General features: G+C 31.3%; 1 protein-coding gene and 2 long non-coding RNA genes across 5 annotated transcripts in view; 1 reads left to right on the forward strand and 2 right to left on the reverse strand.

Moving 5' to 3' along the window:
* Positions 1 to 14,149: 14,149 nt before the first annotated feature.
* Positions 14,150 to 73,248, forward strand: LOC143255335 (uncharacterized). Of its 3 annotated transcripts, none has more exons than XR_013030557.1 (8): positions 14,150 to 14,299; positions 47,870 to 48,075; positions 52,598 to 52,733; positions 61,549 to 61,682; positions 61,946 to 62,186; positions 64,684 to 64,811; positions 66,918 to 67,052; positions 70,028 to 70,158. XR_013030557.1 is itself a non-coding variant. In XM_076510822.1 (8 exons), the coding sequence occupies exons 1-8, from the start codon at positions 14,263 to 14,265 to the stop codon at positions 70,775 to 70,777; spliced, it is 1,206 nt and encodes a 401-aa protein (XP_076366937.1). In that variant the 5' UTR covers positions 14,150 to 14,262; the 3' UTR covers positions 70,778 to 73,248. The 3 variants fall into 3 exon arrangements, 2 of the variants coding, with proteins under 2 accessions (XP_076366937.1, XP_076366938.1); XM_076510822.1 differs by lacking the exon at positions 66,918 to 67,052 and adding an exon at positions 70,686 to 73,248 and having other exon boundaries at positions 70,028 to 70,259; XM_076510823.1 differs by lacking the exon at positions 66,918 to 67,052 and adding an exon at positions 70,686 to 73,248 and having other exon boundaries at positions 61,946 to 62,159; positions 70,028 to 70,259.
* A 1,955-nt stretch (positions 73,249 to 75,203) lies between these two features.
* On the reverse strand, positions 75,204 to 101,330 carry LOC143257959 (uncharacterized). The gene is made up of 3 exons (XR_013032051.1): positions 101,240 to 101,330; positions 96,650 to 96,763; positions 75,204 to 75,276 (listed from the first exon to the last, which is right to left on the reverse strand). It is a non-coding gene; the product is annotated as an uncharacterized LOC143257959 (long non-coding RNA).
* A 39,981-nt stretch (positions 101,331 to 141,311) lies between these two features.
* Positions 141,312 to 144,179, reverse strand: part of LOC143255337 (uncharacterized) — a 12,526-nt gene continuing 9,658 nt past the window's right edge. Inside the window, exon 3 of the long non-coding RNA XR_013030561.1 lies at positions 141,312 to 141,855. This is a non-coding gene — a long non-coding RNA (uncharacterized LOC143255337). The remainder of the gene's footprint in view (positions 141,856 to 144,179) is intronic.

The following is a 144,179-nucleotide window of genomic DNA, read 5'->3' on the forward strand; positions in this document are numbered from 1 at the left end:
GTCCTACATATATGTCTAATATTTTACAACAGAATCCTAGATATATGTCTAATATTTTACTACATAATCCTGGATAAATTATTATTACTAATTACGCTGTGTGGTCATCTATTTTGTTATTTTTCGTTATTCAGTAAAAAAGCAAACTAGCAATGAGTAAGAACGTTCATACAAACGCTAACGTCGTTTTCATGCGTTGTAATAGTAGACTGTTATCTGCCAAAACTCACCTGTACTTGTATCGATTAGTTCCTAGCGAAAAAAAAATCTGACCGCATTACCAAACCATCTTCTGAAAGATTTCTCTTCGGTAGCCTTGATAAGCATTTAGTTCATTGAAAAACATCAAACAATCGCCATTTTAGATATAGCTTGAAAAATCATCAATTCCCCATTATTCGTGATATTTATATTAAAGAAGATACAACCGTAGATAAAATTTGCCGGTACTTATTTTAGCTTTTTCTTAAGAAAAAGGTATGAACATTTAGATAGGCAATTCGACTGTGGTCAACTCTTGACTACTGTCACAGACATAAGGGTTTGGGTTTTTGTTTGAATTTAACTCTAAGCTACTGGAGAACTATCTGCGCTAGCTGGCCCTAATGTGTAAGATTAGTGAGAAGGCAGCTAGTCAGCACCACCCACCCCCAACTCTTTGGCTAATCTTTTACCAATGAATAGTCAGATTGACCGTCACATTATATCGCCCCCACGGCTGAAAGGGCCATCATGTTTGTTATGACGGAGATTAGAGTCTGAGACCTTCGGATTACGAGTCGAGTGCCTTACATATCTAGCCATGCCGGGCCATAGACATAGGAGCTCTGATAGCTTTCATCCCTAAAAGATCAATAAATTGAAAATTTAGTCTCGGCCTTTCAACCTAGTTTTTTTTTTCAGTTACCACTATTGTTTGAGAAAAACAAAGATTAAAAATGAAAACAAAAAATTCGCAGGTTGAAATAATACTTGTTTCTATTTCTGACAGATTTCTAAACGTCTTACTCCAAAGTATATGATTTTACATTACATTATTTAAACTCTGTAAGATGTGTTTAATAGCACTGATTGTACGATGTGGTGCCTTACTTTAAACTGCGTAAAACACTACTTTTGTAATGCATACAAACTGATTAAAGCAGAAAATCACATTTAAAAATTTCTGAGGTATACTAAGTTGTATACATACATCTACTACTAACATATAAAACGTGTTTTTTTTTCATATTTCAAAAGCACCAGTTTCGTAAACTGTCTAAGAAGAATAAATTTTAAGTTAATAATTTATGTTTAACGAAAGCAGGAATGCAAGATCACATTTTCTCAATAGGATATTTTAATACAAAATACTTATATCAGTTGAAATATCCTATAAATGATAAAAATGACACTATTGCCTTGTAAGGCTACTGCCTAAATTTAAAAATATATTAGATATATATTTAAAAAAACACGTGTGTAAGATAGTTTAAAGCAATTGGTATAAGATGGTGCTGGATACTTTTTCATTCTTCAAGACACAGAATAGAACATTCGTACAGTGAGCATATAATATTTTGTTTATTTTACTTTTTATAAACAAAAAAACTTAAAGTCCTTATGTATTTTTAATGTTCTCTTGAAAAGTCAAAGTTATAACTTGCCAGAAAAACACCTTGTGTGAGAGTCCAATGTAGGCTTGTTGTGAGATAACTGTTCGTGGTTTCTGTAAAAAAGTGAGGTTTTCGGAAGACTGATTTTTCACTTTCTCTAACCTATATTGCGGGCTAAGCGCAGTAAATACAAAATACAACATATTTGTTGTGCAAGGGTAGTTAACTCTCACTAAATTGAAGCACAAATCTCTCCAGAATGTTATGAAAAATTATTCTCTTTAAATAGGTTTAACTTAGCATATAAAATGGTTTGTTTGTTTTTTTAATTTCGCACAAAGCTACTTGAGGGCTATCTGCGCTAGCCGTCCCTAATTTAGCAGTGTAAGACTAGAGGGAAGACAGCTAGTCATCACCACCCACCGCCAACTCTTTGGCTACTCTTTTACCAACGAATAATGGGATTGACCGTCACATTATAATGCCCTCACGGCTGAAAGGGCGAGCATGTTTGGCGCGATATAAAATGGTAAATATCGGGTCACTGCAGGAAGGTAAAATTAGAATAGAAAGGCTTTTATCCTCATGGGTATACCTTAATTTAAACAGACGTTCTATTCGGACCATTTTTTTTCTTGCAACCAAGGTTTCAGGCAAGTGTGTTGGAAGGTAATGCTGTCGTTAGAATAGCTCAGAAACTCGCACAAGTACATAGCCAAACTCAGTAACTGTCAATTCAGCTTTTCTTAAAGGACTTGTAAAAAAAATTGTTTTATTTTTGTCTTTCGAAATGTAGTTGAATATTTAAGACGAACATTTTTTGATCAACCAACACAAACTTCTTTAATTGTGACCTTTCGGTAAACGCTTATTGCAACAGAATTGACAATTTGCTAATGGATTTACTAATTTGAGATACGTTCCCGTATAATACGAGTCCTATGCATGTTTATTTAACATTTTGTTACTACACAGCATATTTAGGAAAGGTAATCATTTCCATACAAAGGTTTAAAAAAAAAACACACATGCCACATTTCGCATGTCATAATTGTGTGATTTCTTTTTTTAAGTTACTTCTATTTTACGCCATAAAAAAACTGACAAAAGAGATTCAATTATGTAAGAAAGATGCATTTCTTTTTATAAAATTCACAAATGCGTGTTCTGGATGTTAATTTTAAAACTAAACATAAAAATTAATCTTATAAAGAACAAATTTTACTTCATGCGATTATTTCAATTATTACATTTATCAAGTCAAAAACTACCCATACTATTATAGTATTCTGGTTCATAGCTTTCTAAGTGTAGGACCCCCCAGTGGCACAGCGGTATGTCTATGGACTTACAACGCTAAAAACCGCTTTCGATACCTGTAGTGGTCAAAGTACAGACAACCAATTGTGTAACTTTGTGCTTAATTACAAACAAAGTAAGTGTAGGAAAGAATTTTTTTTTGTAATTTATGACAGCTATTGAATTATAGAGATAAGTCTTGGTTTTCTTATACAATATTTGTCCATGCTTTAGATATCTATGTTAGAAAAGAAATTCTCATGTCTCAGTTGTCAGTATTCATTGCAATGGTTTGATCGTTTATGTACATTTTACAGTGCACTCTAATGCTTTATAATTGGTTATGACACACTTTTATATATATATAACTGAGTGTTTTATCTTTTTTATTCTTATGAAAAAATTCTCATAGTGTGTTAGTTATAAGAATATTTTTGTTTTCCATTTCTTTACACCTATGTGCATGAACATTTTTTTTCTATGAGACAAGAATACAGTTTTTCGAAGCTTGAACCTAAGAAGTTACCCATATTGAAGCATTAATTGTCTTAAAAATAATAAGACTAATCGTCTAGAATATTCTCCAGAAAAAATGTGTTTAATTTACCCTTTTGAATATGAGTTATGGTATTTATATTAAAGAGTAATTGTGCTTTCTTTGTTGTTAAAATACTTTTCAATTCAACATAACGTAAATTTCAACTTAAAGTATTCGCTCCCAAATGATCAGCGGTAAGCTTGAGAGCTTATGATGCTAAAATTCTGGTTCCGATACTCACAACAGGCAGAGTACTTACAGCCCATTGGGTAGTTATGTGTTTAACAACAAACAAACAGAATCAAATTCGTATATTTTCACAGTCGTAATATAAGTGGATATATTTGTTTATGTTAATTCATCAGTCTTCCCTTTGTTAAAGATTAGACTATAAAATATTTGTTTTCAGACGTCTAATTTTGAGTTCAGATAACTTTATAGTCATTCGAATTAAATTCTCCAATAACACAAAAAATATAGTGAAATTTTAATAAGAAACTATCCAATATCTTAGATCAAAAGCAGCATAATCAAGTAACGAAATGTTGCTGTTTTGAATTAAGCACAAAGCCACACAATGAGCTATCTGAGCTCTGCCCACCACCGGTATCGAAACACAGTTTTTAGCGTTGTAAGTCCGCAGACATACCGCTGAGCCACTGGGGGAGCGTAACGAAATGAAAAAGTAACATTTAATAATTATAAGGAAAGTATAAATGTGTATAGATTTTCATTGATTGTCTAGAAAGTGTGTTGAGAGTTCTGGTAGGTTCCAAAGAGAATAAATAATAAAAAAACATTCAGGATCTAAGCTAACATATATATAAAAAATATCCATGAACAATACACATTTTACATTTTCTCTCGTGATTTGCTATTTACAGATACTAATCATATGTGTATTTTCTGATAACAAGTCAACGTGTTGAACGTTGAGATCATCTTGATCAAACATACACTACATGGCTAACAGTATATGGACACCCTTTCTAATTAGTTGATTGCTATTTTGGCATAAAATCAAGTATACAGCCATTCAATCTTCATAGACATACATTGGCAGTAGAATGGGTCGTACTGAAAAGCTCAGTAACTTTCAACGTGTCACTGTCATAGGATGCTACCTTTCCAAAAAGTCAGTTTGTCAAATTTTTGCCCTACTAGAGCTGTTCTGGCATACTGTAAGTGCTGTTATTGTGAAGTGAAAACGTGTAGGAGCAACAACAGCTCAGCCACGAAGCGGTAGGCCACACAAGATTACAGAATGAAACAGCGAAGTGATGAAGCGCGTAGCGCGTATAAATCGTCTCTCCATTTTGCAGCACTCACTACCGAGTTCCAAACTGCCTCCGAAAGCAACATCAGCACAAAAACTGTTCGTCAGGAGCTTCATGAAATCGGTTTTCTATGGCGAGCAAAAGAACACAAGCCTAAGATCATCATGCGCAATGCCAAGCGTCGTCTGGAGTGGTGTAAAGTACGCCACCATTGGACTCTGGATCAATATAAACACGTTCTCTGGAATGATGGATCACGCTTCACTATCTGACAGTCTGTCAGATGCCAAAAGAACGCTACTTGCCTGAATGCATAGTGCCAACTGTAAAGTTTGTGGAGGAAGAATAATGGTATGGGGCTGTTTTTCATGGTGTGGGCTAGGCTCATTAGTTCCAGTAAAGAGAAATCTTAATGCTACAGCATACAATGACATTCTAGAGAATTGTGTGCTTCCAACTTTGTGGCAACGGTTTGAGGAAAGCCCTTTTTTGTTTCACCATGACAATGTCCTCGTGCTCAAAGCGAGGTCCATAAAGACGTTGTTTCCCAACGTTGGTGAGAAAGAACTTCACTGGCCTGCACAGAGCCCTCACCTCAACTCCAATGAACACCTTTGGGATGAATTGGAACGCCAACTGCGAGCCATGTCTTCTCGCCCGACATCAGTGTCTGACTTCTTTTATGCTCTTATGCCTAAATAGGAGCAAATTCTCGCAGCCATGTTTCAAAATCTAGTGAAAAGCCTTTCCAGAGGAGTGAAGGCTATTATAATAGCATAGGGGGCAACTCCATATAAACACCCATACTTTTGAAATGAGATATTCAACAAACACGTATGGGTATGATGGTCGGTGTCCACATACATTTTGCCATGTATTGTACACATTCGAAATTCCTTGATTGGATTACTATGATAAATGTCTAAGAGTTTTTGCAATTTGCTAGATTTATATGAAAATAATCTTATATCATATTTTCATTAAATATAAAAAATCTTAAATTAGCTCAAGATAACTATTAATTTTTTGCTACACGTTTCATCCAAGTGTATTAAACGTTTTCATGTTTTCTTATTATTTTAGAAAAGGAACATAAGTTACTTTTCTGTATAGTTTAAAATATTCAGAGTGTAATTGAAATATCAGCTATGTTTCACTTTAAAATATTAAAGTAAAAGCTGTAAGTTTAAAAATTGTTTCGTATGAATGTTTGTTTTGAATTTCGCGCAAAGCTACACGAGGGTTATCTGCGCTAACTACCCCTATTTTAGCAGTGTAAGACTTGGGATACTCTTTCACGAACAAATAATCGGATTGACCATAACGGCCCCTGAAAGGTCGAGCATGTTTGGTGTGACGAAGATTCAAACCCACGACCCTCAGATTACGAGTCGAGTGCCTTAACCACCTGGGCTTGCCGAGCCTCGTATGAATGAAGAATTGTAATGTTTCAAATATTCTCAAGTTTTTTAAATATTAATTTTACATAAACTGCACGTTTTATAATCGTCATACTCTTATATTTTCATTACGCTACTGCACAGAACATTGACTCACAATCACGAGTCACAAAATCTTTCAAACTTACTAAACCCCAACTTATTTCAACTTTCAGTTATTACAAACTAGAAGAATAATTTAGAACAATTCACCCTTTATTCTTCTGATGAAGATTAGTCAACTATTTGGTTGAGTTTTAGATATTTTCAAATTTAAGGTTAATTACGGTCATTCATTCATTGCTCTTGCTTGCAGTATTTAAACTTCAACGTTAACATTTAGATAAGTACAGTATATTATTTAATTTTACTTTCTGTTTACTTCTGTTATTTATTCAGAAAATGTGCACTTACAATAACAAGAAACATTAAGAGAAATAAGCAGTAAGAGTTTTTTTTATATATATAAGTTAAAGCAATGTATATGTAACATTCGATTTTTTTATTATTTCACTCTGTAGAAGTGTTTAAAATTGAGTTGTGAAACTAGAGGACAAACGTAAATTACTCTAGATTATTATCTTTAATTATTTTCGAGCATTAAATTGCAATCCTAAATGTACGAATCACTTTCCATCAGCAGCGAAGCATTAACAAGAATAATGAAAAGTATTGATTTTTAAACACACATGTATATGTTTTCTTAACAACTTGATATGGCTTCAGGTATTGATGAAAGGTTTGTTTTGAGTTGTTGCAGTTTAGGGTTAAAATGTACACGTAATTTCCTGCAGTATTTTAGAATATACAACGTAATATTGTATAAGGAACAGATAGTCAATAGGTTAATAAGAGCAAACTGGAGAGTTTAAAACAATCCTTAAACATTCGTAAAGTCCATCTTTTCGGCACATTAATACTTCTTGACACAGTAGTTGAAGTTTGCATAATAACATCTCACTCGCTCATATAACTAAAGATTTTTGAATTTTATGTGAAATAAAAGTTTGTAGTCAACAGTAATATGTTTTATCATTGTACGACATTTATTCAGAAGACTGTCTGTGTTTTTTCCACATTTATTACTTCAATAATACTTGATATTTGGTTGTGGTTTAAGATAACGTAATTAACTTTACTGCTAAAATTTTGCTTTTAGTTTGTTGGTCCTTGAATTTCGCGCAAAACTACACGAGGCTATCTGCTCTAGGCGTTTCTAAGTTGGCAGTGTAAGACTAGAGGGAAAGCAACTATTCATTATCACCCATCGCCAACTCTTGGGCTACTCTTTTATCAACGAATAGTGAGATTGGCTGTAAATTATAACGCTCTCACAGCTGGAAGGACAAGTGTGTTTGGTGTGACGGGGATTTTGATCTTTAAGCAAGACAATTAATATATATAAGGCAATAACACATATACACTTATACTAAATTACTGTTTTTATTACGTATTTATCACACTTACAGTCTTTATCATTTATGAAAAGATATAACTTAAGAGTATTAAAGCAATAACATTTATATTATTACTAAAGTAGAAGCTGGAAGAGTTAGTTTAGTTTCGAATGAATGTAAGTTCAACAAAGAAAATTACATACAATATTTTCTACCCTTGCTAATATATGTATGTCTGAGTATGCTATTTATCAAACGAGTTACGTCACTATTTCATCTGTATAAAAATTTACAAAAACTTATCTTATAATTTATTTCATTCTTTTTCCTAAAGCTTTCAATTTAAGTTTTATGGATTATAATTAATTTCACTGTTTTATCAGATAGCAGCTTAATGTTTAAAAAAAATATTTGTTCTATTTTAGTGAAGTTTGGAAGTAAAGTATTTCTTTAAAACATAAAGAATAACACTAAAATATTAAATAAAAACAAACCCATTGTTATTTGTCTTTTTATTACTTAGCTCTACTTAATATATGCAAAGCTCAGTTTAATGAAATAAGTAAATAAATTATACATGCACACATCTACCTATCTATATATATATATAGTCACAATATTTTTACAGTTAAAAAGGTATTAGATTTATATATAGTTGTATTGGATAAACCTTATCGTAATGATAAAGAAAAAGTTATTCTTCATTAGTTTATGAGAGACTTTCTTTTTTATATCTCAGACGACATATCTTCATGGCATTAACGACCGTCTTCATTATGCTATTAATTACACGTTCATAAGGACTTTCGACTTTACTTTATTTGACTAAACTCTTAGCGCAATATTAATTGGCAAAGAATATACGAAAATAATCATATACATTCATGAGAAGGAAGTTTCTTTTAATATTTCATAAAAAATTGTAAAAAGAATAAAAATATAAGAGTAAAAATTGAAAAAGCTGGAAAAGTTCAGTTTCAGTAAAACTATAATTTCTAGCTGAAATATATTCGTGGATGTTACATTCTACTCAGATGTAGTTGACATCATTCTGCATACACAATCATTTTTTTTTCAGAAAACCTCGTCTTAATATGTACGTGTAATTGAATTCTACTTTCATTAAATGTTGGAGAATCAGCTACGACTAGAATCAAAACACAATAAGTTACTTCATTCACGTCAGTGAATGTTCGGGTTAAAAAAACAAACTGATAACAGAAGAACAGCACACAGCTATAATAAGATAATATCTGAAATGCAAATGACATTTACAAAAGCAAAGACTAAAATAATCGTATGATTGGAGTAAATAGGTTAAGACACCAAACAATAAGACTTGAAGTTTAAGTTGGCAAGACGTATATATCAAGAAAGAAAAATATATGCACAAAAACTTAATATACAAAAAACGACTTAAGATAATGTCTTATAGAATGAAAAGATCACATTTTAGGTGTTTTCTTATATCATAAAAAAATTCTATATTTCATATGTTAATGGTTATTCCTTGTCAAGGATTATATAAATAACGAAACAAGAAAATAATTATCAATCAAATAAAAACGTTAACTTTGAAATTATGATGAGTTCCGTTCCAAGAGATGTCGCGTCAAGTTTTTAGCAACAAAATATATAGTTAAAAATAAACACATATTTGGCATTAATTAAGAGTTGCTGTATTTTATCTTTATTAGAGGTATAGTAGGAAAGTAGCTATCACGTATGCGAGAAAATTAATTGCTGTCACAGGTTGTCTCTATTAATTAAAAAGTTCCAGTTTAATCAATTAATCTGCTGTGAGATGTCATATTAATTGCATACAGTATTTGAGGACATCCAAGTCAGCATGTATTATAAAGTGAGGGCCTTCGGAAAGGATTAATTAAATTTTGTCGAAAGTTTTAGAAGACAAGGTACATGTAAAGTAACATTTATTCCCATTAAGGTTTATCTTTGTATTTGCAACTTCGTAAGTAGTATTGTTTTAATATATGTTTGGATACACCGTGCTTCTCAATAAAGTACTTTATTCCATGAAATATGATCGAATTGATAAAAAATATATATATATATATAAAATACAGACATTTAAATTTGAAAGTTAATTTATTGTACGAACACGCTTTTATACACCTAAATGTACTTGCCTGTATAATTCTTGTAAATTTTCCTATTCTAAATTCCCCTCTTTATATTACAAAAGATTGATTTGATTTTTTGAATTTCGTGCAAAGTTACACGAGGGCTATCTGCGTTAGCCGTCCCTAATTTAGTAGTGTAAGACTAGAAGGAAGGCAGCTAGTCATAAACACCCACCACCAACTCTTGGGCTACTTTTTTTACTAACAAATAGTGGGATTGACCGTAACATTATAACGTCCCCAAGGCTGAAAAAGCTAACATGTTTGGTGCGACGGGGATTCGAACCCGCGATCCTTAGATTAGGAGTCGAAAGCCTTAATCCACCTGGTCATTACAAAAGAAAGAAACGATTTCACACAGATATTTCAGGTATGTTCATTATAATGGGCGTAGTAATTGACAAAATCATGAAAACTTCTCAGAATTACATACTATATGACCCCACCAGTATTGTTTGTTTTGTTAATTATCGTAGAAAGCAGCTCGTAGTATACCTGTTGTAGTTTGAAGTGATAGACTTGGGAGAAGACTGCTATGTAACATTACCATTCTCCAGGTACTGGAGTACTTGCTTAGACGGAATAATGGTCTCAAAACTCTGAGGGCGATTTTTGTTGTTACCGTTGTGGCGGGATGCAAACCATGGAGCCTGAGGTTTACAGTCCGGCATCCTGACCATCGGAGTTGGCTTGTTTCTCACCGGTAGTAAAAAGTATGGAACCAAGAATTAATTTGTGAGATAAACATATATGTCGTTAGATGTCTCTCAATTTTTTTTTCAAATAATTTTGTACTCTCTCTTTCAAAAATTATTTTTCGTTCTGAATTTATAGAAAATTAGCTCTAAAAATACCCGGAAAACCGTGACAATCCAAATTTTACACTTTTACACCGTGACAATTATACACTTTTTTAAAACCTATAATCTGCATGTTATTGGTAGTTTTCAAGTAAACCTCTTACCCAGATCTTCATAGGGCAACAATATACATTAGTTAAAAATGTAATCTGTAACGAAATAGTAACTATATAGTATAGTTTGTTTCCTGATGAAGAGTATAATAAAAGGACCGAAAGTTCACAAATAAAAGTATTTTAACGTAGAGATCAGTTCGTATAAAATTTTATAATTCATTTTACTTACTGAAACCCCCAAAACAAGTGCATTTTAGTGCACCTCCCACGTTTTGTATAATACATATATTTAACCCAGGTTTTACAGCTTTGCTTGACGCTTAGTGAGAGGTTCATCACGGTTTTCTATTTTGATTTTTCAATACACCAGTTGGGGATTTGGGGGGTTATCAAATAGAATCGGAGCATGGGCCCCTTGGGGCAGTGCCCAGCGACGCGTGTGACTTACAATTTCCAATATGAAACACTAGTGAAACACAAACAAAAATGTTCCTCCATTTAAATTACATACTGTACGTTTATTTATCTTGCCTTTTTATGAAAAAACATATGTATTTATTTTGGTCAATTACTTTGGTAAAAAATAGTTCAAAATAGTTTTTCACATTCAAATTTACATTTTGTATCTTAGAACGGCTGATATGAGTATTAATACTTTTAGCAAGGAAGATGACCTAGAAAGATTGTAACGTTGTTCTTTCCTTATCAATAACAGTGTTATTGATATTTCTGTTTCAAGTGGGTTTCTCGTCATCAAGGAGAAATTTATTTTTTACAATTGAAAGTAATTTTTTAGGTAAAGTATACTAGCGCTTTGCGAAGTATTTTGAAGTATATTTTGTTACGATTATGTGATTTAACAGCATAGAGTATTGATAGCAATACAACGATTATTTTTGCAAAATACATTATTTTGAATATATCTAACAGCAGATGAGACTACGCAGAAAACATCACAGAGCTCCCATAATAAATTCAATATCTTACATGACACATACCAAATATTATATCAAAGAAGTCTCTAAATCAGTTTCATAGATGTGTTATAAATAATTTTATTCTGTGATTGAAAGGTTGGTAGTATGCAAAATTAGTAAAGATTTTTTTTTTCTTAAAGCAATGTTTGCTGATATATTTTTTTCGAAGTGTTATGCCATTGATAAAACAGGGCTCCAAAATGATATTCTAAATAAAAGGAAAAATTAATATCCATAAAGTCTATTGAACAGCACAGTGGTATGTCTGCGGACTTACACATTAATAACCGGGTTTCGATACCCGTGGTGGGCACAGATAGCCCATTGTGTAGCTTTGTACTTAATTCAAAACAAACAAACTATTGAACCGATATTGTTACCAATTTTTTATCATATAATGTCAATTTTTTAAAGTTTCAACTTAAAAGCTATTAATTAAGAGGTAATACCACGCAATTTAACAGCACTTGATATTCAGACTTTCCCAAAAGATACGGTAAGATATTCATTAGAATTTCAAGACAACAGAAGTAGATGACAAACAATTAGAAATATTTGTTAAATAATGTAATAAAATGGTATTTGATCAAAAATATAACGACCTCTTTGAAAGGAGTCTATTAAAAACAGAATAAAAACATTTGTAACTATTAGTTTTGCGATGTTATATTACCAAAAGCTAATGTATTTCTTTCCGTTGAACGTAATTTATTTGCAACCTCACAAAATACAGGAAAATGACCAATTACAGAGAAATATTAATCACATGTATTAGTCTTTGTTCGGCGACTTTCACAGCACAAAGTTGTTATTCTCATGTAAACCTCTTATAATTGCTACAATGTATAGGTTGACATTTTAATTATTTATTTTGTTTGTAGCTAAACATAAAGCTGCAGAATGGAATCTGTGTTGTGCCCACCATGGGTATCGAAACCCGGTTTATGGAGTCATAAGTTCGTACACTTACTGCTCTGCCACTGAGAGTAAAGTGTGTGCGTGCGTATTTTTTATATTTTATGATATAAGTTTATGCTTCTTTCATATAGCTTAAACTTGACTGCTCGCTGACTATTTCAACATATATTGAATTGTCTGGTTTGTTCTGCACGTACACGTGTGTGGTACGTGCTCAGGAAACTAAAATTTTTACAGCCTACGTATGCATCTACGTGTGGAGAAATACGATCAGCCTATTGTCATGCGCGCCTAGTATGTAAAATAACATATTTAAAAAATTGCGCAACAGAAGTACATAGATGTTTCTGGAAACATATACGTTCTAAAATCTATAAATTCTTTATACGAATTTCCTTATGTAAGAAATAATCATTAATGTTGTAGTCCATTCGGTGAACTTATTATATTTGTGTATCATATGTGTATGTGTTTTTGGTAGGGAGTGCTAAGCTATTCATTTAAAAAAAATATGTAAGCTCAAATAAACAAATAAAACAGATAGAAAAGCGTGTTTATATTCATAAATATATCTTATTGGTACATAGAAATTATGTTTATCTGTGGAAATTTTGGACGCCTTTGCTACTATATAATCTGAACCACAAATAAGTTGTAATACCTGTATAAGAGTTTAGTTTGTTAAAACAATCATTTAAATTCATTTATAATAGGTTTCCACTCAGCTGTCGAAAGTCTGCTACCTATTATGTTAGTAACGTCAGAGACATAAAACTACATGACCAAAATAAGGTAGAAAACAATGAAACATTTATTCACTATATATGCATATAATATTTTACCTGTTTCTCACAACTCATTGAATTAGTTATTGATTTTTAAAAATGTATTAGTTTCAGGGAAATTAAGTAAGCTGCAAACGAGTTCAGACAGTCTCTGTAGCTATACTGCTAACATTTAGACTACTCTTATCGAATAGTAGAATTCTCCCGTCACTCTGAGTGTGTACCACGCCCTATAAAGTGTAGGGAGTGTCATTGCAGCAGCAGGCTTTGAACCACGAATCTTTGGATTCACAGCCAAAGTACACTACCTACTGAGCCACGCCCAAAACAGTTCATATAGATTATAGAAGCTTGGTTGATTGATTGATTGTTCGAAGTTAACTACAAAGCTACACAAGGAGCTATCTGTGCTTTGCTTACTACTGGTATCGAAACGCGATATCTAGCAGTGTGAGACCAAAGACATATCCATGTGCCACTGGGGGGTCTCAAATAGAAACTCTCTATTTTGATACAGATTAATTTGAGACTAAGACATCCTACATTAAAGTAAGCTTAAAATGGTTTTGATATGCCCTAGTTTCGTTTCATTTTAAATTTGTCATTTGTGTTAGTGAATTATAATCACATTGCTGAGTGACATTTGAAACGTTTAATAACCATGTTTTTATGTGAATTTTGTGATTTGTGAATTTTTTAACTATTTGTATTCAAGAAAAATGTAATAAAAATATCAAAAGCCAGTATTCTAAAATTCGTATATTGTCATAACTTATAATTACATTGTTTAGCTTGCGAGACATTAAAAAATAGTATTACTAGTAACCACAAGATGGCAGGATCAGCTACTGACACTAAGGAAAGTTGAGTTTGAGAGGGAATAGTTGGTAGAGCAGGCAACTTAAATCCCCAGTGTTAAGGGAGATTACGTAAAGTAAAGAAGTCTGTGTTTGTCTACGTATCTCTTGTGTTACATAATGTTTAAGTTGTTTATTCTTGGAGTTTTTTTTCAAGGTAGGTTCTTTTTGTTTATTTCAAGATGAAACTTCCGTTATGACTTGTATTTGTTGTGTGCATCCTATTCTCCGTACATGTAATATGTGCATACAACCAAACGATGTGGTCTGAGAGTACGTCACGTGCGCGCACTCTCACGAGCAGGAACGATTATTCCTGCCACAAGGTTGCCGCAATATCTTAATTTAGAAAGAAAGTATAATGTTATTTTGTTTTCCTAATGAACAATTAGTTCTTTGATTCTTTATAAAATTATCCCAAATGACTGATTTTCTTTTCTAGTACTCTCCTTTTATAAACATAGAAAACAAAATATTGGAAACACTTCAGTACATACAGACATTTAAAAGTTCATGTAATTATTTAATCTAAAATTATATTCTTGTTGCTGCTATTGATCTAATTTTATACATGTACTAGCCGTCATATTCTATTTAACTTATGAATGATATTCGAACAATTGTCTTCTTATTATATTACTTTTGCTTGGATTTTCAAATGGCCTTTGCCATCATAATTTAAATGTAAGTATATTGTATATTTTTGTGTCATACTTACTGTAAGATAACAAAGTTTAAGATGTTTTCTTTGACCTTCTTATATAAAATATCTTTATGCATTAGTTATTTGTTATTTCTTGAAACCTACGAAATTTGTGATATTTTATAGTTATATAAACTACAACATAAGTACTGAAAACAAAGTCCTTTTTATTCAATTATTTTGAGAAAAAAGGAAATGACAAATCCACAGCCATATAGGTTTTAAAGAGATTAATTTTAGTTGAATTTCGCTCATTAACAGCATTTCTTACTAAAAATGTATAATAAGATGATTAACATTTGTTTAGAAATTTTGAGCTAAAACGTAAACCAGCTACTTCATTAGAAGACTGGGCCATTCTTTATCTGCAATAACAACTTGAATATGTCATTTGAAAAATTCTAAAGAACTTCGAAACGTGTATAATGTTGTTTGGTTGTATTCCATTCACTAAAGAGTAAAGTTTGAAACTGGTTCATTGGCATCGCCATGTTTGGAATATGATGACAAAGTTCATCACAAACGCTTTATATACTTTTCCTTATTTCTTTGATACCTTATCAGCCCTTCAGTGGACCAGTAATAAGACTGAGGTTTCACGCTGCTAGAAATCTAGTTTTGATACACGTGTTGATCACAGCACAGATAGCCCATGTGTTCATTATTCATTATTATTGTTTTCAGACTGCTACATAACAAATTTTTTACGTGTTTTTTTTTAATTTTGCATCTTGCAATTGTAGCTACTCCAATATTAATAATATTTAAGGAATCTAGGCTGGGGCTATGTCCGACATATTTTATCACTAGCTTATTCATATCTTGCTGTGATAAATCGCCAGGACTTAGCTGCTACAGTTAGATATCCTCTATTTTTACTCTCACTATTGCTAGATCTTGATAACTAATCTCTTTAAATGATCACTCAATGAAATGTTCTTTGATAACAATGGTTTTGCTAGATGACCCACTAATATCTTTCGTTTTCAAAATCGTAGTGATTATTCTTACCCATTATTTTAAAGATTAAATATCGTATCACTACCACATTACACGTACATACAAGTCACATAATTAGTAAAAGCTACATATCTAAATAAATGTGGTGTCGTTTTATTATATTTGTAGCTCCTAATAATCTAGTCGCTCAGTATATTCACAACCATTGCTTAACAGATGTAGTGCATGACAAAAATAATAAAATTAATATGTTTAACAAACTTTGATGATAAATTCCAAAGAAGCCTAAAAAACATTTTTTTTTTACTGTTTCTCAGTACATAATTATACCAATATTTCAGAAAGTAACTGCAGTGAATACAATAAAATTTAGATGTTGGGAAATAAATATGTATTTTATTAGCGCTGGTAATTTCACACAATTTATAACATTCATGAACAGTTTCCTACCAATGACTCGGCCATAAGTTCGATTATTATAATATTATTATATAATTCTGATTATTGTTATTGAGTTATATACCTTCTATAAATATAGCGTAGATTACCTATTGTGTGGTTTTGTACTTAACAATAAACAAACACAAAACAGAAAAACAACAATATATATCTTTATTGCAATTGATATCAGTATAATGATACCATTAAATAGCATAAACCCATACTTCTCTACTTTCTTTTCAAATAAAATGTTTCAAGTGTTTCTAATGCTACAACGTGTTATTTCATATTATAAATAATTTTCAATTTCATTTACAGTTACTGATTTTAGCAAATATTAGGAGTTCTTACAAGCTTAACACCTAGATCTTGAATGTAAACATAATAAAGTTTTCACAAATAGAGTTTAGACATTTAACCTATTGATATTAAAACACTTACGAAAAGCTGAATCAAAAATTAGATGAAAAATTATTTCTCGTGTTTATTGTTAATTGCATAAGTTAAAGAGATTTTTAACGTATTTACAATTTATGCATAATGTAAGAAATGCTTTCTTCACTTTTACAATGCTACAGAGTACATCTAAATTAATACCGTATTAAACTGAAATAATGTCTTACAAAGCTCGACAAAACTTCAAAGCACATTATTTTCTTTAAAAAAAATTACTCCTATAGAAATCATCACTTTTTCGAATTTTGAAAAATAAATAGAAAGAAATGAGATATAATTTGTGCTTTGTACTTAAAATAACAATTATATTCCTTCGACACTAGTATTTATCCTTGCAAATACATGAAACTCAAAATGAAAATAATTCATTTCTTCTTTTTTCATCATAAAAATAAAAACTATTCTTTTTCTCGTGTAACATAGAAAAACGTTTTGAGTTCAGTTAATACGAGATAAGAAAATTCAGTACATAACAGAGGAACCTTTAATGGAAATTTAAATCTGTCATATTTTCCAACTAAAATCCATGTCTATGTAATTTAAGAAAGTACAGATATTCTAGAAGACCATTCAAATCATTTCATTTTATTCTGCTAAATAATGTTACAATCATTGTTATTCTACAGTAATAATACTGCGATGTTAATGCCATCTTCTTGCGTGATGTGAGCCTACATTCAACTGAATAGATTGATTCTGACAAGAAATATTATATTCTGGATCATATTTCAAACATTGCAAGAGTAAAAGGCAGCATATCTCAAGCATTTATTTCGTAATTCTTTAGCGTTTGATGGTCTGCAAGAAAAAATAAGTGTGACATCTAATGTTTTCATTGTTTTTGAAAAGCAATTCCATTGTTGATATAATTTTTATCTTACAAAATGTGCCATGTTTAGTAACGCAATTGGAAAATGGCTCAGATTTCTGACTAATTTTGTTACTACTGCATCAGAAGTAGAAAGAGCATTTTATATTGCTTTAAATGGTATTCCAGGTGTAAAGTAGTAATATAGCTATGCATTTTTCGTTTAATTAGCAGAGTATTGATTTGTGTGACTAGTGCAATTCCTGTCTAAGCTCAAACATACTCATAGGTAGTGGTAAGTTTTCATATTTATACATGAGTAAATAAGCAGTAAAATTATTTAACTCTGTATGTTCAGCACATAAATTGATACTGTACTATGTGATATTGATGAGATCAGTACACTAATCAGTGTTTAAAAGACAGGGTAAGGATACAGTAATGGCACCCCTACTTTATACGTTTAAATGTTGAAAAGCAACCATTTTTTCACAGTCCTATTAATGTTTCCATTTTACATTCAAAATCAGATACATTAATATTTTACATGGGCTATTTTTGTATGAAGAAAAATAGGTAAAATATTAGTTGTTAAAAAATCAAAAAACGAAATGTCATTTTAATTCCAAATATAACGACATATATTTAAACAATAATAAAAGTATCAACTGTTTCTTAAGGTTATTTTAACATGGTATTAGCACTACCGTAACAATTTGTTTAATTTCCAATAGCATATGACTTTACAATAAAACAAAACCATTAACTACTAATCTATCATTAAATACATATAGTCAGGTACTATTTCTCTGTGCATGTGCTTTGTTTGTTTGTTTTTCATAACAAAGCTATATTAAACTATCTGCTTTGTCCACTACGGGTAATTAAACCCCTGATTTTGGTAATCTAAGTCTGTACACTTCTGTCCAACGAGGGAATCTCGCGCAAATAGAACATAGAAAGTTTTGTTTATTTAATTCTGACATACATTAACATTGTTTAACAATTCTTATCTTAAAGTAGTGATTTGAGTGTTAAGACAGTTGTTGCTTGTTATAATATAAAATAGTATTTTTGTTCAGGTCCTTTTCAGTTCCATTATCTCTAGAATTATAAAGAATAAAAAGGTATAGGGGAAATGCTCAGCAAAAAAAAACACATGAATATTTAAATGTTGTCACTTTTCTCCACTGCTGGTTTTCACCTACGCCAAAAAAGTATAGATATAATTTGCAATCCTCATCTATATTGCGCTCCAAGGTTGATTAATTTATCTTCTTATTTCGTTATCTCATAAACTTATATAGTGTTGTTTATTTACGACATTTAATAGCGATTTTTCTTTAATTAAATTATTTCTAAATCCTTACGTCTGCATGATGAAAAACTAATGTGTTAATAGTATTAGTATTCATTCTGAAAACTAAATTAATTAATCCAAATAAATTGTGTAATGAATTAGCCATTGTCGCGTTTAAATGAACTGTATTATGTTGTACTTATGCAGCATACCATGTGCAAATTGTGTTCGGTATATTTAAGGTATTCTAAATTTATAAATGTTGTTTCAGAAGTATTGACAGATTACAGCAATGTTTTACAAATGTTTCTATATAGAAGGTGGCCCTAAACTAAGTATACAGATGCTGATGTTAAATGTAATTGTTCATTGTCTTGATGTGAATTTCTCTCACAGACGAATGAGGCTACAATCGAGATGTTGCCACTGTCTATGGGGCTCGGTATGGCCAGGTGGTTAAGGCACTCGACTCGTAATCTAAGCGTCGGGAGTTTGAATCTCCGTCGCACTACTAAACTTGCTCGTCCCTTCAGCCTTGAAGGCGTTAAAAAGTGCGGTCAATCCCACTGTTCTTTGGTAAAAGAATAGCCCAAGAGTTGGCGGTGTATGGTGATGAAAAACTGCCTTCCCTCTAATCTTACATTACTAAATCAGGGGCGGCTAGCGCGGATAGCCCTCTTGTAGCTTTGCGCTAAACTTAAAGAAACAAATAATAACCTTCTGTGAACTGTACTTGTGTAGAGTGTTTCTTCTGGGAGAGTACTCAGTGACAAAATATACGGTAGAAAATCGTGGAATGTTGACGAAATGAAAGGGTGCATCACAGACGCATTTATAGAATCTTGGTAAACAGACAGATTTGTGTTTGCTAAAGTGTGGCAGATACCAGGATTGTGTGAAGAGCAACTGGTTTCAACTTGAACACCTTTCCCATAATTCCATGTTATGTGTAAAGTGCCGTTAAATAAATTATCAGTTATCAGCTGTAGAGTTTTATTTGAATTTAATTACTTTAACTCTTAAACGGCGGCTATCATCAATTGATTCTGCTATGTACAACATTCTCGCTGTTTACGTGTTAAATACATTATCAATTACCTATTTTTGGCGACCCCCGCTAATACAGCGGTAAGTCTACGGATTTACAACGCTAAAATCAGGGGTTCAATTCCCTCTGTGGCCTCAGCAGATAGCCCGATGTTGCTTTGCAATTAGAAAACACAACACACCTACTTTTGGGACATCTTGTATATGTCTGTCTTAAATTATCATAAAGAACGTCAATTTAATTAAGTCAAGATTCTAAAGCTATGTGTCACGATCCGTCGAGAGGGTTGTGAAGGGGTTGAAAATATGCAAAACGTTAATTTGATTTCTTTTTTTTATTATAAATAAAATTTATATTGAAAAACACTGCCTCTCCTTCTCAGTCTTTGCACTGTGTGGTTGCAGTCAGGAAAACGTTTAATTTTCTTATTTTAGTTCGTTTCATATTTTAACACAAAGGCACACGAAGTACATTGTTCAACTTGAACAGGCAAACTAGAAGGAAGACAACTAACTAGTAAACAACACCCACGGCCAACTGATAGGGAACTCTCGTCTACCTAAGGTGGGACCTGATTATCACGCTTCTAACGCGTTCTCGTCCCACAGAATGGAAAGTGTTTTTCTCCTTTCTAAGTACCGTATACGTTTTTGTTTGAGTGCTTTCAAGTTACTTAATAACTCAGAAATAAATTGTGTGTGTAATACTGAACTTTAATTTTAGCATTTGTCTGCTGCAAATGATAGTAATTATCTGTGAATTTTTAGATACTTGACAAAAGTGCGGTTTTGAATGTCACCCTCATAATGAAATATCGGACTGAAAAACATTTTATAATTCCTGAACTAAGCGATACTGAAAATTTTCAAACTATTAAGCAATTAATTATCAAAATAAAATCATTAAAGCCATTATTAAACTATGAATCCATAAAAAGTTTTAACAGTGGTACTTTTTATTGTGCCCGGCATGGCCATGCGTGTTAAGGCGTGTGACTCGTAATCTGAGGGGCGCGGGTTCGCATCCCCGTCGCGCCAAACTTGCTCGCTCTTTCAGCCGTGGGGGCGTTATAATGTGACGGTCAATCCTAATATTTATTGATAAAAGAGTAGCCCAAAAGTTGGCAGTGGGTGGTGATGACTAGCTGCCTTCCCTCTAGTCTTACACTGCTAAATTGGGGACGGCTAGCACAGATAGCTCTCGAGTAGCTTTGTACGAAATTCAAAAAAAACAAACTCTCTATTGTCAGATAGCTACATAAAATAAAACAGTTGTCCACATAAATAAAAACAAATTATTGTGATTATCATAGTAAATATAAGTAATGTTCATGCATCAGAACAAATAAGTATTTGGAAACCAAAACAATAATAGTACTGTAAATATCCACACTCACAAGAACGAAACACGATATTAAGACCTTTAAAGAGTACAGAAACTTCTCATAATATACTTTTTTTGGGGATTGACAAAACAGCTCACATCAAGATGAGTATATCAATTCCCCCAGACTGTAGTACTCTTCTACAACCATACGTGGAAACAATTGGACTTATATAACTGGTACGACAGTTCTACACTGAATGAACTACATGTCCTCACAACTTTTGATCGGTTATGATTTCTATAGTTTTTGTAAAGATATACCCATTTGAAAATTACACTATCTGAATGACATTACAAGACATTAATAATAATCTAAGAAAGCATTTTTCTTCATATGAATTAATGTTTTATATTAACGTACCATACTTATTAAATAACTAATGGAAGTCACTAAAAATAGCCTGATGGTTAGGGCGGTCGACTCGCAATCTGCACGTCTCGGGATCGAAATCCGTCCCCAATCGTACTTTTCCTCTTTAACCGTGGGGGCGTTATAAAGAGATGAATCCAATTATTGGTTGGTAAACAGTAGCCTAAAAGTTGGAATTGGGTTGTATTTACTATCTGGATCCTCTCTAGTCACTTCAGCATTGAAGTCTAGGAACTGCTAAAGCAGACAACCTCGGTGTTGTTTGTGTAAATTAAAAAAAACGAGCAAACATAGATGTGTGCGGATATATATGTGCAGTTTGGGTGTTAGTTACTACTGAACCATTTAAAGAAAAGTATTATATTCTTATTAATAAGTCCAGTAACATATAATAGGTAATATCGCGAAAGAAGAAGACATTTACGTTAGCATGTGGACAGAAAATATAAGTACGCTTTACGGGTGCATTACGCAATACCCATATGGCATATAGCTTTACGTAATATTTACATTACTGTCGTATAGGTATCTCTGCCATATTCTCCACTTTTGACAGCAGGATCTTAATGTTAACTAACGACATCTGGTACTTCTTGCTTTGTGTTGTTAGAGAGGGCAGGAAGGATAAAGAGGAAATCTTAGGTAACACAAAAACCTAATAAATAAGAATTCGTTGAATGAAGTTTTTATAAAGTAATAAACAATCGTAATATTACTCTTTCTAATTTAATCAACTAAGATACGTTTCTTAGCATTTTCATATATTTATTTAATTCTGGAATGTATATAGATGTGTAAAACTCTACATGTATGTGATCTGGAATATTTTTACACAACTTAGAGCAAGGATGGAACCAGATTTTATCTTCGGCTCTTTTTTTAAGAAGTATACTCAGTAGTGTGAAGTTTCTTTCTAATATATCGCAGTTTGATGTTTTCTGTACAAATAATTTTAAACTTACTGCTATAACGTTTTAATCAGAAAAGTATTTATCACACTATTAGACTAATTTTCAAACGTTGTACAAAGAATTAAAAGTATCAAATGTCGGGTCAGAAATGATAGCTAATGGTGTGTTTGTAATTAAGCACAAAGCTACACAACGGACTATATGGACTGTGCCCACCGCGGATATATCGAAACTCGGATTCTAACATTGAAGTTCGTATATATACCGCTGTGCTATCGGGAGCTAACTAATGATAGTTAATATATAACTCAGCAGACACATCAGCACACAGATTTCTTAATAAAAGAAAAGAAATTATTTTTATATAAAACTTTTCTCTCTTTCGGGCCAATTTCCTCATATGCATTTGTATCTAATAGCTACGACTGAGAAAGGATGTGTTCCCAAAATATAGTCAGAATTAATAAACAAATAAAACATATCCCATTTATCGTCTGTGGAGTACAATATTTTTTTCATATTTCTTGGTGCTATAATTTTTCAGTTACATGTGCTTACGTTTTTTTTATGTTTGCTCATTTAATTTCATGTTAGTATCTGACAATTAAATAACGTTGTCGTAATCACCTACTGGCTTGTTGAGGAATGTTTCACTGTCTTAACGACCCTCATGAACACCAGTATGTCGTACAGAAGGACTCCAACAGATAACATTGTCTTCTGAAAGAATTTATTATCGTAGAGTCGAACATGAAAACTTAAAGATTAGAGTATCATAAATAGCAACATGACAACATTACCTTTTGAAGGACTAGAGTATTACAAATCCTAACATGATAACATTACCTGTTGAAAGAACACAGTATCGTAAATTCCAACATAACAACATTAAATGATGCATTTTATCGATTTTTCATCCAATAAGCCTTATTTGCTATTTACCTTCTTTTACTTTTCCACTCCTGCGAGTGGGCTTAGCCATGTGAAAGCAGGTAATCTAAGTGTTCGCTTTGTTGTCCTTCTCGTCGTTTTGGCTTCTTATTCAATTGATTGAAAACAAACTGGATTACTTGCTTTAATCACACACAGGTTATATGAGAATGTGAACTTGTTTCTTATTAGACGTCTTTCTTTCCCAGTCTCTAGAGCTAGTGTATGAATTAAAGAACTTTCTTGATGTATTTAGAATGCGTTGGCTGTACTAAGACTCTAATTTACGCAGACTTCCATCATGTATGTTTTTATTTTTCTGTTGAGGAAGCAGAAGTTTAGTGTATTGTAATTAATTAAATGACATGATTGAGCAAAGCTGAACATGAGCCATTGAATTCAGATACCAAATCATGTGATAATTAATTACAAACTCAGAACTAAAATTCAATTGTATAATTTGCTTTCTAACATAATTCTTGTACAAAAAATAAAAATACTATTAAAGAAAGCAGTATTATAATGAAAGTAATTGATTATTTCATTAGTTACTGTTTCTCAATATTATAAATGACGTTTCAGTCACTCGTGTTGTCTTCTCACTGTTTTTAGTTTAAGAGGTTTTACGAAAAACAAGTTATGAGAAAATGCTAAAAATACAACTAATTGTCTTCCAACCCAAGATTCTATATATCAATTTATTACCTTCATGTGAAGGATTTGAGGCTTGACGCTTAACATAAATATGAATCTATACAAACTGCAATCCCGCTTACAGATAAAGAATATGTCAGAGAGCTTTTTCCACTTCATACAGTAAAAAAATCTGTAGAACTTTTCAGAATCAGCACATATTCATTGAAAACTCAAATTTATTGACTACGTTTCCGTGACGCGTTTCACTTGTGTGAAAAAATATATCATTAAATCAAAGACTTGAGAAATATAATAACAATATTTTACATTTTGATCACTGTTATTTCAACAAATAGCAACTAAAAATATGCGTAGTTCTTTTTTAATTGTCAATAGGCTGAAATTATCAAAAAACATAAATTGATAGGCTCATCTGTAGCAAGCTGTTATAAGCAGAATTCACGTTTTGCTGTTTACATTACGTACATTTCTGACTTACAGTGGCATATATAAACTTTATATTACTTCACTAAAAGCACTTTTCTAGTCATGCTAAGTCTCTGAGCTACACTATATTCAATAACTTTGACCTCAACACAGTCAAAAGTTCGATCAAAATACTAAACCGGCCTTATTTAAAAAAAATCAAGTAATAAAAGCATAAATCTACCCACTGAGTCTTAAAAAAAATTTGCAAACTTAAGTAGAGAAAGCTAAGATAGACTATAATTCATATATACACAAAATCATTTTACTTACTTCAATTTCTACACCTGAGATAACGCATATCCCTGTATTTTAGTGTTTAAAATAAAACAAATATACATTTTTCCCGAAAAACATTTGGTGAGTTTCTGTGCTTTATGTTGTATAGTCTCAAGTCCAGTATACTATATATGACATTTGAAGAACAATATTTGATTGAAGTCATAAAACAGTTTTATAAAACTAGTCAAAAACGATTGTTGATATTAAAAAACTAGATGCGATTGTAGAAATAATGTAAGTGATGTGAAACATCACTCGCCTTACACAAATATTTTGAACATACTAAGACATTTAACCTTACAGTACTACATCAGAGTGAACAGGACATCACCAATCCTAATAATTAAATATGATTTAATTAAAATTTTGAAGTACAGTCTTTTATAATATATTTTGAAATAATGAAAGAGTCACATCAAACAACAGTAAAGTTCTTTTATGTTAATCTATTATTAGTAACCGTGAAATTCTACTTCTGTTTCATGATATGAATAATATGCATTTCATAATAACCTGAGGAGGAAATTGCTTGTTTCTTCAAATAGCGTGCCATGTAAAATAATTACACTGTCACACAGCATCTTTGTTTTATTGTCTATACTCTAACTTTTTTACATTCTATATTGTGTAAGGAGATTTCAACTACTCTACATTAGATTAATATACATACAGTAGCGAAATTGAAAAATGCTCACAAGAAGTTAGCTTAAGTAATATGTTTGGAGCTATAAGGAAACTAAAATTCATAGTGGAAGTAAAAATTCGCCAAACAGGAGTTATTATCCATCTATGCTCTATATGTAAATAAATGCATTTATTAATTTACAGTCTAATGGGGAGAGCCTAAGAATGAATAAGTTTAACATGTCAGCGGTGCATATTTGTGCCGTGCGTTGAGTACACAACAATTGGAGTTTGTTCTATGTGTATATATACACATAGAACTTATTAAACTTATTAAACATGTGTATTAAACTTCAACTTATTAAACATGTGTATTAAACTTCAACTTATTAAACATGTGTATGTAATTTCATAATGTTGAAATGCAAGCAGTATTATCATTGTTAGTAACAATCAGAGGACAAATTCAGAAATGAATAGATGATCACAAAAAATAAACTATTAATATATGTTGCTTTCTCTTGTCCATTTCAAAGAAGATTTACTTTTGGAAGACTTGAATGACTTTTACATGTTTTTCATCTAATAATATATAAGATATGTCAAATGTTCAATGTTCTTATGCTACGCTGCATACAATGAACGGAATAACTAAGTCAAAATATAAGGTTATAGAAGCAGAAGTGAGTTTAAAATATTTTTTTTTGTTTTTACATGACATATCAAATAAGTTAAACAAGATATGACATTAGACTTCTCAGTACATAGCCGATCATTTAACGGTCAGAACTATCAGTCGTGTTATATCTGAACAGATTCTAAATAAAGGCTCCAGAACTATTAGTCGTGTTACATCTGAACAGATTTTTAACAAAAAGCTTCATAACTGTCAGTCGTGTTATATCTGAAAATATTCTGAACAAAAGCTCCAAATCTATCAGTTATGTTATACCTGAATAGATTCTAAACAAAATGCATTAGATAGTAATATAAATCCATTTTAGAAATACACCACGCACAGACACCTCCCGATCAACCAGATATGCATATACCGATTCCCTATTCTTATGTGGCAAAATCTGCCACGCCTTCCACAGTACTAGGTGTTTGCTTCATGGCGTATGTTAAACAACTGTATTCTGTCTTCGTGTGCTGAAGAGTTGCAGGTGAAATTAGAAGTATAAAATTATAGCGATGTAAGTCTGGTCTATAGCGTTATAAAACTGGAGGGGAAAATACTGTTGCTCTTCCAAGTGATTTTGATTTTTGTTCTGTGACAAAATTATTTTATCAGTTTATGCATTGTAAAACTATTATACTGAGATTACCCACACGAAAACAACTCATTTTTAATGCCTATTGCTGCAATAAAATAACCAAACAGCACAGCAGTATGTTTAGCGTATAGAAATGTAGTTCCCTTAGGTAATGACATTAGTATTCAACATAATATTATATCCGTAAAAGTTAAGTAACCTATAACAAAGTAATTTCAAAAAAGAATATTATAGCGCCTAACCAAAACCTCATGAAAGTATTTTTAATTAGTGAACTTTTGCTACTTTTTTAAAGATTGATGAATTATATAAAGCTTTGTAATACCTTACAAAACCGAAAACACTGCGACGAATTTTAAACCTCGACCTACAAACAAAAATAGGATTCGAAACTAAATTTTTATCATTTAATATCCTCTAATACCATTAGAATCAAATCAGTAGAAGAATGAAGTTTTTCATCTCTGCAATTTTTTAAACGCTGTTCAAGTTCTCCAAAGTAATGTACTCCACAAAACAAACATAGATTATTTACATTGTAGCACATTTTCAACAAAGAAATCTAAAATTTGAGCGACCGATAATCAGCCTGTGTTGAAATGAAAACAAATAACTCGTATTAGTTGATCACATTCATGCCATAACCACTTAGCAGATGTGTTTTCTAGCAATATCAACTAACTTCACAGGAATCTGACAAAACTTGAGTGCTAAGATTAAATAGAATAACCTCAAATTATCTTTCTAAATCAAAAGAGCATATCTAAAACTAGTATGTAGACTTTTATATTAACATCTATAACTATTAATAAACTTATAGGGTGCTTTATTACATATACTTGAAAGTACACAATGATAAACTATTAAGTTGTATTTCTGATGTATGATACATTAATATATAATAAAATTAATTTTAATGATAACCTAAAACAATACTAATAGTAATAATTGTTGTCTGGTAAAACGAAAGGCAATTAAGATAAGTTTGCTTTGATAAAAGATCGTCATTTGTGTTAACATGTGAACACCTGGTGAAAGTATCCTTATAATGTTTTTTGTTTTTATACAGAACTGAAGGTTTGTGTGGGTGCCTTAAGACTGAGAAAATATTTTGATTCCATACATCCTTAATTATGTAAAAACAATCACCACTAAATCAGTAATACTCAGCTTATAATTACTTTCTGGATGCACCAAATATTTGACGCTTTCAAATTACAGTCATTTTCTACATCCAGACCTGAAGATGTTGCCTTAAAATCTATGAAAATATGATAATTCCAACAAAGTTACTTCACAATTTTGCCACATCAAAAAGATTTTTCACATAAATAAACATGCTTTTGAGCTAGAACGGTATATATGTGCAAAGTTTATTTTGACATAAAACATGCAATAATTTTGGTATAATAAAGTATGCTAAGACTAAAAAGAAATAAACAGACTAAAAGAACGGAAAAATTTTAACACTTAGTTTCTCCATGATGATTAATGAATCATGAATTTTTACAGGCAATTTTGAAACCAGACATAACTAATCGCCCACATCCTTATTACCCGAAGATCGTGTACTTTATTAAATTAACTTTTTTCCCTCTCAGCGAGATAACAAGGCTATTTTCAATAAACATTGTGACTAAAGCAAGTCATGAAACTGGTTTGTTTCAGAGTTAATTTATTTCAGAAAAAAAACACTAAACTACTTGTTTTTATTTTAACTTTTTAACATACTGGTTCAATCTAAGTTAGCATTCCCTTTTAATTCTCTAATTTAATTTAGAAAGTGAAGAGATAGAGCAATTTCAAAATAGTGGAGCCATCTAATCACTTTAAATACATTTATGAGAAATATAATATTACTGATTTATAAAATTGATTTTATTTTTAAGCACCTTCATGGATTATTCAAGAGTGAAACTGTAACAGAATAAAATATTTTTTTTAAACTAAATAAGCGAATAATGAGAAATACGAAGTTGTCTCAGTAATGTTGTAAGTTCAAAGCAATAAATATTAGCTGGAAAGCATATATCTAATATCTCTAGACTGTTAAGTGACAAAATTAAACTTTTTCAAGCGAAAAAAATATTAAACTAAAAAACACTAAACAATGGCAGGCTCTGCCTGGTCATGTGGTTAAGGCATTCGACTCGTAGCCTGAAATCCGAGGGTTCGAATCCCCGTCACACCAAACATGCTCGCCCTTTCAGCCGTGGGGACGTTATAATGTTACCGTCTATCCAACTATTCGTTGGTACAAAAGTAGCTTAAGAATTGACGGTGAACGGTGATCCCTAGCTGCCTTCCCTCTAGTCTTACACTGCTAAATTAGGGACGGCTAGTGCAAATAGCCCTCGTGTAGCTTTGCGCAAAATTTGAAAAACAAACAAAACCTAACAATGGCATATTCTCATCAGTTTTTTTTCTAGTTTAGAGAAATATTGTCATTTTCATCTTTTCAGACACAGTGTCGATTGCAGCTGTTAATTCTTGGCGTAAAGTTACAAAGTGAGATATCTGTACTTTGTCCACTGCGGGAAGAATCAAATCCTGAATTTTAGCGTGTAACCCTTAAACTTACTGCAGAGGACTGCAGAATCGGTATTAAAATATTAGGAAGTAATTAAGTTGCAACATGTTTATTCATTATTAAATAAATATTATGACATCCCTAAAAGTTTTCACTGCAGCTTGTACATAATTATCACCAACAACTTCGAGCTTGTCTTAAAATGAGATTATGTAATATAATTTCAAGACTAGTTTAAAGCAGGAACAGTATTAAACAGTTGTCATATAGATAAAATGTGCACCAACACGATTTTTGGATAAGATATTTAGCTATTTTTTTATAATTTATTATCCTGAGTCGTGAATGAAACTTGACCGCGACAAGTTATTACGTTATCAAACATTTTATTATATATTATAGAAACTTCTAAATGCACTAATTATATATTATTTTAACAGTTCTGTAAAATTATGTCTTCAACTGATACCATCATATATAATTGAACTATTATAGGTATTTAAATATGTAATTACATTCAGTGATTAACCGTTAACTACTGGTATCTTTTCAGCATATAACGTTTCTCATGGTAGATAGATTTATACTTCATAAGTTTCATACATTTCACTCGATCAAGTAGACTTGCTTTTAAAAAATAGCATATATGAAGTTAGTGAAAACTAAAATCGATATATTTTTGTAAGATACTATCACTTTTCAGTTATTTTTTATTGCTTTAGAAACAGTTTTGTATATTTACTAGCTCATTCGGTTTATGAATATTTGAAGTATACATTGATTTAAGAATGATTTTCAGCAGAAGGATTTGTATCCTTTATAACAATCTAACTACTTTTCAATCACGTAAAAGTCATAATTACCAGTGATGAAGATGGATACGTATAGATAACGTGCTTGTTAATTAAGCGTTTCATTAAATTAATGGCCTATCTCCATAATCATATCTTTTTCTTAATTGTTCTTTTTCCTGCAGACTATGTCGTTAAATTGTAGCATATATAACTCACACTCGCAGAATGCTGTGAATGATATACCTTATCTTGTTAGAAATCACAGACATAATAAACTGACTTGATTATACACGCACTTAAGTGTCTGATGTGGTTCATCCTGATACTAGATACTTATAAAAAAATGTAGTGAAAACGCTTCCAAACTGTTTTTCTAAGCATCAAATCAGTTTAACGGATAGCTGACATAAGATGTAGCCTTAGCTACTGAAAATATAATCTAAGATAAAACTAAACTGTTATATTTGAATCTTTATTAATTCAACACGATCTCTAACTGATAACCTAATTCAATTCGATCACTGCTTTATGTTTTATCTTTGACAGTGTAAATTCTTATGTTTTAACATTTTCTAGCTTTACACTAAAGCCCGGCATGGGCAGGTGGGTTAAGGCGTTTGACTCATATTCTGAGGGTCGTGGGTTCGAATCCCGGTCGCACCAAACATGGTTGCCCCTTTTAGCCGTGAGGGCGTTATAATGTGACTGTCAATCCCACTATTTGTTGGTAAAAGAGTAGCCCAAGAGTTGGCGGTGGGTGGTGATGACTAGCTGCCTTCCATCTAGTCTTACGCTGCTCAATTAGGGACGGCTAGCGCAGATAGCCCTCGGGTAGTTTGCGCGAAATTCAAAACAAACAAACTTTACACAAAATTCGAATAAAAGGAAGTTCTAAGTAATGAGATGTTGAGCCTAAGACCGAGTTCATATATTTTATTTCTATAAATAATATATATATATATATAATAAGTATTCTAAGTTGTTCGAGCAGCATATCTTCTGAAAATAATATTGCGTTTCACCGCTATGGTCCAATTCAAAATACTTCAACTAACTTTTACCACCAGTCACTAATGTAGTAAGATTTCAGAATATCTCTTATCTGTCTCCCAGAAATAACCTTGCAGAACATTTCAGACTGTTTGTTTGTTTATTTAATTTCGCACAAAGCTACACGAGAGCTATCTGTTCTGTACTAGCCGTCCCTAATTCAGCAGTGTAAGACTAGGGGGAAGGCAGCTAGTCATCACCACCCACCGCCAACTCTTGGGCTTCTTTTTCACCAACGAATAATTGGATTATTCGTCACATTATAACGCCTCAACGGCTGAAAATACTAGTATGTTTAGTGTGATGGGGACTGGAACCCGTGACCTACAAATTACAAGTTAAATGCCCTAACCACCTGCCCATGCTAAGCCCATTACCGTGGCGAAAGTAGTTTGACACCTTTCTAATATTACAGCACGAACAGGCTTTTGAATCTCGTATAACAATTACTCTTAAACCAAAGTCAAACCAGTTTAAATTGGCCTGCATTCCAACGTTACACAAACATTCTCTATTGTTACGTTTACACATCGCTATCCTAATCTTTACTGTTGTCTTTAAATTAAGATTTGTCGATCCATGTTAAACAGGAATTGATCATTCGTCTTGACCGTACTCTAATATTATTTACCTTAAATATGTTTGCAAAGCACAATGATACCTAAACTCCTTCGATCATGAATTTGAACATGTTCTGAAATCCAACAACTTATTATGTACAATGATTCAACTGTCCTCATTTTTTTATTAAAGATCTACAAGAGTGTTTTGTTGCACACCTGTTTCAAAGTTCACAGAAGATATGAATAATTGATTTCAAGCTGTGAAGAGTAATTACATATTCGCACGTTCAGTTATGTTTTATTTCTTGAGTACATTACGAACGAAAATGAAGTTGGGTGCGAATAGACAATATTTTACTGAAAGTTTCTAATAACTATTTTCTGTTAATAAAGTCATTCAATCAACTTGACACTCATTTATGCAGATGAACACCTTATCGCATATAAAGGCTTGTTTAGAATCTAAAAACGGTGGACTTAATAGAAGATCGTTGGAAGTTACACTAGTTAGTTTAGATAACTGATTGGGAACCTTTATATTAGCGTAATTTGTCTACTGGGCTACTAATACTATGCCTTACTACCATAATGGAAGCTGGAATACCAACTTCAGGAGGTAAGTTTAATTAACTTACTTATTCCCAACTGATAATACCTTATTATTATTTATTTTCTTCTTCGTTTCTTTGGAAAGCAGCTTTTTACACGTCTGCAGGCAGTGAAAAGTGATATAGATGTGGAACGTTGTGGGCTTGAGCGTCCATATCTCGCTTTCCTAATTTCTAATTTTATTCCTTTTATTATTTTATTATTATTCATGTGAGACTGACGAACGAAGATTAAGATTAAAAGACGCTGTATCTCCACCGCAGTTAATGTCCTATTCCACAGTTACCTCCAAAACGTAGGGTATACTTTACATCCCACATTACAGCCTATACCCTGGAGATCTTTTCGATAAGGGCAACAATTTTTTTTTAAATTTTTGTTTGGACTTGTTCATAACAAATTATCATCAGTCAGAGGTTTGAATTTTATGTTCTTAACACAGTCCTTCCATTTGGTTTGACTCTATTTAAAATGACTGTTAAATATTAATATTCTATATATTTATATACACACGAATATATAAATAACCTACGTTTAGACACATACATAGTCCATAAGAACAGAATTTAAAAGTCATAGTAAACTTATACATATTCTAGGGATATCTTATTCAATTCGATACTATTGTGAAACAACATTCAAAAATTTAAGATAAGTATATGGAATTCTTTATAGATGGTTTAAGCATTAACATTGTAGACTGACGTACATCACCTTACCCAATATGGCCCTGAAACAGAAAGTTCCACCTTTTGAGAGTTCTCGGGTTACAGGATTTTTATAATAATCACCAAGTTTTCTTGAACCTATGTGTTTTTCTGACATGATTAACAATACGTTATACATGTACATGTTTCGTTTTTTAAACCTTCTTGTACGTTTTATTGATATATAACTAACAGTTTTATTGTACACCATTATTTTTTAAAACTTTTCAAAGACTTTAGAAAAAAAATTCATATTCAGTAATTTGGTTTAATTTGAATTTCACTGAAAACTACACGATAGCTATCGTAGAGATCAATCCCCAATTTAACAGTGAAAAACCTAGTAGGAAAGCAGCTAGTCATCACCACCCTCCGCCAACTCTTAGGCTACTCTTTTACTAACGAATAATGGAATTGATCGTTACATTATAACACTCTCACCTCTGTGAGAGAAAGCATATTTGATGGGACGGGTTATAATTCAGTAAATAATTATATTTCTCAAGTGACTTGATGTTTCTTATGCTCCGTCTCTCAATGAATATATTTTATTTCTTTGTATTGTTGAGGTAGTGGAATCTCCTATTGTTTATTTGATTCATCAAAAAGTTTCGAACTTTAAAACGAAACTGTGATTTATAACAATTTCACTAGGAGCGCTATAAACATCATCAAACAGACTTTGTGATGTATCATTTTTCCCTTTGTTAGAAAGTCAATACCTTCAAAATTCTTCACAAAAGTGAAAAGTAAAATCATCTGCAATATATCCTTTGAATTTCATGCAAAACTAGACTACTTAAGTTTTAAAGGAATTGGCTAGAGAAAGGGAAATTATTCAGCTCCACCTTCTTCTAGCTTTTTAGCTATTTTTATTCCAACGAATAATAGGATTAACCATTACCTTAGAACGCCACCACGGCTGAAAGAGCGAGTCTTTTCAGTGAAGAATTTGAAACCAGCTATCTACAGTTTGCCATATTTATCATGCTAGGTCTGTATCACTAGGATACCCTAATTACCAGAAAATCGAACTCGCAGTCTACAAATTATGATTCTCTAGCTCCAGTCACTAGGATTAACATACTTATATATACGATAGAAAATTCCTTATTATCACCTTTCAGTTAAGTAAAGATTTATTTTAAAAGTAAGGATTTCAAAAGTTGTGTTTAGTTCTGTTCAACGAAACTAAGATAGCAGATTCAGTTAAAGTGTTTTAATACTCATTTGAGGTTGTCCATGTGCATTTCTTTTAATAGATCCTTGTTATTTAGAAAGTTAAGTCCTCTTTTTCATCTCCGTTATAATGGTATCTAACTTTTTGCAAGTATTTGATAATTCTACAGGTATTCATACTTTTCTATGTTAATATGAACTAATACAATTCATTTGAAATTCGATACTTTTTCACATAGTACAAATCTATGAATATTATAATCTTTACTCTCCTTCCTAAATTTCATAAACATTAAATTAAGATAGGTTTATTGAACCAATTTTAACTTTCTTCTCCATAAAAGTAGTGAAACCTGTATATACTTTTCGTCTCCAAGTGAAAGGTACTAAAAATAAATAAATTCGCAAAATAAGAACCACAAAAAGTATTACCACTTTATTTATTTATATATTTGTTGTTGAATTTCGTGCATAATTACTCGAGGGCTATCTGTTATAGTCCTGCCCCCTTATAGTCCATATATTCCTGCCCCCCGCTAATACAGCGGAAAGTCTACGGATTTACAACGTTAAAATCAGGGGTTTGATTTTCCCCTCGGTGGGTTCAGCAGATAGCTTGATGTGGCTTTGCTATAAGAAAAACATAAAAACACATAGTTATTCCTAATTCAGAAATAATATACAGAAAGGAAGACAAATCTTGGACTGCTGTTATTGAACAGTTGGATTGACTGTTACATTGTAACAGCCCACAGCTAAAATGAAGAGCATGTTCCATGACGGGATTGAGCCTGCAATCCATAGATTACAAATCTAGAGCTCTAATCACTAAGAATACCATTCTGATATATATAATAAATTAGATACTTTATTTTATAAAGACAAAATTCCTTGTAGTATTTAAATATACTGAGTTTTAAATTTTATCAACATTTTTCTTGTTTTGTAATTTTATTTATATTTAACATAAGCTTATCTAGTCTACAAACCAGCGTCTGAAGAATCTGGGTTAATATAATTTGGAAAACGGAACTGAACGACTTAGTCTAAGATACAAATAATTTTATTGTGCTCTATCAAATTTCACAACTGAAATTAAGTGTTTGTAGCTTACTCTTCTAACGAATTCGTATTTATTCAGCTTCGTTCCAATTACCCTCAAAGAAAGTTTAGTACTACATATTATGAATTCCATTTTTGACTGTAGATTTAGAATCAGATTAACAGTAAAAGCGCTTATTCAATCTTGTAATGTTGCATCTTAATTAAATTCAGAAAATGTTGGAAACTTTGAACGACTAAAACTCTCGTCTGTCTTACAGTTCGATTCCATAGTTAACGAATTTTTCTTTGAGATCTCCGAAAAGACGCGGATCTGCCTTAGAAGCTTTTGTATAACAGTAAGCTTAAGCCTTTAGAATCAGTGCTTCTGAATCACTGAGATGGATACTTCTCAGTATCCAGTAAACTTTCCAACCAAAGAATCCATTAAGAATTCTACAAATACAAAGATAAACAATATTTCTTTTTAAGCCAGACTCAGAGCTAAAAAATATCATAGTATTAAGTAGTTTCCCAAGTCTGATTTCTCACTTTGTTTGGATTACCCTGGTTTTATCCATTATGACTTTTTTATCATCATTTAATATTTTAAACTATTACTTTGCTCTTAAGTCATGGATTTTTCTTTGTATCTATGAAAATTAAAATTTTCGTTATTTATTCATAAAGTCACTGTCATAATGGATAAGCAACTATGATAAAAACAAACAAAAATACAAAACAACTAAACAAAATAATTATTCATATGCTAAACTAAAGATAGAATAATTGGAATATGCATAATTGGAAATTTTTATTATGAATAACTTGGTACTTGGGAGTTAACTAAATATCTAGTGGAATTATATTTAGAATAATCAAAGCCAACTAAAAAAGGGGGCTTGAAGTGCAAAACGGAATTACTTCGTGAGCATATGTAGAATTTTTTCTTTTGTTTATTTTTGCCAAAAAGAATATAAACTTTCTCCGTCGAGAGCTAAGACATCCAATGCGGGATAAAATATTATAATATCCTTTGCAATACAAATGAATCGGTAAAGACAAGCTAGGCAAATTGTTAAAACCTCATATTTAAATTTTCTAGTCATGAATGCTCCATATGTAGACCAATCATAAAAACCATATTGTTCTTCATGCATATAAATTTGTACCTCATGACTTATACAATAAATCATTTGACTATAAAAGATGGTGTAATAATGTTAATATTTATTTTCACTTTATTTACTTATCTTTCTAAACTAAAGTTCTTGTCTTGTGTATATGATTTATTTTTCTTTGGTGAAAATTGTTTGTTTATTGAATTTCCCACAAAGCTACAGAAGACTAGCCTCTCCTTATTTGAAAGTGATAGACTAGAGGCAAAACTTCTAGTAAAAACTTCCAGGCCCAGCTATCTGGTTTCTCTTAACCAAAAACAGAGGGATTGACCGTTACATTGTACGCCATTTCAGTTGAAAAATTGAAGCAGTATTATTATTGTTAGTAGTAATGAGAGGACAAATTCAGAAATGAACACATTCACGAAAAAAATAAACGAGGATGAATAGATGGTCTATTAATAATATGTCACTTTTTTGTCCATTTTAAAGCAGATTTACTTTTGGAAAACTTAAACGACTTTTACATGTTTTTCACCTAATAATATATAAGATATGTCAAATGTTCAATGTTCTTATGCTACGCTGCATACAATGAACGGAATAACTCAAATAAGTGAAAATATAAGGTTATAGAAGCATAAGTGAGTTTAAAATAAGTTTTTTTGCTTTTACATGACATATAAAATAAGTCAGACAAGATATGACATTAGACTTCTCAGTACATAGCCGATTATTTAACGCTCTGGAACTATCAGTCGTGTTATATCTGAACAGATTCTAAACAAAATGCATTAGATAGTAATATAAATCCATTTTAGAAAGACAACACGCACAAACACCTCCCGATCAACCACATGTGCATATACCGATTCCCTATTCTTATGTGATAAAAGCTGCCACGCCCTCTACAGTACTAGGTGTTTGCTTCATAGCGCATGATAACCATGTTTCTTGAAAGGTTTCGGTCCCAAGACACGCAGGTTATGATTCTAGCGTTTTTACCACCAGGCTGTGTCAAACTATTAGATTTAAATAAAAAAATTTTCAGATGTGCTTAAATGTTCATTTTAAGTGTTTAAATTAGCCCATATTAAAGTGTAAGTTGATCTAAAATTACTTTAACATAATATGTTCTTGAATGTATGTGCTTAAGGAGCGTTATTTATTTGATTTATATATATATATATATATATATATATATCATTTTTAGCCATGAATAACAGTCGAGTCAATTGACATTTGTAAATTTAAATATCAAAAATTTCAATCGCAAATTTATGATCTGGAGTTCATCCACCGTCATGATATTCAACCACTTAACACCTGATTTGTATATGATCTCACTAATGTGAGATCGAAACAGGTCGTAATACAAAACGTAACAGAACAAAATATTTAATATTACTCTAGCATTGGATGTTCCACTTGAAATACCAAGTCTCTTATTATGGAAAGTGCTTTAATTTCAATTGTCTTAACGAGTAAATCTGATTCTTACTTACTGCAGATACATCAGTCACTGACTACAACAAATATGTTTTCGAACACGTAGCAATAACTTTCGATGTTGACATCGATTTGCTTAATTACTATGTGTTTTTCACATATGTTATTATTTATTGGTTTCTTTATCTTTAAAATTTTGCAAAAAACTACACAAACAGCTAAGTAGCCGTCTCTTATTTTGAACTGTTAAACTAGGAGAAACACATTTAGTCAACAGCAAGCAAAACTACCTCTTTAGTTAATATGCCTAAGCGAAAAGAGGAATTTGTTCATTACTTACATAATGCAATGTGCCACGAACCATTAACTCTCAGCTTTATGTCCGCAAAAGTTTAACTACTAGGCACGCCTTGCCTAACTTAAATGTTAATATCATTAAAATTGTCGTTTTTATAGAAATTAATTTAAGCAAAATTTTTTCATTAAGATGTTTAAGTTTGTTTACTCTTAACCGAAAATTACAGAACAGGTTATCTATACTGTCTCCATTGGAATCGAACAATGAACATTAGCATCATAAGCCTTTCAGATTACTCTTGAGCCATCTGATGGTTTCAGTAAGATAAAGGTAAGTATAAAAGGTGATATAACACGAGGTAAATCGACGATGAGGATTCGTCCAGGGAAAGGGAAGACTGTTTTCATGTCGTAGAAAGACAATTTCAGCAGAATATGACGAATAAATCTTAAAATGTGGAGATGCTAGTCTTTGTTTGTTTTGAATTTCGCGCAAACCTATTCGAGGGCTATCTGCGGTAGCCGTCCCTAATTTAGCAGTGTAAGACTAGAGGGAAGGCAGCTAGTCATCACCACCCACCGCCAACTCTTGGGCTACTTTTTACCAACGAATAGTGGGATTGACCATCACATAATAATACCCCCACGGCTAAAAGCGCGAGCATATTTGGTGCCACCGGGATTCGAACCCGCGATTCTCGGATTACGAGTCGAACGCCTTAACACACTTAGCCACACCAGGCCATGAGCTACTCGTCATGCTGGGGGGTCGGTTTTTAACTTACAGTAATGAAATTATCAAATTAATGAGATGTCCCCTGAACATTTCCTTCTCTAACTTGACGTTAAAAAACCGAATATTTCGAATAACTAGTATAGGAAAAGTTTAAGTATTCTGTTTACAAATAAGCCTTATAAATGAGTGCTGCGAGTTTAAATACTAAAGAAGATACTAGGTTTCGTTTCTTTGATCGAAAACTAACAAAATTGTCCTCAACATAGATTTTGGTAAACTATTGGTTTTAAGTTATCAGAGCAGTTGTTCAGCTAAGATTATCTATAATGGTTAAGAAAAGTACGAGCTAGGCTTGGTACTGGTGTGGACCCAGTACTTTCTATCAATTTAGTAATTTAGTTTACTATTGAACATAAAATATTTGTTTTTTGCAAAGTTAATAATTAAAGAGATATGATGTTCTTAGCCAAGTTGCACAGTGGTATGTCTGCAGACTTATACTGCTAAAAACCGACTTTCAATAGCAGTGGTGGGCAGAATACAAACATTCCTTTGTTTATCTTTGTGCTTAGTAAGAAACAAGAACAACTTAGCTAAACGACAAACTAGGTAATCCTCTGTAAAAGAGTTTTGTTTTGTTTTTCAAATAAATGTCGATTATCCAATCAAATGGAATGTGAATAAAATAGTTATGTCAAAGCTATGAAACATTCATAAGAAGGTGGCAGGATTTTTATCTAATTAACAAAAGAGAACGAATCCATGACAGTAAATTCATTAAATGTTAATTGTTTGTGAATATGTGAATATGCATGAGAGATTTGGGTACATTCTGGTGTGCATTCTGATTACTGAAAGGACAGAAGGATTTATTTCGTCCTGTCTTCTATTTCTTGAATAGTGATGAAGAGTATATTGTAAGTAACGGTGTTGATTTTTATAATGTAAATTAGAATGTTATTGTTTTATCAAGATAATCTGTTTTTCTAATAACACGACTGCTCTTCCTTACTGAGATTATGTGAAAACTCCTTCAGGGCTGGAGAGTCTTCCTACTTAAAGAAGAAATAACGGCGAGAGGAAGTATGATTATGAAAGTACAAGAGTCTTGAATTTATCAGGATCATAAATCAGTAGTTAAATTTATTATCTGCAAAACGTACCGTAGTTACTGAGAAATTAAGATATTTTCCAAAGACAAGTTCACAGGATTTAGTTAAACTGGCATCACTAATGTTGATAACTATTATTTTAATATCAGTACATTTTTCTTCTTTTACTTCATGTAATTTTTTCATTATTTTGTACTTTTTTGCAGGATCTATGTTTCGGTTTTTTACATCAAGACGAATTAGTAAAAATGATCAAAATGTTGCATGGAAATATTTATATGTATTATTATGCGCTTATTTGTTACATGGAAACAGTGAAATATGCATTATTGAAAATTTATTTGAAATACGAGCTATTTCTTAATTTTTCCATAAACTTTTACAAAAAAAAATACCATTACACTTCTAAATGATTTCAAAACAATGAGTAACTAATACTTTTTTTGAGTATGTTTACAAACTAGGGTTCGATTTTCTTTGGTGGAGTCAGCAGATAGCCTGATGTGGCTTTGATATAAGAAAAACACACACACGCTTACAAATTAAGTATTAGTTTATTACAAGTTACAGTTTTCATAATTAATGATGACAACATGTACGATAGTTATTGTTTATTTGTTTATTTTTAATATCGCGCAAAGCTACATAAGGGCTATCTGTGCCAGCCGTCCCTAATTTAGCAGTGTAAGACTAGCGGGAGTGCAGCTAGTCATCACCACCCACCGCCAACTCTTGAACTTCTCTTTTACCAACGAATAGTGGATTGACTGCACATTATAGCGTCCCCACGGGTGAAAGGGCAAGCACGTTTGGTGCAACGAGGATAGAACCTACGACCCTCAGATTACAAGTCGAACGTCTTAACCAAACCACCTGGCCATGCCAGGCCACCCCAGTTACTTACTGTTAAAACTTGTGGACTTGACAACTATAACACTACTCATCAAATCAATGACTTTATTTTATTAAAAAAACAAATTCAGAAATAATTTTACAATTTCCTTCAAATTCTGTTACGTGTGTGAAAATAAATGTTAAGATCGCCTAATTACTATTCCATACACATGTTTTACCTAAGGTGTTTGATAAGGCGTACGTGGCTACCTAACAAAAAGTATAGTTTATGACACACGCTATTAACTATTATGCTAATAAAGCCCAAACACTTAAGTGCTTTTCGAAAAATCATCTCTTTCTATCACAATCAAGAAAGGATGGAGGTAACTAATTCATCAGGATTTTATTATTTTTCCACTTATATGTTAAGTTGTGCTCCTCTATATATAGAAATCTTAGAATTTATTATTTTTCATTATTATGTTAACAGTTACTTAATGAAATATTAACCAGTTCCATTTACTGACTTTATTGTTCTAATTTTAACTTCCAATACTCTACTATAGAGACCATCTTTAATCAAATGAATATATTCAACTTTGAGAGATGATATGTTGCCTACAGTGCTACTTTATGTTTACATAGATGAAAATATACGACTTTCAGAGACGATATGTTATTTACAGTGTTACATTATATTCACATTAACATGTAGATATTGTTTTAGAGTTTAAATGTTTTACAATTTTTTCATTAAAATTTCATGCGCAACAGAATTGCAAAGCACATAAAATACAATGAATAACTGAAATAAAATTCTTAAAAAGTTAGCAGAAAGGATCACGTACAGAATCTATAATAGTTTCAAAACGAAATCCAAATCTCCAGAGTTTTATAATAGTTCAACATTATTCTATTCCCCTGAAGAGCAGTAGTGGTATATTCTAAAACGTCAAGTCTCTGGGTCTCTTTTGAAAACCACTGAAATAAAAATATTTACTATTGGTGTTTGATAATGATAACAAATAATAAAAGTCAAAACTTTTCTCAATTCATGTTATTGGATACAATTTTCTGAATACTTTGCATTTCAAAAGAGAATAGCTCTGAAGACGAGAAAGTTATCATAAAGTGTACAGTATGAACACATACTTCAGATGGATAGAACTTAACAGAAAATGAACTTGATACTTCTTTCTTAGAAGATTGTATTGGAGAATACTAAATTGTGATCTTAAAGTACATTAGTACAATATTTTGGTATAAATATGTTTTATCCTATTAAAAGAAAATTAACAGATAATTTTTAAAGTAATAAGACCTATACTTCAAACGAATATGTCAAAATGAGCATTGTGTGAATTAAACATTACTCAAATATATAATAATACACTTACATGACCCCTGGTGTCTCAATGGTAAGTTTGAAAGCTTAGGATGCTAAAACACAGGTATCAATGTCCGCATATGGTAGAGTACTGATAAAGTACTGACTGTCCTTTGTGTATAATTGTGCTATGTTATATATTATAATTTATCTTGGACAAGTTTCTGATTTATTATGTTACGTATATTATGTATTAAGAATTCAACTAAGTGGAAAGTTTAAATTGAATTTAGAAGTTAATTGAATGTCGATATGTGTCATTTTTTTATATTTACCGATAGGATTGATACACACGGTTTTCTTTGTTAACACAAATATAATTATTATACAGATAATAATACAATTGATAATAACGGTTATTATATGTAGTTATTACGAATATTGGCTTATGTGCAAAAGTTCTACAAACTTACAAACCATACTGAGTCTTCTGTTTGGTCTACAGCTAAATATTGTATCGACAGTCCAGGTCCACGACGAGCAAATTAATTCTGAGTTTATATTGTTACACTACGCTTAAACTAATTAGCTCTCCTTTCTTGGCTGGCCTCACACCGCTTACAAATTGACTTTTCACCAAGAAAGATAGATATCTAATGTCCTCGTAGAAATACGTTCTAAATTAATTCTCTGAAGTTGGACGGTTTAAAGTGTTCAAAGTCTATAAATGTTCCTGGCCAAGTTCTGTAGTTTTCCGATTAATAAACATCAGTTACAATTATATATAGGCTTCTGAGTGACGACGATTAAACGTTGCTGTGAACGTATTGTAACGTAGAATAGTAATATTATCTTACGTCACAACGTTAAAAATTCATAAAATTAAAAAAAACTAATTTACTCGATTATATTTTGTTTATCACAAGGAAATATGAGATTATAAACTATGCAGTTCTTTTTCATGACAAAATGAGCCTGGTATAAAAGAACGACTTAAAACCTAAACATTAGATGCCATGAGCTCAGACTTGTCGAAGGTGTCACCGGGATTCAACAGTTAAATATTTTTTTAAGAATAAAGAGATATTTTAAACCAAAAAAAATATATTTTTGGGTGTTATTTTTTCATCCACAGATTCGTTTTATGAGATTATTCAACCCATTGGTGACGATAGCAGTTGGACAGGTTATATCGTTCAATTGTTTTCTTATCATATCTTCTAGTTTAAAAAGCATTAGTTTATTTTAATGCGTAATGTAAGTATTATGTGTTCGTATTTAAACACGTTTGTTTAATTTTATCTGATTAACGTTAGTAACAGCTTATTTATTGTTAACATAATTTAATTATTAGGGCTAAATTAAACCTAAAGTAACATAAAGCTTACCAATGCTTTATCACCTGAAAAATATTGGGAGAATATTGTTTCCTTGTACATTGTACATTTCAAACTTGAGTCCAAACTTTCTGAAAAAAAGTGTAACATACGCGGTTAGTAACGGTACATTTAACAAATTTGATCGATATACTTTTTTTTTCTGAAAAAGAAACACTATGCGATGAAATAATAAGCATTCTATAACCTCATGTTTTTTATCTTTTTTATTAATTTGCCACTATAGTTAATTTAACTAATACGTCAGCGACTTACGAAATCTGAATTTAGTTTACCTAGTTTTTAACATCGGTACATTAGTTATTTTTTATTTCTTCAGTACATAACTGCTTTATAAAAAGATAGAATCTTTAATAGTTTAAAACATCCTCTAATTTAATTTATTTATTAAACTACGTTTTTCTCCTTATCACATATTTTCTTCATTTATTTGATATACGTAGAGTGAAAGTTTTTGTTGTTTATCTAGATATTTGCATAATTTAACTGGCTCCTCTTTTTCGGTAACGGTTATTTTATTAAACCTTATCTTTCTATTGTACAGTTTTTAGATACGTAGTCTCTGTTTTTATTTAATTTAGTTTCAAATTTGGCTCTAGATTAATTGAGTTTTTGAGTCCATCAGTGAATTTCGATTGTGGACGAAACATTTTAACTTGTAATTTTAAGCTATTTTTAAATAAATTAAATGTCTAGCAGAAAACTAAATATCACGATAAAAGTTTTATTTTCCTTGTATGAAAAAAAATTATTCGCGTTTTGAACATGTTGTGTACAATTTTACTTTTAGCAATATATGAAAATAACCTGAAATTTATATGCAAAAACGGCTCGTTTGGGCTGAGAAAACACTTTACATAGAAGAGCGAACAACGTTTCGACCTTCTTCGGTCATCGTCAGGTTCACAAAGAAAGAGGTAACTGACCGGAAGCTGACCACATGTTTGAAAGGGGTTGTGTAACTGTGTGTCGAAATGTAGAGGGCGGTATTAGATGTTTGAATATATAATTTTATTTATTATATTAATATAGGTATAAAGGCGTTCCTTTATATTGGTTTATTTTGGGTTTAAGTTGTTGTATAAGTAAGGCTTCTTTAATTTTACGTTTGTTTATGTTTGTTTCTTTATTTAGTATTTGAGTGTTTTTTATGGTTATGTTGTGTTTATTTGACTTGCAGTGTTCGAAAACGTGTGAAGGTGACTTTTTATGTTCTTTGAATCTGGTTTCCATTTTTCTACTTGTTTCTCCAATATAGAAGTCGTGGCAGTTTTCACATTGTATTTTATAAATAATGTTGGTGTGGTGTTTGTCAGTGTAGTTTTTAAATAGTATAGACCTCAGTTTTGTGCCGGGTTTTTGAATAAATTTGGTATTAACTGGAATGTCATATTTTGTTACTAGTTTTTGCCAAATGTTGGTTATTTGTCTGCTGATGTCGGGAGTATATGGTATGCAGCAGTATATGGTTTCGTGATTTTTTTATTCGTGAGATATATTTACTTTTTTTGGTTGATTTTGCTTTCTGTCTAGGTGTGTGCGTATAATGTTTTCTACGGTTTGTGGAGGAAACTTATTGATGTTGATAAAGTATTGTTTTATTTTGTCTAATTCATCGTTAATTTTATCTGGTGAGCATATAGGTCAAATATGACATTCCAATTAATACCAAATTTATTCAAAAACCCGGCACAAAACTGAGGTCTATACTATGTAAAAACTACACTGACAAACACCACACCAACATTATTTATAAAATACAATGTGAAAACTGCCACGACTTCTATATTGGAGAAACAAGTAGAAAAATGGAAACCAGATTCAAAGAACATAAAAAGTCACCTTCACACGTTTTCGAACACTGCAAGTCAAATAAACACAACATAACCATAAAAAACACTCAAATACTAAATAAAGAAACAAACATAAACAAACGTAAAATTAAAGAAGCCTTACTTATACAACAACTTAAACCCAAAATAAACCAATATAAAGGAACGCCTTTATACCTATATTAATATAATAAATAAAATTATATATTCAAACATCTAATACCGCCCTCTACATTTCGACACACAGTTACACAACCCCTTTCAAACATGTGGTCAGCTTCCGGTCAGTTACCTCTTTCTTTGTGAACCTGACGATGACCGAAGAAGGTCGAAACGTTGTTCGCTCTTCTATGTAAAGTGTTTTCTCAGCCCAAACGAGCCGTTTTTGCATATAAATTTCTCAACAAGTGGGTTTCTCGTCATCACTGATGAAAATAACCTGGTTTGATATAAAGGTATTGTGAAATAATAATCAATAATGACTAGAAAATCCACTTGTAGAGAAAAATATATATGTAAAAACGTCTGGTTTCGGTTGAGAAAATTTTATGTAGAGGAGTGAACAACGTTTCGAACTTCTTCGGTCATCGTCAGGTTCACAAAGAAAGATAAAGGTAACTGACCGATAGCTGACCACATTTTGAAGGTGGTTGTATCACTGAGTGTAGGATTGTAGAGGGCGTGCTCAGATGTTTGATTATATTTATTAATATTGGTATGAAGGTGTTCCTTTGTGTTGGTGAAATTTTATTGAATTACGAGACAAATGTTCAGGACGTGCATTAAAATTATTTACTTGGAATTGTATTTTTTCGTAATCTGAGGTCTTAGTAACGTTGTTTGTTGATCAACTTTATGCGAATTAAAATACTTTCGTAATCATCATACATAATTAACTTGTTTTATCATAACTGGTAGTGCTTTTGAACTGGATAATATCTGATTCACATTTTGAAGGCTGTCACAGAAATATAGTAAATGTTGTATAACAGCAATTTTCAACATGATAATCGTCTCTTTATTTCAGTGAAAGTTTCAAATTTACACCATAATTTATACAGTACTTATCACAACTGTACGTAATAACTTTAGCGTTGGGGTTTCAACTTAATAAGAAATCTTTTATAAGGGAAAAACTAGGATTTATTTAATAGCTTGCTAGTTTTTTAAATAAAAAAAGAATTTCAGTTAATTTTATGATTTAAAACTTTTAAACAATTTGCAATAAAACATCTTTTAACATATAGTACGTCAAATCAGTTGGAAGATGTAATTTTCATTATTTTAAAGAATCGTGCACAATTGTAATGAATGATTAACACGTTCACTATCTTTTAGACTTATACTATTTACTTTTTACCAAATACCACAAAGTGCGGATCGGATTTATACATTATTCATTAATATTTTTGAACTGATAACAGTTACTAAGAACTTCTTTAAGACTGCATAAGTCAGCATAGACCTAAGTATTAGCATATTCCGCTACTTTAGTCACAGTAAAATAGGTTACAGATCTATTTGAAAATATTAGAAACTGGATCACACGTATTAACAAAACTCACGCTACTCTTACACTGAATATACTAAACCTAAGGACTAGAGTAGTGTTTTATTTGTATTTGCATTTTGGGTTTTATGTGGTCCACGAGCCTGAAATTTCTCAAAATAACATCTGTTTCAAAAAATAACTTTACCACGTTAATGTATACTGCCTGTGTTTTGTTTAGTCTGAAATATCTGAAACGTTTTAAAGCACAAATAAGAATATATATAGAAAGAGTTGCAAGTTATTCGTCCTCTTTTAAAAACGTCACACAGTTACCTAGTGCCTAACAATAGTGATATCTCTAAGAATTTTCTCACAACAGTAAAATCTTACATAAAAAAATAATAAAGAATAATTTGACATACCAACATGAAAACTATAAATAGTTTTCATTTTGACGTGCTAATTTATTCTTTATTATCTTTGTTGTTGTTTTGAATTAAGCACAAAGCTATACAATGGGCCGTCTGCTCTCTGCCCACCACATATAGCGAAACAAAGTTTTTAGCGTTGTAATTCCGCAAACTTACCGCTGAGCCACTGGGGGAAGGGGCTTATTATCTCTTATTAAAGTGTTCTTCTCTCATTTTGCGAAAAAAACATTTATTTAAACATATTTTAACACGTTTCTCCCTAGGGAATGAATGATACTTCTCTAAGAACTAGTTTTCTCACTAAACTTATTTCGCATTTTCAGACTTTGCTTTAAAAGGTTTGAATAATTATGCATTCATTTTTTATTTTCAAAAATACTTTATAAATATACATTTATACAGTTTCTCTATTATTTCTACTTATTTTCGTGCATGTACATTATAACAAACAATTGAGTATTCTCTGATTTCGTATTAGTTTTCTGAAGCGTTTTCTTATTCATATCTCATTATAACATTCCTTTTACACACATATATATAATTAGTGTCTTTGCTTTTCTGAATTAATATTGCTAAGAGCAAAAATAATCTTATTTTTACAAAAGTGGCCACAACGCTACGACTCTTAGATGTACAGGTTCCAACAGCTGTCAACAGCAATGACCCCGTGTGGTTAAATTGTACATATGACTTAGAATCTGATGAGTTATACTCAGTGAAGTGGTATAAAAATAACGTTGAGTTCTACCGGTATTTACCAAGTGATGATCCTCCAGCACAGAAGTACAACCTACTAGGTGTCTATGTAGATGTGAGTAAAAACCCTTTTTTAATTTCCTTTAATATATTGTGTGTTTTTTTTTAAATTAGAAATAAAACTGTTATATTTTCTAATTATATTTCGGGATAGCATGAAATGGTCTAGAAAGTAATATCGAAGTTTTAATACCGTAACTACGGAATGTCAGACCTTTTACTGCTAAGATATAATTTATTCTATTATACCGTTGCATTTACTTAGTTCTGATCTAATAACTGGAATAATTTACCAACTGAACATAATAAAGATGCTTTGCAGCTGTTTATCTGTCTTGAGATTGAAACTTCTTCTAATTATCGAAAATAACCAGATAACGCTTAATAATCTCCTATGAACTACATTAAAGTTATACATTAACACTTAACTTTCTCAGAGATATCATTTTCTGTCTTTAATATTTGTTGCCCTAGTAAAATTAATTTACTAGAATTACAATGTGCGTGTTCGTGGTAGATTTACAAATGAGTCTTATCTTACGTAACAGAAAATAATAACAGTACCAAAGGACTTAAGAAACTTCCGCTAATTTACAACGTAAGGCTAAATGAATAATATTACAAGACCACTGTATTATTGCTATCATTTTTATTGTTGTAACGTTTAAATGTAAAAATCGGCTAGAATATAAAAGGATAAAAATCAACCATACATACCACTGACCACGCACACGTTAACTAAAGATTAATGAGACTATCACATTCAACCGATACAATCAAGTTTAATACTGAAGTTTCCTCATTTAACATTTTGTAGTTGAGTTAATTACTATAAAACTGTATTGATAGAAGTGACTTTTATTAATATTTTATACCCGATGTTATATACTTGTGAGTATCATCAATTCTTTCATGTTTGTTATACTGGCGCAGATTGCCCTCAAATAACTTTAGGCGAAATTAAAAAAAAAACAAATGCTGTTATACTGTTACGAATAATTTCAGTCAAGCGATTAGACCTCGCTAGTAAATATGATAGGTTTCCAGTTCATTACATTATTACGTTATCGGCAGGTTTCGCTATTTATTTTGACTGCGTCTACAAAATGTTTACATCAAAATTAATGTAAGTTTGAAATACAAAATATATGAACCGAGTTAATGTTGAACAAGGTATAAAGTAAAAACAAAACAAAACATGAATGAACTTTTACTTTTGTTTCTGATAGGAATAAAACCCTATTGATTTAATATTTAGTGTCTAAGAGTTATGTTTATCATAGTGCATACACTACTAATAATAGCTTTTATTTTTAAAGTAATTAGAGACAAATTATTTCGTAACTGTTTGTAACTTTAGGAATTTATAAGTTACAGAGTTACAATGTGTACCAGAGACAGATAAGTAAACTTTAAAAAGTAGTTATTGAAAAGTAATAAAACTGTCGTTTTATCTTTACAAAAAATGATCTTAAATTTGTTTTATAGAAAATACAAAACTAGATTTTGATGTTTTATTTTGAAAATCTGATATATGACACAGTTGTGGCAATCGTTGTCATTGTTAACAGTTTACACAATGATCTCAGTCTAATTACAATTAGTAACCGAATTTCGTATTACTATTAGGTACTTATTATCACCTAATTCATATCCTATGTTTCTGCTGCTAATCCACTTCATTTATCAAATCAGTTATAAGAATGACTGTATACAATATGATTTACGATGACAAGATATGCGGGCTGTTAATCGTTTATGTACTAGCGGACTTGTTTCTCGTTGGTTCTAGAACGGCTGGTAAGATTCATGTCACGGTTTGTCTAGTGGTATCTGTAGCCAGCGGTTGTCAACATTTTAAACATAACAAAATGTGGCCCTTATCTAAAAGTACATATGACGTTTTGTGAGAAATCTGTACTTCATGAAGGAAATAGTTATCATTTTCGAATTTAGCATACAGGAATTACCGTCGAAAATGTAAACATTGAAAATAAAACCATTGCACACCTCTGTAATTAACTTATATTTTTTTGCGTATTCCTGAACATTGGCTTCTTATTTCTAATGTTTTAGCTTAGGTCCGGCATGGCCAAGCGTGTTAAGGCGTGCGACTCGTACTCTGAGGGTCGCGGGTTCGCATCACCGTCGCGACAAACATGCTCACCCTTTCAGTCGTAGCGGCGTTATAATGTGACGGACAGTCCCACTATTCGTTGGTAAAAGAGGAGCCCAAGAGTTGGCGGCGGGTGGCGATGACTAGCCGCCTTCCCTCTAGTCTTGCACTGCTAAATTAGGGACGGCTAGCACAGATAGCGCTCGAGTAGCTTTGTGCGAAAAACAAACAAAATGTTTTGCCTTTTTGAAATTCGCGCAAAGCTATTCGAGGGCTATCTGCGCTTGTCGTCCCTAATTTAGCAGTGGAAAGACAGCTAGTCATCAACACCTACCGTCAACTCTTGGGCTACTCTTTTACCAATGAATAGTGAGATTGACCGTCACATTATAACGCCCCCACGGCTGAAAGAGGCGCGCATGTTTTGTGTGACGAGGATTCGAATCCGCTACCCTGAGATTACGAGTCGAGTGTCTTAGCCATCTGGCCATGTTAAGCCCATTTCTATTGTATTAGAATCCATATTCACAAGTGATGTTCTAAATGGTGTTTTTGTTTGATGTACATTAACTATAATAGTCTTGTGTTTTGATTTTCTACTTTTTGCACATCTTCCCATTTTTTGCGTTATGAAATATGGTTATGTGCTTATAATTTTAAATATTTTTTTTAAGTTTGTCTCCTTTATTTGTTCTTTGTCAGGGGTTTAAGCACGCCCTCTACATTCCGACACTCAGTTACACAACCCCTTTCAAACATGTGGTCAGCTTCCGATCAGTTACCTCTCTCTTTCTTTGTGAACCTGACGATGACCGAAGAAGGTCGAAACGTTGTTCGCTCTTCTACGTAAAATATTTTATCAACCCAAGCGAGCCGTTTTTACATATATATTTTTCTCTACAAGTGGGTTTTCTCGACATCACAGATGTACCATTCTGTCAAACAGGTGTATCTATAACGCGCTGGTGTTCTATGAATGATTTTATTACTCTAACTTTGCAACGTTTTGAATGCTTCAATATCATTTTAACTGTTGTTGAGATTTAATAAGAATCGACACAAGAAATATGTTTTTAACATTTAGTAAGCCTAACTCTTCAAACCTATTCTGACGAGATGCACATATATTATAGAAAACTCACAATCGTCGAAACAGCTGGGTCTATTTCCTAACGTAAAGAATTTTTCTTTTTCAGTTACAATGTTATACACTTTATATACACTCCTTTATCGGACACGATTGTCACTTTTACACGATACATAAATGAAATATAATAAAATATTATGAGCGTAAATCTTACTGGACTTTGAATGTACGAACTAGAACTCCAACTTTAAACACAATAGAAACCCTAGTAAAAATCAACATGTTACTTTCTACAGTGTACAGTAATGTAAGAAATAAACAAACAATATTTGACAATATTGAAAATATTTGTCATACATCTTTGTTTAGAAATAAACACAGGTGAGCTCATTTGCATATTTTTTAGTGTTATAGGTGAAAGGTTTTATAATTCACGGACGAAAAAGTAAAAGTGAAAACGTGGTTTATAACGTCTAAGTTTGTCCTTTTCAGGGTAATAAATGTAATAATACAACACAATGAGAAAAAATTAATCACTCGCTTAGAGTTAGATTAATAGATAAAGTTTGAACAGATTTGTTACGCAAGCTTAAAATTCGAATTACATATCCATTAGTTTCATTTTCATCTAGGAAATGTGAACACAAAGTTAGAAGATCATAAACGAAGAACACTTGAAACATTGTAATATGAAAATACATCAACAGAGCTAATATTTGGTTTGTAAATAATTTCATTTTTAAATCACATTCAGTTACCTTTGTCATGTAAAGTAATTTTAAGTAAGTATAATTTAAAAATACACAATATTAGTTATGTATATGTATAGATATATGCATGGGTCTATTCATATCCATAACATGTACGTACTTTGTTGCAAGTAGTTGCATCTCTCTTCACTTTAGAGAAATACAGTGTTAGGCTAAATGCCAGCAATGTATTTATAATTCTCTTAATTTTCTATATAATCAATGTATGTGTGGCTGATATGTAACAATTAAAGTTTAAGCTACAGATGTGTATTTTATAAAGAATGAATCAAGTTTCGCTTTTTTTTATGGATTGTTTAGTGGATTATTTACTCTATGTTAATATTATTATAGCGAATTAGTAAACAGCCTTTTAGGATTTTTAATACAGGATAATCACCAACACGTTAATATTGTAAGTGCAAGGTTGTGGTTGTTGCTTCTAGTTTCTCTTACGTTTTTAATGTAGTTATACACGCACTATATTGTTATTAGAAATATACGGTATATGTCTCACACTTATGTGGACTTTGTTCTATAAATACTTGGCATTGCTTTTTCTAAAGAATATTTCCAATGGCTTCTCTCCTCTGAATAAAAACTAATGATTCATTCACGTTATTAGCTACTCAAGTCTAACCTGGGACACGTATTTCTGTCACGTTCTGACTTGAATACGGATGGAACTTACCGATGTGAAGTTTCTGCTGAAGCGCCATCGTTCCAGACTGAACGAGCAGAAAGAGAACTAAGAGTTTATGGTAGGATTTTATTAAAGTTTCTTATTCTCCTCTTTCTCAGCAGAAGTATTAATAAATTATATTAATCTATGAGATTAAATGCCAGATTACCCACTTGTTTTTAAACCTTTTATTGAGATTCTATAATGCGTCATACTAAGTAATCTAATGCTTTTGCCTATTAAAACATTCTATGTTAAAAATAAGTAAACGAATAGAGTGCAACCTTTCATTTACTTGTAAAGCACTTAAGATATGGTATGTTAGTTTCAATTTCTCTTTGTCATTCCTATGTTATTACAGATCATATATCTAATATAATCATGAACCAACAAGGAATTTTATTACATGTATTTAAAAAAGCTGCTGGGACCCATACTTGGAACTCTTTGGTTTAAATAAACTTTAGACATTTATAATACATTCAGATCTATATTATATCTGTTATGTTTTTAATCGAAGCAGTTCGAAATGTTTATCAATGCACGACTTTATCATTTCCAAGCAAGCAATTCAAACTCTAGCCGTAATTAAATAGTAATTACATTAGAAATAACTGGAATTTATGATTTTTTCATAATAAACTTCAAATCAAAAGAAGTATCAATTCGAGGAATAAAATAATAACCTACATTTTTCAAATACTGACTTTATGCTGTTTTTTTAAACAGTATATCAATGAACACTAAATGATAAATCACAAGTTCATTTTTTTAATTCTGTAGACATTTTGTCTAGACTCTAACAACTAACAGTATTATTTTAATAAAAAAAGAAGATTCAGTTATGTACTTATAAAAATAAGTGTTATCTTTAAAATAATACTTTTTTAACTTTAGCTATTTATTTTTACTGTTATGAATGTTACTTAATTTTATTTGCTCAAACTCCACACCTTATTAAAAAAAATCCTCCCTTTTGGTATGCAACATACTTGAAATACTAGATGACTCTTTAGAACTTATTTTCTGTCTTAGAAAGAGGCATGAACAATAGATCAGCATTATCTTTCGCCTCATTAGATCTTACTTTTCATAAAGTCAGATATTCAAATTTAAGAAAACGAGTCTCCACTAAAGTGGTATCTTGTGGCTACTCATATATATAAGTCAGTGAGATCAAATAATGAAACTACATTTCCCTGTTGATAGATATAAAAGTTATTTTTCTTTTGTCTTCCATAAAAGTGCTCATGTGGAAAACAAAACTTACTTTACTAAAGTATATTTTCATAGTGAACAACAAATTGCATTTGTATAAAAGTGTTTGAGTTCTAACATAACTCACTCAGGTTACTTACTCAAATAAAACATTAGAATTCTATATAAACATTATATATGCAAAAACGGCTCGTTTGGGTTGAGAAAATATTTTACGTAGAAGAGCGAACAACGTTTCGACCTTCTTCGGTCATCGTCAGGTTCACAAAGAAAGAAAGAGGTAACTGACCGGAAGCTGACCACATGTTTGGAAGGGGTTGTGTAACTGAGTATCGGAATGTAGGGGGGCGGTGTTACATGTTTAAGTATATAATTTTATTTTATTATATTTAATATAGGTATAAAGGCGTTCCTTTATCTTGGTTTATTTTGGGTTTAAGTTGTTGTATAAGTAAGTTTTCTTTAATTTTGCGTTTGTTTAGTTTCTTTATTTAGTATTTGAGTGTTTTCTATGGTTATGTTGTGTTTATTTGACTTGCAGTGTTCGAAAACGTGTGAAGGTGACTTTTTATGTTCTTTGGATCTGGTTTCCACTTTTTCTACTTGTTTCTCCAATATAGAAGCCGTGGCAGTTATCGCATTGTATTTTATAAATAATGTTGGTGTGGTGTTTATCAGTGTAGTTTTTACATAGTATAGACCTTAGTTTTGTGCCTGGTTTTTGAATAAATTTGGTATTAACTGGAATGTCATATTTTGTTACTAGTTTTTGCCAAATGTTGGTTATTTGTCTGCTGATGTCGAGAATATATGGTATGCAGCAGTATATGGTTTCGTGATTTTTTTTATTCGTGAGATATATTTACTTTTTTTGGTTGATTTTGCTTTCTGTCTAGGTGTGTGCGTATAATGTTTTCTACGGTTTGTGGAGGAAACTTATTGATGTTGATAAAGTATTGTTTTATTTTGTCTAATTCATCGTTAATTTTATCTGGTGAGCATAGGTTTATGGCTGAGTTTATTTGGTTTCTTAGTGTGTTGAGTTTTTGTTTTGTTTCATGTGCTGAGTCCCAAGGAATGTATAGTCGAGTATAGGTGATTCTTCGGTGGATTTCTGTTTTGATTTGTGTGTCTGTTCTTGTAATTTTGAGGTTAAGAAATGATATTTGATTGCTTTCTTCCTGTTCACATGTGAAGTTAATGTTGGGATGTATAGAGTTAATGTGATTGAAAAAATTAAGTATGTGTTCTGTAGATCTGAATCCCGCAATTGTGTCATCTACATATCTGTACCAGTATAGTGGTGGATGTAATGCTGTGTTAATTGCTTGTGTTTCAACTTGTGTCATAAAATATTGTCTAGAACTGGTGATACTGGGTTGCCCATGCTTAGACCATTTTTTTGTATATAGTTGCTAGCTGGATGCTGGGAATGTCTATAGTTGGGTTAGAGTCTCGGATATAGAGTTCTAAGGCTATCTTGCAGGCTTCAGTGGTTGGAACTTCTGTAAAGAGGGATATAACATCAAAACTGGCCATTAAGGCTTGATGATTAAGTTGATTTAGATTAGACTTGAAATTAAAAGAGTCTTTGATGAATGAGCTGGCTGATGTTACATATTTGGAGAATGCCCATGCTATGTATTTACCAAGATTGTAATTAAACGATTCATATGTGGACATTATTGGTCGTAATGGACAATCTGGTTTATGAGGTTTGGGGATGCCGTATATTTGCGGTGTGCGTGAGTCGGTTTTACGTAGGTAGGAATAAGGTGTTTGTGAAATTGTGTTGGCTTTTTTCATTTTTAGTAGTAATTTGTTTAGTTGCGTCTCGTGTGTCTTTGTTGGATTTGTGTGTATTGGTTTAAATTTGTTCGTGTCTGATATGGTGTTCTTCATTTTCTGGATGTATTCATTCGTGTTCATTATGACTATAGCGTTACCTTTATCTGCTTTTAGAATTTTTATGTTTTTGTCTTGTTTTAGGTTTTTAATGGAATTAACGTCTCTTTTTGTAAGATTGTTTTTTAGCTTTCTGTTTTGTGAAATTATGTTGATGGTTTGTGAGAAAATTCTTTGAAAAAATCGTTTAAGATGTTGTTTTTAGGTGTTTCTGGGAAATATAAATTTTTAATTTTACCTGGGAAGTTTGGCTGTTGGATGTCAATAAAATTATCTAAGTTGTTTTCTTTCTGTTGGTTGTTTTTTATTGTTTTCTTGTTTTTGTTTTCTGTAGAAAGTATCACAAGTCTCCTGACTAGATCTTCTAAACATGTTTCGACATCACTGATTATCTATGTAAACATTACTACTATTATCCGTCTGAAAAAGTGAATAATAATAATATACATATTTTTAAATGTTTACTTAATTATGACAGTTTATACGCTTTGATGGTGTTAAGTAGTGAATATATATTTGATAGAAGTGAAATAAAGACCCCATAACCCTAGAATATACGTGCCTTTCTAACATCATGAATGTACCACCACGTGAGGAACGTGAACTCAATTCAGGTAAGTATCGGGTTATAGGATTTCTATTTAATTTCTATCAAGGCTTCTTACACCTACGTGTTTCTCTCACATCATGAATATATATTTGATAGAAGAGCTGACAATAGTGATAAACCTTGAAAATGTAACTTTTGTGTCTGGGCGCAGAAAATACTCCTATAATTGAACGAAGACGTAGACAAGAAAATTCAAATATGATCTATATAATCTTCGACTTTTTTTCAAGCAATGACTACCTAGTTTGAAGTTCTTGATCCCAAACATGGTTCTTGCAGTTCCGAGCTACAAAAACGCATTGTATGTCAGTGTTTGTTGACAAAAAATATTGACAATTAACATGACAATCCAAACAACCAGATCATTCAACAAGTAAAATATCGACTGAGAGAAAAAAATTAAAAAATCGATTTCTCTCAATAGTGACTTCCAGTCAGAAAGCTTGAGTGAAGATTTTTTTTAATAACTTGTACATTGGTTGTCTGTAAACAGAGAATTGATGCTACAGATCACTACTGATGACAAGCAAAATGTTAATTGATTGGGTTATTGACTATAAACAGAAATGTTTATAACTGTTGTCACGGTTTCAATTTTCCTAATCAAAAATATAGAATAAAACTAAATATCGCCTGTGCATCGGTTATCACTGTTTAACAGCTGACTATTGAAGGAAGCATACTTTATCAGTATCCTGTTACAAATGTGTTACAATAACATAATATTTTATTAATTCGTGATTGATTTGTCTAGTACAATTTAACAAAATTTAATTTGTATACTTTGTTTAAATAAAAAACCAAAAGGTTTTAAGCTTACATAAATTTAGGTAAACTGAAACTGAAATTTTTAACCGGAAAGACATACTAAACATACATGGGCTAAATAATCAGACCCAAAAGCTTCAGCTATAATCACCACTAATTTTGAACTACTAAACCGATAGAAGGCAGTTAGTAGACAGCACCCGTCATAATACGGGCTTTGTTCGGTTCTAACTAAATAACGAAATTGCTTGGACCTTTCATACCAAACCCACACGTAAAATATGTAGCTTCTTTAGCAGAATTATCCTTGGGCTTTGGGTTATTCGATAAGCAGCTTGAAGCATTAACCCATAGGCCGTACTTGGACCTTTTATACAAAAACGTTTTATATCCAATTCTAGTCTCATTTGTAAGGGATATACTGTTATTCATTGAGTTTAATATCTGCGTTTGTTTCAGTTTGATGCATGTAATCTATATTATTAGATGTGTATTGCCCAAGTCCTACTTGTTCTCTAAATTTGCAGATTTTGGAGTGTAAGAATTAATAATGTATGTCTGACGAAAACATTAGCGTATATTCGAATATTATTGAACGTTCGTGAATTTTGTCCAAAAGTATATAAACTGACGCGCCGAAAGAAAAAAAATATTATTTGTCAGCTACAGTCAATATACTATAAATCTCGGAAACTATAATTGTGATTAACGCTAATTAATCAGAAAACTACCGAATCTGATAAGGAACGTTTATAGTTTCTAGCATTACCAACGATTCAACCTCAGTGAATTAACTGCGGACGTTAGTATTTCTACGAGAACATTAAATGTATTTGTCGATAAAAAGTTAATTTGTAAGCCGTGCAAGGCCATCCAAGAAAGGACAGCTAGCCAGCTTAAGCAAGGGGTAACAATATTAACTCAGAATTAACTTGTCTTCGTGCACCTGGACAGTCAATAAGATATTTAGTTGTAGGCCAAATAGAAGACTCACTATAGGATGAAATTTCGTAAAACTTGTATATAAACCAGTATTTGTTATAACTGTTTGTAATAACCATTTCTATAAATTGTAATGTTGTTTGTATATTAAATTATATATGTGTTACGAAAGAGAATTTCGTATATCAATCTTGTCGCAAATATCATAAATGTAATGCAAATCGAAATTTAGTTAACTTCAAAATTAAAATTTTCGGCTACATGAAATCCTAACAAGTAACGTAAGTAACATAATGAATCAGAGACTCGTCCGAAAATTAATTATAATACGTAACATAATATAAATAAACATGTTTCGGAGTTTTCTTACACAGTGAAATGATGGGAATGATATTAGAGCAATCGTTTAAGGCTTGTTAGAAGATATTAGTGTAGTCTGCTTTTCATTTTAAACGTTATGGTTGTATTATTTTTTCTCCATATATTGTTTGACGTCATGTCTTGGGCACGATTAAGGATTGAGATTTTCTTGAAAGTTTACGAAATCATTTGAGCCATATAAAAAAAGCTATTTAGCTTGAAATGGATTATGGAGGAAAATTATTTATAATTAAGTTAGTTAGTAAAATTATTCAGTTCATAATTCATTAGTGAGTTACTACGAATAGTTAGCAAGTTCATTGTTACTGTCATTCAGTTTGATAGATCAGATCTGTATCTAATGACATTCGCCGAAGTAAAAAAATATATTAAAAACTGCCGTACGTATCAGGGTAGTTAAAAAGTGCGTGAAGTTATGTTAGCGTCAACTATGTGCATAGTCCTATCAGAGAAATCGGATAAGCTAAATTGTAGAACTGCTAGTTGAGGAAATAAAATAGTTTGTTATTATTTTTACCAACTACTATAAAGTAACTTGCTTGACAGTTAAATCCACTAAACCAACATGCATGTCTACTTTAGCAAATTCACCTGTTTTTTTCGGCTTGAAACCTCACAAAATAATGAACAAAGAATCTGTCGCATATGCAACTTGAATAATGTGTTTTATGAATAATATGCTATTAACATAGTCCAGTATGACGACGATCTTAATTAAAGATATTTAGCATACGCTGGAATATTTTATAACAATTGTGAAAGAATGGATTAATAACCTCATATTACTTAATCACCTTTACTTTAGTTCTGATTTTTCGTTATTCGCTAAAAGCACATAGTACTGTAAAAATGCATAACCACAACGGTTAATTAAAGGAACTCGATATTCTAATTATTGCCCCCCAGTGGACTAGCAGCGTGCCTGCGAATTCACACCTCCAGAAGCCGGGTTTAGATACCCGTGGTGGGCACAGATAACTCATGGCGTAGCATTGCGCTTAATTCCAAACAATAAAAAAAAACAAGACTCCCAAGTGTTTTGGGAAAAAAAAAATTATTTCATCAAGGCTGAAGTAGGAACGTGAAAAAATAATATATTTTGTCTTCATTTCCATTTTATTACTCATGAGTTACAAATGTCTGTACTTCGAAAGTACTCGGATTTTTGGTATTCTTTAATCAAAATATGCTAAAGTTATATTAAACATAAACTTCACTGTATGAGGGTTTAATTTCTGTCATTATCTTTCCACTCCTGCACTACGGAGAGTTAATTCAGTTTGGAAAGTTTTATATTTAGGAGCAAAATATTTGAAAATATATTTTCAGAAATATTTTCGGGATATTTTGAAGTGTTTGTTAGAACAAAGAATATTGTTTTAACAATAGCTGGTAGGCGGATATAAAAGACTCCAAATAAGTAGCTATAGGATATTCAAAAAATGAAATGTGATTCTCAATAAAATGGGACGAAATATTGGAAAATATAGAAAATTATAGCAGTTTTTCTGATTCTTTAAGATGTTTTTAAAACCCTTACCTACATTATCCATTCATTTATACAGTAACGTTGTTTTTAATATCGTTTTAATGCAGACTTATATTTAGATAAAAGTATTCATTTAATGTACGCGGATCACGGGAGGATTGGTGTTATGTTGACATGAAAAACATTTAAACTTATTTTATTGACAAATACGATTTACCTTTAAAGTAATTTTCAACCGCCAAGACTTCTCTAAAATATGTGTAACTTAGTTTTGGTATACTTTTGTTTCATACAATGCTGTGTGGATTCTAACAGCATTCTCATAGTGGCTTAAATAAGTTTTATGTTATATATACCGTACACATGTTTATATATAGTTCTAGATTAACTTACAGTTTAAGACAACAAGTTCTGAATGTAACCTTAAAACATATTTACACATGTTTTAACGTCATAAATTTGAACATTCTAATCATATCGCTGTCTAGATCTAACGTATGCAGGCTTTTAAAACTATAATATTTCTCAATATTATATTTCTTCGATTATCTTTGCATTTTTAACATTATTAAGAGGTAAAAGATGGAGATAGTAATTTACATATTAAAAGACATTTGAATTTAAATGCTGAATAGACCATCTGTGATAAAGATACTATTACCGAAATGAGATAAAAAATATGTTGGCCTTATACAGGCTAAACTGTTGTTCTTTACATTATAGACGCTGTTTTAGTACTAGTTATTTTATATAATATTGCTGCGAGAAAAGTAAAGCTAGGAAAAAAAAATATTTCCAATTGGAACTGTATACACAAAAGCGATTTGTTTTGTCTACTGTTCTTTTGAAGTTTGGAATTTGTTTGTTTGTTTTTGTTGAAAACAAACGTACCTTTGGCTGCCTTATGATAGAAAATTATGTAATATTTTGACTTAAATAAAAGTATTATATTGTTTACCGTGTGTTTTTATCTAAATGCATGTTGAATCAGATCTAGTAAACACTGTAGAGTCACGTCGAAAGTAAATTATTTTCGATTGTTCAATAATCCCACAAAATCCTTACGCATGGTGAAAATTATTCACTAATCCAGTCTTATTATATTCTGTGTTCCAATATATCTTGCCTCTCTGTATGAACGTGCTTGTCTCGCTGTGAGTCTGCAAGGAAATTGATTTTTGTAGACTACCTGTCTAAACATGTCAGACAGGAATTGAGGTTTGGAGGCTGGCAGGTAGTGGGTGGTCCGAGAGTTAAATAACTAACTGGCCACGCTTGAAGTTCATGCTGGTTTACAAAATACAACACAAAGAAAATTCAGCATACTACTGTCTAATTCTTCTCATGTAGCGCTAGATAAAATTATAGAAATTATTAGATAGTTTCTAATAGACAGAACAAAGATAATTAGTTTTAACACAAATATTTCATAATTAGTTCAGCTACTTTTTGTTGTGTTATGTTTTGTTTTAAGAAGATTGTCTGATTTTGCAATTGGATGATTCTGTGTTGATACTGTTCAAGAAAAAAAAATACAAATTAATACAGAATGCCATGTAATTTAGGCTTTCTATATTTTAGTGTTACCTAAAGGAGGACCTAAAATAACAGGGGTCAAATCACATTACTCAGCTGGGGACAAAGTTGATATCACCTGTTTAGCAGCGCCCTCTAAACCCCCTGCAGTTATCAAATGGTTTGTTAACGATGAAGAGGTAAGGCATAAGATTGACGCGCTAATGTTTAACGTAACATGACTTAATTAATATTGTCTGTTAACCAGAAAGCAATTATTATTATACGTTACTGATTTTGTTATATAAATTACTTCCATTTGACTTGGCACATTTACATAATATAGTTTACAGCAATTTGCCTAAAATCAAACATACTAAATGTAATTTTCTTATAAAATTATACTATATTTTAAAATACACTGTTGTAAACTAATATATTTTTGTCTACGAAACTTATTTAGGCTCCAAAAGTATACTTTTATCAGTTGGAAAATATTCGACACAAAAATGGCTTACAAGCTTCCCAAAAGGGTCTACGTTTCACCGTACAACCCTCCCACCTCTTGAACAGAGTCCTTAAGCTAAGATGCACGGCTGTCATATCGCAAGCTTATTCTATGAGTAGCGAAGAAATCATTGTTGGAAACACCGTCCGGGCATCTGGGTTGTATTCCTGTGAGTTGTTGATGATTTTATTTAAATGTATGTCTTACAATCCTGCTCATGTGTCCTTATGTTTAGTTCTAGACCATAGTCTTTTCTTAAAATTGCGTTCGTCTATTTCATTTATATCCCATTCCAAATCTTGTGTTTCTACTTCATTTTCTTGTATTTTCTTGATACAGTTTCTGTTTATGTGTTTATATTATTGGTCGTTGTTTAGTTGATGCAATGTACAAGATTTTTGTATGCTCAAATTTATCGTCATTTTGTTGATATAGTTTCCAAGTCTTTGTTAATGCTTCAGCTTACTGTTTCAAACATCTCAAATACTTTTAATAAAAACACTTTCAGAGTCTTTAATGTAATTGTTTTGTCTCTTTGTTCAAAAGTACGTTTGATTTAAATATTGAAATACCTCTTACTACTGTATAAATGTTTTACATATTTAATTGTATATACTAAAAGTCCGAAAGAACATTTTGATAGCTGTCAAAAGAACAGTATTGAATACAGTTTGTACATAAGCTCTATAGCTAAAGCAACTTTGAAATGTACAAGTAGAGAAATTACTACCACATTATCTATAAGAGTCGTAATTGAAATTTACGGTTTCACTCAATAGCATGAATACCGTTGAATAATGTGTTGTTCTCTGATGTTCTCAGGCATTATTTCATTGTAACATCTGAATGAGGAACGATTTGCTTTCATAGATGCCCCCCAGTAGCTCAGCAGTATGTCTGCAGACTTACAACGCTAAAAACCGGGTTTCGATACCCGTGGTGGGCAGAGCACAGATAGCCCATTGTGTAGCTTTGTGCTTAATTCGAAAACAACAAAAATTTTCATAGATATCTTCTGTATAATGATATGTTTTTTGTTCGTTTTTTTTTAAATTTCGCACAAAGCTGCATAAGTACTATCTGTGTTAGCCATCTTTAATTTAGCAGTGTAAGACAAGAGGTAAGGCAGTTAGTCATCACCACCCACCACCAACTCTTGGGCTAGTCTTTTACAAATGAATAGTGGGATTGACCGTCACATCATAACGTCTTCACGACTGAAAGGGTGAGCACGTTTGGTGTGACGGGGATTCGAACTCGTGATCCTCAGATTGCGAGTCGAGTGTCTTATCCACCAGGCTATGTCATGTATATTGAGATACATGCTATAATTGAATATATATCATTCTTGTAAATAACAGGTAAAAGATTACAAACTTTCAGTAGTGTCTCTTTATCTTATCCGTAAATGCATTTTGTTTTCAAAATGTTATTACAATTGTACATAAGTCCTTTACTTCTTCAAGGGTTTATGTTAATATTTATGTTCATGATATATTCATTAATGAGATAGATCTTACAAAAGGTAGTTGTGGAATCATTACCTGAAATTCAGTTTTTAAAAGTGATAAAACGGTATTTTATGTGAAAAAAGCCAACAATAAAAGGATTTTTCAAAAATAACTATTATTTGTAATACATTGTATTATCTTTAAACGTTGTAACTATAACGTACGTTTTGATCCACCAATGTTAAAAATAATGAATGAAGGTTACATTCATTTCTGTTCTCCTAATTTACTCAACCATTACAAAATATGAAAGTGAAATGAGTGTTTCGCATTTTGCTCATTATGGGGTCCAGAATGCTAAAACCTCGATGCAGTTGCTATCTCGATCAATATCCTAAGGCGACGCCAAGCACTTCTACCCAGTATTCGTGGAAACGAGTTCTCAATGAGTTACATGGTGTATATATATATATACGTTATGATTATACAAAAGGAACATTTATAAATAAACAGAGCAGCAAAAACTAAAGATCCAAGTGTAATCAACTAGCAAATTGAAAATTTAGATGTTTAAAATTCCTTTATAAAGATACATTTTACGTAGTCAGCTGATTAGCTCCAGGTTATATGTTCAAAATGTGTTTATATAACTTTTGGTCTTATGATTTATAGTATGTCCCCTTATGTGGCAAAAAAAAGTTCCACCATCTCTACGTTACCTTGCGGGATAATTAAGGATCAAGTGGTCCTATAGAAAATCTTCAATAATTTTCTTAAGAACAATCCGCCAAAAATATAATATTTTCAAACTGAAATATTATAGGTAGTTAACCCTTTTTCACACTCTTTAACAATTATATTGAAGTATCTAATTACAAATAAACTGTATTAATTATCATATAATAATACTTCTTGTGTTTAGTTTTGTAGCTAAAACTGACCTGATTAATGATAGTTAAGCTTTTAGAAGTTTTGACTAAATGTAAGCACTGAGCATAATCTTGAACTTCTAAGTTGTTATTTTGAGAAGATAAATTTAAGCATCGTGTTAGAAAATTAATTTTACGTTAAATATTATTTAGCTGCTACAGTCGCACAGTTCTTTGCATGCATTATATTTGCTCATTAAGGAGATAGAACTGACAAAATGCAGTCTAAAACACTGTCTGAAAGATAGATGTTTATGAGGTAATTTTATGCTATTTTATATATTTTTCTGACGTATTCATTTGTTTTCTGTAGCCGCCGATGGTCCAACAATTGACGGAGGTCTTTCCAAGTATCAAGTTGGTGATTTAGTAAATGTTAACTGCTCTTCGAACAAATCTAGAAAACCTGCGACACTTACTTGGTTTATCAACGACAAAAAGGTTGTTTAATATTCATTGGTAGTACCAATTGTTTAGTAGTCATTCCTTGAATAGTACCAATTTGTTTAGTAATCATTCCTACAATGGCACCAGTTGTTTAGTGGTCATTCATAAAGTAGTAACTATATTTATGTAGAAGTCCATATACTTTTTTCTAAATAATTATTAATTTTCTTTAAACGACTACGTTATGGGTATAATAAAGTATTTTATCTATAATTATTTTACAACTAAATAGTTAAAGGTGAAGGCTATTTGCGTGAGCTATCTCTAATTTAGAAATGTAAGAGTAGAGAGAAGGCAGCTAGTTATCACCACCCACCACCGGCTATTTGGCTACTCTTTTACCAACAAATGTTGAGATTGGCCATCACGTTATAACGCTCCAACGGCTGAAAGAGAGAGCATTTTTACTATAAGTGTTCCAATCATTTGGCCATGCCGATATTCGATTTCCAAGCTAGTCCAGACAACAACATTTCCTTAGATAGAGAGCTAGTTTTACATATCGCAAACATAAGTTTTAAACAATTTTGCCTTCCCTTGTGGGTGTCGGGTTGGTTGCCACATGCCAAGCTGAGGTGTTCACCAAGATTGGTAGATAAGCATAAAGTTAGAAACAGCCAAAAGTGGCCCCAATCAGAAAGGCGAAAAATTTCAGACCCCTGTTCACAGAATATATTTATGGTCTTGCATGTTCAAATTAGAAACATGATGCAAGTATAGAAGTACTGCTGGACTAAAAAACATAGAAAACAAAAGTTTTGGTCAGATTTATTTATAATATCAACTTATAATAAATTTATAAAAAAATGATAAATCCAGTTATCTTTCCTTTTTCGAAATACAACAAAAATAACTTTTTAAATATAGAATTTTATTGTATTAAATTATATTAAAGATATGCAATGTACTAATAATTTTCCCTCAAACGTTAATTCGATAAACACTAGAATAATCGTTTTTACCAAAACGTTTATTGCAAAATTTCCTGTAAGTGGTTGTTTCAAAGGTACAGGCATGAAATTAACATATTACAAATCTCTAACATGGATAAATCCAGCATTTTCATATATTCAAACGAATGATAAAAACAGATGAAAATTATGGTCAGCTATCTATCGTTGTGAAATCAACATATGACAAAACTAAAAAATAAAACCAGTATTTCTTATATATTAAAATAAATTACAAAAGAGTATTCTAAGTTATATTCCGATATGTTTATGAAATCAACCTATGAGAAATCTGTGAAAAGAAAGAAACCTGTGGCTTTAGCTTTTCCTGTTGTATTTTAGCGCAAAGCTACACACTGGATTATCCGCATTTTATTTACCATGGTGAATCAAATTCCAAGTTCGAGCGTTTCTGTCTATAAACTTACAATTGACCCACATGAGAACTTAGTTTTTGCTAACTGCACGTTTTCAATTATATGTTAACAATTAATTTTGTATTCATTTTTGTTCATTCTACACAGAATTAGTTCATATGGTTAAATACTATTCATCGTTACACTTATTTTTAAAGAGAAACAAGACTAATTACCTTCACGAAGCAGTGATACATATAAGAAAGTTACCAGGAATTAATAAAAACCTGGGTGCTTTCGAAAGGTGGGCTTTTCTTCTTGAGGGGCAAACTGCTATTTTCACTCGTGTTATAGGGATTTTTTATTCATTTCTATCAATACTTCTTGAACCTACATGTTGTTCTAACATCATGGACATAATAAAGTTAATTCCGCCAACATTTACTACTTGTGGTAGAAAGAATTAAGTTGTTCACAATCTATCAGCATTTAGAATTCCCCATTAACCACAAGTCATAAAAAATAAAACTGTAGTTCTGTTCGCTTATCACGTGTCTTATTAAACGAAGAGCGCTTAACTTACTCCTGTTTCGTGTTAATGCTTTTCATTAGCCTTCCTGATATATTAGGTTCTAAGTAGAGGAGTCTAATATGTCTAATAAAAAGTAACTTATTCGAGAGATAGATTATTTGCATCGGTTACGCCTCAGATATATTTGTAGAAATGTATTGATAATTCTCCACAAAAGTTACTTTAGTCACATTATTTCAGTTCATATTTTTGATTTTCATAGTAATACGAGGAATGTAAAAGTGAAAACACAGCGTGAAGCATGTTGTCACGAAAGAAAAGATATGTATGAGAACTTATACATACAACATTTGCTTGGGGAATACTGGAATATTTCAAGAAAAGAATCGTGTGATTTGTAAGTCAACATTATTACCCAGCACATTCTAAAAAAATGTAGAAATTACATAGAGACGTGGGAAGTAGAGAAAACCTGAAACAAAACGTTGTTTCACAAGTTTGTTGAACTGTCTTAATGGTATTGTATATTTGGTGTTTTTTTATTGTATAAAAACTATTTATTTTTTATCTTCCTCCTCTATTCACAACAGTATAACTAAGGTAGAAAAATATTGTGGAAATAGAATCAACACAGAAACGTATTTTATTTATATTCACGAACTGGTTACTTTCAAGAACCCCTCTACAATAAAAAATCAAAATATTTTTTGTAATAGATTTCGCATTGTGTTAATTTTATGATAATGTTATTGCTCATGATAGTATAGGTAATTAGTATTTAAAAATATGGTGGCCTAAGAGCGTAAGTACAATATTTATTTAAATTAAATAATATAGTTGGTATATTCATTCTACGTCTTAGACTTATTTCAAGATAAAAAAAATTACATTCGGATCTTTGTGCATAGCTAGTCAAGGGCTATCTGCGCTAGGCGTTCCTAATTTTTAACTTATGGACTATAGGAAAAATAGCTAGTTACCAGCACCCACTGGCAACAGTTGAAATATTAGGTCATCCCATAAGTAATGTCTGAAAATTTAATGCAGAAAGTGCATCATCATTTCTGTCTTTTTAGGAGGCTTTAATGAATAAAATATGTAGTAGGATGTATAACAAAATGTTCAGATAAATAAAAGAAACCAGCCCAATTCCACTTTTTTAGATAATTAATCATATAAACTCTTATGAAGATGGATGTGTCTGAGGAGCAAATTAGGTATATAATGCCTTATGAGTTCAAAAAAGGCAATAGTGTATCAGAAACTACACGAAACATTCAAGGTGTTTATGGTGCTGAGTCATTCAATGAAAGGAAATTTTAGGTGGTTTCAGAAGTTCAGATCAGTGATGAGCCACTTTCAGGTAGTGCTGTTGAGTTTAATGATGACTTGCTGCTGACTGAACTTGATGAAGATTGTATTGTAGCAGTTGAAGAACTAACACAGTAACTTAATTCAACCCACTTAACAGTTCACCGTTATCTGCAACAGCTTGGAAAGATGTAAACACTTAGAAAATGGGTCCCACATGATTTGTAATACTTTAAGTCAATCTTAAAGTAAGAGTGTACATATGCACTTCTCTGGACTCTCGTGAACGTAACTCATTTTTTGGACAGGTTAGTGACTAGAGGTGAAAAATGGATATTTTATAAAAATGTTAAGTGCCGCAGATAATGACTCAGTGCAAGTAAACTGGCTAAATCACAGCCCAAAACGGACCTCCACCCTAGCAAAGTCTTGTTAAGCGTTTAGTGGGATATTTTTGGTGTGATCCACTTTGAGTTGCTGTCACTCAATGTAGCTATTACATCAGACTTCTATTATCAACAGTTAGAGCCCTTGAATATTGCACTGAAAGAAAACAGGCCTGCAACTGTAAATGTGTTGTGTTGCACTAGGATAATACACGGCTCTATACTGAAAGGTTCACATCTGCAAAGATTGAAGATCAAAACTGGGAAAAGTTTCACATTCTCCTTATTCTCCAGACCTTGCCCCATACGATTATCATCTATTCCGAAGTTTGCCGAACTATCTTGATGGAAAAGAGCTTGGAACACATGAAGGTATCAAAAGTACCCTCTCTACATTCTTTATCTCCAAACCCCAATAATTTTACAGAAGTCTCATTCATAAACTTGTGAATCGTTGTCAGAAAGTAATTAGTAATAATGGAACATACATTGTTGATTAAATAACATAAAAGCGTTTGAAATCCTTTCTCTTTTTCTGAACCTAAAATCAGACATTACTTAAGGGATGACCTGATACTTTTGTCTGCTCCGAATAGAGTGATTTGAATTTTGTCCTTTAAGTGTACTCATTACATCAATGTGCAAAAAACAAGTATATGTATATTAGTGTGTGTGTGTGCTTTTTTATTTTAATTGCTTTAATAGTACGCGATTGTTGGATTCGCAGATCTAAAGTTTGACAAGCTAGGGCTGTGTCTTTCGTTCGATTGCTTATTTGTTTGTAATTAAATACAAAGCTACACAAGGAGCTATTTGTGCTCTACCAACCACGGTATCGTGAGCCGGTTTCTAGCTTTGCCACTGAGGACAAGATTGGATCACTCTCGTCCCATTGTATTGAAAGGTTAGTAGGTTAGGTACTGAAGAACAATGATTTTTTTATTTCTTAGGAAAACACATACTACAGATCTTTAGTTAACAAGACGTAAAAGTTTTAATACCGTTGTAGATCTATATTATATAACAATTATTTATAAATGAAGTCGCTTTCATTAGATAAACCTTTATCCAATGATATAATGTGTCCAAAATATTCAACAATATCAATATTTAAAAGTATTTTAAATCTTTAAAAATAAAAACATTTACTGTCTTAGTGATAAGCTTGATAGCTAACTATACTAAAATTCTGGTGTCCGTCTTTTGCTTTAATACACAACACTTACTGCAACCTTTGGATAAGATGCACACTTTCGAGACTTATGTCTTCAAAGTGTATTCAAAAGTAATTAAATTATTTGCATTTTACAAAAGCTCATTCCCAAAAATAGTTTCATATTTGGCACCTTCGTTCTTAAATAAATTGCTATTAGATTTACGTAAAAGATTTATTTGTATATTCATAAACTGTCTAATTACTAGCTTCAAATCTTTTAATATTCACATATGCTCTTTTAGTATCAATTCCAAGCTATTTAAAATATCTGAATAAGAATCGAAGATGAAGACACGAATTCTTATACAAGATGTCGCTTGAAATGTACCTCTGACATTGAGTTGTTGTTTTTCACAACTGGCTAAAATTAGGAACGTAAGGAATCTGCTTCTTCTGTATGTGACGTAATTATGACCATTTTTCTTCCATAGCATTTTCATTGCTTTTTTTCTTCTCTAGGCACAACCAATTTCATTGATGCACTACCCAGTCGCAGAGCATGAAGACGGATTAAAATCTTCAATCTTAGGTTTGCGCTTTACTGTCAAAGGCCATCATTTTCACAAAGGAGAAATGAGACTTAAATGTACAGCTACATTGTCGAAGGTCATAAACACCACCAGTAAAGAGACGGTAATTGGAGGTCATCAACAAACGTCTGGACTTCACATCTTTGAAACATCCTCAAGGAGTAAGTATTACTTTTGTATTATGCGATTCACTTTAAAATTAGAATGTTTCGATACAGTAATAGTTATAATAAAGGAGACATATTGAAAAGAAAGCTAATAACCTACTTATACCATATATTATATTTCTTTCAATAATTTTTATGTGAAAAACGTTTTAGAAAGTAAGCGTAATAAAGAAGAATATTCAAATGAACCCAAACTTTGTCCATTTATCTGGCTTTCTAAATATGCTTACTCTAGAATATTTTCTGAACAACTAAACTATTTTGACGAAATTTATCTTTCAAAAATGTCTTTTAATTTTACAAAAGTTCATTGTGTGCTTGAGATAAAATTATAAATATATTGTTCTTGAATAAGCTGAGTACGAAGAATTTGAATGTAACAAAACTGTATGAAACTTAATAATTATATTCACATTTCAGATAACAAGAACGAGAAATCAAACCAACATTCTTGGAGAAATCTCTTTAAAACGGTCATAATTCTTCTAACGTTGCAGCTGTACATACAATGAAGGAAAATGTTTAGAGGAACAACGCCATCTGTTGTGTAAAGTTTCTCATTTTATATAAGCCTGTGATTCTTAAACTTAAAAGTAATGTTAGTCAGTTATGTTTCAAAGACAACTTATACATTTTGCAAGAAGCACTTTAGCAATTGAATGGCCATCACAATTAATGAATGTTCTTTTAGTTGCTGTATCTCAAAGTGAAAGCTGAGTTGAGCGTTAAAATGATACTTTGCCAGAAATAATCTTAATCTGTGGTAACCGTTTATTTCAAATGATGTAAAAAAGTTCATTACCAAAGGCGTTTCTTTATTTAACTGTAGCATCGCACCAAAATAATTGTTATCTTTGCACAGACTATTTTTTATATGATCAGAATATTAAATGGCCAAAGCATTTCCACCAATATTTTAAGCTGATATGAATAATGAACATGCTATAAAAAGCGAAAAGTTTATAATTTGCATCTTTGTAAAAATAAAGGTAGTAACGTTGTAGATGGTCAAATATATGTTAAATATTCTGCATCAAGTAACTTTGTTAATCCCAGGTTCTCTCCTTAAATCATATGGTTTTCATGAATAATTGATCATTCTTTACCATCCAAACATTTATTTAGTGCTCTAACACACATTTTGACCGGTCTTCGTATTCAAGTTTTTATTTTTTGGATGAAATGTTTTGCTTGACAAAAAGTCATGCAAATGAAACTGTGAGAAAATATAGAGTTTGAGAGGAATAATATTAAGTATACCATATTTATTCAACAAAGTAGTACCAATCATTGCACAAACTCATGCAATGCAATTGATCCAAAGTACTTCTTGACTTTTATTCAGCACATAAGCAAAGTTCCGAGATTTGTGCAAAATAAATCCCTAGTAACATTGTCTTGAATGATAAAACAGCATAGTATTTACAATACTTAGTCAATACACAAAATCTGATTAAGAAAAAAACATAAATACAAATAAAATACTACTGGGAAATCATAAACAATTATTTTTAATAGTTAATCAAATTTGTATAAGAAAGAATATTAAATTTTGTTTTAAATAATGACAGATAATTTTAGTAATTTTTGGGGGTAGTCCCTAGTGGCAAAGCGCTAAATCTATGAACTTAAATGCTGGAATGGAGGTTTTGATTTTCTGCAGTGGACTTGCAGCTTGTTCAATGTGTAATCTAGTAAGAGAACAAAACCAAAGAATGAAATTATCTTACTGGTTGATATATGTTTTATTCGCTAATAGTAGAGCTTTGTTAGGGAACAATAACCGTTCAGCAACATTTGTTTATTCATAAAATTTAGGCCATGAGATATATGTGCAAACTTTCTTTCAGTTTACTGTTGCACTGAGAAGAATAGTTTGGAGTGTGTTTTTCTATTTTGTTTTACAGAGTTGCACATGTATTCAGGTTACAGCAGAGCAATAACTTACCATTTTACGTTCTTAGTCTTAGACGTCAATACAGATGCGAGGATTTAAGAAAATAAAATCATGATGAGGAAGAGGAAACTATAAACATCTTAAAGTCGACAAGACTGATTAAAATACAAGCTACATACATTTATATTCACAAACTATATCTATATAACTACAGGTCTTGAATTTTAAAAATTCACAATTAAATACAAACGCTCAAATTTCACTACATAAAAAATAGTGTGTGTGTGTGTTTACGTACACACACCCACACATATATACATAAGCATATTTTCAAATGACCCAAAGATATTCAATGAACCACTTTTGTTATGCACTCAATATTTTATATTCCAATTTAATGCAAATTCAACTTAGACTAAGCTTTCGGCATTTCTGTTTTACCTAAGAAATATGTTATATCCTGCTTTTCACATTGAATATATGTTGTAGAATGATATATTCGGTTTCGAATAAGCAATAAGATTTCACGTTTAGATATTTGCATACATTAAAATAAAGTAATTGCAATTGCCATCTTATCGTATGAATCTTATGGTGTGATGATGGCAGTTTGTTTGGCAGTTATATAAATTGAAATTATTGTGATTTACTTTGTTAGTAGGTGTACGTGATTTCAACTATAACGAATCAGACTCGTGAGACCTGTTTTCAACTATTTCTATAATTAAGTCTTCACAGTACTGTTTCGGTTTAATGTAATAGTACATATGTAAAGAATTAATGTGAGTCTGTAATGTTTACTGTTATATATTAGGAATATTTATACATCTAAAAACTTCTAGTCAATGCCTAATGTTCTAATAACTTATGTCAATAATTGTTCACAAAATTCTTGATATCTATAGAAAAATATGTACGTTACACTGTGATAAATTTGTTTCCTCATCTACAATTCTCTGTAAATGTGTTTACGAATTTTAAACTATTCAAAAATTTGGTTCAGATCCAACAGATTATTTCCCTTTTTCAAGTGTTTTTGTATCTTTTTTTTATTTTTGTTCAAAATAAATATCATGAATTATTGTATTTATTGGTCATAAGTTATCTTACCATTAAGCAATTACATTTAAACTACAAATCAATTTTTTCTCGCGTACTTAACACTTCTTTCATTATTAATTTGTTGTGTAACTTTTAAAAAATATTAATGTTCTGATTATATTCATTAATAGTTACACAGTTATCTCATGATATTTAAACTGTATATGTAAAGGTTCGAGGATTTAAAGTCTTCGTAAAAAACATTTAACATAGATAACATCTGGTTAGTCAATCTATGTAATGTTGCAACTTTGTTGAAGCAAGAACTTTAGTGGTCAATTGAAATCGAAAAACAATTTATCACTGGTTAAAGACCCCTTATAAGTGCCAAAAACATGAAAGTATACTGTACTGACAAATAAAGCTTAGAGTTACGTGACGAAATTTTCTTAAAAACGTGACAAAATTTTTGTAAATTAGAATATTTTTGCCGCTTTAAATTTAATTAGAGAAAACAAAGATTGCTCAAAATCTATTACCGTTGTCCCTTCAACGTATAACAAACTCTACTGATTTTTCGTAAAGCATAAAGTCTATTTTGGTTAGTTAATTTGTTTATGTTATCCTATCTAAGCTTTATACAGAACAGATAATCAATGGTAACTTCGCAAGCAAACCCTTTAGCTAATTATGTGCTACATAAGCTGAGCCATCACTATGAAAATCTCGAGCCAGATTAAAAAAAAACAACAAGAAAACGTAAATGATTTGGTTTGATTTGAATTCTGCGCAAATATACACGAGGGCTATCTGCACTAGCTGTCCCTAATTTAGCAGTGTAAGACGAGAGGAAGGCAACTAGTCATCACCATCCACCGCCAACTCTGAGGTTACTCTTTTATCAAAGAATAATGGAATTAATCGTCACATTTAGCTTTTTTAGAGTATTTAAAAGTATTTTTAAAGTATTTAAAGTATTTAACTTTAAAAAATCATATTGTGTGATACAAAACAGTGTTTACTTAAAAGAAATTCAAACAAAAATGTGTATAACACATCTAAACGAAAACGGACTCTATAAACATCAGTAAAGTACACCTCAGAAACAAACTTAAACAGAGATCTTTGTTTTGCATTTACTCATATTTTGGAATTAAATTTTGAAGACCGAATTTGCAGAAGACTAATAATACAGACCAATTATAAACCCAATTTACAAACCTGATCTTGAAATATTTAAGAAGAAACTTACGTAATATATCTGAAGTCAATAAGGAATGTGAATCTACAGAAATCTTCAAACTTTCTAAACATGATACCTTACATAGAAACTTTAGAAATTTGGGGAAAAAGTTTCTAATTTATTAAAATCAACAGAATCTGACACCAACGGAGAGAAACGGCTTAAATCTATCAAGATGCAACCTAAACACCACTTTTGGTTACAAAATAACTTATTGATAAAAATATTTAAAAAAACAACAACTATTGCGATCAAGTGACCAACACATCTAAAATTTATAGTCGGCCTATTTGTGAACCTTATAACCTTATGCCAAATCGCTTTGTCTAACAATTTCTTTTTATATACAAATTCAGAAAATACTTTAGTTGGATAATGGACACTTAGTTTTCTAAAGTATGTTTGCAAGTAAAAAAACACATCACATTTGTTAAACATTTACACAATTTAGACATTACTATCACTATGTGTAGTTTTGATTATATAATTTTGATTTTCCTAAAATCACTCGACAAGAAACACGCAATATTTCATACAGTTTACTACAAACGACTCCCAAAAATGTATAAATATGAAATTAAAACATTTAATCAAACTCTTATCATTTGCTAGTTATTTTTCTAGAGTGCAAAGATTCATTCTTCATTTAGTTACAATGACTTACCTACGGTTAGCCCTCTATTATTTATATTAGTCATCCCTTATTTACATCATATTGATCAATTTGCCACAAACACATCCTTACCCAAGCCTTCTTTTCGGTTTCTATGTGTGGACGATGTTTTCTATGGGCTCAAAAGCAGAGAAACACTTTTCTTCCAACACATATGCTATATAAACAAGAAAACAAAATTATCACTAGATTAAAAGTCATGTAAGTCTGGCTATTGAACTTGAAAAAATAAACCAAACTTGACAGGGATAGAAGTGAGCATATAACTATCTGACTAATGATCACACAGTAGACTAAGCACTAAGGTGTATCGACTTTACATGGAAAATGAAATTCCTACATCACTGACTTCCCGCTTGACGTTCTAATAGAATCTCAGCTTCCATCATTATATCTTTTCTTTAGTTATTTTGTTAGAATACTATTTTTATTACTATTTCATAATAGAAAAAACACTTTAAGATTAGAATTTCTGGCTCTGTTTGTTTTGCTAGTGAAAAAGGTAGTAATGTAGGGATTTTTGCAACTTTGCGCTAAAGAAGAAAACAGCAGAAGTTAATAGAAAATATAAACTTAAGGAAGTTAAAAGAACGAAAACAATTCTAAAAATATGAAAAGAAACCGTGATATTGAATAGGATACGAAATGTTTATTTAGAGGCAAATTGATTGTTTTACTTTCTTCAAATGCCATCTTGAGTATTAAGTGACAGTGTTTAATAGCTATACCGAAGTTGAGAAAATATATGTATGTATCTACTATTCATTTTATTAATTATAATATGACTGTTATGTCAAAATATAAATAACTGGTTATGCTCATTTGTTTATTGAAAGCTAAACACAAAGTTCTACAATGTGCTATCTATGCCGTGCTCACTACCAGTATCGAAACACGATTTTTTATCCAAGCCACTGCTGTAAATAATTATTTACTATATATTTGTTTACAAAATATTTTATACAAAAGATTTACAATGTTTTATCTTTGAAGTAAACAGCAGAAGAGTAAACATAAATGTTTCGCCTAATTAAATTACTCCTGACGCATAAACTACGAAAGTGCCATCTGAAACATTATAGTTTTGCAATATTGACATAAAATAGTTAACTTTTAAAAATGTTATTTCTTTAAATTATTAGAAAAAATCATTACGTTCACTTCTTACATAAAGTATGATTATGATTTCAGAAATTGAATAAAAGTTACATAGAGTAGTGAAACATTACTTGAAACTTTAAGTAAAACACATTTTTGTTCTTCCATATATAGTCATAATCACAAATCCTGGGATTTATTTAGAAAACGTCCTTTAGTCCGTAGAAAAGTTATGTTGTTCAGTTTTAAGCGCATGGTAGGTTACTTATTACTTTTTACTTCCGTGTAGATCACTTCATATGTGAGAAGGTGTTATTTAGTAGTTTTTTCCTTTTATCTCCAAGCCTTAATTTTTATACGTTAGAGAAAATAATGGGCTTCGAAGAAGATAACTTCGACATAAAAGTTAATTTTATAGCATTGTTTTTTTTCTACAAATGTCTGCTTCTCTAGTGAAGTATGTGAAATCTCAATGATAGGGTATAAGCGATTTACTACCCTCTTTGAACTGATACGATATAAATGGTTGTGAGTATATGAATCAAGTGGTGGACAAAACAATTAAACTGATTATGCTATAAAATGATAACGTAATTTAAAAACAACAATATAAGAAAGTCACATATATTAAATGGAATTATTTATCTAATGCAGATACGTTGTACCTTTATCTACGAGTTAATTACACAGACCTGTGATGGTTTTATAATCTTACATTTTTACTGTAATTCCTGTACCCTGAATCCCAAAATGATATCCATTTTTCTCCATCACGTGTAGATTTTTCACAAAACCTCACAGGTACTTTTACATAAGTGAATCACTTTTACTGAAATCGGGTCGCATTTTGTTGTGGTTAAAATGTTGACAACCGCTGGCTATAGATACCTCTAGACCAGCCGCGATTCGAGAGTCTTACCAATCGTACTACAACTCAAAAGAAAGATTCCGCTAGTATATAAACGGTTAAAAGAAAAAAAGGCAAAATATTACAGAATTCGTCAAAAAACGCATTACGCACATTTTGAAATAAAACTTGAGAAACAAGACAAGTTGTCTCCTGCTGGTACAGCGGTAAGTCTACGGATCTACAACGCTAAAATCAGGGTTTCAATTCCCCTCAGTAGACTCAGCAGATAGCCTAAAATGGCTTTGCTATAAAAAGAACACACATTCACTCGAACTGCCAAAAGATCCGTTTCTCATGGACTTGACATACCTGTACATACTCCATCAGAGACTCTTGATACAGTTTGATATAGTTCTGATTCTGATGTCAACAGGAATTATGATGGGGAGTGATTTCAACCTGAAACGTCTGATGAACCAAAACAAAGGTTTCATGACGACGTCAGGAAAATGAAAAGGTGGTATTAGAGAAGGCAAAACATCTGCATGAGGTTTTGTTATTCTGTTCATTGAAACAAGATGCTCCAGAGGCAATACATAAAAGAAAGATCACAACACGTACTCTGAGAGTAAACAACGAAAATCTGGCAAAAAGAAAGTCAGAATGAATATTCGTTTGACATCATTGTTCTTCCCCTTTCTTCAGTTTGTTTGCATTTTGTTACAAAAATAATAATAAAAATGTTTAGTGTGGTAAAGAAAATAATTTTACCTAAATCATTTTACCATAGTTTTTAAATCTTTAACCATTTCGATTTAGAGGTTATTCTGGCGAAGTTTAAATTTATAGTGATTGCAAAAATTACTTTATAGTGCCTTATATCTATACAGACTGTAATATAAACATTTTTATAAGATACTTTATAGTTTCTTTGAAGTAGCCATTATTCTAAAATACTTTAAATGTATAATCACCATGAAGTAGACATTATTCTACGGGGCTTTAAATATATAGCCAATATGAATTGGACATTTTTCTTAGGTATTTTAAATCTATAAACACAATGAAATACGCGTTTTTCTCGGAAATTTTAAAATTATAGCCTTTGCAAAGTTTCTATAAATCTACAGCTAATATTAAGCAGGCATTATTCTACGTGACTTTAAATCTATAATCACTAGGAAGTGGACAATACTCCTTTGAAATTTTAATGTAAAACCACTATGAAGTACACATTATTAGATTTATAATCAATTTGAAATTCTTCCTTACAGAATACTGTAAATTAGTCATTATTGTACGAGACTTTAAAAGTAGCATCACTGTAAAATGAATATTATTGTTCAGGACTTTAAAAACATAGCCACAATTAAATAAACATTGTTCTTAGAAACTTCTCATTTAGAGCCACTGTGAGATAGATATTATTGTACTAGATTTTAAATATATCTTTTAATACATAGTCACTCTATATAGACCGATCATGTGATCTTTCTTTATAGATTTAATATTTTTAGCTTTCAATATAGTACATGTATCTCCAAAACAGTTGACAATATTTCACTGGAAATATTATAAGTTTTCAACATATAAAAAAAATCATGTTATTAGAGAATTTTTTCTAATAAAAATAGAGATCTTCCTATAGATATGTTGAAAATTTGTTTTGAGTAGTCCGCTTGCTTCTTCTTTGTGGGTATTTGGGTATGTTGAATTTTTAAATACCCAGGAGTGTCAGGCACACAAGACCTTTGCGTAGTCCGCGTACAAAACAATTTTCGTGTTCAAATTTAAAATGCTTTTCCTTGTCTCAAAAAATCTCGAACTTCCTTTGTGTAATCCCTAAACCCTCCTAAATGCATTTAAAATGCTTTTTTTTTCAGTAAAAGTTGATAGTTTATATGTTATTTTCTCTAACCTAACTCAAAGCGGGAATGGTAAATCTGACCGACCTCGTAACCACCAAAAATCTATATAAATCTAAGCTACCCTTTTCCATTTTGTAATAACTTCATATTGCAATATAAAACAACATTCGTTTATTTTAATTATTTCTAAATTGGTAACAGTATACATCTATTTATAATTAAATGTTACTGTTTTTATTGCTCTTTGAACCGTGATAAACTACTGTCCACGTGCTTATGAGTTGCAAATTACTCAGAAAATGGGTAGCTTACGTTACTCATCAGACCTGGCATGGCCAGTTGGGTGAAGGCGTTCGACTCGTAATCCGAGGGTTCGAATCCCGGTCGCACCAAACATGCTCACCCTTTCAGCCGGGGGTGTTAAAATGTAACGATCAATCCCACTATTTGTTGGTAAAAGAGTAGCCCAAGAGTTGGCGGTGGGTGGTGATGACTATCTGCTTTTCCTCTAGTCTTACGCTGCTAAATAATGGACGGCTAGCGCAAATAGCCCTCGAGTATATCTGTGTGAAATTCAAAACAAACAAACAAACAAACAAAATTTTCCACGTTTCACGTGGAATTTCCACGTAGCTTTGCGCGAAATTCAAAAAGCCAAACCAAACCGTTACTCAATTGAATTATATTACCCACGAGCTACAACAACAAGCATAAGCAGCTCACGTGCATGCCTCGTGAAACATTTTTATAACATTATTGTTATTTATTTCACTTAACCTAATATTAACTACTTGCTTTTATAATTATACATGAAGAATAAACATGAAAAACAATAAATAAGAAGAGAGTTAACCTTATATTTTATACTACTCATAGTGTTAAAATTGATAATTTTTATTTAATATAAACCTCCAAACAATATGAATTAATAATATGCAAGAAATAAACATATTTCATTACCTCTCAAATGTTTTCTGACTTCCTAACTCTGCGACAACAGTCATTACAAATTCATAAAAGCAAGCCGTTAACTTTGTCACGACAACGCTTTTCACACTCTGAGTGAAATTCATATTTAACTGTTCAGAACATAATATTATACACATGTGACTTGGTAAATGAAATCTTGAGTTTCTATTGGTTATGGGTAACGTACAATTAAACGTGAGAGCGAACTATTAACGATTTATGAAAGAGAGGATGTGAAGGGTGGGTGTGGCAGGAGAGGTCTTATTTTCTGTTCGATGGCTCTATAACCAAACAAAGTTGAATGTTATAATAAATATGATTTATCTGGGAAATGACGATTTTATAGAAAGTATCTTACGTTTAATTTCGTACTTTCTAAGATGCGTTAGGTAAAATATGGATGATGACATGCTAAGAAAAAAATTGGCACGTGTGTCACATTAGAGAAAATTCAGGATATTTTTCAAATATTGTTTGTAGAGTTGACATTTATATACTGTCAAAATACGGATTATTAGCTAATATGTAATGCTATTGTAATTGATATAAAATAAACAAAAGTAGTCTAATATTTTTTAATGTAAGATACTAAAACGCAGTTAAAAAATATTCGATGATAAGGATACATTGCCACTATGAAGTTGACATTATTCCAATTTATTGGAATATGTAAACACTCTGAAATAAACTTTACCAAACAGAACTCTAAAACTATAACAAGTATGAAGAATACATCATTCAAGGATTCTTTATATCTATATTCACTATAAAGTAGGTACTATACCGGGAAACTTTAAATCTATATCAGCTGTAAAGTAAACATTCTTTTAGGCGTATTGTTTTATATAGCCACTCTGAAGTACATCTTATTTCATTCGATTTTAAATCTATAACAAATTGTAAAACAAGACATGCAGTCCATGGAAGCAGAGGAAGCAATGCTTCTTCAGTATAATTAAAAAAAATAATAGTTTTCAAAATCAGCTAAATATTACATTATGAATTTGCAATTGATTCATACGGAAGCACTCTACTATACTGTACATAATCAGTAATCATCTTGTAAGGGCGATAGCACTTTGGGGAGAATCTAGACTGCAACTCATAAAATGCTTTCTTTTTTAGCTTAACTTAGTTTCTTCCTATGAGAAAAACTATATTTCTAACTAAAACATTTTTGTTACAAAATATATTCTTTAAACTATAAAATGGTATTTGAACGAATAATTTTCTGAATAAAAAATTCAAATTCATACTTGTATTTAAAACACATATCTTGAATGTAATATTGGCCTCTTTTGTGACATAAGGAAAGCACTTACTAGTTCATCTTACTTCAAAATACACGCAAAATTGGAAATTGTTGACAATTTATAGTCTATATATTAAACAATTTTAATCACTAAGAAAATTAAGCGAAATAAATAATTTATAAATAATTTAACGTTTCTTAATTACTGTTTAATAAATTAAAATGTACAATACACAAATTAAATATAATAAGAAAAATAATAACTTATAGTTAACTTTCTTGCGATACTTGTTTTTTTCATGATCTGCACATCACGCTCGTGGCTGTTTGTTACATTTCTGATGTCATGTGGTATGCAGGTGTTTCGGGTATTGTATTAAATGATACTGTTATTTTTTGTATACATAAACTTTTGTGAGATATCACCCTAAAGATATGAATATGGATTTAAAATATACTAGAAAAAAATGTAACTATGTTACTGAAAACTTATTAGTGAACAAGTTTGGTACAAAGAGTTTTAGCCATAAAAAAGCATCATCAGAAAGGGTAGATCAATGCCAGCTCCAAGCCTGATGAAAGAACAAAGTAGTGCGTTGGAGAATTCAATTTAACTCAATATGACAGAACATCTTGGTTAACTGTTTATTCTAACTTGTAGAAGCTTTTCTGCTGGTTATTATTTAACAGTGAATTTGGGACATAGAACTCAAGCGGATTTGATTGTCTAAATAATATGCATAAGGCAATTAAAAGACATGAAAATTCCTCCATTCATATATATTTCAACTCTAGGCGTAGCTTGATTTGAAATATCACGGATTTAATTCCAACTAAATAACTGACATGAAATAAAGGTGCAAAAGCACAATGAAAAGGTGAAAAGGAATAGAAACATTTAAAAAAACTACTCGAAGTAGTGTGCAATTTGGGTGAAAAACAGTTAGCATTTATAGATTATAATGAATCACCAGAGTCTGCTAACCGAGGAAGTTTTATGGAATTGGTAAATTTGTGCAAGAAATATGATCCATTATTGAAATAATATTTAGAGTAATCAAGTGTTTTTTGGCCTATCAAATTGAATCTAGAATGACCTGGAAATAAAGAAAGATAGTTTTTATGATGATGTAATAAAGGAAGGGAATCAAAAGGAAAGGAAGATGGAATTCACAAAAAAATAAAGTATGTATCCGAATATGTCTTATTTTTATATTTAATTGGAAATACTTAACCTTAAACGGGCTTGGCCTGGCCAAGAGCGTAAGGCATGCGACTCGTAATCCGAGGGTCGCGGGTTCGCGCCCGCGTCGCGCCAAACATGCTCGCCCTCCCAGCCGTGAGGGGGTTATAATGTTACGGTCAATCCCACTATTCGTTGGTAAAAGAGTAGCTCAAGAGTTGGAGGTGGGTGGTGATGACTAGCTGCCTTCCCTCTTGTCTTACACTACTAAATTAGGGACGGCTCGGTGCAGTGGGCTAACAACCTACTCACTTAAATACCTGTTGAAGAATCCGCAAGCGATTGCGGCCCTCTGTTTCTTGATGGAATCTAATGGTGATAACTAACTAACTTAACCTTAAATATGATAGCTACAAGTAATTAATTTTATCTTAATTGGTCGTCTTGTATATATATATATATATTAAATTTTGTAAACTATCTTTTATACTTTTGCTTCCTCATCAGGACAAATCACCACACGTCCCTATTGTAAATTATAAAAATTATTCTTTTACAGCCACTGTAAAAAAAATGATATTCTGCTAGGAGACAAAAATGTGAAGTAACATTATTCAATAAGATGTTAAATATAAAATAGCTGTAAAGTATATACTATTCTACAGGTATGGTAAACATGAGGTAAAAAAAATCCATACACACACTCAAGTAATTGGTTTTAATTTCTACATATCTTTTGCACAAGACAATGAAATAAAATTTATGTATATTCTTTTATCTTCAGAGAGTATAAAAAATTTAATATACTAAAAGATAGATCCGAAACATTGTTTATATCATTTTCATATCTTAAGTATTCCATTTCATGAGGAAGCATACAATCATAAAAACAAGGAAGCAAATTCTTTTATCGTTTATTATTCAAACTGTTGGAGCATTTGAAAAAAATCCGCTTTACATTAGTGAAGATTAAATCAATACGATTCTTCTCAAATTCTCATCTGTAAATACAGCTTATTCAGCCAAACATAACCAGACATAGTATGAATCTGAGTAAACTTGCTTTGTTATTAAGTAATTGACATGTCTGCGTTTTCAAAGTCTTTCAGCCTTCTTTGAAGTTTAATCATTCGAAAGGTGGATGGAATCTTACGTTAATGACCCTTTTCATGCCCCAATTTGAACAATTAAAAGCTATAGTTCTTTAAAACTTATGTGTAACTGAATAAGGTGTTTTCAAAAATGTTTAAACTTTTAATAGAAAATGTGTATAGATTAAATGATTAAAATTATCATTACAATATACGTATTTAAAACAGACCGATACGCAATCGTAAAGGTAAAAGCCATTGAATAACAAGAAAAAGAAAGCAAATAAAACACAATGTCAATAGATATGATCATTTATAAATTTGTTTACACTTGACAAAATATAAGTTTACAATATATCAAATACCTATTTCATGATCTTTTAGGAGAGATGAAAATACTGAAATTATAAATTGATACTTCTTTTATGATATTTTTAGAAAAAATAATTTACTACATTGAGTTTATTGTTTTATTGTTACATGATATTACTTTTACATAAGCCCCGTAAAAACAGGTGGTTAAAGCGCTCGACTCGTTAGCTAAGAGTCGTGGGTTCGAATCCCCGCACAACACACATGCTTGACCTTTAAGTCGTAAAGAAGTTATAATGTGACTGTCAATCCCTCCATTCGTTGGTAAAAAACGTAACCGAAAATTGACGGTAGGTGGTGATGATTAGTTTACTTTATCTTCAGCGTACGCTACTAAGCTAGAGACAGCTAGTGCAGATAGCCCTCGTGTAACTTTGCGTGCTATTCTAAAACAATTAAACTTTTATATAATTCCATGTAATTTACCAATTTTACAAAATTAAAAGCATAAGAACTATACTTGTATTTTCAATAATATTATCTTCCAAATCTCAATACACTTGTATCCATATCAGAATTAAAGCAATTCATATAAAATTTTCAATGTAAGTTTCTAATTTCTTAAAACCGAAAGTGAAATGTTCTAAACGTAACTTTCAACAATATTCAAATACATTAATTTGTACAATCTGGTCTTTAAAATATATTCAAAACAATTCAGCGCTTTATTCGTGAAGCTGAAAATTACATTTTGATGAGTGAAGCGGCAGCAATCGTTACTTGTCAAAAGGACACCGGTTTGATTTATAGAGCAAGGGGGTACTTTGCTGACGAGAATAATATTATCAACAAAAAAAAAAACGTAATCACTGTCCACATTGTTGTGACAATGATCTTCTGGGTGATACCTTGTAACGCACCTACTGTCATAAGAAAAAAAAACTAATGATAAACAAGTATTTTTGAATTTATTCATGATATAATGTTTTGTACCCAAATAAAAATAAATTTCTACCTATAAAAAAAGCAATTTCATATGTGTTTTTTCATTAAAAGACTAACAATAGATGATGCAGTTTCGTGATTATGGACATTTAATCCACAGGTGACTGAAAATTTTCAAAGATCGAAAAAGAGTATTGGTGAGAATTAAATATATGACGTCAGAACATAATTTCAATCAGCCTAAAAATACTTTGCAGGGCAGAACATACACAACAATGATTAGAAATCAACACTAAAAAAATAAGAATGATATAACATGATATACAATCATATAACATTGTAATAAAATATATCATTTAATCACACGTGAAACACAAATTTCTTTTGTTTCTCTTTTTTTGCTTTAAATAAGGCACAAAGCAACACAATGGGCTCTGTGCGATCTGTACACCACGGGTATCGAAACCTGCTTTCTATCGTTGTTAGTCCGATAATATACCGCTGTGCTACTGGAAGTTATAATAACTTACATCATTATACTATATTAGAGAGTTTGAATTAAAATTTTAGAATGAATACACTACGAAACTTAAAGTTTCAAGTCTTCGTACTAAGTTAGAACGTAATACAACTCGAGAATGAAAATACAATTCAGCTATTAGGTACAACAATGCGTAAATTTATTAGTTAAATACCGCTTATCAAGTCAAACAAAATTCATTAACTTTATAGCTTATAGCAATACAGAAAAAGTGTTATATGTCATCAAAGTAATTAATATAAGTAATAATTATTACGACATTTTAAAGTTCAACTTTAAAGGGGTATTTTTGAAAATAAATATATCAAAAGACAAGAACGGTTTTAGCTTTTAACAAAAACATTTCACGTTCATAGAACCATGTTTAATAAGAAAAAAATCATACATATATTTAACTGAATATTGTAGCCACCGTGAAATACACATTATTTATGATAATTTAAATCCATAATCTTTGTGAAGTAGTCATACTTCCAGGGATCTTTAAGTCTATAAACACTGTGGAGAGATTATTTCTGTAGTAGAATTTAAATTTATAACCACTGTAATATAGATATTATTTTATAGGACACTAAATCTATAACAACTGTGAAGTAACCAGTATTCTACGTGTCGTTAAATCTGTAACAACTAGGAAGTAATTCCAGGAGTTCTTAAATCTGCAACAACCATGAAGATAATTTTATTTTAGAGGAATAAAAACACAAAACCCCTATTAAGCAGACATTATTTTAGAAGACTAAAAATATAATAACAGTAAAGTATTCACTGTTCTCGGAGACTTTAAATCTGTAGTCACTCTAAAGTAGCATTATTATACGGGACTTTGAAGCATTGTGAAGGAGACATTATTTTAGGAGCTTCCGAGGTTTACAGTATACCAACTGTAACAAATCAACAGTATTATTATGAAAACTGACTCTTTACCCGTCGATTTATAAACTTTAAGTAAGGTTTTCCAAAGTTCAGTTGGCAACAATATTTTACTTACACATATATTATATTTTTACTCTTACACTCGAGAATCTTCTAAAGATTTAGAAAATACTCGGGAATTTTGCAACACATATTTAACATTATAAGTTATATCCATTTTTTAAATATATATTTAATTAAAACAAAATTTAATATTAAAATAAATACATAATAGTAAAACCGTTACAATAACAACTCTAAAGTAGTCATTATTCTAGAAAAGTTTTATTCTATGCCAACAGTAGAGTAGACATTATTCTAAAGAACTTTAAACCTATAACTACTATGAAATAAATATTATTATAGAGAATTTAAGTCTGTAACCACTGTAAAATAGACATTATTTTAGGAGTTTTTAAGTTTATAGCCACAGCAAAATTGACATCATATATACATATAGTTACTATAAAGTAAACACTATTCTTGGATACCCTACATCTATAAGCACAGTAAAGTATACAATATTCTAACGGACTTTAAATATATAGGAACCGTAACATAAATTTTAATCCAAGATACTTTAAATCTGTAGCTTCTATAAGTAAGTATTATTCTAGGAGACTTTAAATATAAAACCACTGTGAGATAAATGTTTTTCTACGTCACTTTGTAAACTATAGCCACTTTAAAATAAACATTAATCTGGCGGACTTTAAATTTATATTCACTGCAAAAATTACATTATTCTAGGGTTCCTTATATCTATATTGGCTATGATATAAATATTATTTTAAGATACTTTAAATCTGTAAAAGAAATATCGTTCTATGGTACCTTAAATCTACAATCTCTGTGAAGCAGTCATTATTGTAGGGTAACTTAAATTTGTAATCACTAGGAAGTAGACAATACTCCTTTCAGATTTTAATGTAAAACCACTGTGAAGTAGACATTATTCAAGGAGCCATTGATTCTATAACTACTGGAGGATTAGATTTGTAACCAATCTGAAAGTCTTTTCTCCAGAACACTGTAAATCTTTTACTACTGCGAAATGACTTACCCCGTCAAACACGTTTTCCAGTAGATTCTCAGTGACTCAGTGGCAAATCTGCAGACTTATGGCTCTACAGACCTGGTATCAACAGCAGTGGTGAGCAGCACAAATAGCCAATTGGACAGTCTTGTGCTTAACTACAACAATAACAGTGTTACGATAAAACTAATACCTATGTTCTAAAGAGAAAAAAAAAGCTTGAATGGTTAGACTAGAAAAATAAGTAGAAAATACATTTTCTCTCCATAAAGATCACCTGTCTAATATTTAGTTATTTGAGTCCTTTTGAAAACTAATAAAGGTAAGGAACATATAGTTTTAGCTCATGAAATTTATTTTGTTGTATTGAACCTGAATTCTGAATCATTTTCGAGTGCATTGTGCTAATATGTGATTCTTTATTGTTAAACGCAAAAGTACACAATGGGCTATCTGTGATGTGCTCATCAAGGATACAAAAACTTAGTTTTTAGCTTTATAATATCTAAGTTTTACTGCTGAGCCACCAAAGAATAACTGTAGGTATGCTCTGTTATTGTTGTTTGTTTTAGCACAAAACTAGCTGCACAATGAGCTATCTGCGCTCTGTCCACAACGGGGAATTTAGCCCCGGATTTAAACTTAACGCTTACCGTAAACGTACAGTTGGAATCTCATTTATTTTAGAACTTGATTAGAAGTACAAACTTCCTGTTGAAACACTTCATTATAAAACAAGAAAACAATAATGAAATAAAACCTTTCAACAGAAGAATTAATTGTGCGAACAACAAATAGTAGGTATGCCTTATGGTAGACCTTGAAAAACAATACAAACAGTAGATAGTAGGATGGCAATTGGATAATTCATGTGTAATAGCACAGGCACATAATGTAGTGTAATTTTAACACGCAGATATATAATAAATTAAACATAGCTGTTATTTAATAGTTATATATATTGCTAAATGTTAATTCCTACCCGTGCTATTATGTAAGGATGATACAAATGCCATCCCTACTATTCTGTTTGTATTGTGTTTGGAGGATTGATATTAGCCATCCATACATTTACATTCTTTGTTTTGAAAAGTTTTTCTATTTACTTGTTGCTGCACAAATTCAGGGTATGCTACAGGAATATCTTGTTTTAATTATTTATTACATTATTTCGTAATACTGGCATACTGATATTCTAACTGTCAGTTACAAAACAATGATAAACGCTGATTATATGTTACTATAATATCCATAAATATCCCTAGGCAGTAAATGGTAGTTAAAAACTTTATAAATTCCCGCCTAACAAATACATGTTGTAAGCTTTCGAGTTTGTCATCTTTATTCGATAGCTTATGATGAAAAAAAAATCTTTCTATCTTTATTATTTCTTACGGTCATCCTCATGCAGTTGGTATCACCTTATTTTCACCTCTCCCGACCGCGTGTCTATTTTGTTTTAAGAATTGTCCATCAATGTGAACAATATAACTCAAACGTTTTCATATGATTTTCATCAAATTCGGTACAAAGATTTAGAGTTCTCCAAGATTCAAACGATTAACTTTGGGTTAGCGTAGTATAAAGTTCAAAGATGCATTGAATGTCAAACATTTTGTTTACCATAGTGGCAGATTTTGATAAAAAAAACAGTCACAGCTCGAAAAAAAATAAGATAGAATCTTAAAAATCTTAACACCTACACCTAAAGTTTCGGGAATGACAAATTTTTTGGTTGGACGGGTTTTGTACTCTGCAAGTTGGTGGTTCTTTGTTTTTCCAGATTTTATTTTATATGTTCATATAAATCATATCATAAAATTAGTGATTAATTAAACTTAAGTGATTTGTTGAATGGATTTTTACAGACACGTGTGAGAACTTGTTCTGTTTTGCAAACTTTTATTGTGTTTTTTGGTGTTCGAAGAACATGAGCAGCTCATATATATATATATATATATATATATATGTTATCTTGAAAAAAATACATTTCCTCTTTTTAAGAACACATGTGTTTGTGAGTAATACTTTTATTTAGAAATCGGGGATGTAAATAAAAATATATGACATTATTGTGAATAACTGATGAAAAAGTATATTCTGCATAAAGATTCCAGTCCCGTAGTACGTGTAGACTGTTACGTAAGAACAGCTTGAGATTTTTAATACTAAGTTTTAACCTCCAGCTTCGATTTTATTTAAGTGACTAAAACGTATTATATGTATATTTATTTTTTTAATGATAACAACTGAATAATTTCAATAGGAAGTTTAATTTGCTAAATACCTCCATATTTAAAGATTGGAACCTATGGCTTAAAAAATCGGTTTATACAAGGTTAGCGCACAAAACTGTTCCAAATATGGGTTTTTTATTATGAAGAACAGAAATCAGTTTATGAAGACCCCTTTATTTATTTAAAACCGTATAACAAAGTATGATGTAATTAAATCTACTATCATGTATGTAATACCTCTTAGGGTATCATGCTTTTTAATAGTATATTTTTGCTAATCACCAAATAGATTTAAAATTTCGATAATTTTCTGATGTAAATTTCGCTCGAAATTTGTTTGTAACTTAAAAACAATCCGATGTAATTTTCGTTCGAAATTATCTTGTAACTTAAAAACAAACCTATAACCCTCAAATTATTAGAACTTAGAATATCGGAACAATATCTTCTTGCAATAAATTCATATTATATTAGTTGAATCCAGTTTCCTTTATACTGTTTATTCATTGATTGTACAACTTTTACAGTTATTCTTCTAGAAGATTTTTTAGTTGGAACCACATGAAAACAAATATTTTAGACTCTTTGGCTCAAGATTTATATACACATGAACAGAAGTTGATGACCACGCCTTTTTTCCTTTTCTATTTTGATAATCGCCTCATTTTAAGTTAGTTCTTCCATGTAATTATATTTCTATATTACATGTATTTGTAAGTACTTAATCTCGAAGTTTTGTATATGTTAGTAACAGAACAGATACAGATACAGAGAAAAGCTAATTTTATTTTACCCAGATCCATTTCAGAAAGATTTTGCACACCTGTACATCAGCACTCTCAAACACACTAAACAGAGTTCGTTATGGGTTCTCAATTATACCCCATAATGGCAGTTATTTAACCAATAATTTGTTTAAGTATTGGCAGTCTACTACCCAAGGTTTCAGTATAAACCTGAGGGTGGGTGACAAATAGAATGATCATTATTCATCAAAATGGCTCAGCATGACCAGGTGGTTAGACCATTTGATAATTTCATTTCTATAGGTTAAAGGCCGACCCAGCAGCATGACGAAAAGCTCATGGCCCGGCATGGCCAAGTGTGTTAAGGCGTTCGACTCGTAATCCGAGGGTCGCGGGTTCGAATCCCCGTCACACCAAACATGATCGTCCTTTCAGCCGTTGGACGTTATAATGTGACGGTCAATCCCAATATTCGTTGGTAAAAGAGTAGCCCAAAAGTTAGCGGTGGGTGTGATGACTAGTTGCCTTCCCTTTAGTCTTACGCTGCTAAATTAGGGACTGCTAGCACAGATAGTTCTCGTGTAGCTTTGCGCGATATTCAAAAACCAAACAAATCTAAACGTTCCCTTTTGCTCTCACACTGCTAAATTAGGGATGGCTAGCACAGGTAGGTTTGCGTAGCTATGCGCGAAATTAAAATAAGACAAATATTCAATGAAAAGTAGAGATTGTATGTCTCTAATCCAGTGTAAGGTTGACAATTTTCAGCTCTGCATTGGAGCATAGCTCGCTTAGACTTATCTCACTATCACAAAGTTTCGCAAAACAGTCAGTATAAAGCTTCAACATACTGGTCACGTTTTAATGTTTCTACCAATGATCTTCGGATCTTTGTTTAGAGAAAGAGAACTGAGAGATACGCTCAATATAACATTATTTAATGTGAAAATTTAGGTTGCGAATTAGTTGTGACGTGGAGATGCATCGTTATGATCGTATTTTGTTCATGTGGCTGCTTGTTACAGGTCTAATAAACAAAGAAATTAGGTATTGGCCTTTGTTATTGTTTAACTTACGCCAGTTAATCCTCATATCATATTAGCGTATATCTGACCTCTGATTTTAAGTTCACTGTTTTTCTATATGTAAAATGTTTTAATCGCATACGTTTATTGTTTTATAAATTTCAAAATCCTAATATGCAAAAAATAATCATTTGTATTTTTTATTAAAAATTGACTTAATTTTGGATTATTATATTGAACTTGAGAGTTTATAAGATGCAAACTTCAGTGTCGCCTCTCTCTTTCATCATAAACACATGTATGTACAAAATGTTATGTTCCTTATGCAAACAGCTTGGTGCTTCATTTAGAACTTAGTTCATAAACAGTCCAGACCACGCAGGACTCACAGCATGGTTTCTGGCTTTATGCCAAAATAAAGGTTTTCGTGCTGTTTTTAACGCATAACATTTTAGTATTATACCTTCGAGGAAACTTTGCCCTAGAGTGCAAGCTGATAATATGTTCAGTTCACACTCAAGTAAACAGTATTCTGACATGTCTGTTTAATATAGTTTATTTTAATATTTTTGTGTTATTCTCTTTTTTTTTCAAACTGTTTGTTTGCATCTACGTTTCGGTTATACAAACTAATATGCCGATTATCTATTAACATATTTACTTCTCTCTTTCACTTTATCTGTATATGTATATATATATATATCATGTTTATATAAGGACAAACGTTATTTTTGGATATTTTACATGATAAGAAATTTAACTGTATAAATTTCTTACTCATTTTACTTATATAAGAATTAATACAAATGGCTTCCTGTATATGTTTTTAACAATCTTTATTAATATATATCAACGAAAATTGATCATTTTTCAGAGTTAACCGTGTCTTCATAGACTTAGAATGTTTATAAAACATGATGACAGAATTTTTCACTTACTTCTTCTTACACTGACACACTCATTCAACATTTAACTGTTGAAAACTCTAATATTGTTCAAGATGAACATTTAATTTTGTGATGAGTAATGTACATAGATCTCGCAGATAACAGAGAATCAAGTGGAAAGGCACAAAATTATCTTTGATAGAATTACTTAAGCACCGAATATCAAATTGGAGTAAAAGAGAAAAAATAAACATAACCAGTTTTCACAGTGGCTTGAGCATTATGGAAAAATGCTCCAATAATGAAATTAATGTTTCAAAATGTTTACGCTTAATACTGACCCACAGATACTTTATAAAGTTCTTTAAAAGTGTAATAAAAATCCCAAATTTTTTACATAAAAATATGTCATAATAACAGCAGCTGAAACATATAATAACGTCGTATTTTGTTTTCAAAAAGGCTAACATATACGTTGTTCTTCCTTCCCAGTAGAACAGTGATATGTCTGCGAACTTGCAACGCTAGAAATCGGGCGAAGAACAGATAGCCGATTTTGTAGCTTTGTGCCTAATTACAAACAAACTATATACGTGATTAACGCAACGTGCACGACATTATCAAAGAACATAATAAGTTTTAAATACAATTTATATTTGGAACAAATACTAAGAATAATGCAGTTTTAAAGTTATTATAAATTGTTAAACTCTACAAGTCAAGTTATAAATACGGATTAATTGCTGTTTTACAGTTAACGAATTCATACAAGCCAAAATGTTTATACTTAACCAGACAGTCATACGATTCATCTCATATATTTGTAAAAAGTTGCAAAGTATATTGATTGGTGGTAACTTCAGTCAGTAAGCAACAAGTTTTTGTCTTTTGCACTTGAATATCAAGACATCACATAATTTCTAAGAAAAATTACTACAAAGCTTTACAAGTTAACAGAACGTTCAAATGCATCGTTGAAATAGAAGTACCAACATTCGTAACATAGCTAAGCATATCTATTTTTCAGATTTAGTATTTTGATCAAGTCTTTTCCTTCATACTTTTCAATAAAACAGGATATTTTATTTTCAAAATTATTGACAAATGCATTGCAAAGAATTTATGCTATAACGTTTATCTATTGAACTTATTAGATTTTTCAGAATTTTTTTAAATTTGGAAGACTTTATAGAGCGAGATAGAGCATTAACAAATATGCATTTTAGTGGGGTTTTCCTCTCAACAAATTATACGCTGTTTCTTTTATTGTTGTTGCAAGCATGATTTATTTCTTAACTACAATATATAACAATGACAAGTTCATAACGTTCTATACAATATTCAATACGAATGTTCTCAAACATTATTGTACAAATTAACATAACAGACACACATGATGCATAAGTTTCTTCATCTTAGCCTCACATAATCTAATTGAAATTCTAATTGTAATCACCTATCAAAGTTATTATTTTATTTGATACGAACATAAGTTATGCTGAATCATTTGTTCTACTCGGTGTGATAGTTCCCTAAATATCAATCACAGACTTACCATGGACAATACAGAATATAAATAACTTTCTTTATTATAAACGTATATAATCCAGTGCAAGCCTGGCATGATCTGTTAGTTTTTTCACTCGACGCACAATCATTTGGTAGCGAATTCGAATGTCATTATCTAACATGCTCACTTTTCTGCCTTGGAGTACATACTTTTCGATTAGAGTAACTCAAGAGTTTGCGGTGGGTGGTGCTGGACTCTCTTCCTTCTAATGTATGAACTGTTAATTAAGGGCCGTTAGTGGAATATAACCTTTAAGATACTTCGCGCTGAATTTAAATAAACATTTATAATTTTATTCAACTACTCTAAAAATTATAGTGGAATTATTATTTACTACTCTTTGGCTATTAACTCAATATAGATAACATAATAAACAGTTGCTATAGGATATAAACAATTTATTTTACCCTAACCTTACATACTAAAACATAAGTTGTATAATTTATAACTTCTCCAAACTCTATGGCCCGGCATGGCCAAGCGTGTTAAGGCGTGCGACTCGTAATCTGAGGGTCGCGAGTTCGCCTCCCCATAGCGCCAAAAATGCTCGCTCTTTCAGCCGTGGGGGCGTTATAATGTTACGGTCAATCCCAATATTCGTTGGTAAAAGAGTAGCCCAAGAGTTAGCGGTGGGTGGTGATGACTAGCTGCCTTCCCTCTAGTCTTACACTGCTAAATTAGGGACGGCTAGCACAGATAGCCTTCGAGTAGCTTTGTGCGAAATTCAAAAACAAACAACCAAACTCTATGTTAACTTTCAAAAATTATCTTTCCGCTTATCTGTGTTTCACAAACAAAAATATTTTTAAAACTAACCTTTAAGCGAACAAAAAATGTTTACTTGTCTGAACTAAACGAAAACAAAATACCTAGTAAAGTTTACATACTATTATCACAAATTCAGACAATATATTATACCTTAATTTGCACATAAAAAGTGCAAATGATAAACGACTAAAGGCTTTTCATCTTTATCTGTAGTGATTGAAAATAATAATAAGAGTAGACGTGTCGCTCATCTCTACTTATATTGTACCAACATTGCAGTCTCTTCTAAGGTTGTTTTAAACGCGAAGAGAACGTTTAAATGACGGTGGTTATGACAATGTGATTATTTTAGAAAAGAGATTATCATTTAGCCTTTACCAGAAATCATTAATTTCCAACCTGTTTCACATTAATTTTTCCGAAATGATAATGAAAAAATCTTCTACATTCATTTTTGTTTCTCAGTGCACCAAAAAAGTATCATAGAGCTCACATTGGTTTCCCTTAACAATAATATTATGGGATCCAAAACAGCATTTTCCGTTTGAATTTGTAGATTCATTACTTTAACCTGTTGACTGCCAAGTATTTCAGCTGCTACAATACAACTCTAATGCTTCTTCATTTTGTAACATTTTTCGTGACGCCATTTTGGATCGAAAGTGAAACAATTTGTAAGTAGGTCATTGTGTATGTTGCTGATATCTAGCGTTGAAGTTAGGTATTATTGAGAACGAATTAACTCGTCCGTGGCACTGTGTTACCGATCGGCAAGGACGAGTTATCTCGTCTACGGCACTGAACAGGTTAATGTTCTTCCTACTGTTGTTAATGGATTATATGTACCCTATTTTCCTGGACGATTGAACTATAATAATAATATAAAAAGAGACATCTTTGAAGTCTTTGCCCCTCAGTTTTTAATACCGTGACAAAAATGTGGTTCTGACATAAGCTGAGTGTCTTAGTACGACAGACAAGAGCAGAATACGAGACTTTTTTTCAGACACTTGACAAGGCCAGGTGATTAAGACGCTTGACTCGTAATCTTAAGGTAGCGGTTTCGAATCTCCGTCACACCAAAATGCTCGCCCTTTCAGTCAGGGTAGCGTTACAAATTGACGGTTAATCCATTATTCATTAGTAAAAGAGTAGCCCATGAGTTGACGGTAGGTGGTGATGACTAGCTGCCTTCCCTCTAGCCTTATACTGCTAAGTTAGAGACAGCTAGCGCAGATAGCTCTCGTGTAGCTTTGCGCGAAATTCAAAACAAACAAACACTTGATTATTAAATTTTAAAAAAAATTATCCTCACAATAAACCCAATGTATTTGTAGTAGTGTAATGGCTATTTAAGAATAAAATTCAATAAGCACAAAGAAACATTCTATATAAACACGAAATGATTTCTGTTATCATGATTTTCGGAAAATGGACAACTGTGTAAAGTGAAAGCTTCTACGTATTATTGAAATGTTCTCTCAATATCTTCAGTCAAATAATATTCAAATAATGTGACTGGTTGCAGTTCTTCTTGGATCATTTGACTCACTATATTACTAAATATACTATATTGCTAAGCTATTTATCTTAACCTGATATTGTGTGACACAACAAATAAGCTCACTAATGTAAACAGTGCATCATGTATCCATTTCAAAATAACTGGCTACAACCAAAATGTCACAAAGTTGCATCTTTAAAACAACAGCATAAACCACACTTCATTTCTTCGTGCATACAATTTGCTTTTAATATTAAGTAATATTTTTAAGTACACAGGTATCTAAAAGTTATCCATTAATAACCAGAGATTAGTGTATTTTGATGGAAAGTGCATAGAAAGTTCTGTTCTTAGTTTTCAGAAATGACAACAGTATTTTACGATAAATACAAAAGATATTTGTATAACATTTAAATCAAATAAAGCTGAATATAAACTAAATACAGATTGCTGAAAATCACAGTTACTTGAAATTATATTAAACAAAAACAAAATTTGAACAAAAGTACTAATAATCCAGGATAGCACAAAGGAATCACTCTCTCAGTCTCCAATCACAGGTTATTTTAATTGTTAGCTCCTCACACAAAGTGTAAGAAAGTCAATATATCTTCACCGAGCTATGATATTTCTGTAAAACGTAGTCGCTCACAAAAAAAAAAAAACCTAGAAATGGAAAGTATTTTCACACACATGATTACTAGAAATATAGCCTGGCTGATAAAGTGCTTACCTAGAGATAATCTTGGATGACCAGTAGCAAAGATGACTTACAACGCAAGAAACCGGATTTCGATACCCATGGTGGGCAGAGCACAGATAGCCCATTGTGTAGCTTTGTGATAAACTTGAACGAAACAAATAAACTCTACTTTAACGGATGTTCTCTCTAAGCCAATGTTTTACAAGTTTATGAAAATAGTTTCTCCCACATAAATGCAAGGAAATAAAATTTTATTTATTTTTACTCTTTTACATTACTTAATTTAATACTTATTTAAGCGTATTGTGATGGCGATAAAAACCCCATAAATTGGAAGGTTGGAAGGTAGGAACTTTGTACATTTAATAATATTAATACATTTTATTATTATGATTACAAACTCCTTCTAACCTTAAAGCCTCTCAGTGGTTCAGCAGTCTAAATTTGTAAAAAACCAAACTCTCTTTCAGCTTTGCCTCAACCCTTTATATTAGGTTTAATACCAGTTTTAGCCGTTCTTCTTTTATACTTCTAAAACTTTCCTGAAACGTTTTCTTCATAAAGCTGTAAATTTATTTTTAAAAAATCTACTTCTTTTTAATTTGAAAAAACCTAACACACAGTCTCAATATGATCGAGATCATTGGACTGTAATATAAATAGCTTCTTTATTACATTGACGTTATAAGCAAGTATACGTTTTCAAATATTAATCAGAAAGTTTTATTTGATATATAGAACAAATACAACCGATCTTGTTCCTATAAAAACCGTTATTTCCTTCTAGTGTAATAGTTACTTCATATAAACTATAAAATCGTTAATAAAACTTTTCCCAAGTTTAAAAATTCAACACTGTATTTGTGACTGAAGTTGTTTAGCAAAATAAGCTTCTGTCATTTTTTTCCGATTTCTGCTCGAATCTTTGTTGAATTGGAAAACGGTAGAAAAAGTTTTCATTACAAGTTAGATCATAACCCATAACTCCTTGAAGCTGAAATATAGACAACTGCATACACTCTGAGAAACAGTGATTAAATAAAAATAAAAAGTCTGTATTTGTATTTAAGTTACAAGTTCAATAGCGTTATTTTGTCCAATGATGTTATAAATTTTCACCTAGGAGGCAAAAAACTGGCTGAAATTCTACAAACATTAACGATATCCACCAGAGAAAGCTAAAAATCAACCACAAATTAAAATTTGTTATTTTTTTTTGTTCTTTCATGTTAATGTTTGTCTTACTGTCCTGTGGGTAAAGTCTATACCTGTACTTGCTGCTAAGTCGTGGAAAAAACCTCTTCTAACTGTAATGTGTCATGTAAAGGACTTACTTAAAATCCATTTCCAAGAGCGTGATCTTTCTACCACAACCTCTCCCCAGGTCAACAGTGTTAGTCTCACATTCGTTTTTAAGATTTCATACCTCTTCTAATGAAACATAAAAACTGCTTCAATCTAACGCCTGAAGTAGCCATACTAATCTCCATACGTATGGTATGTGAAATTTCTTTTGGGGTAGTTAATAGTGTAATTGCCACACTACTGCTGGAAATATTATAACTCTCCGTACTTTCATATGTATTATGTTGATATTACACTTTCTGAATGGTTTGATGAAAGTCAATAACTGAGCAGTGACAGTGCTCTTGTGCAAGTCATTTTCATAAAGTGAGAGTAATACCATAATATTTCCCTTTTATTTACTCTTCTCATAATAATTGTCAATGTCTTATATTTTACAAATAATAATACAATATAACTATAACGTATAATTTACACATCACTTACAGCCAAACAGAGCATTGTAACTATAATAATGGTTGAGTTACAAATTATTAGATATTTATTTAATCTGTACAAAGATAAAGTCAACAATTAAATAAATAAAATAATCAGATCTCACAGTCTTCATTAACAGACGTATGCATATGTAAATTCTTAAAACTTTCAACCATTCCATTTATTTCCCCAGTAAATCATACTTACTGACGTTAAATATCTCTGTCGTGATCAGGCCGATTTTAAATGACCCAAAAGCTCACAAGCTTTCAAATAGTTGATTAATTCTTCAAGAAGAAAAAGTGCTTCATAAGAAGGTAATTTAAACTTATTAATTATAAATAAATTGTTTTATTAGAAGAAGATCAATGAACGTTAGAGGAGACACTATATTATACATAAAATTAACAATCAGTTATTTAATCTGACTTTTCTAACAACCCATTTAATGATAACTAAAGAAAGTTTTAACACTTGTATTAGTTCAAACGATTTTCATAGATTATTACATTGTATCTTTAAAATATATTGTGCTCTTAATTTTAATTTTTGACATGACCGAAATGACAGTTCATCATTTGCTTAGTGTCGTGATGAATGGTTTGCTTTAATATACAGTGAGTAAACTTTCTTTACAGTTGTTCTATGATGATGAATGTAATAAAAGAATCAGTAATAGCCAGGATCTGGTAGACTTTCTTTAACGTTATTCTGTGATGATGAATGTAATAGAGGAGTCAGAAAAACTGTAAATTAAATAAATACAAGTTAGTTGAAAAATAGGTCTGCCTATCCTATTCATGAATTGTTGGAACGAAATAAAAAATATGTAGTTTATATCTACGTTTATTTTGGCTTTTATGCTAATCTATGGAATAATGATAGAATAAATGTGTGTAAGTAACTTATCTTACAAATATTTTATGATATACATTTAATTTAGGTACATTAAATACTCGAAATTTAGACAATTTCCCATACTATACTTTAACATCTGAATTCTATGAAGCAGTTATCAAAAACTGAATAGCATTCTGCGACAGTGACGTGAATATTTAAGAAAACTTATCAACTGTAATTTACTATTGTTTTTAGTTACTCTCAAACAATTATCAAGCGGTTTTCGGTAACTTTATCTTGCCACTGAGATTACACACAACTGGTAATGTGTTGATATATGTGTTATGTTACAATTTTCTTAGACCTCTTATTTGTTTTTTTTCCAATCCATGAAACAAAAAAGTTTTAATTTTTCGCCTTTTACCACTATATATATTTTCACCATTTTTTTATTTCTTATTTATGGTTCTTGACTATCGTATATCTAAAAAAATACCAAAGATACAACGTATATTAGATCACGTTCTTTGTTCTTCACAGTTGTATGACATAACTGTCAGGTTCGAAGTGTAGTTTCCTGAGCTTCCCATCAAATGCCCTTATGAAGCCGTGCACAAAATATCTGATATCTGTATGTGGAACCTAATTGGATTTCATTCGCTTCTGTGCTTCTTTTATCAAACTGTATAAACTTCTCAGGAATTCTGTAAGTTTTCATATCTAAATTGCTTGTGAACAGGTTTCAGCATTATATGTGAAGTACTTTAAATAGCGATTATATGAAAGTATCAATTTCCTTCATATACTTGAATAAATTACTTATAACGTATAAATTTTAACTTACATTATAAAAAACCCTCAAGTGTTCAAGTCTACAGGTTTCGACTCTTGTACTGGAAAATAGTATTAATTTTAATTGTATTTGGATTTTTTAATCATTAATGCAATGTTAATCTGAAAATATATTTGAATTTTATTTAAAAAATAAACAAAAAACACTGTTACATGGATTTAATCGTACAATATCTTATAGTTTGATTGTTGCAGAGAAAAGCCACATTGAATTATCTGCTATGTCTAACGCGGAGAAGGAAATCATATATATTAGGGTTGTAAGTTCGTTACCTCTGGGAACAATATTTACTGAGTTTTTTTCACAGTTTTAATTAAACATTCAACAGAAGAACAAATTCAATTGCAAATGACAAGTTGATATTGACATTAGTTTTGTTTGTTCGAGAGGGATATGGTGAGCAATCCTTATCAAAATTATTCGAAAAAAAACACATCAATCTTTCCTTAAAAATACTTGGGTATTTTATAGAATTTGTTCTAGAAATTTAACAGTAAGTATTCAGTTTTTGGCGTGTTTTTCACCTGTCAATGAAAAATACTTAGCAGATACCATATAAGGTACTATGTTAGAAACGTTCCCCAATAAACAAGCGTCAGCAGCTTGGGTTCCTGACATATTTAAAAAAAAGAGGTGGTTACAAACTTTATAAAATATATACGGACTACATATGACGCGTCGAAAACGTGAATTGGAAACCTGGATTCTACTCTGCTCAATTTATTTAATTGAACTAACTGTTTAGAAATCGGTAAACAATACATATATATTATCGAAAATCTATTTAAATGTAATCATGCTATTGTGATAACTGTAATATCTGTGAGGTGTTACTAATATATTCGTGCATTTCTATTGCGTTAACTTTTAACACTTTAACTTCCATCTGCACTAGTTTTTCAGCAAGTGGTTAATACGTATAATAAGTTATAGTATAGGTATAATGTTCACGGGGAAATAAAAATTATATATATGTAATAAAAATTATATATACGTAATAAAAATATAATTAAGTTCAGATTATGTATATTAAGATGTACGTACTCGCTTTGTTAAATCGTGAATACTAGTTGTACTTTGGTTTCATTTTATTTGTTTATCGTTAAACACATATCTTCAGAACAAGTTATCTCTTTTCTACTCACCTCAGGTATAAAAACCAAGTTTTCAGTTTTCGAAGTCTTCAGGGGAGGCTGCTCTGAACTAGAATCAAATGGTTACAAATTTACATTTTACTAACTTATGTGTACAGTAGAAATAAATTTGTACTCTTGAAATATACCTTTGGCATATTTTACAAAATAACAGGATAGGTTCGTGATTATAAAAAATACAGAATAATACAATAATTTTAACATTATGTGTTTAGCACCACGGTACATGAAATATTTTCTAAGTTTTATTTTTGAAGCCACAATAATAGCGTAACACAGTGTTTAGAATAAGCATGCGCCACGTGTTTAAGTAAAATATTAGCTCTCTGATTTATTTCACAACATTAGGGATGATACTGTTCAATCACACACTCCCTCATTGTGTGTTAAGTTCGGATTTATAGATCCAACACAAACAACAAAAGACTTTGCCTTTTAGTTCCTGACAAACAACTCTATATTTTCCACAGGATACTGGCACTGCTCGAGAAAATATAGTAATATCCCGCCTGATTCTCTATACGGGCTTTTAGCAAACAAAAGCAGAAATAAATCTTTAGAAACAGAAGTAATGTAAGTAAGAAAAGGATGAAGTAGATATTCGTGCATTCAAAAGACAACATCGGTCCCTATCCACTGGTAAGTTCTTGTTTGTCAGGTACAGGAATCTCATATTTCCTTTTCTATGAAATGTGAGTAAAATGTCAGCAGTCTTTACGGCGAAACTTCTTTCTTCCATTTTAACATCAAACAGTTTTAATTTCGTCACATATTGAGTAACTTTAAACAAGTTTTGCAATGGCTTGGCAAAATCAACGAAAGCTCTTACTTTGTTTTGCATAACTTTCGAAAAGCAAAATAGGTAATTTTTCTAAGAATAATTACCTATATTTTTTCATACTCCATAAGAATAAGAGTTTTCATCATCTTTATAACACAAAATAATAACAAGTTAAAAACAAAATGATTATTGTGAATTATTTCAGGCTATTATAAAGACTAATTGAAAATGTTGAAACAAAGTTTTAACAGTAGCATAGTGATTAAATTCGAAAATGTTGCCATTTCCTCATCTACCAACACGAAAAAATACCACTCATTCTTCATTTGACAGACGAAATACCTCAGTGTTCACCATGTTAAACTACTATATGTAATACGTACCAAAATACGTGATACAATAGTCGATAAAAGAATGAATTCGAATGGTTCCTGGCACGCTAACCTAAGATCTGTATCTAGTAAGTCAAAAATAACTTTCTGATGCTACAAGAAAATTAGTAGACGTTCCAGATGAAGTAAGATATATGTATGTTAAATACAAAAATCATTAGTCAGTTCGAAAACTTTTATAAAAGAAACGAAACAGTCGTTTACTCAAATGTTTACATATTTTTGTTTATCTTTATAGGTGTCATAATTTATTTACGATGTTCATATGAGACAAGATGCAAAATATTTATTAAAGACTTAATTTTCAAGGAAGAAACTTGTTTTTTATGAAATTAAATAAGTATGAAACAGTCAAAACTTATCATAAGCCCCATTTATTAATACATATTTCATATTATTGAGCATAATGAGATGTAGGTGCCTTTATTGTGTTTTAAGTGACATACACTTCTCATATTGACTAATTTAGAAACAAAAACTGTCCTAGATTTTTTATCAAATAATATTTTGTTGTTAATCATATTTCTTAATATTGAGTTCTTTATTATTTCATTATTACTCTATTTTTTTTTAAATTAAACTTATAAAACTTAGAAAAAACATGAACATAATTATAATAGGAACATTACAATAACTTTTACATAACAAGCTTATGTGGAGAAAGGAAAATTTATGGTTAACACTGGGTATCAGAAAAAGTGGTTTAATTGTTGACGTGCTTTTATACCTTCGTTACGACTGGACTCACATATTATATCAGATTGGGTAACTTCATATTTTTTGCCAGTTACAACAATTATTGTAAAGAGCTGGCAAAATAAATTTAATAAAATAATTCACAAGTATCACAAGCTTCAAATGTAAAACATTTATAATTTCGGAGAGGTATATTTAGCCCGTATCTATTCTTATGAGTATAGTAGACATACTGTTTTTAGTACTTACGAAGCCAGTGTTCATCCAAACGAGTGCAGTAGACATGCTGCTTTAGTACTTCATAAAGTCAGTGTACATTCTTACTAGCGCAGTAAACATATTGTTTTAGTACTTCACGAAGCTAGTGTTCATTCTTACTAGTGTAGTAGACATGCTCTTTTAGTATTTTACGAAGCTTGTTATATCTAAAAGATCCCAGTTTTTTTTTTAATGTGCGACTCATAGATGCGTTAGTATCTCTTTATATTAAACATATATTTCTTATAAAAATAATGAATAATCCTCCAAGAAATGGAAAATAAGTATCTGTCTTCTTGAATAGCAAATGATTAGATCAGCATTAATGATATTACTTCTTACTAATATTGTCTGCACATAAAACATGATGTGTTTGTCCATAAGTTTGTTTTAACTTCTCAAAAACTCTCTGGAGAAAAAAAGAAATTTTCAGAGTCTAATTTTATTGTAAATCTTGTCTTAAAACACTCCATTAACAAGACTAATGTTTATTAATGAACACCCAAAAGCAGCAACTGGTGAATGTTATATAAATCTAATAATGTTACAAAAAAATAGATATTTCCCTAGTCTAGTTCATAATTTTCATAATTTTTCTTCCTTTAACGTTATAAGTTGCTACGAATATGTAGTTGTTTTCATCCAATTCTTTCTAGTCGAATGGTAACAAAAATAAACAGAAAATGGGTTGTTTTCATTACTTATCACAGTTTACTAGGATACATAAAATATCTTTTATCCTTTCATGGGTCATCTCCTCCCCGTGACTGAAAGGCAAGTTTGATTGCTTAGAATGCTACAAACCATGTTCCTGTTCGTTGAGCAGGCAGTGTCCTTTGTATAACTTTGGCTTAAGAGCAAACAACCAACCAAAAGTATGTGCTATCATAATAATTTTTTAATGTTAAACTTACACTAAAGTATAAGTCTTATATAGTATTAATAAAATATTAATATTAGCGGCTTTGTTAAATTATTTTTACCTTATTTTAACGCTGATGCTTATTTTAGAAAAATCATTTCTTATTCAGCGAAAAAAAACAGGCATAAATCATTTTTTTCATTTTTTCAACAACTTGACGTGTCACAAGTTATACAAGTGTCAAATGTAAAACGTCTAAAGATTTTATTCGGATGCTTTTAATTTCTCATAATTGCTAAACTTGGTCTAAATTAAATATCCAGAGGAAAGTGATTTTGTGCATTACAAGTGCTAATGTTTCTGAGAGATATGTTGCTTTTAGTACTGACGAGTGCAGTTTTTAAGTAAAAGTTACCTAACAAAAAGTTTAAATGTCTGCAACAGACGTTAAATTCAAGATATCTTGTCTTACTGTGAAATTACACAGGTGGCGCTCACGGTGGTGAACAAACCTTATTGTTCAAGCGTTATTAATCTTAAAGCTCACTGCTACACTAGGAAAATTATGAATTATAATAATTTCTAACGCGAAAGGTACAAGAAGAAAGCAAAGACAAGGGTACAGATAAAATAAAACATTATATGTATTCCTACCAAAAATAATTGCCGGGACCTTTATGAAACTGATACTCATCTATATTTTTATCTTGAAATTATATGGCTGTTGGAGCTCAGTAAAGTTCGTCTGATATCAAACTTTACAAATGGTGTCCCACGATTTCATATTGTTTATGATAACAATAATTCCAAAAATATTATGCCTAACTAATGGTCGTCAACCCATAATTCGTATTATACTAGTCAATACGGCTAGAGAACCGTAACGTTTTGCTGCCTTCTACTATTATATTTTCAAGAACGACAACTAATAAAAATATATTTTTTTACTTAGAGAAAGTTAAAAAACATTAGTACTTAAAGCTGCGACAGTAGCCTAGCTTTATTATTCTATAGCATCTTATAGAACACTGAGTGAAATACGTTTTGTCAGTCACGGTTAACTACGTTTCATATTTATTTCTTTACAAGAACTACAACAAAGTTAAACACAGAGATTCCCATTCAAAGAAATCAGACAACAATAAGAAAATGAACAACTGAATTCGATAACAATCATATTGATACAGACATATATATATATATATATATAAATCACAGAAACTAAAACATCAATCACTTTATTTGAGTTTATTACAAAAAGTTCTACTAGAGCGTATGATCTAATGATTAATATATTAAACAAAACAATAAGCTAAGAATTTAAAACTTCATACGTTAAACTTCGTTACCAAAGATATTTGTTTGTTGTCGAATATTTTGAAAACTATATAAGAGTTATCTGCGATGTCCATAATTTTGATATGATTGGGAAAAAGCTAGTCAGCACCACCCACTGCTAACTCTTGAGATACACGTGTCAGATCGAATAGTGAAAATTGATTATTACTCTTATAAAGTGTCCACAACACTTAAAGTGCAAAATAAGATTGTTTTAGAGGAAAGAGAGCAAAAGATGAACCATGGTCCTTCTGCTACTCATTCTGTCAAGCTAACCACAAAGCCGCTATCGAACTCCAGTTCAAAAAGAAAAATAAAGATCGAATAAATAGTACCCTATGATAACTTGCTAGTGAACTTCTATAATATGATAGTTATTATGAATTTACTTTAAAATCAATTAGCATTTAAAATTGATTGATTGATTTTTTGAAATTAAACACAAAGCTACAAAATGAGCTATCTAAACTCCGCGCATCACGGTATTGAAATCTGTTTCCTAGTGGTTGGAAACCGCAGACATGCCGCTGTGCCACTGGGAGTTAAGCATTTAAAAAACAATTATAAAAGCTAGGCTTCATATTTTGTATAAATAACTATATCACCTACCAACATAGAATCAAGGTATTTTGTCTTTTATACAAACGATAACAATTCATTATGAACAACAGACTCAGTTATCTTCGTTTTATTGTGAATAATGAATTATTCTGTTTAGTTAGTAAAATATACAAAAAGTCTAAGGAAAGTTTTTGAGATGTTAAGTACTGCAAAAACACTGCAGCACATCATGTTACTGAAGGTTATTTCCTACGAAATACGTTACATGTTGTGTGCTGCCCTTGGAACTATATCCTCCATCTCAGTCGTGTTTATTGTTATGACCATAACTGAGCGCTACTGTCTGACCCCACACTTTTCATACTAATACGCTTCTGCAAAAGATAGTAAAGTCAATCTAAATATGGACATTTTAACATATTTACCACATAATCCTCATTCCACATGGACTTTAACTTCTAAGACCATGATAAACGTCCTTTACAAGTGCCATGTTTCTAGTTTCTTCAGCTGTCTTTTTAAAGAAAATAGTTTTTAACATCTTACTATGACTGGAAGTTTTCGAACTTTGGTTTTTGATATTTATTAGCGCAGACACACCATCCAAATTAAATAAAATTACAATACATTCATTGTATATTACTCTATGTAGCTTTGTTTTACATTAATGACATTAAAAAACAATTAATCATCCATGGTTCTCACGATTCAAACAAAATTAGCTTTTATTATTGTTCTCTAGACGCCTATATAGCTAAACTTTACACTAAGAATTCATTTATACATTTCGATTTTTTCCTTTTTTTTCTGAATAGTAAAAAGGTCTTGATTTGTTGTAGTACTTTAGGGGTTTTGTGACTGTCACCATCACAAATACACGCGCTATATCTTATAAATATCATACTCAATATACTGCTTTTAAAGAATTACATTCACTTCAGCTTCTGCTTTAGTCGAATTAGAAATCAAATTTATATGTTGGAAATGTAAGTCTTACCTTTTAGTTTTAGAGATTTGAAAATAGTGTATTGAATACATTCCAAGCCACAATTCCTTAAACAAAATAAAAAATTGGGTCACAATATACAACAATACTTAGTCGACATTTTATGTTATTGTAAAGACAAATTCCAAATTCACTAAAGAACTTTAATATTTTCTATGGCATTGTTTTTAGGGGTATTTTTGCAATAACATGAAACGTTAATATGTAATAAACGTAAAGGTGGGCAGAATATCTTTCTAGGAATTCAATGTTGATTATTTCGTTCTTAAACCTATTAAAATATAGGTCATCTTTTTTTGGGCTTAAATTATTAATATGCTTTGTAGCTCTCCAGATAACATATTCTATCAGGAAAGCTTCATTAACGAATATCATTAATCAAGGTTCTCATAAAGGTAGAAGCCATTACGTGCTCGGGTTAATCTTCGGAAAATAGTATATCATCTCTTAAACCTAATAAAACTGTGCCTATACAACAACTTCTCACCTACATATGTTCTACACGCATAGCGGCTCATCCACTGAAAGCACTTACTCTATGTATTACAATGTTTTGCATAAAATCAATATTATCTGTACGTGTAAACAATGGTATGTAGATAGATACACGACATTTCATGTAATTTCTGACCTTGAGAACTAATACCTCTAAAGCATAATACATATATAACTCATAGTGAGAGAAAGATAGAAATAGATTTTCTATGAGGTACATAATAAACCCAAAATCATCATTTAATGTATTTATACATTTTTTAAAATTTTTGTGGGACTAAGTAAGGAATTATTTTTCAAATGTAAACGTTTTTTTTATCTAATTTCAAAAACTTCTAAAAATTAACAGCAAATTGTTACAGAATGAAGTACTGCAAAGCCAATAACATTGTTAAAGCTGTAGAGATATAAAAATAAAACAGTCTTAAACTTCGTTTTTAGAGTTTAATTTGACTTACAAGCACACATATGAGAAGCACTTCTTAAATTAAAACGCTTTTGTTTCATTTTCATTTCTATTTTATGCATATGTAGCTCAGAAACCCATTCGGTTTGAAATAAAGTGCATTTTATCTCTGACTTAAGGCACAGTTTGTGAAAGGAAAACAGAATATTGTACGGTTTTCGCTGTTAATAACGAGGTGTTATGATTTAATGTTACAATGTGTTTTTATTTATACACAGTTATAGTTAAGATGAATAATCTGTAGTATGGGAAACAATTATGGCAACAATGAATGAAGTGGTCAAATATTGTGGATTGTGTCTCCCCCATTGTATGAAAATGCACTGTTTATGGTACAGCCATACTTTTCCTATAATGATGCACTAATAGATCCCAGGATAGAAATGTCACACGAGAAGCTTTTAGAAATTAACGTTTTAGCTAGTATATTTAGCCATTCAATAGAATAAATTGAGATGAAATTTCAAGTTGCAATTAAAGTTGTTTGAAAACTCTAAGGACAGTACGTGAAACTACTCTTGACATTAAAAATGGTTGAAGCAGAAAACCCAAACTCTTCGAATATGATATTAAGTTAATCAAAGTATGTACTCTTCGTGATACATGTCAATTAAGTAGAAGCCTTGCTAATGACTTGGCTATGAATGCTATCTCCAGAACAGTAAGACATACAGTAGCTGGAAATGACACCAGTGAATATGTATTTGTTCAACATACACTTCTTATGAGAAATAACCTAATCAAAGGATTAAATGTACATTAAACATAAAAAATAGATTGAGCACAACTGGAAGAGGATTTCTTTATCGGTGAATCAAAATTCAAATTGTTTGGCAATATAAACGCGTACGAAGGCACATAAAAATTGTATCACCTATAGCAAAGCATCGTGTATGACCAATACAAATTATGTTGAACCTTAGCTATTGGTGTTATAAATCTACATAAACTGGTGGCACAATTTTATTCATCTTATTCATTTAGAAATAAGACCTGTGGGAAATTCACCTTCCGTTTTAGGCAGTGATCCCAGGCATGCAGCAAATACAGTAATGAAATGTTACCTGTAAGAAACAATAGAGTGATGAAATACTCTCAGTCATGACTTGGCCCGCATAAAGACTTTATGGGAATATTAAGGCTGTATAGAAACTGGGAAGTGAAATTATAACCAAACAATATGATTAAATTATGAGGAGTACTACATGACATTTAGCACAATAATTTACAATTACACATTGATAAACTAATTGTAGGCCTGGCATGGCCAGATGGTTAGGGCGCTCGACTCGTAATCTGAGGGTCGAGGGTTCAAGTCTCTGTCACACCGAGCATGCTCGCCCTTTCAGCCATGGAGGTGTTATAATGTTACAGTTAATCTTACTATTCATTGGTAAAAGAGTAGTTATATTTGAGACAGCAAGCGCAGATAGCTTTCGTGTAGCTTTGTACGAAATTTTAAAACAAACTACCTTTAACGTAAAAATAAAGTGTAATTCTCTGTTCAAAATAAATATAAAATACTCTTACACTGTAAACCTTATTCGCTTTTATTTTCCTATGTATCTTCGTGATAACGTATTGTCTTCTAACGATAAATCTATCATTTAATTGCAATTATTCATTGTTTGTTACTCTTGTCTGTGTATCTTCTAAATGGTTCAATAATTATTCCAAAGCTGTTCATGAAATAATTAACTAAATGCGTGATTTTGGTGGTTGTGGTAACAGCAACAAATAGAAAGATTAGATTTTATGATTGAATTATCGTAATATAAAGGGATAAGAGAAAGAAATTAATAAATTAAGAAAAGAAAGATAAAAAGAAAAATGAATTCCAATGTATCAGAGGAAAATAAAATGCCCTAAAGGAGTATAGTGATGTGTTTATATTCTGCCTCGTAATTAACTGACATTCGCAACCATACCCACTTCTAAAATACCCTTACTATATACAAACATTATAAAAAAAATTCGTCATTAACTTGCAGCCGACCTAATAATTTATAGTTTGCGGTTTATACTGCCTTACTTTTGAGAAGTTTCAATGTACACGTAACAAGTGTAAATTAAAGGGAACTTCTACAAACGATAAGGAGGCAAGCATTCATTGATATGCCTCTAAGTGGCATAGCTATGTATCTGCAAATTTACACTGCTAGACACTGAGTTTCCATACTCGTGGTGGAATAGCACAGATAATTATTAATATCTTGCCAGTTACTTTTGCCCATTGTCAGTTTCTTTGATTTTTTTTTCATAAGTACTTTACCAAACTTATTATTGTGTATAAAAAATATTAGATTTATTATTAAAGTGCATGCTCATAAGAATATCACAGAAATCGAAAAAGTGACATAAAGCTAAAAATATAGAAGAATAATTAAACATTTTAACGTTTTTGCTATGTACAGCAAAAACAAGTTTTTTTTTTAATATTTTCAGTTGCTTTCTCTTATGTAGCTCATCTGTATATACACAAATTAGGTTTTTATGTCTCCTGAAATGCGAATGATCGATCATATTACTTGAGTTTGTAAAAATTAATGTTTAAAAAAAAACTGTGCAATTCACAGGATTTTACGTCTAAACGGATTCTTCATAATAATTAATAGCCAGAGTAGCCTAGCAGCAATATTACTTGCTTAAAATCAACGTGTTGGTAAGGCCCGAGGTATCCTAGACAATTATTTTCAGTGTATCGCTTCGTCTAAAATAATTTAGCAAAATGTAACATGTTTTACAAGAGTATAACACACACACTGACTAAGTATGTAGGTCGATAAGCGTGTATACAACTTCATTTGATCTGTACCATTTTCTAGAAGGAATGTGTACTCTAATTTAGGAACATGGTGTAGACGCTGGACAGAAAACAGGGCTAGTATATAGTAGTATAAAGGTTAGTTGCTTTTGGTGCCTACAAGGTTAAAGATTAATGGTACCATTCTGCAGAATGTAAAGGTTGATACATTTACGACTTTATTTCCTGCCCAAATCAAACTTTTGTCGCTGTTACATGCATTACGTTACTGTATCGAAATTATATTAATAAGGTTCCGTGCTATCTCCAAATGTATATATACACTTTCTAAATATGTAAAACTGCCCACATCAATGGCAGCCTATATAATTGAAATCATACACGTCAAAACAGTGGCAAAGCTTAAATTTCACTCACTCATTGAAAAATGCAAGTTCTCTTTCTTGAGTGAAAAAAATAAATGCAATTTGTGTATGCTTGTTATCTCTCAGGATCTAGCAAAGCAAATCCGTATCAAAAATATTATTCACATGTTGTTAGTCTTACAGAACGTTTTCTTGGCATCATTTCAGGAGATCTCTTTTTACGCCTTGCTGTGAACAGAATGCATCTCATTGGGTGTCTGATGTACAGTATCAGTTTGTGAGATCCGTTTCTGACAATGACACAATGTATAGTTGTACTTTCGAATGTCTGATTCAGTTTCGAATCACGCGCTCCGACTAGAGAGCTAGAACTGTCTAATGATTGTGTAAAATACTCTACACATTCAGCTCGTTGTTACAGGCTTAACTTCAACATAGCGTAGGGTCCTTTTTACTTGAGAGCTCCATTGAGTGAGTAAAATCATCTCACAATTACTGGGAATCATTCACTAAAACGCTTTTTAGTTTGAAATAAGGTAAATCAAACTACATACTTAATAATAAACGTAAAAAAACCCTTAGTACCATAATATTCTTTACAGATATTTAACCGTATTTCTTTGTTGTAGTTGATATATATATACATATATATATCACACTTCACTTCTATAGGTAAATCAGTATGTAAAGTTTACTGTATTAAAAATAAAAGTTGTGTAATGAAATTTAATAAATTTGAAGTATTTAGACCATATAATTCTTATCACTTTAAAAATAACATGTTTTACATAATGGAGATGAATCATCCAGAACACAGCTAGCTTAAATTTTATAATGCTTCAGGCACACTTATTTTCTATCTTTTACACTTTTAAAGAAAATATATAATTCTTTCACATATTCTATGTTTGCATTGTTTGGAATAGCATACTGCACTGTGTTATTTAACTACCTTATTGATATTATATATATAGCCTGTGACAGAAAAATACAAATTGGACATTTGGAATATAGGCAATCGCACTGCAGTATTCCGCATGTTATTAAGCAAGATAATACATGATAAAATGAAAAGGCTGATGATGGTTTATTCATGAGTTTATGTTTGAGCACTTTCCAAGCATAACTCAAGAACAATGAGCATCTGGAAAAATACAATTATAAGAAGCATATAACAGCTAAAATAGAGTTTACAAAAAATAGTTTCTTGATCTTCTAATCTTACATTATGTTACATAGTTTATTTTAAAGGAGACAAATAAACTATGCTACAAAATGTTTTAGTTTATAATTTTGTTTGATCATGCTGTGGAATTAAGCTTATGCATGTCAACAGTGTGCTGAACTTCGTTCTATATAAATATATTTACACAATAATATTTTACGTGCATTGAACAAGTTTTTTCTGTAGAAAAGGATGGGTATTTCTACTGATGAATGTTCGGTTTAGAGTAAATAGATTTAATGATTGATCAATGTTTTTATATTGCACCAAAAGAAATCTCTGTTTATTAGTTTTGTTACATTGTTATACGACTGATAATTTTTTAAATCAAAGCCTATGATTAAAATTATTATCAGTCGTATGAAGATGTAATATGACACCTATTTCCATATAATGTGAGTTATGCTTTGTTAGATTAGGCGTTACACAATAAAATGATTTTTCATGTCGTGTTTCTTTTATAAATATACCACTTAACTCAGTCTTTACTGTACAAAATATCATGTGTAAATATATGTAAATAGTATCTAATATGCTCACGTCTGTATATTTTAACGTCTTCTGGACATCATAGAGTAACATGCTCGTGTTTGTGTGTGTGTGTATTCCCCAGTACGCGCCTTATAAAAACAGCTGAAAGACTGTTTAGCATAAATACTCCAAACTTACCATCAAAATATAAATTTATTCTGTTGTTCATAAACACTAAAAATGTAGTCGTTTCTAAAGTCGTAATGTGACTGGATATTTGTGTTAGTTTCTAAACGAATTTGTTTGAGCTAATAATATCTAAACTCATTCAGGACTTTTTTTTGGTATTGACTGATATCCTTTCCGAAAATGGTAAAAGACATAGATCCACAGAAAGATATAATATAAAGTCAGTAAACGAAAACGCTATTATTTGCAGTGTTAAAAAGTGAAAATACATAGAAAATAGTTAACCCTTACAAACTAAATAGAAACATTCTCCTCATTAATTCAATCAATAGTAATAAAATATTTATCAAAATATTTGAGTAATAACTAAAACATTTCTAGAAACCATTCAAAAGAATACATAGGTGTGTGTATCCTTGTGTATTTCTAGACTATTATATTCATATTTTTAAAATAATAAATATGTGTGTGTATATTTATGTATTTCTACACTATTATGTTCACATTTCTTTCCGTTATTCTTAAGAATCTTTAACATACAACTTAATTAATGGAAGAGTTAATATATTTGAGCTTCAGGCATTGGAGAAGTATGAGTTTATGCCTCTCTAATCACGAAAACCATTAATAAGTCATAAATTAATCTTGACTAAGTCAGTGTGGAACAACTGATCGTTCTTTGGCTCAGTGTAATCGATGTTCGAGAAGGGCTCGTATTTGGTCTGGTACGCTCTCTCCTCTGAAGAAACTACGATTCTGGTTACAAATAGCGGGCTTGCATCACCCTCAGGATCAATATTTTCTCCGTTTACACCGTTCGTTCAATCATATCTCTTCTAGGAAACAAAATAAAAAGATAGCTATTATACTTCCCTCTAAACAAACAAACAAACAAAATCATTAGACAATATCTTGTAAAATAAACATTTTAACACTTTATGGTGGATACTGAATAGTGTTGTCTGACAGCGGGTCGAAGTAGTTACGAGAAGTTTCTTTCGATATTTCTACAGCCAATAAAAGTACGATACAAACATCTCTTTCATGTGGCTGGTAGTTAAAGTACTAGACTCACAACCTACAAGTCGGGGTTCGAATCTTGCCACATCAAATATGGTCATCCATTCGTGGAGACGTTATAATAAGATGGCCAACCTCACTATTCATTAACAAAAGAGTAGTTCAAGAATTGGTGGCGGTGGGTGATGATGGCTAGTTGCTTCCTTCTAGTCTTACACTGCTAAATTAGGGACGGCTAGCGTAGATGGTTTTCGTGTCGCTTTACGCAAAACTCAAAACGAACAAACTTTCTAATGAAACAAAACGTCCAGAATCAACAAGTGCATACCTATGTGTATATGAATACTGTTTTGCAGAAAAAATGATATACGAAAAGAAATTTTCTTTATATGCTTAAGGGAGCATAACCAGTACATCTATTTTAAAAATTAGTTCAACAGTTGAGCATAAAATACTTCTCTATCAAAGTGATTTTGAACAAATGATCAATGAAATTTCCTGACTTATTGCTTAAAGTTTGTATTTCGAACATAATTCACTACTACTTTTGTCTGAGTAATCAAAACATATAGAGCATGATTCCAAGACGAATGACTCCTGACCTTAACCTGAGTAAAGACACTCTTTTATTGCGTGGTAATCCTAGTAAGGCTAATGAATGGATGACACAACGCAATATTCAAGACTGCCCCCAGTAACCTGACGAGACGTACTGAATCCATCAAGGAATTCTTGTAATAACGTGAAACTCATGAACAGACTCTACTAATGAAACTATGTTATAGAGAAGTACAAAATAGATATGCTACAGTCAAAGAAAAGGAAATAAATACTATTTATTCCAAACAAGAGAAACAAGTTTGTCTTACTTCTTAATATTTCATTATTACATACGTGTGCTAACCAAGATAATATTATTCATTTTACACTTGCATTATCTTCACTCTAATATACGATACAAAAACGTAAATGTTATCTTTTGAGCACAAGCGAGTAGAACAATGTGAATATAATTATAGCACTTTGCAAGTAACCCACATATGTATTACAATGTTGGTATAAATTCAGTATTAACCTTAGCTGGGTTAAGGCGATCGACTCGTAATCTGAAGGTCGCGGGTTCGAATTCCTGTTGCACCAAATATGCTTGCCTTTTCAGCCGTGAGGCGTTATAATGTGACGGTCAATCCCACTATTCGTTGGTAAAAGAGTAGCCCAAGAGTTGGCGGTGGGTGGTGATGACTAGCTGTCTTCCCTTTAATCTTACACTGCTAAATTAGGGACGGCTAGCGCAGATAGCTCTCGTGTAGCTTTGCGCGAAATTCAAAAACAAACAATTAACCTTATATCTAAAATGAGAAGTTAAAACAAAATATGCTATAACAACATTGTTAACGTATATCAGTTATGTAAATTATAGTGAGTATATTACATTATTTAGATATTTTTCCATGTATTTTAGTTTGTATTTTTAACCTCGCTCATTAATACTTTTAAAACTGCTTCGATTTCTTAAGCCAATAATCTCATTTTTTTATTTTGTTTATTCTCTCAAAATTATGAACAGTATCACTTGGAAACTTTCATTTCTTTTCACAAGCTTTCATGGAATATAAACATTTTGTTTCCTATGTACAACGTATTTTATATTTTATGTATATATTTACATTAGTATATTTCATCAGTTTACTTAATATCCAAAGAACTATCATTCAGTACAGCTACTATGGTCTTACATAAGAAGAGTTGAACCAGTAATAAATATATTTTCTGCTATATCTTAGACGCCAATTATCCTTAAGATAAAATGCTAAGAAAGTTTCAAAAATACACGTTTTAATGTATTTTATCCTCTTTGACTAATAAAATTCAAAGTTTAGTTTTATGAGTTATTCTTTTGTCTTTGGTAAGTTGCTGTTATAATTACGTACATGAAAAAATATAAAATGTAATTGTTGATAATTATAATATGATAAAATTAACTTTTGAAAAATAAACAACAAATATATTATACTGATGTATCTCATGATATGGAAGAAAACCTAAAATACAACTTTAAATTATTACAATGTGTAAAAAAAAACATTAAGAAATCTTTATAATGGGTGGTCACGTAAAAGAAGACAGTTGATCTATTTTATTTTGGTTTAAAGAAATGAATAAGGTTTTAAGTGTATGTAAACTATTGGAAGATGACATATTTTTCTATAGTCAAACATTAAGACATTTCGTATTCATCCATTTTCAAATAAAGGAAGGGTAAAGATGATTATAATAATTTCCTAATTAACCGTTTCATTGACTCAGTAGATGTGGGTTAGGATGAGATATTCGGTTTCATAACGTGTTGAAATTAAAGAGCAAACGCATCAGCTACAAGTTAATTTAATTGTGGTTAATATTATTTCTTATATAATAATAAAGACATATCGTATAATCAATAGTTATACCATTACTGAAAACAAACATATCGTTGGTGTGAACGTGCTTTTCAGTCACTATGAGAAAAACCTATACAATGGATTGGTGAAGTGAAGAAAAAGTACCATTAGCCACTATTCAGCCCTTCACAGTATACAGCCGTATAATAGTTGCTATATTAAATAAACTTAATATTCCTAACATTTTTCAATCTCGAAGTCTAAATACAGAGGAGTTCCAGTTCAATCTACATTGATCAACGTGTGTTATTGGGTTGTACTAGTTTCATAAAATTCCACTCTTCATCAGAAACCCTGAATACAAGTTAACTAAAGAGAGAAATAAGCTGGACCTATGTCATGGTGAAGAGCATAATATCACTGGTTTAAATGATGACTTCAGTTACTTATCAATGGTCAGTCTAGGGTTAAGTTTGTTTTCAAGTTTACTAAGTGTAATCATGTTTAAATGGTGATGAAGATCTCTACTGGTCTTCGCTGCCAGAAACATCATGAATTCACTATCATAGATTACACTTTAGAAACTGTTTATCTGTAAATAGTGTAAAGCAACTAAAATGTTGTAAAAACTTTTAACTCTGACACTACTACAGACAACAGAGACGAGTAATGCAAACTGTTTAGATCCTTTTACGATTCACATTATATGATGTGCCCCAAATATATAAATCAACACTTTAAGCCTACCTGTTACTCTATTAAATACAAACTGAAGTAAAACGTAAATATAAAGGTATTTAAATACTAAAATATATTACAGTTTCCAGAAGTAAATCGCGCTTTATAAAAATTATTTCGTGTAACATGTTGTCCTTGAAACTGCTTCCTTCAGGCTGATTACTCGCCCTTGTTCGCCAAATTTAGTTGTGACAAGCTTTTGTAAAGGACAATGAAGTCACTCAAAGATTATTTATCTTAACACGTGTTCACGCATCCTCTATTATAGTTGGTTTCGGCTTCCACAACCTCGTTTAAACAAACCAAAGACACAAAGCTTAACGAAACTGTATCGAGGATTTGCAAAGTATGTGGCGAATGAGAATGCTATGACTACAAGGTTTTCACTTCAATGGAGAACACTGAAAGCTCATTTCTGTGAAATGGTGTATTTCTTAGCTCTACCTGCTTTGCATTGTTTAACAGTCTTGCCTTATGAAGATCCTTCTTCAGAAAGGACTGCAGCATATGTCTGTAGTGATAAATCTACACTTGACGCCATTGTACTGTCAGTGTGCTAATAACTCTCTACAAATTAAATATATAGGTACTAAACATGTCACTGTTGAAGTCACGGCTCGCATTTGTGTTAATACCTTAATACAGTATAATATATAAGTCACTTACGTAAAGTAAATTTTAGGCTTTACAAAATCTACTGCTATAGAACGTTACCAAGATATATTATAATATGTACTTTAAGTTAATTATATCATTTATCTCTCGCCTAATCATCGTTTCAGGTGATATATTTAAACACATGGTTTAATATTTAGTTTAAGTATTTTTTTGTGAATTACAACTATAGTTTAATTTTGATAGACAAAATATCTCAACTACGGTGTGAATGCTCTTTCAAATGTAACTGTTTTTCATAGCGTTCATTTTACCTCTTTAACACTGTACTTTTATTTTAAAGTCCCTATGAGCTAGAATTTATGTTTCACAGATGGAACCCTTTTTCTGTTGTCAGGCTCTGGTTTTGAAATCCAAACACCGATGGATTCCAAAGTGCTTAGTTCAAATTTCATGCTGGCTTGTAAAATAAGTTTAAACTGTGTTTGGATGACTGAATATCACTGCAAGTACTTTAACACGTATTTGCTGAAACTCATGAGATGCAGAGTTTTAAACATCCAAGGTTATTTGTATTTTTTATGAGCACCCTGGCGGTGGAACCTATTTATTCGAGTTTGTGACTTGAACATGCATACTACAGATGACTTCTAAGTAAATGAATTTTGTCTTTGAGTTAATTCTAAATAGTTATTATCCTATAAATTTATAAATCTCTAAATGCTTCTATCATTTCAACGTTTATCTATCTAATCATAAAAAAAAATATTTGTACGAAACATAAATGTTTAAAGTATATGAAAAATGTATCACCAAACGTTTACAATCAAAGCAAAAATTATAAATGGGCCTTTTGATCGTATATAGTCCCTATTTTATTAACCGAAGTTCGCTTCTTCCAAAGTATTAACTTCAGAACGTTGTTCATCGTTGACTACATGACAGATTTTGTAGTCAATCAAGCCCATAACAACATTAGATTTCAAATAAAAATAAGCATAAAACACAAAAAACATGAATACACGAAGTCCTGTTACGCCTGTGAAAATAGTTTCTAAGGAAGAGCAAGATATATATATCTGCTTCAGCACATCCTTTGATAACTCGGCTGAATGGTTGCGTCGATATTTATTGATATCTGAGTTCATTCGAGCATTTATGATTTGAAGGACCCTATGTAAAATAAGAAGCGAAAAGAGAAATATAAAGGAATAAGAAGTGATAAGTTCTAAAGAACTTACTCAATAGATGTTTCAAAATACGATGAAGAATTGTGTGTATCATTTATTGGCTATAGGAATGACCAATTGCACGGACGGGTAAAAAAGACGCTAAATTTTTCACTATTCACAATGCGTAAAACATTGAATATTGAGGGACGAAAATAGTTTTTCACAAAAAAAAATTCATAAGTTTCACGAGTGGTCCCGTGAGAACTTTTCAGTACTAGTTCAAGTCTCAAGACGTATTTATATATATATGACAATTGCGAAAAAGCAAGTATTTTAACATATTCATGTAGACATAATTGCATTATCTACCAGCTTTATAGTGCATTTCAAAATAAATAAGAAACCCACAATTTTATATTCATCAAAATCTATATTTCTGAGTATCAATCAATCTATTTAACACAACACTGAATAACCAACCAATACATCGATTTTTATACGCATTGTTATACATTTTATAAAGCAAATAAAATAAATTAATAAACGATTTAGGATAACGTCCATAGTTTTTTTTTCAAAATTTTCTTGTGTGAAGTATTTTTTGCACATTAGTAAACAAACAAGAAATGTAGCACGCAAACAAGCATTATTGCAATGGAAATGGTATGAACAAGTCTTTCTCTCTAGGTACATTATTAAAACAGGACGTTAGTTACTGTAGTCTTAAACACACATCACTTCTTTTTAAGACACAAAAAGGCCCCCACTGTCAATACCTTCACATGATTGGCTATATCCTTGACATAAGACAACCTCTGTCATTCACATTTTCTCCTTTCTTCAATCTTTCAGTTACGATCACACTTTCAATTTCGTTTTCCTCATAACGTCTCTTAAAAACTCCAACTGTCTCTTCCTGTGTTATTCAGTAGCTAACTCCTACAACTTGCTTTTGACAAAACATCGTCATCTGAGATGTGACTTGTCAACATATTTTCAAGATAAATCTTAATAACCACAACTCAGTTACTTCAATTCCCTTTCCCATACTTGGCGATAAGTAGGAAGGTTAAATATCAGAACACAAATTTTAATAAATATAATGTCATGTAACTTAAATAACACTATATCACAGTATATAACAAGAAGTAATAGGTATATTCTGATCGGAATTTTGTGTGATTCATAGATTAGTAATTAATTTATATTTTTCATAAACGTACTTGCATATATATAAAAGGATTTTTTCAAGTCCCTTAATGACAAAGCTATAAACTGAAATCTTAAGCATCGTAACGTATCCTGGATCCAAGTTTAGTCAAACAGATTATACATAGAATTATGGTTACTATTTGGACACACAAGTTTAAACTCGATATAATTTTCATGTGTCTATATACCTAGCCAAACTAGTAAGATAATTCAATGACTGGCATTCTGCCAAACTTTTACGTTACTAAAGAAATCCACAGTACCGCACACACATATGTAAATATACTGGCGTTTATTTATCTTGTAAAAAACTCTGTCTGTACAGTTGTCTGTGATCCAAATAAAGATGATGTCGAACTTTGAGCTTGGAATGGGTTTACATGTTTGGTTCTAGCATATATACATTTTAAAAAGTGACATTCAGCACAAATTCAAATTGCAGATGTTAAAAGTAGGTAACAGGTAACATCTTGCCTTGTCCAATTGCTTTAACACAACAAATTGCGATAAAAATTTTAATTAGATGCCTAAAATTTCGCAACATATGCAATATGTGTTTTTAAGATGAAGGGATAAACATTCACTTTTTCTTCAATGTACAAGAGGCGTAATTTTCAATGATGTTTTGGATAATAAGGAACATATATCAATCCAAAGATAAAATACAGACATTTTACAGTTATTCTACCATACAAATATAAAAAAATCAGTAAATTTACAGAGCCAAGCTGATACCAGTAACATTTACATATTAAAAATTTAATCAATTCTAGAAGCAAATGCAATTTGCATATTACTCAACTAGATATATTTTCATTCAAATTATAAAATGACTAAACACACAGGACATATTCTGTACAGTAGGATATGGATATTTAAAATTATGTTATTTTCGTCTTTTCACCACTCAATAAATCCTAAATGCTGAAGCTTCAGGAGTGTGTCTTTAAGACCCCTTTGCTGTTATGGTTGAAATTCCCCTGCAAAAAGCAGGAGACGTCTCTGTTTCTTATAAAATACAATTATTGATTTTGATTAATGATTAAAAGTTTCATTACAATGGCTGTTTTGGATGAGAATGATTTATTTCTTAATCTCAGTTCTTACCTTACAGATGGGATCTTTGATACGAATTGACTTGAGGTCAGTTTTCAGTTGTTGGAAAAGATCAAAGACTCCCTACTGTACCATTTAGCTTTATGCACTTGAATTGTACTATGAAGAGAAAGTTCACACATCCTAATTGCCACGTTAGTCCTGAGGCTCGAAATGGCCAGGTGGTTAGGGCGCTCGACTCGTAAATTGAAGGTCGCGGGTTCGAATCACCATGACATCAATCATGCTCGCCTTTTTAGCCGCGATAGCGTTATAATGTTATGGTCAATCCAACTGTTCATTGGTAAAAAAGTAGCCCAAGAGTTTGCGGTGAGTGGTGATGGCCAGTTGCCTTCCCTCTTGCCTTACACTGCTAAATTAGGAACGGCTGGAAGCTCTTGTGTAACTTTGCGCAAAATTTAAAAAAAAAACAACTACTAGATCAGCGTCACACTGATATAAATTCAATAATCTGCCACAAACCAAATATGTAGGTGCTTCAAATGCCATTTGTGACGTTACGATTCGCATCTTCAGGAAGGGGCCACTGCGTTAGTATATGCATATCTTTATTAAGTACTATTTCTAACTCTACAATCTAAACTGCAATACCATCGTTAAACAGCCATTATACTGTATAACTTATGTTAATCATCTAAAACTTTCAGCTGCAAAAGAAAGAAAAAACACATTTCATTCCGGTTTAAAAATATAACTTAAATTTTACCCTAACTCATTACTTATTTTCAACTCAAACATATTTTTTTAATCATTAAACCTTTGTCATACTGTTGTTAGAAGTAAAATTAAAATGAAAGGGGAAAATTAAAAGCTAAAAACAACTTGTTGAATGATTACTCAATTTTGAAAAATTGAGAAAGTTTACAAACAAATATTGAAACATTTAATGTGTTAAATATTATGAGGTGCATTACTTTTGATGTTGCTTCCCAATGACTAAATGAATTAAAACTCGGGTTTCGATACACGCTGTGGACAGAGCACAAATAGCTTTGTGTAACTTTGTGCTGCATAACAAACAATTTTAATGGGTTTTTTCTCTTTATAATCAATGATATTCATACTTCAAACATATAAACGTATGTTTATTCATATTATTAAAGACTAATAAACCTACGAGTTAATAAAATCTCCATATAACAGGATGAATAAAGAATTCAAAAATTTAAGTGAGAACAGATGAAGAGGCAAGCGGCGCATATAAAGTGAAAACCTTCTCTTTTTTAAATTTAAGAAATATTAATCAAGTTTAAATTAAATTCAGTACAAATGGATTTTGAATGGAGCTAAATTTATTAATAAAGAAACTAAAAACATTAACCTGCAATGCTAAAGGACTGATTAATTACCGTCAAAGAAAAATATCTGATAAAACACTACGTCAATCTCTGCACCAAATATACTCTATCATTACTTGCTCCAAACAGAGCGAGATTTTATGGTCACGTTAGAATGGGGATACGGTATACTCTAGTGTTGTGTTGAATAGTATTTCTAGTGACAGCAATGTTGTCTACATTATTAGTGTTCTAAAGTTTTAATTTTACAGATCTCTAGCTATTATGAAGTATTGAATTATGCGCATGTTTAAAATGATTTACAGTTGGTTTACTAACATCAAAAATACAGTAAGAGCTTTTATTTAAACTTTAACAAGACCTCACTTCAAACAAAGAGAATTGTTTAATGGATGAAAAACAACTATGAGTTTACAAAGCTTTATCAAAACAAGAAAAAAGAGAACTTCTATAAAAAAAAACAGTCGCTTGAACAGTATTTTCAGTATGGAAAATATATTTTAGTTGCTATTTAAAGTTAGTGCCTGAATTAGTCATACTGATGAGACAGTTTTGTTGTAAGATGTATAAGACTTTCAACATTTGCTACAGGCTAATTACGAAATGAAAGAACTAACCTATACATTTATATGAATCATATATTTTTCATTAACTTCTTAAATCTTAAGAATTTAAAATCAGACTAGCTCTAAATATTTGAATGTCTAACTTTACAGTGATATGTTCTTTAAATTGTTATTAGATATAGTAACTAAACTGGTTCTTATCCTTTAAATGCAGAAAAATATTAAAACATTTATGGTCGATTCGCTTAAGACGCAATACAAGGCTATTTCAACAAACAAATAAAATATATTTAAATAAACTGAAAGATCATAAAACTCATGAATAACTTAAGCATCAAAAGCTTTAGTAAATTTTGTTTACTGAGCAGCTTTTCAAAAATATTTTTTTCTATAATTTACTAGACAATATGTCAAAAGCATTTGTTCAAAACGCCTAATAAATTCCGTCACTGAAAAGTTTTTTTTTTCAAAATTCCCCATATCTGGAAATATATTTAAGTAATAAAATGAATTTAAAATTATTTTATCTAGTTTTGATCTTATTATAGCAAAGCTTTTATGCTATCTTCGCATCAGGTTTCACTATCCTCAATTTGTCACAATTTGAAAACAAACAAAAAATATCTGCGAATGAAGTTCGGAGTAGCTTTGAAATTTCAGAATAACTTCAACTTTTTTGATAGAAGCATCTTCCCTTCTAGTGGCTCGGCGGAAAGTCTGAAAACTTATAATGCTTAAAATAGGGTTTCGATATACGTGATTGGCACAGCTCGGGTAGCCCATTATGTACCTTTGTGCTTAACAACAAACAAACTCTCTGAAAACTGAAAACAAATATTACTTTTCAGTTGCCAAGATAAACTGAAGATTTTTCAGAAGGCTAAGAGCAAACAAAAATGATCTTAATACGTCTTTAGTTGACTTTAGTTTGTAGTGTCCATAATTGAATGAGACATTTGTCTTTTAATGGAGGATTGTGGATTGAAGCTTATTTTACATGATATTTTATCTTTTATACGAATTTGAGCAATGTTCATTATTATGGATAGCTTAACACTAATTGTGCAATAATATCTTCCGGAAGAGTTCCTAAAAATCTACAATAACAATTAATAATAACGAGTCTTAACTATAACAAACACACCACTAGTTAAACCCTTGCGCCTACTCTGCCTCCGGTCATTATATTGGCATCCTCATTGCTTAAGGTGTTTTCGATTCTTAATTCAATAATGTGTGTGTGTGTTTTCTTATAGCAAAGCCACATCAGACTATTTGTTGTGTCCATCTAGGGGAATCAGACCTCTGATTTTGGCAAGCACCAACCCAAGAACATCTAATGAGCTGCTTAGTGAATTACTGAACACTAGATTAACGTAAAACTGTCACATGTGACGTGTCATATACCAGTCATATCACATTTAGTCAATATATTTATTATTATTTAATGTTACATACTAAACCTCTAATAATATAAACAACTAAAATAAATATCAAATTAATTAAATTTGATACTCTAATTTAATATAAATTACAGAAATATATAAAATTACATATTATTAATTAGTTGCCTGTTCTAGCCAGATGTCTACAGAACAATAGCATAACCTGTGTTAAGGTGACCTCTTGTGCCACTAATCTACTTATACCTTTGTCAATTCACTACAGCTGGCCCAGCATGGCCAAGTGTGTTAAGGCGTTCGACTCGTAATCCGAGGCTCGCGGGTTCGAATTGCGGTCGCACCAAACGTGCTCGACCTTTCAGCCGTGGGGGCGTTATAAAGTTACGATTAATCCCACTATTCATTGATAAAAGAGTAGCCCAAGAGTTGGCGGTGGGTGGTGATGACTAGCTGCCTTCCCTCTAGTCTTACACTGCTAAATTAGGGACGGCTAGCACAGATAGCCCTCGATTAGCTTTGTGCGAAATACAAAAACAAACAAACAAACAAAAAAAACACTACAGCTAATGAATGTGATCTTGCTAAAATTAGTCTGTTCAACGGTCAGACTTGAAAGAAAAATCTCATTAAAAGGACGGGATGAAGAAAAGTTAGCAGATAATTTGAAGAAAATCGAAAATGAAAGAATTTTAAATTTCAGTACTGTGATAAATGTTTAGACTTAAAGTATGTGAGGTTAGGATAAAGAAATATATTTATATATAATATAATGATTATGTTGATTGCATTATAAACTTAATAAAAGACTGTAACGTGGTTAAAATGGCTCAGAATAACTTTTGTTGAAACTGAATAAAATTATAAGTATGAAAAGTTAAATGCATAGGACTAACATAAGGCTAACATGTGAAAAATGTATAAACGCAATACTAGGAAGTAAATCTCCTTAACAAATGACGTAGATAATATTTGAGATTTTAAGTCAGTAGTGTCTGAAATCATAAAGTATTTGCAGCATTTTAAAGTTTCATACACGTTACTGATTACGACGTTGTCAGGTAACCCTGCGATATAACTGGAAAGATTGGTCCCAGCAAATGGCTACTGCCTAACTCAGAGAACTGTTAGTAAGTTTGATAGCTACATTTAAAGAAACTGGCTGTGTGAACCATGACAGTAACATGAATATGTTTCGCAGTGTTCAAAGAGAATGAAAGTACCATCTCCAAACGTTTTTTGGGATTACAAAGACAGAAGGACAGCATGTGGAGCACCCTCTATAAAATTCGTTGAAGTGTCTATAGTTCCAGATTTTTCAAACCCACTGTAATATATATGCCGTAAAAAGCTTAACATATTTAATAACATATTTTGTGATTACGGCACGAACTTGGACTAAAAAATTAACATTTCTCTATATAACCATCATATCAGTTTGTTTCTTTGTTTTGATTTTTGCGCAAAGCTACACGAAGGTTATCTGCGCTAGCCGTCCTTAATTTAGTAGTGTAAGACTAAAGGGAAAGCAGCTAGTCATCGCCACCCACCGCCAACTCTTATTATATATAATTTTTTCTTAAGTATCAAATATACATATAAAAGTTTAACCCTTTCCTTACAAGTTGTATCAATACAACAGTTTTATTAGAAAATTGAGAAAATTGTTTGTTTTTGAATTTCGCGCAAGGTTACACGAGGGTTATCTGCGCTAGGTGTCCTTAATTTAACTTTTAGTTTGTTTTCAATTTCGCGCAAAGTTACACGAGGGTCATTTGCGCTAGCCGTCCCTAATTTAGCAGTGTAAGGCTAGAGGGAAGGCAGATAGTCATCACCACCCACCGCCAACTCTTGGGCTGCTCTTTTACCAAAGAAGAGTGGAATTGATCATCACATTATAAAGCCCCCACAGCTGAAAGGGCAAGTATGTTTCATGCGATGGAGATTCGAAACCCCGACCCTTAGATTACGAGTCGAACGCTTTGACCACCTTACCATGCCGGGCCATTAAATTAAGACGAAGTCATTATAGCTTGTTTGTTTGTTTGTTTGTTTAATTTTGCGCAAAGCTACACGAGGACTGCGCTAGCCTTCCCTAATTTAGAAGCGTAAGACCAGTAGAAAGGTAGGTAGTCAATACCACATATCGTCAACTCTTGTGTTACACTTTTGTAAAAGAATAGTGGATTGGCTATCACATTATAATGCCCCCACGGCTGAAAGGGCGAGCATATTTGTTGTGACAGGGATTCGAACCCTCAGATCACGAGTCGAAGATCTTAACCTCCGGGCCATATCATATCAATTATAAGAAGGCAGCCTTATGCTATTATAAAATGTCATACGTGTCATAACTAAAACAATTTAAGTTTAACTCGTTTTACTGAACTCATATCATTATTATTATCCTAATTTGTAATGAGTCATTAAATGTTTTTACACAGGAACAAAGAACACACTCAACAATTCTGTGAAACTTCATTTTACCTTCTGAGCGTACACATCTTCATATAATTGCTGAGCTTGAAACAATTTCTTCTAATTTCATCAAAATAAAACAATAATTTTCAAAAACTGAAAAAGTTAATATAAAATCTTATGCCAAAAGAAGTAAATAGTATCATTACAATTTACCAAAAAACTAAAGAACTTTCATTTTTTTCTCTAATCTAATTTGATGATTTAATCAAATAAACCAGAAACATCTAAGTTGATGTATTTGCTGTTTTAAGTAGTTTCGTTCCTTTAAAATATTATAAACAAATACTTCTTTTGTAAATTTTGGATATTCAGAATCAGAGATCAAAAAGTACTACTTATTTCTTCATTCTATAGAAATGGTTCCCAGGTTAAACAGCGTTATGCCGTAAGATTTACAGCGCTAAAATAAGTGATTTGGTTCCCTTCGGTGGAAACAGCAGATAGCCAGATGTAGCTTTTCCATAAAAAAAAACACACATACTACATAATTTTTTCTCATTGTTAATGGACAGCATTGGCAACGTTATATCGACTAGCGTACTTAATAAACTTTAAGACTTTCCCGAAACATGAATCTCGCACGGAAGAAAAAATACAATTTCTAACTCTATTATTTTTTACAAATTTATTTAGTCAAATGAAAAAATAATAATTTATTATATTCAATATTTTATTTCGAAATCATTTTAAAATGTGTACATTATATTTGCATTTATATTTCAATATTAATATTTCTGTTATCTTATTTATATGTATTTAAGAAAAATTAGCTTATAAAGATAATTATGAGATTCTGCGGATGCCTTCGTTGTCGTAACTTCCCCAATAGCAAAACCACACTCTTATCAATATGAAAAACAGGCGCCAGTAAGGCAGACTTACTTTAGAATCGATAAAACTGCACCATTTCACATTTTAACAGCAAGGGTCTTGAATGTTTCATGTCAAGAAGCTGAGTGGGTTTCAGTCCGGACATGCCCCTGTATTTCCACTTCCCTACAAACACAATAAAAAAAAAGAACTCTGGCGCTGTGACAAAACGCATTCGTCGTTTTCTATGTTCCGTTATGGAAAATGCCTTAAATTCGTTATTTCATAGCGAAAATATTCTAGTGCTGAAATAATAAAATAACCAAGTGGTTGTTTTGCAAATGGAACACATTAAAGGTGAGTCTAACGACTGTTGATCTTTATTTTTTCGCCAGCCGGTTGTTTGACTTAAGCAGTAACACAAGTGTGCCGAATAGATGCTTCATGTAAAATGTTAGAAAAGCAGTGTAAACAACTACTTTTTTTATATTGACTGTAATAAAGGGAAGTTTCTTAATATTCTCACATCATAGTTTATTGCATAAACAATATTATATTGCGAGTAAATAAACAGTTTGGGAAATTTGTGATGGCAAATGCTTTCACTTGCTCAAAATTCTTTATCAATTCATGCTGATTATGAATTTGATTGTTTGTGCGCTAAAAAAATTCTTAGAGCTTAGGAACTATTATGACCACCAAATTTGGCAAGCAGTCTCGGAGTGGATCGAGAAATATCTTTATCTATGTGGCATAGGTCCCCCCACTGGGAATTAAACGCCCTTAAAAGACCACACAAAAATGATTGATATTCATTTATAAACATATAGGGCCTCTGAACCAAATCTGGTATCATATTTTGAGTCTTTGATACCCTCATCTGGATCTCGAAGACGTCATATTTGAAATTCACAAACTAACTAACCAAACGTATTAAGTGTGCTTAGGTACCACGAACGAATACCCTAAACTATATAAACAAGTATGGACAATGGAGGAGCTTTATCGGTACAAAGGGGTCTCTATGAATCACGGAAAAGCCTTTGAACCCACAACAAAGCTCGGATATATTATGACATTAATTATAATGTTCGAAGAACTTTAAACGATCGTATGCTCACATGAAGAAGTATATATATATCGTGAACAATGTATTCAGTTACTTAGATTTGAATACTGCTTGTTTCATTACGTACAATTAATTATTGTAATGTTAATTACCAAAGTTTCTTCAAGTTACAAAGACTTAGGATACTTAGAATAATGACGGATATATTATGACATTAATTATAATGTTCGAAGAACTTTAAACGTTCGTATGCTCACATGAAGAAGTATATATATATCGTGAACAATGTATTCAGTTACTTAGATTTGAATACTGCTTGTTTCATTACGTACAATTAATTATTGTAATGTTAATTACCAAAGTTTCTTCAAGTTACAAAGACTTAGGATACTTAGAATAATGACATGCAATAATTAAAAATATAGTTAACAGTCAACAGAAACTCTTTCTTTCATAATATCACCACAACGTACATACACATTATTTGTATTTTTTATTATTAATATAGTTAAATTTTACAGCAATTTGATTCCTGTGAAAACGAATCTACTTTAATTATATGGCTAACTGCATAAGCTCTAGCTTAATTAAAAGTCCTACAGCCATATCTTCTGTTTACTTAAAAAGAAGACTTAAAACCAAATTCATTAAGATGATAAGCCTTATATAATTACAATTCAATTTCGTACATACACTAATTAAGATAATCAGAGAACACTGATTTTCAGATACGTTTTTGTGAAACGTTTCAGCACTGGATAAAGAAAAATGGATCTGGACAAGATAGACTGTTCTATGATAATGATCATGACACCTTTAACACGCTATTTACAGAGTTACGTAATTATGTTGTTGATAACTATAAAAATTAAGAAAATAAATGTTTTACGAATTTCCTAACATATATGTTACACGAGCAACTAAAAACAGTTAATTAACTACAAATAAGAGTTAATTATTGTTCTGAAATATGTAGTGATACTGAAATTGTTAAAAACCATTCCCATATCTGTTTTTTGAACATACAAAGTTCTAGTAAACTATTTGAACATAATATCTAGTTTACTGACGAAGTATGCTAGCTCCTTTTTTTTGTCTATAAACTACAAGTACTGTTCTTACTTAAACTATCTGAAGAATGACTGTGACAAGGCTAAGTTGAATTTGCGTGTTGATTTTTCTTTGCCCAGTATCAATTATTTGAAAGGTTTGTATTTTACGCTTTGTCTAATAAAAACAAACATAAATATTATACTTAAACTCACAAGAGTATAGTTTATTGATTTAAAATTAGCACATTATTTACTTTCGTTGTTTTCCAAATTCAAATATTCAAAGTGAGGTATTTTTCTTTCTAAGTTTTTGAACTCAAGCCGAGAGAGACCAATCGTAACTGGTTAATATTTTTATAACTAATCAACATTTTTATAGCTAATCAATAAATAAAACAATCGATTTTTTTTAAAATGACATCTTTCAGATTTAGTCAATAAAAATTACAAACAAAAAGAAGTAAGTATAAAATACAAAACAATTAAAAACAAATTTTAAAAATCATTTGTTTTTCGTCAGTGAAAATATCTTGAAGGTTGCAACAGAAAAGCAAGGAAATTTCATTGATTGTATACAGAACAATTTCTATAAGAAATACTTCAATAAAATCTATAATGTAATGTAATGGTCTTATGGTAACTCGTTTTTAAACTAAACTTTCAATAAAAAAATTTTCTCATGGGTGGTGAATATTATTGATTTTCAAGCATAAGTTATATAGATGACAAACAATTCCATTAAAGGCCGCAGGTCCAATAGTCTTCCGCAGGAACTAGCAGTTATACCTGCCCTGGTGGGGGCGGGTATTTCTGCTTGTACAGTATAATAGTAGAGTGTTGTCCATATATTGACTTAATTTACAAATAAATATATATTCCCAAAAATCTATTGAAACAAAAAATAGCTTCTGAAAAATACTTATTGTTATTGAAAATATTAATATTTGATGTAGCCATTGTTGTTATTGGTATTGTTTTAGCTCAAAGCTAAACAGTGAGCTTCCTGCACTCATCTACCGCTGAAAATGTTGCTATGAACTTTAACGTAACCTTACCACTAATCACCTAGGGACTTAATGTCACTAACCCACAGTCAAGTGACATGTTAAAAAACAAGCGAATTTTTAACTCGAAAATGCTCCTTTAACACCATTGTTTAAAGATAAGCATACAGCTGGACAAAGGGCTATGTGTACTCTGACTGCCATGAATGTCGAAACTCGGTTTCTAGTGTTGAGTGTCTGAAGGCATTCCGCTATGCCACTGGGAGCCTTAAAACTATCCGCTAGAGCTGTATTAGATTTATCAGTGTGTTGTATTACGTCTTGATAAAGGTGTAATTTTTAAAACATTCAGCATTCAATTAAAATAAATGTGGAGTCGAATCTACTTGTTCAGTATTGATAAATACTTTAAATTTTTCTATGTTTTACTGTCAAAAGCGAAATCCAATTTAAACTCACTTAGTTTGTACAATGTCCGCTGACTGGCGTTCCAAGCTCAGCATGTTGCAACCCTCTTTTCAATTTATTTAATATTATTCCATCTGAATCATTAATATTTTATTCTTAACTCTTTGATTAATAACTTTGTTATTAAAAAAGAATCATTTCAGTCCATCGTCTTATAATATTTAATTAAAATTAATCATTAATTAGGTTATTTTTTTCAACATGTTACAAGTATATATTTGAAAAAAAAATCAAGAAATATTTACATAAAGCATAGTAGCCACATACATTAATTTGTTATCTTGGTAACATTAAAGAAATATGAAGTGGAGAATTAAATATAATATTTTATTTCTATTTTGTTGTTTGTTGTGGCATTTATATTATACATATATTGAGGTATGCGCATGCAGATATGTATTTATACAGAAGTGGAGTACGTTATCCTAAAACGATTTTGGAACCTCACCATGTCGCCACGTACGGTCATGTTCTTTCCGAGAACCGTGTTAATTAACAATAACCCTGAAATGTAGCTTTTATTGCAAAAGTTTCAAGTTTAAAGCACTCCACTCATCGATGTTTGCTTTCTTTTTATACCTAACGTATAAGAAATATGCAGTAACTAACGCCTTATTTATCATTTCAACCATTGACAACACTCATAGACACTGAGTATAGAATAAAATTAATATTTGAATCCTTCACTAGCTGTTTGAGGTATGGGATGGAGAATGAGAAGTATTAACGTAAGTCTTCTTATGAGAATCCTGTACCCTGTTGCTTCACTTTTAAACAGATATCTTTCTTGATTATGTTGTGAATTGTTGGCTGGGGCGCATGACTTATTTTACTACAAACACTTAAGTTCGTGAAATCTCTGTTTCAAGACAAGGCGTCATACTTTGATTGCTATAGTTGGGATATAAGAATTTATAGTATCTATTTGAATGTTTTTAGTAGCCCAATTCGATCAAAGTCATTTTTATCACAATATCATTAAGAGCAAGATATATAACTGCTTTAGAAATTCTAAATCACTAACCTCAATGCATCTTTATTATTTGAGTTTATGAATATCTTGCGCTTCAAAGAACATTAACATATCCTTCCTCAAAGTAATCAATTTTTGATGGCATTACACACAATTTATAATACGCCAAACAATGTCAAAATGTAGTTCAGATAGTGCTTTCATGGTATTAAATATCAGGGCACGCTCTTACAGTGATTGATAATGAACCTTGAACTCTTGGATAAAACGTTTGAGAATGGTAATCCCTAAGATAAGCTCAGTCCAAGATATTTTAAAAAGCAACAAAATCATATTTAATTCTAAAATATATGAAGAGTATTTTATTATAAAAATCTACATTGTATCAATTTTCCAGCAACCACTGAAGCCACGCTTTATTTCTGAAATAAATAGTTTTTGAGTTTGTTATTGCCTGGCTCTGGCATAAAACATCTTACAGTTGTAAATTAGCATATGCTGGCCACTGTTGAACCAACTCACAGCCAGTTAGCTGTCCATTGCCTTTTTTTTCATGATCAATGTCCAGTCGTCATTTTCCTCAGTTTAGTCACTTACAGTTGTCAATAACAACGTTTTTTTTATGTTGACCGCAATACCCTTATATCTGTACGATTGATAGACTCCTAGAACAAATTATTTTAAAATAAACAGTTAAAAAGCACTCAATAGAACTGTCCTTTTAAAGTTTTAAAGATCTTTACATTCATACATTGTCTTTCACACTGACTATATATATATCTATGTATATTTATAGGGCTATAGGAACCGTCTAACACTTCGCATGATCAGGCTTCTTTGCAATAAATGGAGCATTCTATATATTAGAGGATTAGTGTATACATCTATATAATTCTTCGTTTCACTATCAATATATATATATATATATAATGAGCCTGATGTGTTAACTTATAAAACCTTTAACAATAACATGCTACGTTATTTCGAGATGTTATATTTCTATCAATAGAGAATTATTCACTTTCATAAAGGTTACTGTTTGTAACCAATATTGAATGTATAGCTAAGAAGTTAACTATAATAATACAACAGTGTTTAAACATGAGTTTTGTCAAACTTCATATTTTTGACGCTTAGAAAGACATGGCACACAGAAACACTTTTTTTTCTAAAAAAACATGTGTTGAAAAGTTAACATAACATTAAGATAAACCTCAAGAGTTCTCGTTATTATTTATGCACGCATTCCTTGTTATAATATAACAGCGAACTTTCTCAAGGACAGATATATAAACGGACAGGTGGATGGATAGAAAAGTGTGTGAGTGGACAGAGAGTTGGAGATCCCAATTTAGGGTTTTAAATCTTAATTCATTTTCAACCAAACTGTTTTTCTTGCTTTCACCTGTATTAGTCTTCTTACATATATTTCAATATTACATTAAAATAAAGTAATTTAGTTGTGAACTAGTTATTAAACATCAAACTTGACGCAGATAAACCTTTACAAAATATCACTCTACTTAAAATATAACAAATTAAAATTATTACAATCACTTTCATATACAAATTAGAATTAGAGATAAACGGTCTCTGCGTTGTTTCAACCCTTTCACGAAAGTTTAATTTAAGATACGATTTTCCTTTATCAAAGCCCCTCAAAATTATAAATTATTTAATAAGCATTCTTATTTTTTCTTAATGAAACGAGAAGCCTGTAATTGTCATTTCATCATGAATTAAACTAAAATATTTTTGTATGAAACAACTATCTAGATGACGGAACATGACGTTCAGCAGTAATAATGTTGTGTTAGGCCACAATAATACTGACAAAAATATCAATTGTATAATTTTTAGTGGTCTAGTAACATTTTACAATAATAAAATAATATACTAATATTTCAATTATAACTTATTTGTTGCACACTACTGTCACGAAGCATCAGTCTTAGTTATCACTTCGTATCTTACAAGGTACAGTGTGTCTAATAAGCCCGAATGGAATAAAACACACAAAGTCTTAGCTAAAACGTTATATATGTAGGCCACCCATACAAAACCAGTAAACAGCGGTGTGATTTCAACTGTTGTCAGTAGTGGCTGGGTGGTGGTAGAATATCATATATCCATTTATATTAAGTAAACCGATTTTATTTTCGTAATCTTAAGGTAATAATCGAAAATATTCCGTAACTAGTTTCTTTTATAAAATCATGTTTACTTGTTTGCTATTAAGCACAAAGCTGCACACCTGGCTTTCTCTGCTGTGCCAGCCTCAGAGTTTGATGGCCAAAATTAGATGCTGAGAATCTAGAGACTTGTTTTGATTGTAGTTGTTATCTTAAAAATAATTTTCAACTTCTTTGCTGTCTATGTTTGACTAACGAATCGGTTAACCTAGACTGTAAATATTAATGTTAAGACAATGTAATTGAAACTGTATATAAAGTATTACTTATATATCAGGAAATAATTGTGTGAAATATACTTGAAAAAGTATGCGCTTAGACAAACTCTTTTGTAGAAAAAATAAATTTCTTCATTGTAGAAAATCGTTCAATTTCCTAAAAATTTAATATATTTACTTTAGAAGAAGTCTACCAACTGTTTTAGCTGTTTTGTGCATTAGTTGTTGCTCATTCATATTACTAATTTGCTAAAGGTAAGTATGACAATGTTATTTTCGTAAACATTTAAAACAAGTTTACTTGATATGTTATACCATAATAGGTAATAAATTTAAATACTCTTTCAGATATCATAGTTAAACCATAATGTAATGTTTACAATAGAAAAGTTACATGGTAAAACAACCATCTTTCTTCGTAAATTTGTTATATTCCTTTTGCTGTTTACATATTTTCGCGCAAGGTTAATAATAAATATCTACACATATCCGTATTTTATACTGAACTGATAAAGTACAGTAAAGGCTGCATCTCAGCAATACTCAATTTATCTACTCAAATAGACGAATTTTACCACTACTTCTTTTTGTGTACCCCTAACTCCAAAATGCGAAGAGCATTTTTACGGTAACCGGTTGCGAATACCGTGACCTTCAATGCATTATCCAGGCATGTTAATCACCAAACCATACTCATATCGCTTGTTGCAACACGTTTCAGTTTCTAAATGTTTGTATTTAATATTGTTTAATGGTAGGAGACTACTAAAAGTTTTTTCAAAAAATCCATATATTGTTGTTGTTGTTTTGAATTAGGTACAAAGCTACACAATGGGCTATCTGTGATCTGTCCACCACGGGTATCGAAACCCGGTTTTTAGTGTTGTAAGTCCGCAGACATACCGCTGAGCCACTGGGGGGGGGAATCCAACCTATCGACCGAATTTGTATTGTTGGGTGTTGGAAAAGGAAAACATTATGTTTCTCATTATAATTGTTTTAGAAAATCAACATTCTGTGGGTTTATGAAAACGTTCCTACTTCCAGGGAAAAATTTTTATTTTCCATAATTTAAATGTGCAACGATTTTTGGGCTTTAACGGGTTTAAAATAATTTGTTCAACATAATTTCAATAACTTTTAGTTAAATTCAATGTTGCTCATTAAAAGTATATAATTTTATCTTACGGTAGCAATAAATATTGCAGTCATGAAGAGCACAGAAAATAAAAGAAGTGAATATTGTGTGTTACGTAATATAATCTATTTCTCGGATGAGCCTCCAATTTATTGTTACATATACGATTTCAAATAGCCTGAAACTGAGTTAAGTTCTGATTTGGATTTAGAAATTAAATAAATGTCGATTTCTATCAAAATTACGATATTTACGAGGAAGATGAATATACAAAGTTTTCTTTCTTGATACTAATATTATTTGACTATGGAAATAATAATACAGTTTATAATAACGGTTTATACACAACTGTTTTACAGACTAACAAACAATACTGGGTCTTCTATAAGGCGCCAATCTTCCTTGGCATCTTTTGTTTTGTTTGTTTGTTTGTTTAATTTTGTGCAAAGTTACACCATGGCTATCTGCGCTAGCCTTCCCTAATTTAGCAGAGTAAGATTAGAGGGGAGGTAGCTACTCATCACCACCCATCGCCAACGCTTTGGCTACTCTTTTACCAACAAATAGTGGGATTGACCGTCACATTATAACGCAATCATGTTTGGTGCGACCGGGATTCGAACCCACGACCCTCAGATTACGAGTCGAACGCTTTTACCACCTTGCCATGACGCAGCCGATAAATTAAGAAGAAGCCATTGTAGCTTGTTCGTTTGTTTTATTTTGCGCAAAGCAACAAGAGGACTGTGTGCGCTAGCCTTCCCTAATTTAGAAGCGTAAGACTAGGAGGAAGGCAGGTAGTCAAGATCACCTATCGCCAACTCTTTAGCTACTCTTTTACCAAAGAATGGAGGGAATGACCGTCACATTTTAAAGGACGAGCATGTTTGGCATGAGTGGGATTTGAACCGCGACCCTCGGTTTATGTGTCGAGTACCTTAACCACTTGGCCATGCCGGGCTTGGTTGATTCTAATCTAATCACAGAGTTTAGTTTTCTGACGTATGAATATTTGAAACTAGGTATTTCTAATCAGTTTATTTTACATCTTATTAAAATTAGTTTTCCTTCTTATCCGTAGATTCAACTTAATATTGATTAGATATTCTTAATAACTTGATAAAATTTAATCAAAACAATAAATATACAAATATAAATTAACTTTCTTTTCATTTATTTTTTTCTAATTTGTTATTACTGTTTTAGAATTACTTTGTTAATTTAGTGTTCTAAACTTATGGATAATTAATATAAAGGTGGGCTGAATAAACTTGTTAATCATAACGCCCGTAACTAATTTATAAAACTTTTGACAAATGTATTCTTTCAACTATTTCCTTCTCTCTCTGTCACAAGTCGTGCATCATTACGTCATGTTAGCCGTTAACGTACAATACAAGAGAGTTAGAGGCTGAAGGCGCATGACTACGGCTCTCTGTACTTCCGGTTTTAAGAAGTATGGTGATACTTTAGCCTAAAGACATGAGGTCATTGTTAAACACATATTTCTAGTCTTTTGTAAACAAGTTCTCCTTACGTACTGCTTAAGGAGTAAAGAATTTGTTATTTTATTGTTTACCGATGACATTGAAATATTGATACATGGACCCACTCTCTATGGCCTAATGACCTGGTGTTCTGTAATGACTGATTTCCTTGAGACTAGCTTCTTCGAAAAGAGCGTAACTCTATTGAAACGCATTATGAGTTCTTCATCACATAGTATATTTCACTGAGGATTGAAATTCTATGTGTAAAACAATAACATGAGTGGAATAACTGTTTCCTGAAATAAAAACATTCTAATGATTTCATCTGAATCTAAAAAAAAAAGATAACTTTTTCTAATTTTCGTAAAAACAAAAATGTGTTATTCTATCAATCCAAATAAAAAACTTTCAAATTTGTTTGAAACATTGAAATGCTAATCGAGAGTAACATATATTCTTGCATAATGATTAATTTTTGAAAGATATTATTTAATCTCATACTGTTACACAGAAAGCATGTGTATATGAACTGATATATGTAGTTCAGGAAATTATATTCCTTTTTAAAAGAGAAATATATTTAAAATGCTTGCAACAGAGAATTTTCGCCATTTAACAGTGAAACAAGGTTCTGTTTCTGTATCATGTTTTAGATATCAACAAGCATTAATCATGCAATTTTGATAGGACTGGTCTAAATAGTGACGAAATACATATTAATGTTGTAGATGTATCCATCCCTTATGCACAAATGAAAATAAAATATATATAAATAATGAAACCATGTAATTTCAAAACCATTATAAAGGCTAAAGATATCATTATGACCCAAAAAGGTATATAAATAAAAATGTACTTTCAAAGCACATCGTGTTTTATTCCTGTTTCTATTTCTAACTGTATGAAAGAAACTGTAACGGATCATTTAACTAACGCTAAGACAATACGTAAAAAAAAAATATTTCCGTATAGTTGCTATAAATGCTAAAATGGTTGATGTTAAAGGAAAGTTCAAAGAGCCAAAAATAGTTTGGTTTCGTTTGTTTTGAATTTTGCGTAAAGCTACACGAGGGCTATCTGCGCTAGCCGTCCCTAATTTAGCAGTGTAAGACTAGAGGGTCTGGCATGGCCAGGTAGTTAAGGCACTTGACTCGTAGTTTAAGGGTCGCAAGTTGGAATCTCCGTCACACCAAACATGCTAATCCTTTCAGTCGTGGGGGCTTTATAATGTGACGGTCAATCCCACTATTCATTGGTAAAAGAGTAGCTCAAGAGTGGGCGGTGAGTGGTGATGAGTAGCTGCCTTTCATCTCGTTTTACACTGCTTAAGTACGGACGGCTAGTGCCCTTCTGTAGCTTTGCGTGAAATTCAAAAACATACATACTTCTTATAAATATGTAAAATATTTTGAAAATTATATCAGGTACTATTAAATCATTTTTTTTCAATATATGTTAAAGTAATATTGTCTATCAGATCTCCTGTACTTATTGATCACAATATGTACCTGAAAAAAATTAGAGATAAATACTGCACTTATATTTCAACTCATTTAATGACCTGAACTCAAGCAGTTAAAACGTTTCATATCGATTTATTTTACCTACCTGGTTAATCAGCTGAACAGTACGTGAGTTTCAGTTTTATTGTTGTTTTCTTAAAGTCTTACAACCAGTTTTATTTTAATTTAATTTTACTTGATTATTTCTTTTACTTTACTATATAATTAACATTTTATTTGTATATATGTCTCTTTCATGTTCTGTGTATAGGAAATGCTTGTGGTTTTTTGTGTCTCATCCACTTTAATCCTTTACCAGCTGAAGCCACGGTCCTTCTATTATCCACACTTTTTAAGTACATTTTTTGATAAAAAATGTTTAATAAAACTTACCACACTTATAATTAGATAGGTCAGTTATACTGCCGTCATTCCTCAAGATTCACCATCCCATACTATTTTCTGCCAGTTTCTTCATTTCCCCTCAGATGTTTATTCCAAGTCGCTCTTTTACAACATCTCCATCCGTTATAGTCACTTCCATGTCATTGTTCTTTTCTTTGTATATTCTGTGGTATATTTGTATTAAAGACTCATTTTCATTCATGTACAGTGGCTATTAGTTCTTGTTTCTAATTGATCTTGCTTTATAGTCTTACATTAAATACCTTTCTAATCCAATTTATTTTAGTATACTACTGAAGTACCGGTGCTCAAAAACATATATTCAATAAAAATCTTCTTTATTAAATGATCAACTTTCTTATCCGTGTGTTAACACTGAGAAAACATATTTTAATAGTGTCAGATAGTAATAGTAGTTTCCTTACATAACTTGAGTCTATTTTATTAAAAAGGTTTTGGGTCCTTTCTACGTCGTTATATTTGTGTTGTCCGTGATGACGAGAAACTCACTTGAAATAAAAATGTATCTCAAGAAGGATTTATATAAATTAACCCTCATTTTGTTCCTATCATTATACAACATCATAATTCAAAGAACAACTTAAATGATAAAACAACAACTAAAAAATTAGGACTGTAATTGTAGCGGAAAACATTTAGAAACCGTTTTTCTTACTACAGCAGAATGTCACTGCCCTATATTTTTATTATTTTGGTCTGATTTCTGCGATGCTGCCCGAATCTCGTCTAACTTGAACCCAAATTGGTTTATACATTTGAAACTAATAGTAAAAGGAGCTTTTATTACGTGTTTTGATCCCCAGCCTTTGACTTCTCAAAGCCGAAATCTAGGCAATTACATTACATCGTGAGAAATAGTAATTGGCTAAAAATCAATAAAACTGTTCTTGTATTTAAGTTACGAGGCGAATCTATTACTGTGTTGCTCAAACCTGTTATGTTTTTCCCACTAAGGAGATATGAGTATGGTATTATTCTCAGAAAAACATCGGATAATATTCAAATATTAATGCTTTCGTTTGAAGTATGCTGAAATGACCCAAAAGTCGAAAATTGAGATTTTTTATTTTTATACATATAAATGTAAATTAAACAGTTTTATTGAATAACCGATAACTGTAAAACTGTTTTGTGTCTAGAAAAGTTAATAGAAATTTAGTTTATAAACTTTGTCTAATTAAATAGTGCAATTCTGCCCTAGAGACGGATGTACATTTCGATGTAATATAGTTAAACCAACTACCTCAAGAATGAAGTAACAGGATGAATTCTTTGTTTGTTTTTGAATTTCACACAAAGCTACTCGAGGGCTATCTGTGTTAGCCGTCCCTAATTTAGCAGTGTAAGACTAGAGGGAAGGCAACTAGTCATCACCACCCACCGCCAACTTTTGGGTTACTCTTTTACTAACGAATAGTGGGATTGACCGTCACATTATAAAGCCCCCACGGCTGAAAGGGCGAGCATGTTTGGCGGGATGGGGATGCGAACCCGCGACCTTCAGATTACGAGTCGCACGCCTTAACACGCTTGGCCATGTCGGACCAACAGGATGAAACTTTAAAAAAAAAACATTGTGTAATTAGGAAAGATATTCTGGATCTTTATTTCTAAAGAAAGTGGCAGGAATGTTTGGGAAAAATTAAATGAAAAAAATGTATCCTAATATGCCTGAATGTTTCTTCATTGTACTGTCAGTTTGATGAATCTACAAAGTGAGGCGTTGAGTGTCTAATTAAATAAAAACAACAATTATAAAGCCAATTATTTATAGAGATTATTATGTGAGTTCAGTTTAATATTGTTTCAAGTGAAATAATTCCAAATTTCCTAATTAAATTAGTTATGTTTATTCAAAAAAGGAGTACGATATATATACGTACACAGAGGGCAGAGTATGATGTGACAATAACAGCTAATAAAACATTATCATAGAGTGGAATGAATCCCAAGTGCAATTTGACGTTGTATAGCTGCCGTAGGTAGTGTGACGCCACAGAAAAGTTATTGCCGTCAATTCTTCCTTAAAGAAGAATTATTCATACGCTCAGTGTGTCATAAAAGTGTGTCTAAATCAAGGATTAAGGGCTTCTAATAAAAATACATCTCTCATATTTAACGGCATTATAAAACAAAAGAATACGTATAAGCATTTTGAACTAGAACTTCTGAGAAAAGGACCTGCAACAACTTGTACTCCAGCATGGTGAGCAGAGTGACATCTTGTAGAAGGTAAAAATTCACGAAAGTAAAAATCAGTACCAAGAAACATGCATGTTTTCCAAAGAGTAGTAAATAAAAAACCAGAAGAATTTCATGCCAAAAAACTGACATTAATCACACATTTTCAAACTGCTTCCATGACGTATCAGTTCAATTGTTACATTCCTGCACCAGCTGGAAAAAAAATTGTAATCACGTTATTCTATAGAAATAAATATTAATCAACAAAAATTACGCTGCAGAGCTATTGATAAGATGCACAGTAAGCAGATAGTGTACGACTCAATGTGGCAACATAAGTTCTCACAACGTGACAAGGTTCTAATATTATTTTGATATAACGTACTCAACTTTTGGATAATCTATGAATATGTGCATAAATATTCAATGAATCACCTAGCATACAAACAATTTTAGTATAATAGTTTTACTCACATTTAAGTAATGGATCATGAAAATAAGTTTGCTTATATTTTGATTTTATCTGTCATTATTTCAGTCGTTCTCTTCTGTAATCAACGGATTAACTTAATATTTCGAAGTTTGTTTTGTAAGAGTTAATTTCCTTTAACTGAATTTCTGAGTTCCCTGTAGTAATACACCTTGTTCGTTTGTTAACTCTGATAGCTTTATGTGTCAGTAATGTGTATGCATGTACTGGTTTAAGTTTAGCTTCTATGAATATTTATTTTACTCTTTACAACTATGAGAAATTGTTAAATAATTTGGTTGCGGTAAATTATCGTAATATACAGTATTTTAGCCTTTAACCCAATTTCATCCGACTGATAGTTTCTCATAATGGTATTTTTACTGCAAAATTATTCTGTATTTAGGTTAAAAAGGATATATTGTTGTCTAAAGGTTTTGTTTTTCTTTCTCTTTTTGTTTGTTTCATTCCAACTCGTGGAGAGAAAGTGATATATGTCTATGATAATGAATCTAGTACAAAGAAATGACACCTTATAAGCACCTATTGCACATGCAACTGAACTAATAAATACACAAACAGAACCACAAAATACGTGGTAAACAGATATATATACCTTTACAACGTAAATACAGTGGTATTAATTTGGTGGTCAAGACACTTAAGGTGCTTTAGGCTTTCATAGCTTACTTTGCTGTTTTTAAAGAGGAACCATTTGAGATCTGTATTCTTTAGTATTTCCTGTATCATTATAGTTTTAGACCTCACTTCTAAATATGGGTACAGTCACTTTACATGCACATGTGTATTTTAATCATTGTCTGGCTACCAGGTATATATACAATTATGACAAAAAGTGTTCGTACCCCTGCGTCCCGAATAGTTTTTTGTTCATAACTTAAAAAGTATCACGATTAGGCTAGTAGACGTATGCTGTATTATAAATTGCTACTAATATAATATAATATAATATAATTTATAATATCTATTATAAATTGTTAGTATAAATATTATACTAACACACATCTACATACATTTTATGTAAATTAGACAACAAATAAACTGTTTATAAACAAATAACCAAAAATAGGAGGAGCAGAAAGTGTTCGTACATTTCAGAACGTGTGAAAAAAAAACTGATATTCCCATAAAATTTTGTTTAGTTTGGCGAATAAACTACATTATACCATTCCAGAACTAGACACTGGGTTTATAATTATTGGAATTTATCCAGCAAAAAAATTATTTCCAGCAATTGAGCGCCGTCTCCTTTCATTATCTGCTTGGTCATCATGGCGAACAGGAAACAACTGTCCAGTAATTTTAAAAAACCGAATTATTGTAAAATGCAAATCTCGTGTATCTCTTTCCGGTATTGCTACACAACTTAATGTGCCAAAATCTACTGTTCAAAGCATAATTGCCAAGTTTAAGCTTACAGGATTAACTGCTAACCTCCCTTATTCCAGACGCCCCACCAAAATTCCAGAGAGAACCAAGAGGAAGGTTCTCAGAGAAATTAGTAGGAACCCTCGTTTAACACGTAACGACATACAGAAACTGGTAATGGAAACTGGGGTTGAAGTAAGCACCTCTACAGTTACGAACATGTTATGTTTTTCTGAGTTCAAAGCATGCCGTCCTCGTAGAACTCCATATTTAAAGCCTGTTCGTTTAGAAGCACGATTGAGGTATGCAAGAAAGTATGTAGATAAACTTTTCACCTATTGGAAGAGTATTCTTTGGTCAGACGAGACTAAAATCGAGCTTTTCGGCCACAATGATGTTTGCTATATTTCCCATAAGAAGAAGGGACGAAATCTTCCAATGAACACCGTCCCTACAGTTAAACACGGAGGTGACTCGATCATGTTATTGGGTTCCTTCAGCTTCTGGTGTAGGTAGCCTTCACCGCGTCAACGAAATCATGAAAAAAGAAGAGTACGTTGATATATTACGCATTTATATCAAGAATGAAGCTCGGAACTTATGGCTTTGGCGTCGTTTGATCTTCCAGCACAACAATGACCCTAAGCATACATCGAAATATGTGCAATCCTGGTTGCAG

The sequence above is a fragment of the Tachypleus tridentatus genome, chromosome 7, assembly GCF_004210375.1.
Source record: "Tachypleus tridentatus isolate NWPU-2018 chromosome 7, ASM421037v1, whole genome shotgun sequence".
NCBI classification, from domain to species: domain Eukaryota; kingdom Metazoa; phylum Arthropoda; class Merostomata; order Xiphosura; family Limulidae; genus Tachypleus; species Tachypleus tridentatus.

Excerpts from the sequence above, each read along its gene's own strand:
- LOC143255335 (XM_076510822.1), top strand. The coding sequence starts at position 14,263 with ATGTTTAAGTTGTTTATTCTTGGAGTTTTTTTTCAAG. Across the intron at positions 14,300-47,869 it reads TCTTGGAGTTTTTTTTCAAG|TGGCCACAACGCTACGACTC; the intron begins GTAGGTTCTTTT and ends TTTTTACAAAAG. Across the intron at positions 62,187-64,683 it reads GTTGATGATTTTATTTAAAT|CCGCCGATGGTCCAACAATT; the intron begins GTATGTCTTACA and ends TGTTTTCTGTAG.